Raw genomic sequence first — 143527 nt, 5'->3', positions numbered from 1 at the left:
TTCTTTTTTTCCCTCAGATACTGAAAAATGTACCAAGTGCCCAGATGACCAATTTCCAAACAAGAACCAAATACAATGTGTCCCCAAAAGAAGGAACTTTCTTTCTTACGAGGAACATCTTGGTCTTACCCTGACCTCCTTTGCCTTGTTCTTGTTCCTGACCACAGGCTTTGTTTTAATCATATTTCTTAAATACCGAGAAACTCCCATTGTCAAAACCAACAACCGTGACGTCTCCTACATCTTGCTGGTCTCCCTCCTGCTTTGTTTTTTGTCCTCCTTTTTCTTCATTGGAAAACCAAGGAAAGCCACCTGTCTTCTCCAACAACCTGTGTTCAGCATTGTCTTCTCAGTAGCGGTATCTTCTATGTTGGCCAAAACAATCACAGTGGTGCTGGCCTTCCTGGCCACAAAGCCAGGGAACAGGGTGAGAAGATGGTTGGGGAAGAGCTTGGCCAACTCCATCATCCTTTCTTGTTCTGCTGTCCAAATTATCATCTGCTCCATCTGGCTTGCGGTTTCTTCTCCTTTCCCTGACTCTGACTTCCACTCTCAACCTGGAGTAATCATCCTTCAATGCAATGAAGGTTCTGTCACCATGTTTTATGTTGTCCTTGGCTATATGTGTTTCTTAGCTTCCATTTGCTTCATTGTAGCTTTCCTGGCCAGGAACCTTCCTGGGGCCTTCAATGAAGCCCGGCTAATCACCTTCAGCATGCTGGTCTTCTGCAGTGTCTGGATCTCCTTCATGCCCACCTATCTGAGCACCAAAGGGAAATACATGGTGACTGTGCAGGTCTTCTCCATCTTGGCCTCCAGTGCAGGACTGCTGGGATGCATCTTCTTCCCCAAATGCTACATTATCATCCTGAGGCCAGATCTAAACACCAAGGAACATCTAATAGTAAAAATAAGGAAATAATATTAAAACTGTTTCTTAGGGTTCGTGACATTAATGCTGTTATTATTGGGCTTGTATGCTTCCTATGTATCAGTTTGACAAATAAATTATTTAAAATCAAATGAAATGATAGCAATAGCACTTAGACTTATATACTGCTTCATAGTGCTTTTACAGCCCTCTCTAGTGGTTTACAGAGTCAGCCTCTTGCCCCCAACTATCTGGCTCCTCATTTTACCCACCTTGGAAGGATGGAAGGCTGAGTCAACCTTGAGCCAGTGAGATTTGAACTGCCAAACTGCGGCTAGCAGTCAGCTGAAGTAGCCTGTAGTGCTGCACTCTAACCGCTGCGCCACCTCGGCTCCCAAATAAACTTATGAATAGTGCAGAACTAATGAAATTAAATTCTAACATAATCATCAAGCAGTAAAATAAACAAATTCATAATTAAAGTTGCCATGAACTAGTGAAGGACAGGATAAGAAATGAGATTAGCATAAAACAGCTGCAGAAGAGACGAGTTTCCCCAAAGGGAGGGGGCAGGAGTTTTTCTCCTTAGATGGGATGAATATGGAAATTTAAGTCTGTGTAAACATGCTCTCTTTCTCTTTGTGACATTGTTGAAATTAGTTGAGGGTAGTAGAGCTGGGTGTTAAGAAAATGCATACGACACCCTGGGGTAACACTCTCAATGACTTTCCCCAGTTATTTCTGCAGTTGTTAGGTGACATCAGGGGTGGGCTGCTGGGGGTTTGCAGGGGTTCGTGAGAATCTCTAGCTAAGATTCTGTGCAGTTCAGAGAACCCCCAAATCCCACTCCTGGCTGGCTCCACCCATCCTACCCTGCCACTCCCAGGAGTCCCCACGCAGCCCGTTTTGGATGCTGGTAAGTGCAGGGCATTTGCAGAGGCTCAGGGAGGGCAGAAAATGGGTCTACCGGAAGATTGGGAAGTTTGGAGGCCCATTTCCAGCCTCCAGAGGGCCTCCAGAGCCCGGGGAGGGCGTTTTCACCTGGGGAAGGCAAAAATGCCCACCCACCATGGTGCAGGAGGCCGACGAGGCCAGGGGTCAGCAACCTTAAAAACTCAAAGAGCCATTTGGACCCGTTTCCCACAAAAAAGAAAACACCGGGAGCCACAAAAGCCTTTTGACATCTAAAATGAAGATAACACCGCATATATCATTTTTTACCTTTATGCTATGTATATAAAAACTATCGTGTGGTGCATTTATGTAATCAATGAACTGCTACAGAGAAAACAAAATTTTATTTCTGCTTGCAACAAAAACATTTTGAACTCCCCCCCCCCCAAAAAAAGGGTCGAAAAGCTCAACAAATTGCGTGCCGGTGGGTGTCACACAATGGCGGTTGTGACATCCATCTCTTTTGAGCAACAGGGGGCCGCAGCAGAGGGATGAAAGAGCCACATGCGGCTTCAGAGCCGCGGGTTGCAGACCCCTGGACTAGGCCATGCCCACCCATCAACCGGGCAGAGAACCCCTTGCTAAATTTTTTGAAGCCCACCCCTGGATGACATCATAATCCTTGTGGAGCCTCAGAACTCTACGTCTTCAGTGTTGAGTCATCACTCTCCCAACATCCATTCTGGACATGTCCCAAAAGGACTGACCCCACTACAAAACAGCACCTGGGAGACTCAACACCCTCTATGAAAACTTGATCCAGGAAAGAAGGTAGAAAACAGCCTGAGACCACATTTGGATGAGAGACTAAATCTCTCATCCAAATAAGCCACAGGACCTGCTGGCCTCCAAATGGGAAGGTTTCAGGAGTCTGTCATGTGAATGGGAAAGAATCTATGATAGAAAAGGTCAATTCTAAGGCTTTGCTATCCAAATTTAGCTGGGGAGCTGCAGGAAGAGCCCACTTTTTTTGGAAGCTGCCGAGAGACCAGGATTCTTTGCAACAATAAATCATTCTAAACTTGACTGTAAAAAATATAATTTTTTAGAGTTGTCAAAGTCTGGAATGCCCTACCTGATTCAGTTGTCTCTGCTACAAATTTTCAAAGTTTCAGTCACAAATTGGTTTCCATGGACCTTACTTCATACTTAAGTGGTCAGTAGAGGGGCCGTGCATAAGTGCACTAACGTGCCTATTGTCCCTGTCATTGTATTTTTATTCTCTTATTCTTGTTCTCGTTTTTATTCCAATAAATAAAAATAAATAAACATCCTATCACAGGGGAAAAATGGGAGCTAAAGTCCGAACAGTGGAGGAGAGAAAACTGATGGTACGTTCCCTGTTCTTCCCTCACTTCCTTCAAGAAACAGCAGAAGGGAGAAATGGAAAGATCTCTCCCTCTCCCACTTTACTCATAGCTGGAGCTCTCTTTAGAATAAAGTTTGTCTGAGTATTCAGACGGTTTACACAAGACATTGCTTTGTGTCGATATTCTCTCAAGGGTTTCCATCAGGGCCAAAGTCAGTTCAGATTGCCTTGAGATTTGGGATAAGGTGATGAAGTAAATCAGTCTTCCCTAGTTTCCAAGGCCATGGGTTTAACTGAAAAAGATGTGTTGCCTGAATATAGAATATATTTATTTATTTATTTATTTATTTATTTAATTTGTATACCGCCCTTCTCCCAGAAGGGACTCAGGGCGGTGAACAGCCAAAATTAAAAAACATACAAATGCAAAAGTTAAGATAATTAAAAGAATTAAATCATTGGCTACCCAAATTTAAAACCCCAAATCCATAAAATTTAAAATCCCAATTAAAAACCATTTAGGCTAGGCCGGCTTGATGAAATAAAAACGTCTTCAGGGCTTTACGGAAGGTCCGGAGGTCCGGGATCAATCGTATTCCAGGAGGCAGCTCATTCCACAGGGCGGGTGCCCCCACAGAGAAGGCTCGCCCCCTGGGGGCCGCCAGCCGACATTGCCTGACCGACGGCACCCTGAGGAGGCCCTCTCTGTGAGAGCGTATTGGCCGGTGGGAGGTTATCGGTAGCAGCAGGCGGTCTCGCAAATACCCTGGCCCTAAGCCATGGAGCGCATATATAGAATAACAGAGTTGGAAGGGACCTTGGAGGTCTTCTAGTCCAACCCCCTACTTAGGCAAGAAACCCTACACCACTTCAGACAAATGGTTATCCAACATCTTCTTTAAAACTTCCAGTGTTGGAGCATTCACAACTTCTGGAGGCAAGTTGTTCCAGTGATTAATTGTTCTGTCAGGAAATTTCTCCTTAGTTCTAGGTTGCTTCTCTCCTTGATTAGTTTCCACCCATTGCTTCTTGTTCTACCCTCAGGTGCTTTGGAGAATAGCTTGACTTCCTCTTCTTTGTGGCAGCCCCTGAGATATTGGAACACTGCTATCATGTCTCCCCTTCTTTTCATAAGACTAGACATACCCAGTTCCTGCAACCATTCTTCATATATTTTAGCCTCCAGTCCCTTAATCATCTTCGTTGCTCTTTTCTGCACTCTTTCTAGAGTCTCAACATCTTTTTTACATTGTGGTGACCAAAACTGAATGCAGTATTTCAAATGTGGCCTTGTTTTGTTAGTTGTGAAGTCATGTCCGACCCATCGTGACCCCATGGACAACATTCCTCCAGGCCTTCCTGTCCTCTACCATCCTCTGGAGTCCATTTAAGCTCACGCCTACTGCTTCAGTGACTCCATCCAGCCACCTCATTCTCTGTCGTCCCCTTCTTCTTTTGCCCTCAATAGTTCCCAGCATTAGGCTCTTCTCCAGTGAGTCCTTCCTTCTCATTAGGTGGCCAAAATATTTGAGTTTCATCTTCAGGATGAAGTGTGTGTGTGTGGCCTTACCAAGGCATTATAAAGTGGTATTAACACTTTACGTGATCTTGATTGATTGACCATCTGGCTTGCAGTTTCTCCTCCTTTCCCTGACTCTGACTTGCACTCCCAGCCTGGAGAGATGATCCTTCAATGTAATGAAGGTTCTGTCACCATGTTTTATGTTGTTCTCAGCTATATAGATTTTCTTGCTGCCATTTGCTTCACGGTGGCTTTCTTGGCTAGGAACCTGCCTGGAGCCCTCAACGAGGCCAAGCTAATCACCTTCAGCATGCTGGTCTTCTGCAGCGTCTGGGTCTCCTTCTTGCCCACCTACCTGAGCACCAAAGGGAAATACATGGTGGCTGTGCAGGTTTTCTCCATCTTGGCCTCCAGTGCTGGTCTGCTGGGCTGCATCTTCATTCCCAAGTGCTACATCATCATTCTGAGACATGATTTACATGATCTATTAAATATGCATATATATTTGTCGTCCTTTTCTGAAATGTATAAAGATGAGTGCATCCTTTTGTCTATAGAATTCCCTCCCACTATTTTCTGGAGAGAAATTCCTCCAATGTACACTGAATAAATAATAATTGCAGTGAGCCTGGTTTATTGGTTTTCGGGTCCTGAATTTAAGTCCACAGAAACTTGTTTCAGCAATAGAATTCACAGTCTTCCATATGTGACCAGGGAAAAGAGCTGGGGCGCCTCTGTAGAGTGAGTGTTGTGAGATTAATCTCATGTCCCTTCCCACTTCTAAATAACAGCACCATTTAGGATTGTGTTTTAAAGCAACAAGTCTATTTTGGGTTGGGAGGCTTGTTGAATGTAAGTCTTCCCTTCCAATCCACTTCTCAACCTCCCATGATCCTCTTTGACTTTAACTGGGAAATGATTAGAGTTGTCCAGGAAGCAAGGGAAAATTTGACTTTGACTGACCCATGTCTAGGACAATTGGCCGCTGCCACATTTCCATGGCTACTTCACCTGGCCATGGGCCCCACACACCCGCTGACTCACCATCAGCCTTGCATTTCCACAGGCTCCACACACCCAGGCATCCATACACTGCTGGCCCTACCTCACCCTTTTGTCCCCTGCTGCCTGTGGTTCCCTGCAGGAGAACTCTCCTTGGCTGCTATCCCACATGGGACAATTAGCTGCATGAGATAATTCACCAGGCGCTGGTGCGGAGAGAGCGAAAGGTCACTTCACCTGGTGACCAGATAATGGGCAGCTCTCCCTCCAGTGGGCAGGAGCTCCACCCCATTGCCAGACAGCAGGCCACTTCCCCCCCCCCCACAAATGAGGAGAGGCCATGCTACCATTGGCTGGAATTGAAAAAGTTTTATTTTGATTTTTCTCTCTTCTTTTTTGCCCTCTTCTCTTTCTCCCTTTGGCAGGCTCTCAATTTTTTCCCCTTCTGTCTCTTTTTCTCTTTCTCCCACCTCCCTAAATTGGGTCTGATACTCCTAGGCTGGTTCCCCACCGTTGCCTACAGAGCACCCCACTGCCACCATCCACTTGTGCGTCAGTCGCTCCTTTGGTGACCACATGGCACATCTCGCAATCACCGTCCGTAAGATTCCCACCGTCTGTGGAGGAGCCACCACCTGAAGGAGGAGATTGGGGGGCAGGTGGTGCCGAAGCTGCGAGACAGGCAGTTTCCTGGCTCAAATACCATTGTTAAAATATAACAAATAGGTACCATAATAATATATTATTATATATATAATTTATTAACCCACTAACTCAAAACAACGAAAGCTACATTTCAGTTAGAGGTTAGTGAAAATGAAGCTGCAATTTTTTGAAGTTGGGTATTTTTTTATTTTTTATTTATTTATTTATTTATTATTTGATTTATATGCCGCCCTTCTCTGGAGACTCAGGGTGGCTTACAATGTGCTCAGCATTTTGTATTCTTCAGAGTTTCAGTATTCAGAGAAAAAGAACACATCAGAGAAGACACAGGTAGAATTCCATTATGAATGCTCTCGTGGGTTTTCCATTTCAAGTATGTTCTTGAGGTTTACATTAATTCTGGATGTTGTTCTCAAATAACTTTTTCATTGGTATAAGAAAAACCAGCAAATTTTATAGGGAATACATTTAAGTGTTAAAAGAGGAAAGGGCTATTTTATTTTAAATAGGGTGGCGCAGTGGTTAGAATGCAGTACTGCAGGCAAACTCACTGCTCACTGTCAAGAGTTCGATCCTGACTGGCTCAGCCTTCCATCCTTCTGAGCTCAGTAAAACAAGAACCCAGATTGTTGGGAGAAATATGCTGACTCTGTAAACTGCTTAGAGAGGGCTGTAGAGCACTTTGAAGTGGCGTATAAGTCTAAGTGCTATTGCTATTAAAAATATTTTTAATTAATCCATTTAGTATTTAAAACTGAAAATGAACAGGTGAGTTGCTTAGAATTTCCAACCAAAATACAGTGAGATTTGAGTAGATTAAAGATTGTGAAGAAAAAATGCATTTTGTGAAGGGTATATTTTGCAAAGAAAATTTACTTGTGTCCTTTCAACTCCATCCTTGGCATTCATTGGCAGGACCCTGTATCCAACATGGGAGTTTTGAATCATGTCCAACAGCATTAAATTCCTGATTATCAGAGTCCAGAAGGACCAAGGATGACAGGATAGCAGTGTTCCAATATTTGAGGAGTGCCACAGAGAGGAGGGGATGGGGGTCAACTTATTTTCCAAAGCACCTGAAGGCCAGAAAAGGAACAATGGATGGAAACTGATCAAGGAGATATTCAACTCAGTGGTCTTCCGGGTGCGCTTCAAGGTGTTGGTTATCACCTTTAAAGTGCTCCATGGCATAGGACCTAGATATCTTCGAGACCGCCTGCTGCTACCGACGGCCTCCCATCAACCTGTGCGCTCCCATAGAGAGGGCCTCCTCGGGGTCCCATCAGCCAAACAATGTAGGCTGGTGACCCCCAGGGGGACGGCCTTCTCTGTGGGGGCACCTACCCTCTGGAATCAGCTGCCCCCAGAGATAAGGAGAATCCAAGACCTCGGTGCCTTCCGCCGTGCCCTTAAAACCTTCTTTTTCCAGCAAGCCGGGCTGGCCTAACACTTTTTAAATGTTTTAATTGGTTTGCTACTGTTTTTAATTATGGGGCCAAATTTATATATATCTTTTAATGGTATTTTAATATTTGTAGTCTATGTTTTTATGTGGCTGTACACCGCCCTGAGTCCTTAGGGAGAAGGGCGGTATACAAATTCAAAAATAGATAAATAAATAAATAAAACCTAGAAATAAGGAGAAATTATCTGACAGTAAGAGCAATCAACCAGCTTCCCTTCAGAAGTTGTGGGTGCTTCATCACTGGAGGCTTTCAAGAAGACACTGGACTGCCATTTGTCAGAAATGGTATAGGTCTAGGGCAAAGTCTCGCGTGGCTACAGAGATGGCTCTGTGTGCCACTGTAGCACGCATGCCATAGGTTCGCCATCATGGATCTAGCTTGTTGCGACGTATTGAGAGTTAACATTCCCCTGCCTCACATTTCTACAATTCTTCTGGTCGTAAACTGCTCCTTTGTATTCAGATCTGGCCTCAGAATGATAATGTAGCACTTGGGAATGAAGATGCAGACCAGCAGACCAGTATTGGAGGCCAAGATGGAGAAGACCTGCACAGACACCATGTATTTCCCTTTGGTGCTCAGGTAGGTGGGCACAAAAGTCACCCAGACACTGCAGAAGACCAGCATGCTGAAGGTGATCAGCTTGGCTTCATTGAAGGCCCCAGGCAGATTCCTGGCCAGGAAAGCCACCGTGAAGCAGATGGCAGCCAAAAAGCCCAGGTAGCTGAGGGTGATGTAGAACAGGACCGCAGAGCCTTCATTGCATTGCAAAGTGATTACTCCAGGTTGGGAGTGGAAGTCGGAGTCAGGAAATGGAGGACAAACTACAAGCCAGATGGAGCAGATGATAAATTGGATGGAAGAACAAAAAAGGATGATGGAGTTGGCCAAGCTCTTCCCCAACCATCTCTTCACTTGGTTTCCTGGTTTTGTGGCCAGGAAAGCCAGCACCACCGTGATTGTTTTAGCCAAAAGAGAAGAAACGGCAACTGAGAAAACAATGCTGAACACCGTTTGTCGTAGAAGGCAGGAGGCTTTCCTTGGTTGACCAATGAAGAGAAAAGAAGACAAGAAGCAAAGCAGGAGGGAGAGCAGGAGGATGTAAGAGAGGTCCCGGTTGTTAGCTTTGACAATGGGAGTTTCTCGATATTTAATGAATATGATTAAAACATGGCCTGTGGTTAGAAATAAGAGTAGGGCAAAAGACACAAGGATGGTGCCCAGATGTTCTTCATAAGACAGGAAAGATGTAACTTTGGGGATACATTGGACTCGGTCCACATTTGGATATTTATCATCCGGACACTTGGTACATTTTTCTGTATCTGAGAAAATCAAAAGGCAATATTTATTTAACATTCTGTCCTTTTACATTTCAAGAAATGTTTTGGGACAACAGCTGTATTAACGACACAAGTATTATCGAAGAAATATTTTTTTAACAATTGAAACAAAACAAAGAGTATAATCTCTCTCTCTCTCTCTCTCTCTCTCTCTCTCTCTCTCTCTCTCTCTCTCCCCCTTTCCCTCTCCCTCTCCCTCTCCCTCTCCCTCCCTCCCTCCCCTCCCTCCCTCCCTCCCTCCCTTGCCTCTGCTTCTGTCTCTGTTTCTCTATACATTGCTAAGGTCATTCAAACTGGGGAAAACTCTTGGACACAAAGATTTCTGGTGTTATGAGCAAAGCCTTCATAGAAAGCTACATTACTAGAAATAAAAAATGAAACAGTTAATGTTTCTAGGCCTATTTCCTGTGTCCTTTTAGCTGGCACTTCTTAATACCCTATATTGAACTCAGAGGATGTCTTTTCTCAGGGGTCCTTGGTGCTCTCTGAGCTTCCAATAGTTGTCCTTTATTAATGTCTATCCTGGGAAATCTAGTTGGCTGGCAGAGAAAGGCAGTCTACCAAATAATCTGGAATGACTACTGGAACCGGTATTAATATTGGTGTAATGATGTACATCCATAACTTTCCTCACTACTACCTCATTGTGAACCAGTGACACTTTCCAGTGATTTTGAAGGAGAAGCCTATGTAGAATGCATTGCAACAATCCTTCCAGAAAATGGACCTAAAACAATGTGTTATGTTTCAAAGTAAAGCTTGGCCAGTCTGCCACACCCTTTTATCTCTTACCACAGTCTTCTTCAAGACCCATTCTTCGCTTTAGATAAGCAATTGTGCATTTTGAAAATAAACAAGAAAACAGTTAATCTGTTTTTGAACTTGCACTTTTATGAAAATGCTCTGGATGAATCCACTTCCCCGAGGCCTGCCCCTTTTTTTGGTCTCACCCACTTTCCTGAGTAGAGATGCTTCCCTCTGGGCAAGGAGCGCAATCATAGCAGCAAACTGGCTCTCCTTCTCGCTTCCACTTGACAAATCCAGGATGACAATTTTCCACGCATTTGGACTGAGGAAGAGACTAAGCAGAAAAACAAGGAATTTGAAAGAAAACATGCTAGCGCTAACTATACCAGCATGCTCTTGAAATAAGACTAAAAGTGACTGCTCAGTTTCTGGGACTGCACTGAGGTGAGATGGAGGTGAGACCATCAGACCATGTCCCTCAAAAAGGGTGAGTCAGGCACCTTTTGCTGAAGCACGTGGGACATGAATGTCAACCTTGTATTGGAAAGCAATATTTCTAAGGCCCAGCTAAGTATCTAAGAAAAGATCCTTTCTGTTGAGGAACTACAATTAGATGACATCAGCTGGCATGGAAAGAAAAACCCATATTTATTATTAGCTAAATTTGGAGTCTCCTTTTTTTCCCCCCAGAGAGACTTGTGTTGTAGACAAAATAACGGACTGGGCAAGCTCTTCAATGCAGGAAAGAGTTTATTGCGCAAGGTTCAAACAGTCCAAAGACAAGAAAAGGGTCTGAACGCTGATGGCTTCTTCTGGCCATGTATTTATACAGTTTAAAGGCAAAAGTATTACAGAGAGTGATGCATTTCACACGTAGAAGCTACCCTTTAATCTATCTCTAGGAAAGACATAACAGCCCTGTTCCCACAGGCTCAGGTTTTCAGCTCCGGAGCTCAAGACATAACAAAAGGAGATAAGAGGCTAGAAGACGCCTCAAGGGCAATAAGGAAGCAGCACCCCTTATCCAGGGATATGCATGACATTTGGGATGCAATAAACATTAAACAACAGAATGTATCTGTTTAGGGTCAGTTTGCCCTTTTACAATTCTGTACCTACGTCAAATACCGTTTGTCATCTCAGCACCTTGGCACGGAAGAGGCACTTCTGTCTTGACCAAAGATTTGGATTTCTAATATTTGAGTTTTATCCCAATATCGAATCTTAGCCTGGCTCACTTGAGGCAGCTAACAATCAATTGCATTCAGGGGGTTTTCAGATGAGATGCCCCCTTACGTGTCGAAGCCCAAATCTAAGCAGCATTTCCTTGCAAATTGTCCACCAGAGGTGGGTTTCAGCAGGTTCTGACCAGTTCTGGAGAACCAGTAGCAGAAATTTTGATTAGTTCGGAGAACCGGTAAATACCACCTCTGGCTGGCCCACCCCCATCTATTCTCTGCCTCCTGAGTCCCAGCTGATTGGGAGGAAATGGGGATTTTGCAGTAACCTTACCCTGGAGTGAGGAGGGAATGGAGATTTTACAGTATCCTTCCCCTGCTATGCCCACCAAGCCACGCCCACCAAGCCACACCCACAGAACCAGTAGTAAAAAAAATTGAATCCCACCACTGTTGTCCACCATTACTTCAGGTATTACGAAGGGCTTTTCTCTGAGTCAAAGTCATGTTTCAGTGCTCCTGTTTTCTGGGTTAGGGTTTTACAGTATCTCACATCAGACCAACCATTATGATTCCATATGATCTGAAAGAGCAGAAGACCTATTCCTTTTATCCCAGTAGGGTGAGAGAGAGACAGGGATAACTCTGACCAAGTCCGGATTGGTTAAAAGAATCTTGCCCTGCTCTTTTATGGGACATTGGCCCCAGCCAGGACTAGGTGAATCCTAATTTCCATGCTTACTTCCCATTGTAAGAAGTAATCACCCACCACCACCACCCCATCCTAGAGAATGAACTATTTTGGGAAATATTAAAAGAGGCAGAATGTTATATTAGGAGAAATGGAGAAACATGTTTTTAAAGGCAGAAAGCAGCCCCAATCTTTCTTAACAGCCTCCAGTAGATGCCTGAAGTCTTTAGAGATGGATATTTTGTGCCCATTGAGAAAAGCTGGGCCAGGCTATTCACAAACAAAAAACCTTCACCTCCAGTGATGGGATTAAAATTTACATTCCCCCTCCTCCACCCAAGTTCTAAGAATAGGACATGACCTTTAGGACATAATAGGATTAATCCACTGCCATCAGAATAGCAAAAGACACCAGGCTCACTACATTGCACAACCCCTGCAGTATTTCAGAAACTGTATTAAAATCCTTGCACTCATCAAGCTAATTTGTCAGCTGTCCCAGAACCACATCCTGGTTCTGCTCATCAATAAATGGAACCCTTCTTTCCAATCGGACTCCATTTTATTTCCAGTGCCTTTCTCCCGGATTGGAACTGAACTAGATGGATTTTTCCCCCTACACCATTGACAGAAAAAAGGACTTCCATCCAGTCTTGATTCCAAATTCCATCGGATTCAGTCCAAACCTGAACTCAGGGACTGGTCCACAGAATTGCCTTATTAGCTATATTCAAATGCATCAGAACTTTTCAAAACAGGAAAAAACACCAAAATTTCTTCCACCTTATTGTGAAACTTTAGCCGTGACAGATAATCTTGGATGATGATAAGTTTCTGTTTTTCAAAAGTCACCAGTTTCCCTACGATGGGATCATTCTCAGAGGAAAATGTCCAACCTGAGATCTTCAGATCAGCTGTTAAATCGCCATTTTGGTCCAAGTACAGTTTTATGTCAGAAATATTGCGAAACTCATTCTTCTCCAGGAAGGGGTGGAACTTGAATGGGAATTTAAAAACAGCAGTCAGTAACTTATCCCTTCTTGTCTTTTCTCATCTGAATTTTTCTTCTAGAATGATCTAACTTAGATGGGAGAACAAGTTTTACCCTTATCTTCAAAACTGAGAAAGAAAGGTTCAGCAAAATTTCTCAGTCATATCCCCAAGGAGTTTATGAATATTCTCTTTGCTTCTTTGTCCAATTTATTTAAAATCTGATCTAGAATTGACAAATGTTGTCAGATATATTTTTTTCAAAACATCTATAGATGTTTTGCAACTGACAAAATTTGTCAATTGCAGGGAATAATCTAATAAATTGGTCAAAGAAGCAAAGAGAATATTCATAAACTCCTTAGGGGAAAAAACCAGGGTGATTACCAGAAGCATGGATTTGTCAAGAAGAAAGTTGTTGAGCTAATTTTTCTCCCAGGTAAACCAAGTGGGAATCGTGATGAGATGAGCTAATTCTAATTTATTGTAAGGTTACATTAAGAGAATATTTATTTATTTATTTAATAATAATTATTATATAACACATTGTGATGTGAGGCAATACTGCAAGTCTGAAAGTACAATTGTCCCACCAATTTTTTTTTACAACTTGAGAAGTTAGAGAGGAACTTTTATGAGTTTCGTTCTCTTCCCATTATTCAGTTGTGGCCTCCCCCGCTTCTCTAATTACACATTTTTAAATTGACTTTAAATTTAATTTAAAGGGAATGCTGGTGCTATAACTTGATTTCAGGAAAGCATTAATGAACTAATTCCTGATGTGATGATTAAGAACCTAATTAAATGAGGCTGGGATGGTATGATAATTAGATAAAACTGCCTTTAAAATCATATGTTTTTCAAAAATACAAAGCTTCCAGAAAAACATTTATAATTTCCTGATGGAGAAATGTGTTTAAATAAAATCAGATAGAAACATATTTTCAGCAACTAGGATTTGACAAACTATAATATCTTGTATAAGAACAAAGCTGTAGTAGATAGATGCTATAATATAGACCTTTCCTTAATATTTTGTATGTACGGTTCTCATATTATTAAATCAGTATACTGGTCACTGATTCTAATAAATTAGAAGTAGTAGTACCATTTTAATTTGATCTGACAATTATCATATAATTAATTTCATGATAATGTCATTAATGATTTGCATGAAATAGAATTGAATGGCTACCTATTGGTAACTGGTATAAAAATGTCTGTCTTAATGCATAACTTAGAAGAGCAGTGTGGTGGCTCAGAGGTGGAGCCCTCGCTTCACAATCAGGTGGCCATGAGTTTGATCCTAGGTAGCAGCTGATCTGTCTTTCTCTGGGTGTGAAGAGAACATATAGTATCTCTTTACATCCAGAGACAGAGATAGTGTGAAAAGAACAAACAACACTAGGCTCAACAACTGCCTTGATCTCATCTTCTGCAACAGTTTAAACTCAATTTATGGACTACAAATAAAAGAACCTTTTTCCAATAGTGACCACAGCATGATATACTTTTGTCCCAATTTACATCGTTGCAAAGAAGGTCATAATGACAGGACTCCAAATTATAATTTTAAAAAAGCCAGCTATGACCTCACAGCTGCTGATCTGTCATCTCTTGATTGGCACATTCTGGTCACTGGCTGTAATACTGCAGAAAACCATCATAACACTTTTTTGCTCAAGTCAAAAGAGTAATTAAGCTATTACCATTAGTAATCCCCAAAGCAAAAAAAACAAAAAAGAATTACCCACAACAATAAGGAAGCTCCAATAAAAAAAAAATCTTTGGCAAAAAAACAAAACTAGCTACATAGCTAACTTTAAAAGCTGCTACAAAATCTTATGCCACCAGATAAAGACAGAATGCACCAATTACCACTGCAAACAAGAGGAAAAGCTGTTACACACACTGAAAATCCACCTGCGCCCTCTATAACTTCATAAATGCCAAACTTAAAGACTCGAAAACTATACAACCCCTAAAAGGGCCCAATGGGGAAGATTATAATGATGAAGCTGTTAAGGCCCGTCTCTTCAACACGTTCTTCAGTTCAGTCCTTGTCAACAGCAATGGCTCATGCCCCACATTTCCTAGTCATACCAAAACTAATTGCAACGATCTGCTACATATTGATTTTACAGAAGATAGCATTGAAAAGGCACTACGCAACCTAAAACCATCTCTATCTATTGGCCCACTTCTTGAAAAAGCTTTCCACTGCCATAGCCGAACCTCTAAGCACAATCTATAAGGTATCTTTCAGAACCAGCTCCTTGCCTGACCTATGGTCATTAGCCACTGTCATCCCTATCTTCAAAAAAGGAGATCCCAGCCTAGTTGAAAATTACAGACCAATTTCACTGTGTTGCGTTACCTGCAAAGTCATGGAATCAATTATAAACCAATCCATCACGCTCCACTTGAAGACAAACAATCTACTCTCTAACAAGCAGTTTGGTTTCAGAAAAAAATTGTCCTGTAATCTGCAACTCCTACACTGCAGAAACATTTGGACCATACAACTTGACCATGGTAAAGCAATAGACGCAATTTACACAGACTTCAGCAAAGCCTTTTTTTTTTTTTAATTTTATCTTATACATCCAACAAACATTAAATCTATAGCGGTCTACATCACAACGCGAGAAGGAAATAAACTTGTCCCATTACATATATAGGATAATGTACAAAAGTCTATTACATATACCAATTGACATGCTTATCCAATATCTCTATTTATAGCTCGATTTGACATCCAATTATACCATTGACTCCAAGATATATAGTAATCTGTGTCCCCCCCCCCGTCCTTTCAGTAACATAGTAAGTCGATCTGATTCCGCACAATTCATTATTTTCTGAATTACTACTTGTTCGGATGGGCTAACATCCATCTTCCAGTATTGGGCCCATGCCAATCTTGCAGCTGTTGTTATATACAGCAGCAGGTACCATGCCGTTCTATTAACATTTTCGGGTCTTATCCCTAATAAAAATACCTCAGTACGCAAAGCCTTTGATTCAGTGGTACATGACAAACTACTGTTAAAACTAAGCTCTTATGGCATTTCCGGACCCTTATACAAGTGGAAAGCCACATTCCTGTCAAACAGATAAGAAGTAGTCAAAATAGGGAGCGCCCTATCAGACTCTGCACCAGTTAACAACGGTGTCCCCCAAGGCAGCGTTTTAGGACTCACACTCTTTCTGCTTTACATAAATTACCTTTGCGATCATATTATAAACAGCTGTGTCCTCTTCGCTGATGACGTAAAACTATTCAACACCACTGACGATACTGCTGCCCTACAAAGCAACCTTGACTATGTATCTTAATGGTCAAACAATTGGTAGCTCCAAATCTTAACCAACAAATGCTCTGTCTTACACATCGGCAATGAAAATCAGAACACCAAATACAAGCTGGGCGGATACGACCTCTTAGACCACCCTCCCTCTGTCAAGGACCTAGGAGTACTCATCTCAAATGATCTAAGCCCCAGAGCTCACTGTAACAGTTGTTAACCTAATTTTGTGAAGCTTCTTCTCCGGTAACATTGTATTGCAAACTAGGGCATATAAAACCTTTACCAGACCAATTCTTGAATACAGCTCGTCTACCTGGAATCCACACTATATATACCAGACATTAACACAATTGAGCAAGTCCAGAGGTACTTCACGAAAAGAGTACTCCACTCCTCTGCTCACAACCAAATACCTTATGCTACCAGGCTCGAAATTTTGGGATTGGAAAACCTAGAACTACGCCGCCTATGGTCTGACCCAAGTGTAGTCCTTAGTTCTTGGTTGCTGTTTCTTCTCCTACCCTCAGGTGCTTTGGAGAATAGCTTGACTTCCTCATCTTTGTGGCAACCTCTGAGATATTCGAATACGGCTATCATATCACCCCTAGTCCTTCTCTTCATCAAACTAGACATACCCAATTCCAGCAATCATTCTTCATATGTTTTAGCCTCCAGTCCTCTAATCATCTTTGCTGCTCTTCTCTGCACTCTTTCCAGAGTCTCAACATCTTTTTTACATTGTGGTGACCAAAACTGGATGCAATATTCCAAGTGTGACCTTATCAAGGCATTATAAAGTGGTATTAACACTTCACATGATCTGGATTCTATCCCCCTGTTTATGCACCCTAGAACTGTGTTGGCTTTTTTTGCAGCTGCTGCACACTGCTGGCTCATATTTAAATGATTGTCCACTAGGACTCCAAGATCCCTCTCCATGGCTTAGGGCCCAGGTACTTACAAGACCACCTTCTGCCACCGATAACCTCCCACCGGCCAATTCGCTCCCACAGAGAGGGTCTCCTCAGGGTGCCGTCGGTCAAGCAATGTCTAGTGATGACCCCCAGGGGGAGAGCCTTCTCTGTGGGGGCACCCGCCCTCTGGAACGAGCTACCCCCAAGAATACAACTGATCCTGGACCTCCGTACTTTCCGCCGAGCGTTAAAGACCTTCTTATTCCAGCAAGCCGGGGTTATTTTATGGGGAAAGGGTTTTAAAATTTAGGGAAGCCAAACTGATTTAATTCTGTTTTAATTTTTTTTAAAAATTTTTATACTGTATGTGTTTTAAATTTTGGCTGTTCACCGCCCTGAGTCCTTCGGGAGAAGAGCGGTATACAAATTTAAATAATAAATAAATAATAAATAAATAAACAGTTACTATTGTTGAGCGAGGTACCACATATACTGTATCTATGCAAAGAAAAATGAAATGCATAGCAAGAAAGATGAGGGATATCAAACGTGACAAGAATCCTTGTGAAAATAATTGCAAAATAGTAGTGGATTGGAAAATACATCATTTAGCATTTCAGGAAGTCAATGTTCTGGTATGGGAAAACAAAAGTATCAGGTCCTCCTTGCAGGCTCTATGCTTGGAGAAGACATTGGACAAAAAATGGATCAAGTTTAGGGAAGGGCAAAAAAATCAAGAAAGAAATCAGAGGATCACTTGCTCTTAGCCTTGAGAAAAGACAAGGAAAAGGATCGTGTTGCTCTATGGGAGCAGAAAATAAGGAGTTTGTGAGCACAGTCCAACTAACACAACCTCTTGGTTGAAGAAGGGAGGATACAGCACCCTTCCAATAGCTGAAAGGTATTACAAAGAAGTTTCAGGTCTTTGCACTGTTATTCTAAAATGTCAGATGTGGAAAAATGAGTTCAGTTACAGTAGAGGAGATTCTGAATGAATGAGAGGAAAAAACTTCCTAAATGAGGAGTGCTGAGCCAGTGAACTTCAGTCTCCCCTTCACTGATGGTCTTAATGCAAAGACTGAGCAACTGTTCAGCCAGAAAAGCTTTAACTGGGATTCCTGAAGAAGGAAGGGGTTGAGCTAGATGGTCTAAGAGACTGCTTCAGATTTATGAAGATAAAATTCTAAGATGCTAGTCATGAAACCACACATATAGGAATTTATTTAATAATGCATATACCCTATTTGGATTTAGCCGCATTCAAACTTTATCTGGCATAGTTCCCTCTCTTTGGAATATTATGACCTGAGTGATTGTTTTGGCCAAATCTTTTGGCCTCTTGTAGCACAAGAAGATTGAGATGGTACTGCTCCTTCTCCTTTGGATTCCTTCTCAAACTAAATTACCATATTTTTTGGAGTATAAGACGCACCGGAGTATAAGATGCAGCTTAGTTTTTGGGGAGGATAATGGGGGGGGGGAGGAAATCTGCTTACCAGGTATTCATCTGGTAATTCATCATTAGTCTGGTCAGCTTCAGCACATTATTTCGCTGGCTTTGAGTGCGTGCGCGCCTGGTTGGGGCTAAAAAACAGCTTCTAAAGCACAGCTGATCTTCGGAGAGGGAAGCACTGAGAAAAGCAGGCGAAGTGCAGAAGATCACTTCACTTGCTAGCGCCTTGTTAGGACTGAAAAAAAGCTTTGAAAAAGCTACATTTGGAGTATAAAACGCACCCAAATTTTCAGCCTCTTTTAGGGTGGGGAGTGCATCTTATACTCTCAAAAATATGGTAAGTTGGATAGCTACTTGTCAGAACCTCATACCTGCCACGGCTGCATCCTTGGAGCCCCCAGCGTCTTTTCGCCTTCCTTCCTTCTCCTCCTAGATCTAGAGGAATATGCCGCATTCAAGGCATAGGCCAGAGTCTTAATGACACTGTAAAAATGGTGGAAATTATGGTTCCGAATCGTGTTTATTTTCTGTCTAGTCTCCAGTGGTATTTTCTCAGTGCATCTTCTCCGGCCTTTGACCGAAATGGCCTTTCTTGAAAAAGAACAGTGAAATGACTGTGGGTACATAAAAAAATTGGATTCATAGAAATCCTTTATTGCCAATTGCTTTGTCTCAAAACCAAGGGTAAAGACAGTTTTTACATATTTGAGAAGTCTCTTTTTCAAAGGATATAATCCGATAACCGTTGTGATCCAGACTTTCCCTTCAATGGGTCCTGGCAGACGCATAAATATTAACTGGAAAGTGAGAAGTCTGTCCCAAATGGCCTGATATTCTAAGAAGTGAACAAAGACATTGACTTGTCTCCACTTAGAGAGAGCTGTCTGGAGGGGTGCTGTATTTCCAGCCCTTGATAATCGTTGTGATATAACAGCACAGATGCCATTCCTGACAAGCATAGGAGTCAACATCCTCATGAAATCCTCTCCATTCTCTGTGTCTGAAGCAAAGAGGCCAATCAAAGTCCATCTGAAATGCAGGAGCATTTGGACAATTTCTGGGTAGAAGAAGCCTTTTTTGGGGAAGAGGGAGTGGTAAAATGGCAAATGACTTTTATCATGCAGGGACTCTGAAAATAATTCAAAATTCATCTGAAAAGCAATGAAGAATATTGCAGTCAGATCAGTTCCAAACTACTGTATTTTCCGGTGTATAAGACGACTTTTTAACACATGAAAATCTTCTCAAAAGTTGGGGGTCGTCTTATACACCTGGTGTCGTTCTCCTGTAACCAGGCAGACCAGCCCGAAAGGCTCTGACGAGCCTTAAATGGCTCTGGCGATCCAAGCTCTGACGATCCCAGCTTTGCCTGCTAATCAGGCAACGCAGCTGAGATCGCCAGAGCCATGTAACTTTTTTTCTTTCACATGGTTCTGGCGATCCAAGCTCTGACGATCCCAGCTGAGTTGCCTGCTAATCAGGCAACGCAGCTGGGATCGCCAGAGCCATGTAAAAGGAAAAAAGTTTTCCCTCTCCAGGTTGCTTACCTTAGCTGCTAGTCGCAACGCTTGCCTTGCTTCGCTTGCCTGAATCCATTCCATCAGCAAGCCACTCCCTGCCTGCAATCAGCAAAACAAAGCTGGCTGAGGAATTCTGGGAGTTGAAGTCTACAAGTCTTAAAGTTGCCAAGGTTGGAGACCCCTGTTCTATTGGGTAAGTTTTTTTCCCCTTTGGGAGCTTTAAAAAAAATAGTTAATTGGGGGTTTTTTTAGTTGTTCTTTTTTAGACCTAGCCATTTAAAGTTTAGGAAGTTTTAAATTTAGTTTTCATATAAAAATAAAAATAAAATAAAATAATATTTGTGCAGCTTTCTGAGATTTAGTGTGTTTCTGTAGTGTTTCACTCTAACTACACAAACACAAAAAAACTCACAAAGCTGTATGTGGAATTTTGTGTGTGTAAAGTGTGAAAGTTGGTTTTTTTGGGCTTTTTGTGGCTGTGTGAGGAAAAGTCGGGAGTCGTCTTATACGCCCAGTCATCTTATATGCCAGAAAATACGTTATTAGCTTTAAAGAAATCCAGTTTGGTTCTCATAAACATATTTCAATAGTTTATTGTTAATTAAGCCATATGAAGATACAGAATTAAAAAAAACATTAACAAGTCTGCATACAATATAAAAGAAAATAAGTTAAAAAAAGAATAATAAAGAATGCAAATCATATTTCTATATCACCCCTACTATTGACCACAATCAGACCAACATGTGTATATCTCAACTGAAATATTTTGTTCAAATAAAGAGCCATGTTATATGTTTTGGTTTTAATTTTGACCTCACAGGAAATACATTGCTTTATATAAGGATTCCAATGGGTCATTTGTCTCATCTGTACTGATACTGATCTCTCCCTTTCTTATACAGTTGAGATTTAAATAATAGATATGATATCTATCTCTTGAGCTCTGCAAATACAAATCTGCTTATTATAAAGGACTTGATTTAATTTAACCATGTTTAACCATTGTGTCCAGTGCTCAATTCTTTTTTTATTAAATATTGCCCTAAAATGTTTAGACATTGCTGCATTAAAATACTTGCCAATTTGGAAGATCCATTTCTGGGGACCCCTATAACTTAGCAACCAAAGATAAGGAGTTCTTCAAGAACAGAGGATAGAAACATTGAAGTAATATTCCTCACAGTCAAAAATAAATAAAATTTTCCAGTAAAATTTCTACTGAATAAAAATGTTATTTCCAATGACTGATATATTTTGTAAATAGATAGTTCAAGACAAATCTATTGTCAATAGAAGATCTACTCTGCCAAAGTTTGCCTGTTACTCTGCACGGATAGCATAGCAATAGCACTTAGACTTATATACCGCTTCAGTGCTTTTACAGCCCTCTCTCAGCGGTTTTACAGAGTCAGCATATTGCCAACAATCTGGGTCCTCATTTTACCCACCTCGGAAGGTTGGGAGGCTGAGTCAACCCTGAGCAGGTGAGATTTGAACTGCCAAACTGCAGCTACCAGTCAGCTGAAGTAGCCTGTAGCACTGCACTCTAATTACTGCACCACCTTGTCTGTGGATGCCCTGGTTATCTACCAGGAAATTTTTTAAATATTTCAGCTGGTAAAAAGTCCTCTCCAGGAGCTCTATTGTTCTTCAAGCCTTTTAAGAGGAACATCATGAACATTTTTGGGTTAAGAAGAGTTGACATGTTGCTTGTATGCTTGTAATATATTTTAAATAAAATGATTTATTGATACAATGGTCCCTATGAGGTTATTTGGATTCTTTCCATGAATCTGGGATTTGTTTACCATTGAAAATTTTTGTAAAGATTAGGCACAAAAGATGAGCTTCCCATCTCTGCTGCACCTTTCATTTGTACAGAAGACTCTTAGATTAGACAAGAGCCTCTCCTCACCTTCCTAGCAGCAGAAGACCCAAAGCAATGAGGAGGATCTCATAAGGGGATATTACTGTTTTGATACTCTTGCCCTCAACACTATGGACCTCAATCATTAACCATGATGTCTGCAATGGCCATGGTGAAAAGCAGCTCTTCAGTTTCAAAGAGAAGACATGGTTGGATCTATCGCTCACCCAACCATCACTCTAGTCAATTAACCTATAGGAAAAAACACACATATAAACCTGAGGGACTTTGAAGGTGCCTCCTAATGTTGACATCTGGATGGAGATGTCATCGGCAGCTCCATCAACAAGAGCCAGAATGTTGTCCTTCCTTCCACAGCTATAGTTGGGGATATTGGCTTCTCCAGTAGAGAGAATATCCAGCAAGGCCTCTGAAGTGCCAAGTGTGTTCAAATAGTTGTCATGGATGTTGTAGCCGAGTGTGAGATTTTGTGGAAGCCAGGGAGTTTTGTTGGCCACTTGAATATTAAAAATGTAGCGTATTATTCTTTCCACATCAAAAGGTAAACTAATGGGAAAAAAGTGCTCATGTTATCAACATCGTTAACAACAATAACAAAATACTGTCACAATGCAACCCTCTTTTTCTTCACAACCCTTCTGAGTCTTAAGCTAATAGTGATCCAAAATCAGTTGCAAAGGACAGTTACCCACCACCATTTAATTTTAATGAATGTTGGAAAGATGGGACTTAGTTTATTCTAAGGTTAAGAATCACAAACACACTATCATTTATAGCAGTAGTAATTTTCATCTGTCCAGTAACCAGGATTCAACATCATTCAATCATTAAAATAGGACCATCACAATAGGAAGAGATGGTTCATAAGTGACCCAGAAAAACAATTCTAAAATCAAGTCATCCTCTCTTCCTATAAGGATCAGCTATTAAATATGAATGAACAATTATAAACACATGGAAATTAGCTGGGGCAGGGGAAACTAGAACAATCACTGTTGTTGTTAGTTGCGAAGTCGTGTCCGACCCATCGCGACCCCATGGACAATGTTCCTCCAGGCCTTCCTGTCGTCTACCATCCTCTGGAGTCCATTTAAGCTCACGGCGACTGCTTCAGTGACTCTATCTAGCCACCTTATTCTCTGTCATCCCTTTCTTCTTTTGCCCTCAATCTTTCCCAGCATTGGGCTCTTCTTCAGTGAGTCCTTCCTTCTCATTAGGTGGCCAAAGTATTTGAGTTTCATCTTCAGGATCTGGCCTTCTAAAGAGCAGTCAGGGCTGTTCTCCTCTAGGACTGACTGGTTTGATCGCCTTGCAGCCCAAGGGACTCGCAGGAGTCTTCTCCAGCACCATAGTTCAAAGGCCTCCATTCTTTCATGCTCAACCTTTCTTATGGTCCAACTTTCACAGCCATACATTGCAACTGGGAAAACCATAGCCTTGACTATACGCACTTTTGTTGTCAGGGTGATGTCTCTGCTTTTTAGAATGCAATCTAGATTTGCCATAGCTTTCCTCCCCAGAAGCAAGCATCTTTTAATTTCTTGGCTATAGTCCCCATCTGCAGTGATCTTGGAGCCCAGGAAAATAAAATTTGTCACTACCTCCATTTCTTCCCCATCTATTTGCCAGGAATTAAACATTACTTTTAAAAAATAAGTCAGTATTCCACTGCTGAATTCAGGATTGGACTGGGAAAAAGTATATAATCTGGACTCTTTTTTCAGGGCTTTGTCTCCTCCCACCCCGCACCCCCCAATCTTTGGATTTGAGCTTTCTCCACCAAATAAGAGAAAAGAGAGAAGCAGTGAAAATCAAAATGATTCAAGAAATTAGACTTGACCTGCAATACAGGCATAAGTGACATAAAAAGAAAAGAAGGGGAGCGTTAGAACTGCAAATGGAGGGAATGCAACTCCATCACACTGAACCACAGTGGTCTAAGGCACCCTGTTATTAAGCTGGTTATTAAGACCAGCTGCCTGCAATTACTGCAGGTTCGAATCTCGCCAAGGCTCAAGGTTGACTCAGCCTTCCATCCTTTCTAAGGTAGGTAAAATGAGGACCCAGTTTGTGGGGGCAATAAGATGACTTTGTATAAATATACAAAAGGATGAAGGCTATTGCTTAGCGCATTGTAAGCTGCCCTGAGTCTCCGGAGAAGGGCGGCATATAAATCAAATTAAAAAAAAAAAACACTTACACGCGAGACTGACTAGAAGGAGCCTTATCAAAAGGCAATGCTGCTGTACGAAATATTTTGGTTGCAGTGGTGATCATAGTAATGAGATGGTCTCCTGGCCTGTAAAAGCTCCATGGTCTTTTTCCATCCTCCAAACTCAGTGGGCACTTCGTTCTAAGCTTCCCAGAGACTGGCTGGGACTCCAGCAGTATGAGAAGCAGAATCAGGAGGCCCATTATCCGCAGGGCTGGAGGAATCCCCTTCCTGTTTCTCAGCAAGAACAAGGAGAAGAGCTAGAAGAATGCAAAGTACTCTCACAAGGTGGAAATGCCAGTGGCTTTCCTGACTGAGACAGAGGCAAACTGAGCTTCAGATGGAAAGGAGAGAAAGAGACATTCAAAAGCTTCTCCCTTGACTTGTGCCACACAGCCGAGGCATTTATCCATTCTTGACGCAAGATCTCTTTCATGTTTCTTCAGCCAGATGTTTACATCAAAAGCAAGTAATAGCAGGAGAGATCTCAAAGACCAGAACTGTGAAAATTACAGAGCGAAGCAACTTCTCCTCTGGGGATCTTTAACTTCTTTGGGGCTCCATGTGCAAAGGGGTAGCTGGATAAAGGCACGTTAATGAAAAGGCACAGATGCTGTGCATCGCTGGGGGCTCTATTCTGTAGCCCTTCTGGTTCTTCCTGTCAGGTCTTGCCCAGAAAATTATGCTGGAGCAAAATAAGTTCAACACCCAGATGATTGCTTCTGCTGTCCTTCAATGTGGTAACTTATCTACAAAGGTCATTTGGAAAGGTCATACAGAGCTGTGGAGTTGGTGTCCCAAAGATGCTTCTTTTTCAAGAGGCAACTGGACTCTCTTGGTTTTCTTTGAAGATGTTTCGCTTCTCATCCAAGAAGTTTCTTCAGCTCTGAATGGATGGTGGGGAATGGAATGATTCATACTTTGTATACTTTGCATTTGCATTCTTTTAGAGAGTCGTTAAGGCCACCTGGAGAAGTGGTGGGTTGCTCCCGGTTCGCACCGGTTCGCAAGAACTGGTAGTAAAAATTTGTAATTGTTTGGAGAACCAGTAATAACATTGGCTGGCCACGCCCCCAAACCAGTCCCCGGCCCGGTCGCCCGTCGCTTACCCTGCCCACCTCATCAGAGGCTTTTTTTTTTTTACTTTTAAAAGCATTTTTTCTACAACCTCTTCAGCTGAAAAAAATGCTTTTAAAAATAAAAAAAAAAGCCTCCCATGATCGCACGGCTCAGCTGGGATCATCAGAGGCTTAAGGTTGTAGAAAAAATGCTTTTAAAAGTAAAAAAAAAAGTTGGCCACTCCCACCCAGTCACATTACCCCACCACCACCAAGCCATGTCCACAAAATAAGCCACGCCCACAGAACTGGTAGTAAAAAATTTTGGAACCCACCCCTGACCTGGAGGTTTATTTTGATGACACAGATAAACCTCCAGGTAGCCTTAACAACTTGCTAAAAGGATGCAAATGACCAACTGTCTGCAAGGAGTATAAATCCTTCCATTCCCCACCATCCAGTCAGCGCTGAAGAAGCTTCTTGGATGAGGAGCGAAACGTCTTCAAAGAAAAACAAGGAAGTCCAGTTGCCTTTTGAAAAAAGCACCTTCAGGACAAGCATGACCTGGATGACTGAGAATCTCCATAGACATTGGAGTTGGTTGACATTCCACGTTGGTGGCACTTAATTCTAGTTCTGCCTGTCTTCTAATGCCTCTTAAGTAATCAGCATCCTTGAACCCTGCCTAATATTTATAGTAGGGCCTGTTTGTTATTTTGTTTTTGATTAGATCATATAGATTTCATATATAAATCCTAATTGCAGCTCATTTTAAAATTGCTCGTGACTGAAATGAAATGTTATTTCCCATCTTTTCTAGAAATATCGATTTTTGGATGAAAGCCAGGGGTGAAATGCTCGTGGTTCAGACCAGATCGCCCGATTGGTAGCGATGGTGGTGGTTGGTTCGGAAAACTGGTAGCAAAAATCCCGGCAACCCCCCCCCCCCATGCTCAGCTGAGCCACACGATCATCAAGGCTTTTTTTTTTTAACTTTTAAAAGCATTTTTTCTACAACCTCTTCCAACGAAAAAATGTTTTGTTTTTTTTAAAAAAAAAAAGCCTCTGATGATCGTGCAGCTCAGTTGGGATGTCAGAGGCTTTTCAATGCATTTTTTTTGCAACCTCTTGGCTGAAGAGGTGGTTTTAAAAAATGCTTTGAAAAGTCTCTGATGATCCCCGCTGAGTTGCCTGATCGTCAGAGAAGCTTTTCAAAGTATTTTGTAAAAAGCTTCTCTGACGATCCCAGCTGAGTTGCCTGATCGGCAGAGGCTTTTCAAAGCATTAGAAAAAAATGCTTTGAAAAGTTAAAAAAAAAAAGTTGGCCACACCCACCCAGTCACATTACTCTCCCCCACCAAGCCACGCCCACAGAACCGGTAGTAACAAATTTTACATTTCACCCCTGATGAGAGCTAACTAAAAGCAAGAAAATGACAGCCTGTGGACTGTACCATTTGGTTAATAGGGAGAAAGTTATAGAGTGGATGGATTTTTTTTTTCCTTGATGCTCTCTCTGTTGTCCTTCCATAGTTGTGTTTGCACTGAGAACTTTTTTTTCTACTTTATTAAATAATCAGAGGGCTATGACGATGGTATGCTATGGGATGGTGGCAGTTCCCACAGCATGGTCCATGGTGACACCTGGTTTCTTGGCACACCCTCCCAGAAATCTCTTTGGGGGAATCTTTTTCTGTGGATGTGGATAGTGGAGTGGGGCCTCTTTGGCCCACGCATTTGGTTAAGAAATGTTCAGTTTTACATATTGGAAAACAAAACCAGAATGTGAAGTATAAGTTAGGTGATATTGACTTAGTAGATCAGGGCTGTTAAACTTCTGGCCCACGGACCGGATGCGTCACATACTGGCCACGCCCTCACCTGGTTTAGCAAAGAGGGGGAAAGTCCCGATACGTCACGTGACTCCGCCATGACAATGTGAGTTTGACACCCTTGTAGTAGATGATCCTCATTTTTTTCCCAAACGCCATCACTCTGCGAAACAAATAATTCCCTCAACACTGTCAAACTATTTACTAAGTCTGCACTACTATTAATCTTCTCATCGTTCCCACCACCCATCTCCTTCCACTTATGACTGTATGACTGTCATTTTGTTGCTTGTATCCTTACGATTTATATTGATATTGTTTCCTGATTGCTTATTTGCACCCTATGACTATCATTAAGTGTTGTACCTTATGATTCTTGACGAATGTATCTTTTCTTTTTATGTACATTGAGAGCGTAGGCACCAAGACAAATTCCTTGTGTGTCCAATCACACTTGGCCAATAAAGAATTCTATTCTATTCTATTCTATTTTATTAAGGACCAGAATATAGTCATCTCTTATGATGCGTCACATGCTGGCCACGCCCTCACCTGGTTTAGCAAAGGGGGGAAAGTCCCGATACGTCACGTGACTCCGCCATGATAATGTGAGTTTGACTCTCATGTAGTAGATGATCCTCATTTTGTTAAGGGCCAGAATGTAGTCATCTCTTATTATTTATGTTCATAAATAATTCAGAGCCACACCTTCTTCATCTCCCCATAAGAAAGGAGCAAAACCATTTTGGTGAAGAGATACTCATGAGATCATCCTGTTTTGCTGAAGTTGTCCAGCTTTAAGGCAGCAGAGAAAGAGGGACAGAAAGGACACCACAGCATATCCAGTGCATGAATTAAGGATTAAGCCAAGAAAAGATGCCACTTGTCTCATTTGGCAGCGTGTGGAAACCTGCAAACCTCTTAATCTCATGTTTTAAATCAAAAGGTGGCTTTTATATTTCACTCTCTCTGCCCCTTTCTCCTTTGCTCTTTCAGACTTACTTATTAATGAAAGCTCAAGTATGACTCCTGAATAAAATGGGATATGAGTTCAAAAAGTAAAACAGACTTCTAAAATATTTTCTATACAGACAAATTTATACATATCCTCCCCCCCCCCAAAAAATGTGGACAATAAAGGAAATTTTCTTCTTCAATTGCATTCCTGAAAAATGAATCCAGAAGAGTTAGGTTTTCTATTTTACTTTTATTATTGGATTTTCAAATCTGGTCTTTGTAATATAGTGTAACATTTGGGGAGGAAGATGCAGTGCAGCAGTCCAACATGGGAGATCAAGATCGAGAAGATCTGTATGTCCACCATGTATTTCTCCTTGGTGCTCAGATAGGAGGGCACAATGGGGATCCAGACTCTGCAGAAGACCAGCATGCTGAAGGTGATCAACTTGGCTTCATTGAAGGCCTTCCAAGGAAGGTTTCTGGCAGGAAAGCCACTGTAAAGCTGATGGTGGACAGAAAATATAGCCCAGGGTGCCATAAAACATGGCAACAGACCCTTTGTTGTGTTGCAAGACAATCTGTTCGGGCTGGGAATGCATGTCAGTGTTGTGGCCCCGCCCTCTGAGCCTGTCCCATCGGAGGAAGAAAGCTCCGAGCATGAGGAAGAGGAGTCAGCCAGGCCTCCCTCTCCAGGCCCCTCCCCTCTGGCACTGTCTCAGGAGCCGGCCGAGGGAGAGGAGATTAGCCGGGAGACAGGTGTCTCGGATGAGAGTGAGGGAGAGACGTCATTCCTGGATGCACGCCTCCGAAGGCGTGATAAACGATTGCAGCAGCTCAGGAGGCGTGCTAGGGATTAGAACTGAGTCACTGGACCACACCCCAGAGACTATATAATAGAGGGTGGTGGCCAGTGATCCCTGTGACGAACAAAAGTAAACCTTGGATAGTCACTAAAGCCTCGTCCGAAACTGCTGAGAGGAATATTATTCTGTTGGACTCTTGTACGCTGAGTATATTATCTTTCTGTCTCTGTGGAAATAAAAGCACTTGGCAGACGGTGTGTATATCGCTGCCAAGTTGGAGATAAAGACCTGGGTGTGTGCCAAGTGCTTCCTTAACCCTCGGCTGGCTGTGTTTGTGTGTGTGTGTGGACGGGGACAGATCAGTCAGAATATCCCAACCAGATGGTAGAAATGGCAATCTGGACATTATTAAACTAGATATAATAATGCAGTTGATCAAATCTTTTCCCAGCCATCTTCTCATGGTGTGTCCTGACTTTGTGGTCAGGAAGGCCAGCAACACTATGATAGTTTTGGCCAAGACAGAAGAGACAGCGAGTGAGAAAATGATACTGAAAATTGTTTGACGGACAGGGCAGGTGGCCCTGCTGATCAATGAACAGAAAGGATGTCAAAAAGGGAAACAGGAGGGAAACCAGGAGGTTGTTCTTGACAAAACATCTCCCCATCACAGGGGTGAAATCCAGCAGGTTCTGACAGGTTCTGGAGAACCGGTAGTGGAAATTTTGAGTAGTTCAGAGAACCAGCAAATACCACCTCTGGCTGGTCCCAGAGTGGGGTGGGATTGGAGATTTTGCAGTATCCTTCCCCTGGAGTGGGGTGGAAATGGAGATTTTGCTGTATCTTTTCCCTGCTATGCCTACCAAGCCACACCATGCCTACTAAGCCACGCCTACATAACCGGTAGTAAAAAAAATTGAATTTCACCACTGCCCCATCAGCTGTCAAAAGCCAGATGAAAATAGATTAACACCAAGATTAACATCAATCAAGACAAGAAGTAAACAATCTTCTCTTCCTCAACCAAAGAGCCACCAAGATCACTTCCATCAACACTAACAGGGCAAGCCACTAGAATATAAATTGAGAGCAAACCCCATTCCTTACTAGCAATGATGATGTTACCTAATTTGGGTAATGAAACATCTGCAAGAATACAACTAAGCTCACAGAGCATCAAAACACTCCTTCTCCCTCTCTTTTGAGACTCTCATATCTTCTCTTCAGCTGTCTTATGTTAATATAAATATCTCATTTCTTCTCCTGTCATTCCCTGGCTGCATGACATTTTTTAATTTCAATGGATGGAGGATTATCTTGGGTTTTAATTTCATTAGTCTTAAACTCTTCATATTCTTATTTCCTTCAATTTTAAATAACCTTAATTGTGAAACAGAAGCAAAGCAAATATACAGACCAGTGGTCGGTTGCTCCTGGTTCTGTCCGGTTCTATAGAACCGGTAGTAAAACCAGCGGGAGGCTCTGACCACCTGCCATGACATCATCATCGGTCATCTGCACATGCGCAGAAGCGCATGCATGCGAGAGGGAAGCAAGTGCGAGCGCTCTCCCACTGCAAAATGGTAGCAAAGGAAAGTAGAACCCACCCCTGATACAGACCCATAAAAACTGCAATGGATAATTAAATATTATGAGCCTAAGTAACAATTTCCAAGTCATTTCCCTACTTTTATAATTAGATGTTCCTTAGTATTTAGATCTGACCTAAGGATGATAATATAGCACTTGGGGAAGAAGATACAGACAAGTAGCCCAGCACCAGAGGTCAAAATGGAGAAGACCTGCACGGCCATCATGGACTTTTCTTTGGTACTCAGGTAGGTGGGAAGGAAAGAGACCCAGACACTGCAAAAGATTAGCGTGCTGAAGGTGATCAGCTTGGCTTCATTGAAGGTCCCAGGTAGGTTTCTGGCCAAGAAAGCCACAATGAAGCAAATGGCAGCTAGCCTTTTCTTCTTCTGTGGGCTCTGTATGCTGTTCGGAGATTTACCTCATGATGTCGTGATGTGCCTATCTTATTTGATATAAATCTAGAGTAGATGCTAAAAACATTTATTTATATAAAGCTACACGTTCAAATAGAATAGAATAGAATAGAATAGAATAGAATAGAATAGAATAGAATAGAATAGAATAGAACAGAACAGAACAGAACAGAACAGAACAGAACAGAATATGGTTATCCAATCTCTTCTTAAAAATTTCCAATGTTGGGGCATTCACAACTTCTGCAGGCAAGTTGTTCCAGTGATTAATTGTTAATTTTTTTAATTTTATAAAAATACATTTATTTTATACATTTATTATAATATTTAATTTATAAATTAATTTCAGAGGCTCTGACTGAATTTGGATGCCGGCTGCACAATTCCCTGACAAAACAGCCAGAAAAGAAGGTAGGCCCAGAATACCTCATGATGTACTGATGTGCCTATCTTATCAGAACAGAACAGAAATATTGAAGCAATAGCACGAGGTATCAGATAACCTCTAATAAAATTGTGTTTTTGCCTAAACGATCGTTGAATAATAATGTGATAATTATGTTTGATATTTGAAACAATATAATGAGATTGCTTAAAAGCATTGTAAGCCGCCCTGAGTCTCCGGAGAAGAGCGGCATATAAATCAAATAAATAAATCAAATAAATCAATCAAATCAATCAAATCAATCAAATAAATAAATAAATAAATAAATAAATAGATAAATAAATAAATAAATAAATAAATAAATAAATAAATAAATAAATAAATAAATAAACAAACAAACAAACCAGGCAGGAATGCTATTTCCAGACATAGAGAAGGCCTTTGACAATTTGGGATAGACATTTTCCTTTCATGGCTATTTTATTATCCATGTAACGCTGTTCCATACGTATCATATGTGTCACGTGATTCTATAAAATCTGTTTATGATATATTTAGGTTCTTCTTGAATGTTTGGCTAGATAAATCATTTATTCTCTTGATAGTTTATGACTTCTGGACACAACAAGGAATAGGTTTAAATATGAAGCGATTTCCATACTACAAGAACTTGATTTGTGGGGATCTCTTGAGGGGCAAGAGAAATACATGCTGCCTAAAAAAAACTTATGTGACAAAAGGAGGAGCCTGCAGCTTTATAATAAGTCTAAAAAAAACCTTTAAAACAATGTGTCCCAATGTATCAGACTGTTATTTATTACTTATTAAATTTATACTGTATACTGCCCATGTCACAGTTGGAGGCAAATTCATTAACTATATAACTGGAAAAAAATCATATCAACTGTACTTCTTTCATTTAAATTAAGGCTACAGGTAAATGTACCAAAAAAAACAATAACCCCATTTTAGTTTTTGTCTGGGACCTTATCATTCCATAGGGAAACAGAATTTGGCATCTTCACTAGAGAAGTTTTTTTGCATGTGGGTTTATAGGACTTCCCACAGTTGTAGCCTCTTTTCAAAACTCTTTATCTGAAGTGTTGTGGCTCCGTCCTCCAAGCCTATCTTATCGGAGGAAGAAGGCTCCAAACATGAAGGAGAGGAGATGGCCAGGCCTCCCTCTCCAGGACCCTCCTCTCTGGCAATGCCTCAGGTGTCTCCCAAAGGAGAAGAGATTGGCCAGGAGCCAGGTGTTTCCGAGCCGTCGGATAGTGACGAAGAAACATTGTGGTTGGACCCACGCCAGCGTCAGAGAGACAAGCGGGCGCAGCAGAAAAGGAGGCGTGCCAGAGATTAAGCTGAGTCACTGGACCACACCCCACAGGCTATAAAGGGAGTGTGGTGGCCATTCGGACTCTGTGATGGACAAAGCTAATCTCTGGCGAGGCACTTTGCACCTTCGGACACAACACCTATTTGCTGTGGATTTAATTATAAACTGGACTATTCAAACTGTGTGTATTTTTGTCTGTGTTATCGGAGTAAAAGTTCTTGGCAGGCAGCCACGGAGTTGCTGCCAAGTTCCTTATCACTGACGTTGAGTGTTTGAAGAGTTTATTTAACCCTCGACTGGCTGGTTAGGTGTGTGCGTGGTACGGGGACAGAACATGAAGCTTCTTCCATAGAATATGTATCCATACAGGTTTATGGTGATGAACCAGTGACATCAACAATATTTTAGACTGAAAAATACTTTCTCATTCCTATTAGTTATCTCTATTCACGCAGTAGATCTGAATTCAGTTATTTTCATCACCATGAAGTAGTAACTCCTTTGTGAATTGAATTTTCTAACATGGCAGATATCTCCCAACCATTCCTGCAGTGATTGTACTAACTTTATTTCAGGCCCTGCAGTTTTCCAAAATCCCTTTCCTCAGTTGATGGTTGACTCTTTTTGATGCCAAAATTATCTTTGTACTGTTTTATTTGGAGCAAGAACAAGGAAAGGGAAGGGAGAAAAAACCCACATATTTAATACACACAGCCTGTTTTTATTTTTTTTTCCAATTCAACATCAGTGAAATCTCATTCTTTACAGATTTCTTCCACAGCTATTGCTGTCATTTGCATTCTGTTTAGAACAGTAGTTCCCAACCTTTTTTTGGCCATGCCCCACCTAAACATCTCTAAAATCCTGATGCCCCTCCCTGTGACATATAATTCTTACTATTCAAAAAGTGAACTCCTACTCATGGGGAGGAAGCCTAAAAGGCTATTAACTTGGTTTAAACAAGGTTCCAGTTGCCACCATTAAAAATCAAATTGCCCCCCTGTGGGGCGTGGGAACCACTGGTTTAGAAGCAAGGGTGGAATGTCAAATTAAATCTAATTGTCAGGTTTCGATGCTATCTCAAAATAAATGAATTTCCAAACTGTCAATCTTTAAGGAAATTTTCTCTTTATTTGAGCACAGCAATCTGATCCTGACTCTTTCGCGGTCAGTACTGACCTTTGCCCCCCAATCCCTCCCTTTCCGATCCCCAATTCTCTGCTTCTCATTGGCTATTTTCCAAGTCACTTTCCTGATTCCTTCGTCAGATCACAGGAACGTCTCCCCCCTCCCCATCTCCAAGGAGACAGATCTTCAAAGGGATTTAGCAGGCAAAAGTTCAGGCTTCTCCTCCCTTTATTTATATGTCAGTGCTGGGACGCTGACACTAATAAGAGATTGAGATTGAATTTCTGCCTGTACATCTGCTGTACTGAAGGAATGCTGACCACATTTTCTCTTGCTGAGACAAAGCAGTTATATATTGATCAAATGGAGTTGCTTCAAATGATTGGGAAATCTGCATGTGTTAAATAATAGGCTGGACAAATTAATCTCCACTGAAACTCACTTTTTTGTTTTAACATCCTACTTAGCCAAAACAGCAACAGGATTTGGGATCCACCTTTTTTCTGGTTTGCACTAGAAAGGCAATTTATGCATGCATATCTAATAAGGTCTAGTATTTATTGGATTATTGCTCAAATGATCCTTGCATGAGATGTTAGACTACTAGTAGTCCTTGACTTACCACAGTTCATTTAGTGACTGTTCAAAGTTACAACACAACTGCAAAAAGTGACCATTTTTTCACTTAGGTCCATTGCAGTATCCCCATGGTCACATGATCAAAATTCAGGTGCTTGGCAACTGACTCGTATTTATGAAGGTTGCAGTGTCTCGGGTCATGTCAGCACCTTTTGTAACCTTACAATAACCAAAGCCAAGGAGGAAACCAGATTCAATTCAACTGTGTTATTAAGTTAACCACTGCAATGATTCATTTAACAAATGTGGCAAGAAAAGTCATAAAATGGGAAAAACTCATTTAATAAATGTTTCACTTACAATCATAATTGAGCTAAATTATGATCGTAAATCGAGGACTGGGATATGAGCCATCTTCTTTTGCTCACCCTCAGTTTGGACCTGCTTATCCTTTCAACCGCAGTCATAAGCCGAGGACTACCTGTATTTCTACTGAAGCTCTTCCCACATTCCCTGTGTTGATATGGCTTCTCCTGTATGTGGATCTTTCTATGGCAAGTAAGAGTGTAACTCCTTGCAAAGCTCTTTCCACTCTGCATGCATTGATATGGTTTTTCTCCCCATAGGGATCCCTTTATGGGAAGTAAGATCACAATTCTTCTTAAAGCCCTTTCCACATTCCACACATTAATACGGCTTCTCTCCCGTGTGGATGCTCTTGTGGGAATTAAGATTACGGCTACAATGAAAGATCCTTCTAGTCTACATACATTTATAGGGCTTCTTTCCTGTATGGATCCCTTTATGTGAAGTGAGATCAGAATTCCACCTAAAGCCCTTTCCACATTCCACACATTGATATGGCTTCTCTCCCGTGTGGATGCTCTTGTGGGAATTAAGATTACTGCTACGAGTAAAGCTCTTTCCACACTCCATGCATTTATAAGGCTTCTCTCCTGTGTGGATCTTTTTATGGGAATTGAGACTACTGCTACAAGTAAAGGTCTTTCCACACTCCATACATTGATATGGCTTCTCTCCTGTGTGGATCCTCTTGTGGTAAGTAAGGCTACTACTACAACTAAAGCTCTTTCCACACTCCAAGCATTGATATGGCTTCTCTCCTGTGTGGATTCTCTTGTGGATATTAAGATAACTGTTACGAGTAAAGGTCTTTCCACACTCCCTGCATTTATATGGTTTCTCTCCTGTGTGAATCCTCCTGTGGATATTAAGACTACCACTACAAGTAAAGGACTTGTCACAATCTATGCATTGATATGGCTTCTCTCCTGTGTGGATCCTCTTGTGGATATTAAGAGTACTGCTATAAGTAAAGGTCTTGCCACATTCCATGCATTGATATGGCTTCTCTCCTCTGTGGATCCTGTTGTGGGAATTAAGAGTACTGCTACAAGTAAAGGTCTTTCCACACTCCATGCATTGATATGGCTTCCCTCCTGTATGAATCTTTTTATGGGAGGTAAGATTAGAATTCCACCTAAAGCTCTCTCCACATTCCACACATTTATACGGCTTCTCTCCTGTGTGGATGATCTTGTGGGAATTAAGACAACTACTATGAGAAAAGGACTTTCCACACTCCATGCATTGATAAGGCTTCTCTCCTGTGTGGATCCTCTTGTGGATAGTAAGATTACTGCCATAACTAAAGGTCTTTCCACACTCCATGCATCTATAAGGCCGTTCTCCTGTGTATTTCCTTTCATGAGTTCTAAGAGAGTGATTATCACGGAAAGTCTTTCCACACTCCCTGCAGGTATATCGTTTCTCTTTTGAATGTGTCTTTTTATGGGAAATGAGATGATCAGATTTATTACAGCTCTTTCCAAGCTCCATACATTTACATGGTTCTTCTCCTGTATTGTTGCTTGTATAGTTAGGAAGCAAACTGAGCCGAGGAAAGGCTTTTTTAATTCCACTATGTGATCTCTTTTTTGCATCACTCTTTAGTTGCATCTGATCGGCAAACTTCCTTTTTTCCTCTTTCGGCTGGGTCGCTTGGCATTGTTCTTTGTAATTCTTATTCTCTTCTCTTTCTCCATTAAAGCCTTGAAAAAGAAAAAATGAAAAATGTTGCAAAACTAGGGGAATGATCAAACCATTTCTTTTGAAATTTAGCAAAATATATTTTGGCAGTTTTGCAAACAAACATGAAGATTCCAAACTACGATGTTACCCATGTGAGTACCCACCAATTGGATGACATCACAATGAACTATGACAAATGCCTGATCTAATCTTTGAGCACCAATGTGTGAGAGCCACTTGGGGACCTGGGACAATTCCATGGTTCCATGAACTCCCTAAAGTCCATTAGACACTCTACAATGCCGGGGCAGAAACGTTAAGGCACCAGGCTAGAAACTGGGAGACTGCAAGCACAGGTAGTCTTCAAACATTCATTTAGTGACCATTCAAAGCTACAATGGCACTGAAAAAAGTGACTTAAGACCATTGGAGCATCCCTGTAGTCATGTGATTTACATTCAGATGCTTGATAACTGGTTCATATTTATGATGGTTGCAGTGTCCAGAAGCCAGATCCATTTAACAACCGTGTTACTAACTTAACTGCAGTGATTCACTTAACAACTGTGGCAAGAAAGATCATAAAATGGGGCAAAACCTGCTTAACAAATTTCTCGCTTAGCAACATTAATTTTGGGCACAATTGTGGTCGTAAGGACTACCTGTACTAGTTCTGCCTTAAACATGAATACTGGCTGGGTGACTTTGGGCCAGTCTCTCACAGCTCAACTCATATCACAGTGTTGTTGTTGTGGGGAAATAGGAAGGAGTACCGGTTGTGTCCATTGCCTTGAGTTATTTTCACAAAATAATGAAAGCAGGATATAAATAAAAAGTTTTTTTATCACAAATATCTAAGGCCTCCACCCACCCATGCCTTCTCTACATTTCTGAGCACAGACAGAGGTTCTTACCCAGGTAAGCAAGATTCTTGGAATTCTCCAGCATGACTTCCCCATGGAGAGCTTTTTGGGCAGGATTCAGCTGAGACCACTCCTCCTCAGAGAAATGCACGGCCACTTCCTCCAAAGACACAACACCCTGAACAAGGAAACAAGTTTCCCTATTAACAGATAATCCCAAGAATAATCTGAGAGTTTCCTTTCACCAATTCAAGCAGAGAGAACTATGAACAAAATGGGTATCTTCTACAGAATTCAGAATGGGATCACACCGCTTTTGGCTGATGGCATAACTGAAGCACATTTCATCACACTGAGAGGATTGTGATGCCTTTAAGTGAAACCAATTAAAATAGTTTTCTTGGATGATTGATAATTCAGCATTAAACCAACTACTTAGCACTGGCTCCAATTCTTCCTAGAGTGAACAGAAGGAAACACAGAGACAATCCATCTGATATTTTTGCCAGTGGATTGCTTTATCCACTGAGGGATCAACTCTTTCCCCTACTCCACACATTCATGGAAGTATTGGAAGAGCATGTAATGGTAGTGAGAATGACCCTGGGAGACAGAAGTCAAGACAACATCTTGTCAATGAAATCTGAGCCTGAACCAGGAGGGTGGAGAAAGCTTATCCAAAGGGACAGGTAGGTTAAGCCAGCTGTGAATTTTCAATGATCTGACCTAAAATTTGTCTTGCTTGGAAAAAGCAATATTACTCATTGAATATTATACAGAATAAAATGAAACCATTCCAAGTTTCGTGGACCTTTCCAATATTTCTCCTCTTACCTGAGGCAGAAGTTCAGCCACACTTTCAGCTCTTTCACAAAGAGAAGGTTGTTCTAAAAATAGTAAGGACAGTTTTCTATTATCTGTGATACAGAAAATGCTATAAACAGACTGTTAAAAGAAAGAGATGAACAAAACAGTCAGATGGATGGATGTCAAAACTTCATATCCTATGGAAACAATTTCTGTTACCTGTTGCGATATCCTGACTTTCATCTTCCTGGAAGCTCTCCCTGAAGAACAGCTCTTGAGAGGATTTCGATGACTTTTTCCATCCCTGAGGATACTCAGTGATAGCTTGAAGGGACTTGCGGATAAGATGTAGAACGAGAAAGAAAGGAAGAGTAGAGAGATAGAAGTGAATTATCAATATTGAACACTCAGCCCACTAGACACCAATGTCCATCGGTTAAGCTGGAAAGCAAGAATAGAAAAATTGGCCCAAATTCACCCTCTGGAACAAGAATAGAACAAGAGATCTTAGCAGCTCATAAACCCAGAAAATTCTGCCAGAGAAACATTGATAAATTCAGAAAGATTCTCTTTAGACCTGCTATGATTACATTCTCCCACCTGCAACTCTGCTTGCATCTTCTCAGACTCCTGGGTCAGCAAGAAGCCTTCGGCCAGGGCCACCGCCTGGGAACTGGTCTCCGCTCCACACTCCCGCACCCATTTCTCCATCTCTGGGGGAAGGACAGCCAGGAACTGCTCCAGGAGCACCAGGTCCAGCATCTCAGCCTTGGTGTGTCTTTCTGGCTGCAGCCACTGACGGCAAAGCTGGTGAAGTTGACTGCAAACATCTCGGGGACTCCTCCCCTCCTGGAATTGTCCTTTTCTGAAGTCACAGGACTGGACCTCTGAACTGCTGACTTCCTCTTCTTGGCTCTTCTGCCCAGAATTTGCCCCATTCTTCCCACAGCTCCAGGGCTGAGTAGCTGGACGGCCTTTTTGATCTCCTGCATCTGCTGGGCGTTGTCCCTCCATCTTCGCTCTGGTCTCTAATCCAGCTCCAAAATGGACCCATGCATCTCCCCAGGTCTTCCTAATCACAAGAGGTCTGGCCAAGCCTCCTAACGCCATTCAGCCCTCTTCCCTCACAAGATACTTCGGTCTCCAGAAGAACCAGGAAAGATTTACGGCTTACAGAACTGAAATGCAAAACACAAGAATGTTCAACAGGGTGGCAAATTTGAATACTTAGCATCCTCCTCCATGAATAAACAAACAAACAAACAAAATTCTTATGAAACCAGCAATTTCTGCAAAGGTTTTATTTGGGGGGGAAGGGGGGATCTTATTAGATATACTTGTTTATGTTTGGGGAAAGTTTGCTAGCACTCCTCTGCCTCAACTTCTAGTTTATTATTATTATTATCAAGAAATCAAAATATTGGATACATTTAAATATGTTTTGGGTTTCTATTTCCTAATTATTTACATCATATCATTTCTGTTGCTGCCTACAACCCTTTGCACAATCCAAATTATCTCTCCAGTCACAAAAACAATCATGTGGGTGCCTATCTAAATCGATTTGGAAGGAGCTCAATCAACATTTGAATATCTAGTAAAACTCAGGGCAGCAGAAGCCCATGAACCTCCTGGCCCAAACCCCTGGGTGAACTCCAGAAGCCACAATTAACAAGCTACCATCCAATGCACGGGCCTTCCTTTAACACGTTTATTTGCCTGCCGGCAGAGACACCAAAGAGATGGTGGGGAAAGGCTGCAAATGGGAAAATCGAGTTCCAGTCCTTACACTCGACTCTTTACACACGGAACTGCAGCCCTGCATGCAAAGCCAACCGGAGGAACTTTGGCCGGTCGCTTCTCTCGGCCCAGGAAAGGGGAGGCGAGGAAAACCCCTTCTGAAAAAGGGCCAAGGAATTTGCAGGAAATTATCGAGGAACCAAGACATTCTGGGTGTTTTGCAAAGGCAACTCTCCCTCTCCCCGCATGCAGAGCTTTGCCAAGGGAAACGGAGGGGAAACGGATCCACTCTTTCTGGCGACCCTGATTTCCTTCCCGGAGAAAACCCGGCAGGTGCGGAGCTGCCCTGCGTGTCCCTTTCTTCCACGGGGTGGCTGGGGATTATGGGACCTCGACTTTCTCCCTCCCCGCCCTTTCCGCCCCTTGGAACTGGGTGAAGCTTTGCAGGCTCCAGGATCGCCTCCAGCCTCAGGGAAAAGACCCCCCCTCACTCCGAGCCCCGCCTGCATCTCCCCCCGTTGGAGAAATCCTTACAGCCCCTCCGCCTCCTTTGCTCAGCCGAAGCTCCACAGCGATGGGGGGGAAGAATCGGACGCCGTAGAAAAAGCAGACATCTTCCCGCCCTTTTGCAGAAAGTTTGGAGTTCGCGAAAGAGCCAGGCGCATGCTCAGTTCCCTCTGGAAAGGGGCCGCTCATCCCTTCCAAGCGCTGTCAAAGGAGACCCCTAGTGGACTCTGTGCGCTATGGCAGGGGATCCTGCAAGGGCGCAGAAGACCAGAGCAGGTTCCAGGGATGATGGGCATGGGATTGGAAGGAAAGCGTCTCTCTACAAGTCTTGCCTTTCCGAATAGGTGGCTGTCACCTATCAAGTTTTAGAACGACGTCTTCTTAACAATTTATGAATAAATCAATCGTTTGGAGCATTTGTTTCGTATTGGTCTTTCAAGTAATACTTATAAGTAACTTATAACTTATTAGTATAACTTATTACTTTCAAGTAATACTTATATTCCCCTAAATCTTAAGTTGATAATTTCATTTTACCATTTCTCCCTCCCCTCTCTTCTTTTCTCTAAGACTTCTACTTTAGTAATCTGTATATCATACATTTAAATTGTATCTTTACTTTTAGAGTTTCTCTCTGTAAGTTTGTCTGCCCGTAGAAAATTATTTATATGCACAATGGTAGTTCTATTCTGTCTTACTTCTAGTTGTGATTATTCAGTGGTAACATTATGCCATTGATACCATTTATTCCAAACGTTATAAAATTCTGTCTCTTCCTTTTCCTTTAGCTCTTGTTAACCTATCCATTTCAGCACACTGTGTAATTTTATCTATTATTTCTTCTTCCGTTGGGATTTTTTCCAGTTTCCAATTTTTAGCATATATTATCCTTGCAGTCGTTAGAATATGTATTAACAGATATTTTATTTCTTTAGGATATGGTTTCGTGAAGATTCCTAACAGAAAGGTTTCGGGTCTCTTATCTATCTGTAATTTGGTGATTTGATCTAGCCATTTCTTGATGTTGGACCAAAATTTCTTCGCCGCCGGGCATGTCCACCATAGATGGTAAAAGGTGCCTTGTGGGTTTTTACACTTCCAGCACACTGAGGTATTTTTCGGATTAATTTTGGCCAATCTTGTAGGTGACATATGCCACCTATAAAACATTTTTAGCTGGTTCTCCTTGTATGCCACTGCCAATGTTGTTTTTGTATTCAGTTGCCAGAGTTCTTCCCATTTCTCCAATTCTATTGAATATTTAAAGTTTTGCATCCATTTAATCATCGTGTTTTTGACTATTTCCTCCTCCATCTTGTATCGCAATAAGAATTTGTAGATTTTACTGATTAGTTTCTCTTCTCTTCCTTCTCTTCTCTTTATTTTTCTCTTCCAAATAGGTGGTTGTCACCTATCAAGATTTAGAACGACGTCTCCTTAATGCCTGGGAACTATGTGTGATTTGTGAACATTGAGGAAATATTTGTTGAAACTAGTTTTCCTCAAGATGAGCCTCAGAAATTAGCATAATCCTTACTTGATGCACTTCAGGAGGTATCCTCCTCCCACCTCCTCCTGCTCTTAAGGTGATTCAGGCAGGCTCTCTCTTCCCTCGTGCTCACAATTCTGGGAGTTGAAACTCAGACAGGCTTTAATTTTTCACTGTCTGCTCACTTGGAATGACCAGCCTTCCTGGACTAGTGGCTTGAAATCAGCCTCTCCTCATTCATTCCCTCACCAATAAAATAGAAAATAGAATGGGGTTCTTGCTTGTTTTAGGGATGCTGCCCTTTCCTGCCTTTTCTTTGCTCAAGTAGTGGCTCCGATGCTGAGAAAAAGATGTCTTTTCTGCCTGGTTTTGAACCTTTTCTATGTGAGGCAAATGTGATAACCACTACACCATAGAAACTACAGGTATGAGCATCTCTCAATCAGCAGGGCTTATCGCTTGCCAGCCGTCTCATTCTGGCAATTGCAGCATCACAAGAGTCAATGAGATGTTATTCCTCTGGCTTTGTGTCCTTCCATTGCTCAGCTGGTAGTGAAGGATGGGACAGCACAACTTCACTTACCCTCAGACTGTTGGTTCAATCCTGGCTTCTGAGAGATTTTCTTTGACTAAATGTTCCCACTGCAACATTTTGGGGGAGGGAGCAAAATACAGTGTGCTGTGTAACCCAATAGGATTAAGCTCTGCTAGGATATATAAATGATCCAAAATAGTGGCCACCAACAGTAGAATGGGGCCAACCTGAGATACCACAAAGGAGAGCTGGATAAGCACAATAGCCCAGAATAGGATCAGTCCCTGGTGTTTTTCTTTCAAAAAGTCACATCCTCACATTTACATGAAATCTCTACATCCTCCTAAACAGCTGAACAATTGGGAAGGTTCTGGGTTCAGAGGGATGGGATGGCCATCTTTCAACATGTTGCTTCTCAGATATTTTCTCCCAATACTGCAGAGTTGTGAGAAAGTCCATATTTAGAACGTGCGTACAAGTTATGGCATGCCATGTCCTTCTCTCTCCTTTGTCTGTAAATGGGGAACAAACACTCTACAGGGACACATTTCTTACAGATTTTTTTGAAACCTTCCAACAGTTAAAATCTTACTGACAGCTGCATTAAAATCCCTACAACTTCCATCTGTTAGAAATATGTCACAGTATAATGGATTCCAGATCTTTTTTGATTAAATTTGTGGTCTTGAGGGGAAATCAAAATCTGTCCCACACAAGCTTGCCAGAGAGCCTGTTGTAACATGCTCAGGAGCTATGCGCAGGCATGAGAGAATCATGCTGTACCGCGTATGCGAAAAACTAGATAAAGGTTGCAACAACTCATAGATAACTGTAACAATTCACTAGCAGCTAGAATTGTAGATCTTCCCAAATTTGGGCATTGCTTCCATGTATTACTTGTACTTACGTATGCATTACATGAGACATGCTGTAATATATTATTGGCTTAAGCTAACAAACCCCTCCTGCCTTTGTTTGTGTACAATAAAAGAGGCTCCCGGAGTCAGATCTGGGTCGTCTCATCCCGAGAAAACTCGTGTCCGAGTCTTTCCTCAATATTGACCTCATGGGCGGCCCGCGGAAAACTCACATCTGGTGACCCCGACGTGATATCCGTGTCGCCCACCCATCTCACCCCCGGCTGGGAATAGCCTCGCATCCAGGGACGGCCGTCGGTGAACGGAGCACCCTCCCACATCGTGAGTATGGGATCGGGCTTCTCGAAGGAACAGGTAGTTCATCTCAATGAACTTCGAGATATCTGCAAATTATCTAGTGTAATTCCAGGCGGCGGGTAAGCTGCTTCCCATTCCCCCGAAAAAACATCTAATCAGTGTACTAAAATACATTTGGCAACATTATCTGGCTTATCCGGAAAAGGGCTCTTTAAAAGTGAAAGTGTGGAAGCAGATATGAACATGCTTCCACGAACCTCCCCGAGCCCTGGAAAAATTCTGGCACTCTGGAGATTGGCTATAGAGTGTTTAATGATGCATGAAAAAAAAAAAAAAAGGCCTTCAGGACACTGATAATGGTTCCTTTTTAGATTAATGTCATCAAGGAATAGAAAATATAGCTCTGATGCCTTGGAAGAGCAACAATTAATTACAAGTCCTCCACCTGATTATAAAGTTAAAATTGTCACCTCAAAACCATCTTTAATTGAATCATCAGTTCCTTCTGAAGGAGCTGGTTACACCCCCACTAAGCAGAATTCAAAGAAACAGTTAGACAAAAAAAAGGGGGGGTGGAATATAGAAGAAATTCCTACCGGCTGCAACTTTGCAAGTTTCTTCTGAATGTGCTTATCAAACCTTCAGAAAAATGCCTGTTTTTGGCAAGCGTCAACAAGCCTTCTCTAACATAAGGAAAAAAGCTACAAAGAACGCCACTTCTGAATGCCGAGGAGCAATTGTTGGGCTGGGAAAAGATCTTGATTTGGCAGATATGGTTCAAGTGTGTCAGGATATAGAAACATTGTATAAAACCAATTTGTTAGCACTGCTTTATCACCAGGCAGCAAACCTCAAGAAAACAACCTAATTGGCTTTTTGAAATACAAAATGATTTATGTGTAAATGAATTGCACATTGCCCCAGAAAAAATACCGCTGTACGCTTCTTATCTGTATTTAGGGCATAAACTGTTGCAATTTCTTTCTGCTCCGGCTATTCCTTGTTTAAAGTTACCCAAAGTTAAATTTGCAACAATTACTGGGTACTATTAATTGGGTCTGCTCATATTTCTCTTTACCTACGCATTTACTAAGCCCATTATTTGAGTTATTGACTAAAGGAAAAAAGCCAGGAGATTTAATTATAGTTCCATCTCTAGTTGTTTGCTACAGTTGAGAAAATAAATAACATCTTGAGTATTCAGTTTGTAGATTGGATCCCTCATAGAAATTGTCAGTTTGTTAATATTTCCTACTAGTAAGCTACCCACAGGAGTATTGGCTGCTTTAGAACAGCAAAAAGTATATTGTATTGAATGGCTTTACCATCTAAAAATGTTTTACCCTTTATTCAAGCCATAGCTGAAATTATAACCTTGGGGCGTACTCCAGACTGTCGAAGAAATGGAACTGATTTAATAAATATTGTTCTTTCTATCTCAAAATCTGACTTTCACTTATGCAGCTATCTCAGCTTTCCACACTTTTTCTTAACAACCTTTTAATCTGATCTATGACTCTCAGTATTTGAACTAATCAACTTGAAGTGATTTCTGTTAAAAATATTTTGTTGATGTGCATCTATAATGATAGTGTGTGGAATAGTATGTGGTTGAAATAATTTTAATTATGATATGCTTGGCTGGCCAGCAAAAATTGACTGGGCTTGAACTTGAAACTGTGGAAAACCGGACAGTGGTTATGGGCCCATGTCACCTTTTGTGATTATGACTCCTGCCTATGTTTTTCACTGTTTTGGGAATAAGCTAGTTCACTGAAATAATTTGAATGACTGATTCACATGAAGGATGTATTATACAAAAGGTCTGATTGCAGTACAGATGTGAATGGGTGTGTATGTAGACATTTATTGGATTGCATGAAATGTAATTTTGTGTATAAGCATTTTTTTTCCTTTCTCTTCCTGTCCTCCCAGGAGGAGGGAGGCTTGTCCGTTTTAAAAAGTTTTTTCCTTTCTCTCACCCCCTCCTTTTTTCCCTGGGAGGTGAGAGGCACAAAAAGGGGGGCTACAGGTTTTTTTTTTCTCTTCACCATTTTTTTTTCTCTCAGAGAACCAGCCTGAGAAAGGCGGGGTAAAGGGTGATATCTGATACCTGCCTTTGCAGCTTCAGAGTATTGACTCAAAATACCTCATTCAGATTGTTTGTTTTATTTTTGAAGCTGTCTTTCTTACTCCTTAATGTTTTTATGTCTGCGTGCATTCTGCATACTTAACAGATGGCATGTTTGTTTGTTTGTTTGTTTGTTGTTTTTTGTCATAAATTGCTGCTTTTTTAGGAATTATCACAGAGATGAGTTAGAGATTACAATATGTAGACAGAGAGATAAAATACTTAGGACATTTAATTAATGAAAGAAGATAACACCTGAAGAGTTGAGGAAATGTTTAGGATTGACTGGATATTGTGGGCTGTGAATAGATAATTGTGCTATTTTGTATGAAGACGGGCATGCAAAGAACCCAGTGTTACAGGGAATGGCTTTGAGGGTTTTAACCCAGAAGTGGGGAGGGAAGAGAGAGTTAGTGAAGGAAAACAGAAAGTTGACTTTTGGAAGTATCAGATATTGGTGCTGAGAAGGGGTTGAATTGTTTATAGATGGGAAGAGAAAGTTGGTTTGCACAGACTTGGGCTGGCTTGGAAGTCAGAATGGCAGTGGGAGACAGGATTTGAATGTATAGTGTTATAAGGAGATTTGTTTATTGGAAGGTTATAGATATTGTGGGTGGCGGAGACAGAGATTTCCATCAAAATAAAAAAGCATTAGCGAAGTAATTTGGTCTCACGGCAGCCGAAGCGACTGCCATCATACAACAATGTCGTACCTGTAGTCAACAAGCTCATTCTATCCCTATGGGTGTAAACCCTAGAGGACTCAAGGCCTATGAGATTTGGCAAATGGACGTCACAAGGTACGACTCCTTTAAACCATGGAACTACCTGCATGTGACCATTGATACCTATTCTGGATTTACTATGGCATTCCCAAAAAGGGGAGAAGCAACCAAACATGTAATAAATCATTGTATTCGGACTTCTGCATCGATGGGACGCCCAATTGAACTTAAAACTGACAATGGACCTGCGTACACCAGTACTGCCTTTGCAGACTTTTGTAACAAGTGGTCCATCACACACAAATTTGGCTTATAAATTGAAAGAGGAAAAATGCCTCGGCCTCCCAGCCATGCAAAACAAACTCAATCCTTGCTTATATACTTTGAACTTTCTTAACCTGACTGGACAGCCTCCCACATCGGCTGCGACCCGTCATTTTTCTGCTTCTCCATCAGCTACCCTAAAACCGATGGTCTATTTCCACCAACTACCTGATCCTGCCTGGAAAGGGCCCGCTGACCTTATTACCTGGGGCCGTGGATACGCTGCTGTCCAGGACAATGATCGCATCATTTGGATCCCCAGAAGACACGTAAGACCATTTCATTTACAACAAAAAGAAGGAGAAACCCCTCATGCTGAGATTTAAGAAGAAAACACCTTGCTGAGTCCTACCGGCAACAGACTCTCAACGTACGGTGGTGATCAGTTGGTCCCCTGAGCACAGCGGAAGATTCATCAGGAGGAAACTACCTTCACATTGTACATATACATTTTATTAGCCTTACTATAGCACTTTCTTACACATACTAATGTTAGTAGAAGTTTAGGAGTGAGTTTTGTGGGTAATTGTTTTTCTAATTTTGCTAGTAATTTTGTTTCACACGTATAAGTGACTATGATTTGTTTATGGACTTGGACATTGTTAGCTTTGGGACTCTTAAGTGACCATGTAAGGAACATCAAATCCCCACATACATACACTTCAAGTCAAGTACGCTTCCGCCACAAACGCATTGTCTATGCACAAGGTCCTTACTTTCTACCTAAGTCTACTCCACCCCCTAAGGTTCCCATATTGACATTTCCAGCTGAGGGGGGAGTGAATAAGGACAATGGGCCTCTGCAACAATTGCATAGAGGAGACTAAATATCACGGATTCTGGAATTAAGTCACGATCTTGCATTTATTCCCCCTACATCTCATGATCCTTCATGTCAGCAGCCTCTACATTCAATCATGATGGGACAGTAATAAAAGACATTCAAATAGCTGCTAATCGGACAAACTCCACTACTCGTATTTCTCAAACCACACCCACCACTGACACTGGGTGGCTCATTAAAAACTCAGATATCCAGAGGCATCTTGCCCAATCTCGGGTGGCAATGAACTATCGGGATCTTCATTTACTAACTAACTGGACAGTACATATGTTCAACGAGACTATCAAGGTGCTGAAGCTGATGAACAAAGAACTGGCTGAAATCAGGGAGGTGGTCTTACAAAACCGATATGCCTTAGCTAAAGGAGGCATTTGTGCCCTCATATACTCACATTGTTGTACCTATGTATCTGATTATCAGTATAACATCACTCACACCATAGAACATATGGAAAACTTGATCAAAAAACAATCCCTTATCATCCAATGGATCTGGCGCCATTGACATCTGGGCTGCTCTTTGGTCATGGCTCCCGGATGGTTCTTGGTTGAAATGAATTATGCCAATTATTGTATCTATAATTGTACTGCTTGTTTTGTTTTGTTGCTGTATCCTATGTCTCCCCTCCCTTCTGCAAATGTGCAAAGGTTTTATTCCCTCCAATACGAAGGACGTCCTGATAACTGAAACCAAAGCCCTTGAGGAACAAATCAGGTGTGGTCAGAGAAGGTGCTCGGGACTTACAGGATAGGGCTTCCAGAATAACTCAGAGGTTACAAACTCCTGACATGTGGTTTTCTTGGGTGCCTGGATCCGGATGGATTTACAATTTGTGCGAGCGATTTGTGGAAATGTATAACTGGAATACAACTCAGAAACTTGATGGCCTACCTCGCTTGACATCTCCTGGCCACTTTTCCACTAACTTTGTTCACCGTAATAAAAGGATGGGTGAGCTACAAACATTTGCAGAAACCGGACGGCTGAAGAACATATTGTCTACTGTACTCATTGCTTTGCTTATTTCTGTATGTTGTAGTATCCAATGTATTCCTGCTTTGTTTGCTATGATGACAAACATGTTTCCCAGGCATAAAGAGAACATCATAATAACAACACAGCTGAACCCTGTTGCAAAAAATTAAAACAAAAAGTAGGAGATGTTGTAACATGCTCAGGAGCTATGCGCAGGCATGAGAGAATCATGCTGTACCGCGTATGCGAAAAACTAGATAAAGGTTGCAACAACTCATAGATAACTGTAACAATTCACTAGCAGCTAGAATTGTAGATCTTCCCAAATTTGGGCATTGCTTCCATGTATTACTTGTACTTACGTATGCATTACATGAGACATGCTGTAATATATTATTGGCTTAAGCTAACAAACCCCTCCTGCCTTTGTTTGTGTACAATAAAAGAGGCTCCCGGAGTCAGATCTGGGTCGTCTCATCCCGAGAAAACTCGTGTCCGAGTCTTTCCTCAATATTGACCTCATGGGCGGCCCGCGGAAAACTCACAAGAGCCATGATGCAGAACCCATCGACCCCATTATTCTGGCTGATAGGGTCCAGGAGAAGACCCTCCTCTGATGTTGTTCCTGCCCTCTGGAACATCTCCCTCCCCCGATGTAACATCAGCCCCAACCCTCCTGACCTTTCACAAGGTCCTAAAGATTTATCTCTGCCAAATGAATTGGAGCCCCAATGGGGGAGAATCACACTGCAGGTAATTGATCCCACCTCTGCCCCATCCTGACCCCACCCTCTCCATCTGTATATATATTTACTTTTATGATTCTAAGCCTCCCAAAGTTAAGTGTGTTAAGTGTGTTAAGTTAGCCGGACAATAATTTTTACAGTAAAAATAAATAAATCACGCAGTGGGACTTCCAGAAGATGACTGACACTGTGGCATCAGCCATCAAAAACACATCCACTTCCTGGGAGACCCATTTATGGGAAGCTGATAGAAAATTAATTTACCCAGAGAACTCCCAGTAGGAGGTACAGCTCCATGTGCCAGATCCCATCTTGGGACCCACAAAAGGCAGCAAAGTGCTTGCTTCAAAGAAAACTAGCAGGTGATAATCAGAGAAAGAGCCGCAAGAAGGAAAAGACTCTGTGGCGCAATCGGTTAACACATCTGGCCATCATGCAAAGTGGAAGCTTTGCCCCCTGGCACCATCCTGATTATTTTTTCCCAAACCCAAGTTAATCTTTAAAAACAATTAAAACATTCTTTACAGGGCAGTTAAAAGACACTATGGGAGAGTAGTAGTGTCATTAGTAGTACTGAGGTCTAGCATGGAGCCTCAAGAAAAATAGCAATGGATTGCATAGTAATAGCACTGCAATCAAAAATTGCATGTGTCAGAAGCCAGGATTCAGCACCCTGGAGAGCTCCCTGTGTGGGCTGCTCCTGAATAGATTAAGCTTCCCTAAAAAAGACACTATTCCAGTGCTGGTCTGTGGCCAACAAAATCCTCAAAAGAGGTGATGGGTGTTCACTCCTGTTTTACATTGCAGAGGGTAAAACTAATATTTAAATTCTAGGAGAAAAATAATTGACAGTGTGGGAATTGAAGGCCTCAGTTGAAAACCTCAACACAATAATAATCCATTACCTTCACTTCTGCATTATGTCACGAAACAGGCCATCCCTGGGTGGGTTCAAACCCCCAACCTTCTAGTTAACAGCCAGGTGCACTAACTTCTTGCGCCACAGAGATTGGGCACACGGCTTGGCGTCAGCCTCCCTCAGTCGGGAGATTCATAACTCTGCTACAGCTGTTCTTTGGTTTTTGTAATGTAGCTCCTTTTCTCCCACTAAAAACAATCTGGGATGAAAACTTGGTCTGGTCATCCTAGAAGGGCAAAAGTTAAAAGGCGTGTGCCCACCAAGATTCAAACCTGAGTCCCAGCTTCATGATGCATCATTGGAATGGCTACATCACTGGCATGGCTGTTGAGATTCTGCCTGAAGCTAAGAAATATTTATGTCCAAGAAGTATTTTCACATCTGATAGTTGGAGAGAGGAATAACCTGAGTCTTCTGACTAGTGTACCTTATTGCTGTCTAGCCAGCGCCAGCTACAGATGTTTAAACTGAGGGAGCTTAGCGGGAGGGCTGTGTTGGATCTCTGTGGCGCAAGGGGTTAGTATGCCTGGCTCTTAACCAGAAGGATGGTGGTGTGAGCTCACCCAGGGATGCCCTGCTTGGTGATTCCAGGATGAAAGGGGTGGGATGCATCAGGCTCTTCCTCTGAGGGCTCTGATTTTTTCTAACTAAATATTGGGTTATCTGCAGCATGAGTTTTCTCTTTCAGAATGCAAAGAGGATGAAGACACCCAATCCATCTGGGGTGGTGTCCCTTTCAGGCGAGGTTAAGGCAACTCATATGAACTTTTTCTGGGAGCTCTCCAAAGTCCTGAAACAGCCACCCCTTTCCCCAAACCAGCTATTCCTTGCTTTCCTCTCATTATATAATCCATGGTTGGCTTCCTTGATGCTCCTTGCTAGGACATGTGGCTGCCCTCTTTCTAGACAACAGAATACTCCTAGGGTCTAAGGAGGTCGGCAGTCATCGTATAGGTTTGCCTGACAAAACAAATACCAAGCCATCCATGCACAGATAGTCCTCAATTGACAAAAATTCAGTGACCATTCAAAATCACAATGCAACTGAAAAAAACCGATTCATGCCCATTTTTCACAGTTATGAACACTGCACCATCCCAATGGTCCTGTGATCAAAATTCAGACGCTTGGGAACTGAATCATATTTAGGACAGTTACAATGTCCTGGTGTCATGTCATATCCATTTGCGATCTTCTAATAAATAAAATCAATGGAGGAGCCAGATTCACTGAACAGCGTCTTACTAATTTAACAACTGCAGTGATTCACTTAACAACTATGGCAAGAAAAGTCATGAAATGGGCAAAATTCACTTAACAACTTTCTCATCAAGCACAGAAAATGTTGTGCTCAATTCTGGTCATAAGTAGAGGACTACATGTATTTTTTCTTCTTTTTTCTGGTCTCTACAAAAAGAGGAAGACGACCACAGAAGGCAGACAGGAAGTTGGCCTTGGTGGGAAGGTCACTGACATAGGAAAAGGGAGAGAAAAAGGGTCACATGTTAAGTCATCTGTGTTTGGGAATCGTCCTTTTAAGAATTTGTGGCATCTCCTGGAACCAATTAAGGGACCACTGCTGTCTGTTATAGTTTCTGAAAGGCCCCCAAAGAAGAAACAGGAATCATCTATAACAGAAGTCACCAACCGGTAGTCCACGGACCGCTGGTGGTCCACGAGAAAATTTTGGTGTTCTGCAGCGCAGCTGGGTGGAGGAGCTGCTCCGGGATGAAGAATGGGCCAGTCCTGTGACTAGAGTTCTGGAATATGGGACTGGCCAGGTAGCTCATGGCGGGGCTGGAAATCTTCGCTGTAGAGGTGGTACGTGCAACTTTGCAGGTGGTGCAACGTGCAAAGAGTAGTGCAGTACTCTCCGGCCAGAACAAAGTAATGATGCTATTGCAGCACGAGGGAGGGATGGTAGCACAAACAGGCCGAAGCAACAGGTGTTGGCAACCCGCAGCTCTTTCATCCCCCTGCTGTGGCTCCCTGTCAGATGATCCCACCACTGGCTGGCCCTGCCCCTCACTCTCCCCTCCCAGTCACTCCTCGCCTGGCCTGAGAAGGTAAGGGCAGGGGATAGAGATTCGCTCCATATTCCAGAGCGGGAGTAAAGCTTCATCTCTTGCTGGGTCTTGCGGGTGTTTCTTCCAGCCCTTTTGGTGCTGCACAACTGGTAGATGCACGACTTCCTCTGGCTGGCCCGGCTGCAGCTGATGCCGCTGCTCTCACTGCCTCCATGACCTGCTGGCTGGTCTTGCAGCACCTTGCGCAGCACACTTAAATTTAGCGCGCTTCACAATGGGAGAGACGGTGTCCCCTCCTCTTCCTGGAGCCCAATATGATGCGGAGCATCAGCTGCAGCCAGGTCAGGGTGAGCAAGGCTAAGATCCGATATTGGGACAAAATTCAAATATTATAATTCCAAATCTTTGGTCAAGACAGAAGTGCCTCTTCCGTGCCAAGGTGCTAAACTGGCAAAGGGTATTTGACGTAGGTACAGAATTGTAAAAGGGCAAACTGACCCTAAACAGATACATCCTGTTGTTTACTGTTTATTGCATCCCAAATGTCATGCATATCCCTGGATAAGGGGTGCTGCTTCCTTTATTGCCCTTGAGGCGTCTCCAAGCCTCTTGTCTCCCTTTGTTATGTCTTGAGCTCCTGAGCAGAGAACCTGAGTATGTGAGAAGAAGATTGTTATTTCCTTTCCTAGAGATAGATGAAAGGGCAGCTTCTACGTGTGAAATGTATCACTCTCTGTAATGCCTCTGTCTTTAAATTGTATAAATACATGGCCAGAAGAAGCCATCGGGCTTCAGACTTTTTGTTTGCCTTTGGGCTGTTTGAACCGTGCACAATAAACTCTTTCCTGCATTGAAGAGCTTGGCCTGGTCCCATTTCTTTTCCTGCAACAAGGGGAGTGTCTCAGGGCAGAGAGCAGATCATGCGTCTCCCCAAGCGATCAAAGCTTGTCCAGTACCAACAAAGGCCAAAGAAGCACCGGCAAGTCCCAGAGAGCACTGGAGAATCAGAATGAGAGAGGTAGATGACAGAGACAGACAGACAGACAAACAGAGAGAGAGAGAGAGAGAGAGAGAGAGAGAGAGAGAGAGAGAGGGAGAGAGAGAGAGATAAAGAGATACAGCGAGAGATGAGAGATAAAGAAAGATGAGAGAGAGAGATACAGAGAGAAAGAGATATGAGAGGGAGAGTGTGAGAAAGAGATACATAAAGATATGAGAGAGAGAAAGAGAGAAAGGGAGAGATGAGAGATCCCAGTTTTTTGTTTTCTATGGGAAACGGGTCCAAATGGCTCTTTGAGTGTTTAAGGTTGCAGAAACAGGAGACCAAGCTAAGTGCTTGAAGGACCCCATCCCATTACTGGGAATCTAGACGCTTCAGTGAGCGGTGCGCTGGATTCATATTAGCGGTCTGTGGGATTTAAAATTATGAATTTAGTGATCCCTGAGGTCCGAAAGGTTGGTGACCCCTGATCTATAACATACAGTGTAATGACTACAACAGCCACTATGTAGGACAAACAGACAGAAAACTGGCAGAACGCATCCATAAACACCAACTACCAGTCAAAAAACATGATGAAAACTCTTTAATCCTACAACATGTGGATAGTTTGAACTGGGAAACTGTGACCATCCTGGTCGAAGCCAAGTCCAAAAACGCTAGGGAATCTCTAGAAGATTGTCACTCTAACAAATTAGCCATTAGTAGACACATACAGTAGATATCAACAATATCTATATTCTATGCAAAAGAGTCAATAAACAAGCCAAAAGGGAAACAAAAGGACCAAAACAACTGCTCACCAGCAATCAGCACCTAAATGGCCACAGATTAACTCCACATTTAGCCCAGATCAACAATCAAGAAGTAAATTCCCGAAACAAGGAACTGCCAAGCAAGCTAACATTAAGCAGCCCAACCAAAGAACCTCTTATGATCAACCCCACCAAAAGTAACAGGGCAAAGCCACTAAAATATAAAACAGAGAACAAAAACAATTATTACTAGCACTGATGATGTCACCTAGTTTGGCTAACAAAACGTCTGCAAAATAACTAAACTCAGAGACCACCAGGGACCCCTCATCTCACTGAGCTAGAAATATTCTGTATGTACATACATACAGAATATGTATTCTGTATGTCATGTAGTCCTATAAAATCTGTTTATGACTCATCTAGGTTCTTCTTGAATGCTTCACCAGTCAGTCATTTTCCTCTAAAAGAACCTTCCTTGATAGTTTCTGCCTTTGGACACAGCTAATAGATTTAAAGGTATAGATATTTCCACAGCACTAGGTACTTGTAAAGGTTTGTAGGAATCACTTTGAGGGACAAGGGGAAAAAATGCTACTCAAGGAAATATCAAATAAAAGGTGGAGGAGTATACAGTATACAGGAAGGAATCTTAAAAAAAATGTGCATTGATGTATCAGACTGTTATTTATTATTTATTTATTCAATACATATGCCCTCCATCTCACAGTTAGAAGCAACTTTAAGCAATGACAGATTTGTACTTTCAGGCTTGCACAATTTTATTAATACAGCCTTACAACAGACTATGAATAGTAGTAGTACAATAGCCTTACAAAGTAGTAGTAATTCCTTAGTGAATTGCAGCAAATCCCAATGTGGCAGATCTCTACTGTCAATTCCTGCAGTGATTGTCCTAACTTTATTCATGGATCTTTCTATGGAAAATAAGATTGTACCTTCTTGGAAAGCTCTTTCCACACTCCATGCATTCATAGGTTTTTTCCCCTTGTATGGATCCTTTTATGCGAAGTAAGATCACAATTCTTCCTAAAGTCCTTTCCACATTCCATACATATGTATGGCTTCTCCCTGTGTGGATCCTTTTATGGGAGGCGAGACCACAATTCCACATAAAACTCTTTCCACTCTTTCAAGACATTGACATGGCTTCTCTTCTGTGTGGATCCTTTTATGGGAATTAAGATGACTGTTACGAATAAAGCTCTTTCCACACTCCATGCATTGATATCGCATCTACCCTGTATGGATCCTCTTGTGGGAATTAAGACGACTGCTACGAGTAAAGGTCTTTCCACACTCCATACATTGATATGGCTTCTCTCCTGTGTGGATCCTCTTGTGGGTATTAAGATAACTGTTATGAGTAAAGGTCTTTCCACACTCCATGCATTGATATGGCTTCTCTCCTGTGTGGACGCTCTTGTGGGAACTAAGAGAACTGCTTTGAAAAAAGGCCTTTCCACACTCCATGCATTTATAAGGCTTCTCTCCTGTGTGGATCCTCTTGTGGGTAATAAGACGACTGTTACGAGTAAAGGCCTTCCCACAGTCCATGCATTGATAAAGTTTCTCTCCTGTGTGGATACTTTTGTGGGAATTAAGACTACTTCTTTGACTAAAGCTCTTTCCACACTCCATACATTGATAAGGCTTCTCTCCTGTGTGGACCACCCTGTGGGAATTAAGATTACTGCTACTATTAAAGGCCTTTCCACACTCCATGCATTTATATGGCTTCTCTCCTGTGTGGACCCTCTTGTGGATATTAAGATAACTGCTCTGAGTAAACGCCATTCCACACTCCATGCATTTATAAGGTTTTTCTCCTGTGTGGATCCTCTTGTGCACATTAAGACGACTGTTACAAGTAAAGGCCTTTCCACACTCCATGCACTTATAAGGTCTTTCTCCTGTGTGATTCCTTTGATGGATTGTAAGAGAGTCATAATAACAAAAGGCCTTTCCGCATTCCATGTAGGTATATTGTTTGTCTTCTGAATGTGTCTCTTTATGGGAAATGAGATGCTCAGATTTATTTAAGGTCTTTTCATAATCCATGCATTTATATGGTATCTCTCCCATATCTATGATCGTATGGCTAAGAAGACGATTGACCAAAGGAAAGCTTTTTTTAATTTCACTTTGTGATCGGTTTGTTTCATCAATCTTTGTTTCCATCTGACCTGCAAAATTCCTGTTTTTCTCTTTTGGATGGACCGGTTGACATTCTTCCTCACAATTCTTGTTCGCTTGCTCACTATAGCCTGGAAAGAGAAAAATGTAAAATGTAGCAAACTATGAGAATGTTTAAATCTGAAATTTAGCAAAAGAATCATCAATATATTTTGGCTCTTTTGTTGCAAACATGAAGATTCCAAACTACAATGTTTCCAAAGACAGATTTCCAAGTGGGCTCCCACCAATTCTCATATTTCGGAATTGGATGACATCCCAACAAAACTAAGACAAATGCCTGATCTACCGGTAATCTTTTTTTTTTTTGTAAATATTTTTTTATTTTTTTCCAAACATAAACATAAAATATAACTTTCAAGAACAGAGTTTCGATCCGGTCATAGATGGTTAACATGCTTACATTCTTTTAACACGCTCTATTCCACTTTTCCATTACATTTTTTTAAAATTTAAAACAGTAAAAAAAAAAATTTAAACATAAAATTCTAACACTTTCATCTAAACAAATCTAATATATCAATACAGTTTAAGCTTCAAATTAAATTTTAACTCATTATCTCTGTATCTATATCTCATCAATATCCAAATAGTTATCAACAATATTCTAGTCTCTTATTCTAATTATATACCTTACAATTTTATCACCAGAATTATCAGGTTCAATTTCAATACAACTCCATTTTGTTAAAATTTATAAAACACAATTTTATCAACATCTTAATTATTTGACCCTTTTTATCAAATCAAAATATCTTGAACTTTCCAATTTGATATCCCATATATTTCACAGTTTTATCACAAGAACATATTACTTATTCATCTCCAAGTTATCAACTCTTTTGAGATTATTCCCAATATTATCTCCTCCCGATCTCCCAACGTTATTGGCTGATTTCCAGCATATTGTATTTGGCTAGTTTCTAGCATAATCTTCTCCCAGACTCCCTCCATTGTTTGGCTGACTTCCAGCATATTGTATTTGGCTAATTTCTAGCATAATCTCCTCCAGAACTCCTTCCATTGTTTGACTGATTTCCAGCATATTTTCCTCCAACTCTCCTCCTATTGCTTGGCTGATTTCCAGCATTTTATTGGCTGATTTCCAGCATTTTATGTTTGGCTGATTTACAGCATAGTCTCCTCCAACTCTCCTGCCATTGTTTGGCTGATTTCCAGCATTTTAATTATTTTCCCACTTACTTTCTCCGAGTCTCTAACTCTTATCTCGTTAGTATCCTTCACCTCATTATTTTAGTTTTCCCTTACAGCATAGTTATCTATTTGATCTCTATGTCTCAGCATATTCATCAAAATTAATTCTCATTGTATTTCATAATAATCATCATTTCCAGTATTTGTTGAATTAAATCACAATTTATCTCTATCATCTGTGTATTTCATAGTTTCATTCAATAATATGTTAATCAATCATAGTCACTAGTCTAACTTTGTTTGCAGAATATAGTTGAAGCATATTACAACAAATAATAAGCTTTCTTAAAGTTATCTCACATTAGTATACACTTCTCATTGTAATTTTTAACTACTTGTATATAAATCCCTATTTTGATTGCCATTTGTTATTTTCTTTCTTTATTATTCCAAAAACCTTCCTGCTTTAATCCCCCAAAAAAACCTTTTATTCCTTTAGGCTTTTAAACATTACATTTCAATTTAATTACATTTAGTTTAAATCTATTTTGTTTCTTCTTTTTCCTGTCTGTCCACATGTTCCACTTCAAAGTTCATCTATTCAAATTAAAAGTTCATCTATTCAAATTAAAAGTTCTATGTATCACTTTAATGCTCTTATAATGTCTGCTCCAAGCGTGATGTATCCACTTCCTGTCTTGTGTTCGTGCGCCACACCTTCTTTTTGCTAAGTCTGTAAATTTCCATTATAGAAAAGGTCCAAGATCTTTCTTCTTAAAATCACCCAGAACAGGATAAGAATTTCCAAAATCCATTAGTCTAATGTTAATGCCAAAGTAATCATAAATAATCCAAAGTAGAAAGCCATTTAGGATGTTTCTTTTCCAAGCAGAAAGTAAAATCCCTCCAATCCGCTCTCCTGTTTGGTCACCGCAGACTTCATGGCAATTTTGTAGCCATCCGTCTTCATTAACTTCGTTAACTTTCACAGGTTTAAATTCCCAAAGAAACATTTCTTCAATCCACTCCAAAAGAAACAAATCAAAAAAAAAAAAAAGAGTCCAATTTTCCAAATTATTAAAAACAAATTCTTCTAAGCCAAATTAATTAACGCAAAGTTTGTCTTGGGTCTCCATTTTTTTCCCCCCTTTCTTTTAAATCTTCAAGTCCCACGGATCTGTAGCCACTGTTTTAAGGTTGGGGTCTTATTTTAAAAACTACTCCAGATAATCCCGTTGTTTGCCTGGGTTGGTGTCACTCACCCAGCTTCGAAACGCTCGTTCTTTCTTCTTCCGCCTGCACGATCTTGTGTCCCAGCCTGCCGCGGCTTTGTGGCAGCCACCATGGCTGCCTACCCCCACCGCCAACTTTGAGGATTCCCTCTGGCCTCCGAGGAACTTGCCTGTTCCTCTTGGCCCTCCGAGGTGCTCCTCTTCACCCCCCATCCCTGCAAGATGGGGGTTGGTCCGAAGACCGGTCGGACAGCAGTTTGTCAGTTGGAGTTTCTGCGGGCTCATTAGAGCCCGCTAATTCCCCGACTGTGGCGCCGTGGATCCAGACCGGAAGTCATCTACCGGTAATCTTTGAGCACCAGTGTGTGTGAGCCCCTTGGCGACCCGGGACAATTCCATGGAGCCACAAACTCCCAAAGGACTTTGGACACTGTATAATGCTGGGGCAGCAACATACCCACCAGCTCCCCAACTTCAATGAAAAATCTCCATCTGTCTACAGAACAGAATCTTTGAAAGTCAATAAAATTTCTTGATGGCAATAGCTTCCCACCCTCAACTTAGAATGATGCCAAACTCAGAACACAAGTGGGCACATTTCAGTCAGTTTGGTCCAGTGGTTAAAGCACCAGACTAAAAACTGGGAGACTGTGACTTCTAGTTCTGTCTTAACCACGAATGCTGATTGGGTGACTTTGGGCCAGGCTCTCTTCAGCCCAACTCATGCCACATGTTGTTGTTAGGGGGAAAATAGGAAGTAGAAGGAGTACTAGGTGTGTCCACTGCATATAAAAAAAGGCGATTTTTTTTTTATCACAAATAACATCTAACTTTCTGGATAGCAATACCTCCCCACCCCAGAACACAAGTGGGCACAACTACCTCATTTTGGGCCAATAGTTAAGGCACCAGGCTAGAAACTGGGAGACTGCGAGCACAGGTAGTCTTCAAACATACAATTCATTTAGTGACCGTTCAAAGCTACAACAGCACTGAAAAAAGTGACTTAAGACCATTGGAGCATCCCCGTAGTCATGTGATTTATATTCAGATGCTTGATAACTGGTTCATATTTATGATGGTTGCAGTGTCCAGAAGCCAGATCCATTTAACAACTGTGTTACTAACTTAACTGCAGTGATTCACTTAACAAATGTGGCAAGAAAGATCATAAAATGGGGCAAAACCTGCTTAATAAATTTCTCGCTTAGCAACATTAATTTTGGTCACAATTGTGGTCGTAAGGACTACCTGTACTAGTTCTGCCTTAAACATGAATACTGGCTGGGTGACTTTGAGCCACTCAACCCATATCACAGCATTGGTGTTGGGGGAAAAAGAGGAAGGAGTACTGGTTGTGACCATTGCCTTGATTTATTTGCACAAAATAAAGACGGCAGGATATAAATAAAAAATTATTTTTTTATCAGAAATATCTAAGCCCTCCACCCACCTATGCCTTCTCTACGTTTCTGAGCATAGACCGAGCTTCTTACCCAGGTAAGCCAGATTCCTGGAATTTTCCAGCATGACATCCCCATGGAGAGCTTTTTGGGCAGGATTCAGCTGAGACCACTCCTCCTCAGAGAAATACACGGCCACTTCCTCAAAAGACACAACACCCTGAACAAGGAAACAAGTTTCCCTATTAACAGATAATCCCAAGAATAACGTGAGAGTTTTCTTTCACCAATTCAAGCAGAGAGATCCTATGAACAAAATGGGCATCTTCTGCAGAATTCAGAATGGGATCATACCGCTATTCGCTCATAGCACAACTGAAGCACATTTCATCACACTGAGAGGATTGTGATGCCTTTCAATGAAACCAATTAAAATACTTTTCTTGGTCTATTGATAGTTGGGTATTAAACCCACTACTTATCACTGGCTCCAATTCTTCCTAGAGTGGGCAGAAGGAAATACAGGGGAAATCCATCTGATATTTTTGCCAGTGGATTGCTTTATCCACTGAGGGATCAACTCTTTCACCTACTCCACACATTCGTGGAAGTGTTGGAAGAGTTTGTAATGAGAATGAGATTTACCCAGGGAGGCAGAAGGAAGATCTCCGGTCAAGACAACATCTGGTAAATGAAATCTGAGCCTGAAGCAGGAGGATGGAGAAAGCTTATCTGAAGGGACAGTTACATTACACCGAGTTTGAATTTTCAATGATCTGGTCTAAAATTTGCTTTGCTAGGAAACAGCAATATTACTCATTGAAAATTATATAGAATAAAATGAAACCATTACAAGTTTCGTGGACCTTTTCAATATTCCTCCTCTTACCTGAGGCAGAAGTTCAGCCACACTTTCAGTTGTATCACAAAGAGAAGGTTGTTCTAAAAATACTAAGGACAGCTTTCTGTTATCTGTGAGACAGAAAATGGTAGAAACAGACTGTTAAAAGAGACAGAGAGAGTTTCCACTCAAGATGAACAAAACAATCAGAAGGATGGATGTCCAAACTTCATTTTCACATGAAAAGAGCTTCTGTTACCTGTTGCAATATCCTGACTTTCACCTTTCTGGAAGCTCCCCCTGAATAGCAGCTCTTGAGCTTTTGATGAATCTTTCCACCCCTCGGTGATAGCTTGGAAGGACTTGTGGACAAGATGTGGCACGAAAAAGAAAGGAAGAGTAGGGAAATAGAAATGAATTATCAATATTGAACACTCAGCCCAGAAGACACCAATGTCTGTCAGTTAAGCTGGAAAGCAAGAATAGAAAAATTGGCCCAAATTCATCCTCTGGAAGAAGAATAGAACAAGAGATTTTAGCATCTCATAATCCCAGATAATTCTGCCAGAGAAACATTGACAAATTCAGAAAGATTCTCTTTAGAACTGCCATGATTACATTCTCCCACCTGCAATTCTGCTTGTATCTTCTCAGACTCCTGGGTCAGCAAGAAGCCTTCAGCCAGGGCCACCGCCTGGGAGCTGGTGTCCGCTCCACACTCCCGCACCCATTTCTCCATCTCTGGGGGAAGGACAGCCAGGAACTGCTCCAGGAGCACCAGGTCCAGCATCTCAGCCTTGGTGTGTCTTTCTGGCTGCAGCCATTGACGGCAAAGGCGGTGAAGCTGATTGCAAACATCTCGGGGACCTCTCCCCTCTTGGAATTGCACTTTTCTGAAGTTACAGCATTGGACCTTTGAACTGCTGACTTCCTCTTCTTGGCTTTTCTGCCCAGGACTTGCCCCATTCTTCCCACAGCTCCAAGGCTGAGTAGCTGGATGGCCTTTTCCATCTCCTGCATCTGCTGGGCATTGTCCCTCCATCTTCTCTCTGGTCTCTAATCCAGCTCCAAAATGGACCCATGCATCTTCCCCGGTCTTCCTAATCACAAGAGGTCTGGCCAAACCTCCTAACGCCATTCAGCCCTCTTCCCTCACAAGATACTTCGGTCTCCAGATTTACGGCTTACAGAACTGAAATGCAAAACAGAAGATTGTTCAACAGGGTGGCAAATTTGAATACTGAGCATCCTCCTCCATGAATAAACAAACAAACAAACAAACAAACAAAATTCTTATGAAACCAGCAATTTCTGCAAAGGTTTTATTTGGGGGGGAAGGGGGGATCTTATTAGATATACTTGTTTATGTTTGGGGAAAGTTTGCTAGCACTCCTCTGCCTCACTTTCTATCAAGGAATCAACATATTGAATAAATACATTTAAAATATGTCTTGGGTTTCTATTTCCTAATTATTTACATCATATCATTTCTGTTGCTGCCTACAACCTTTTACACAATCCAAATTAACTTCCAGTCACAAAAATAATCATGTGGGTGCCTATCTAAATCGATTTGGAAGGAGCTCAATCAACATTTGAATATCTAGTAAAACTCAGGGCAGCAGAACCGCATGAACCTCCTGGCCCAAACCCCTGGGTGAACCCCAGAAGCCACAATTAACAAGCCACCATCCAATGCCTTCCTTTAACACCTTCTTTATTTGCCTGCCGGCAGAGACACCAAAGAGATGGTGGGGAAAGGCTGGAAATGAGGAAACCGAATTCCAGTCCTTACACTCAACTCTTTTTTTTTTTCCTTTTCATCTTGCTTTCAGAATTTAATTGGCTCCTTAGCAATTATTACACTCAACTCTTTACACACGGAATTGCAGCATTGCATACAAAGGAGGAACTTTGGCCGGTCGCTTCTCTCGGCCCAGGAAAGGGGAGGCGAGGAAATCCCTTTTGAAAAAGGGCCAATTAATTTGCAGGAAATTATCCAGGAATCAAGACATTCTGGGTGTTTTGCAAAGGCAACTCTCCCTCTCCCCGCATGCAGAGCTTTGCCAAGGGAAACGGAGGGGAAATGGATCCACACTTTCTGGCGACCCTGATTTCCTCCCTGGAGAAAACCCGGCAGGTGCGGAGCTGCCCTGCGTGTCCCTTTCTTTCCACGGGGTGGCTGGGGATTATGGGACCTCGACTTTCTCCCTCCCCGCCCTTTCCGCCCCTTGGAACTGGGTGAAGCTTTGCAGGCTCCAGGCTCGCCTCCAGCCTCAGGGAAAAGACCCCCCCTCACTCCGAGCCCCGCCTGCATCTCCCCCCGTTGGAGAAATCCTTACAGCCCCTCCGCCTCCTTTGCTCAGCCGAAGCTCCACAGCGATGGGGGGGAAGAATCGGACGCCGTAGAAAAAGCAGAACCAGCCCCACCCTTATCCGGAAAGTTTTGAGTTCGCGAAAGAGCCAGGCGCATGCGCAGTTCCGTCTGGAAGGGGGCTGCTCATCCCTTCCAAGCGCTGTCAAAGGAGACCCCTGGTGGATTCTGTGCGCTATGCCAGGGGATCCTGTAAGGGCGCAGAAGACCAGAGCAGGTTCCAATGGGGGCCAGGGATGATGGGCATGGGATTGGAAGGAAAGCGTCTCTCTACAAGTCTTGCCGTTCCAATCTACGCAGTTTTAGAACTTCCTCTTCTTAATGTCTGGGAAATATGTGTGATTTGTGAACATTGAAGAAATATTTGCTGAAGGTTGTTTTCGTGAAGGTCAGTCTCAGATCCTTAGTTGTTCTGGATGCACTTCAGGAGATCTTCCTTCTCCCACCTCCACTTGTGCTTAAGGTGATTCAGGCAGACTATGGGTGGCCCTCCCGCTTCCCTCAAGCTCATAATTCTGGGAGTTGAAATTCATAAAGGCTTTAATTTTTCACTGCCTGCTCACTTGGGAAGACCAGCCTTCCTTTACCGGTGGCTTGAAATTAGCCTCTCCTCATTCATTCCCTCACCAATAAAATAGAAAATAGAATGGGGTTCTTGTTTGTCTTAGTGATGCAGCTGTTTCCTGCCTTTTCTTTGCGCAAGGAGTGGCTCCGATACTGAGAAAAAGATGCATCACAAGAGTTAATGAGATGCTGTTCCTCATGCTTTCTGCCCTTCCAGAGCTCAGCTAGTAGAGTGAAGGAAATGGGTCAGTTTCACTTACACTCAGACTGTTCCTTCAGTCCTGACTTTTGAGACATTTTCTTTGACTAAATGTCCCCACTGCAACATTTGTGCTGTGTAGCCCAATAAGATTAAGCTCTGCTAGGATATATAAATTATCCAAAATAGTGGCCACCAACAGTGGAATGGGGCCAACCTGAGATATCACAAAGGAGAGTTGGATAAGCATGATAGCCCAGAATAGGATCAGTCCCTGGTATTTTCCTTTGAAAAAGTCACATCCTCACATTTACATGAAATCTCTACATCCTCCTGAACAGCTGAACAATTGGGAAGGTGCTAGGTTCAGAGGGATGGGTTGGCCATGTTTCAAAATGTTGCTTCTCAGACATTTTCTCCCAATACTGCACAGTTGTGAGAAAGTCCAAATTTAGAACGTGCGTACAAGTTATGGCATGCCATGTCCTTCTCTCTCCGTTGTCTGTAAATGGGGAACAAACACCCTACAGGGACACATTTCTTACAGATTTTTTTGAAACCTTCCAACAGTTAAAATCTTACTGACAGCTGCATTTTAATCCCTACAACTTCCATGTGTTGGAAATGTGTCACAATATAGTGAATCCCAGATCTTTTTTGATGACTGATTACATTTGTGGTCTTGAGAGGAAGTCAAAATCTGTCCCACGAAGCTGGCAAGAGAGGCATGATGCAGAACCCATCGGCCCCATTATTCTGGCCGGTGGGGTCCAGGAGAAGACCCTTCTCTGATGTTGTTCCTGCCCTCTGGAACATCTCCCCCCCATGTAACATCAGCCCCAACCCTCCTGACCTTTCACAAGGTCTTAAAGATTTATCTCTGCCAATTGAATTGGAACCCCAATGGGGGAGAATCACAATGCAGATGGCACCCTCTCCATCTGTGTATTTATTTACTTTTACGATTGTAAGCCTCGCAGAGTTACCCTGTGATAAGTTGGTCAGCCAATAATTTTTATAAATAAGTAAGTTAGACAGTGGGACTTCCAGAAGATGACTGACATCCTGTGGCATGATCCATCAGAAACACATTCACTGATTGTACTGTAATAGAGACTAAGTTGGTTTTGAATTTAATAACAGTTGCCAGGTTACTGGTGGCACAGTACTGGAAGAAGGAAGATCCACCTACCATTGAGGAATGGACATTAAAAGTTGTGCATCTGGCTGAGATGGCAAAAATTTCATCATATCTTAAAGATCATTCAAATGAAAGATACATATCAGAATGGAGAAGATGGATTGACTATATGCAAAAAAAGTACCCGAACAAGAAGATTCATATAGCTTATGAATGAAATATTTTTAAGTAGTTTATGTTTATAGTTTTTGAGCTATAAGGAGTTAAAGACCTAGGGAGAATATGAATGCAATAATTTGTTAGCATATTTTAGCTTTATGTTTGTGAATGCTATACCCTGTGCCTGTTCTGGGAAGTCTAGGGTGGGGGGTGGGGGGAAGGGGGGAGGGGGAAAGGGTGTGGGGGGGAAATGTTTGTATTTCTTATAAAACTTTTCAATTAAAAAAAAAAAAGAAACACATTCACTTCCTGGGAGACCCATTGAAGGGAAGCTGATGGAAAATTAATTTACCCTGAGAATTCCCAGTAGGAGGTACAGCTCCATGTGACAGATCCCATCTTGGGACCCACAAAAGGCAGTGCTTGCTTCAAAGAAGACCAGAAGAGGATGCTCAGAGAAAGAGCTGCAGAAGGAAAAGACTCTGTGGCGCAATGTGTTGACACATCTGGCAAGCATGGAAAATGGAAGTTTTGCCTCCTGACAGCACCCTGATTATTTTTCCCCAAATCCCAATTAATCTTTAAAAGGAAATAAACCTTTCTTTGCAGGACAATTAAAAGACACTATTGGATAGTAGTAGTATCATTCGTAGTACTGAGCAATGGATTGCATAGTAATATCACTGCAAACAAAAATCCCATGTGCCAGAAGCCAGGATTCAGCACCCTGGAGAGCTCCCTTTGTGGGCTGCTCCTGAATAGATTAAGCTTCCCTAAAAAAGACACCATTCCAGTGCTGGTCTGTGGCCAACAAAATCCTCAAGAGAAGTGATGGGTGTTCACTCCTGTTTTACATTGCAGAGGGTAAAACTAATATTTAAATTCTAGGAGAAAAATAATTGACAAGTGTGGGAATTGAAAGCCTCCATACAATAATAATAATCCATTACCTTCATTTTTTTTTTTATTTGATTTATATGCCGCCCTTCTCCGGAGACTCAGGGCGGCTTACAATGCGTTAAGCAATAGCCTTCATACTTTTGTATATTTATACAAAGTCAGCTTATTGCCCCCACAAACTGGGTCCTCAATTTACCTACCTTAGAAAGGATGGAAGGCTGAGTCAACCTTGAGCCTGGTGAGGTTCAAACCTACAGTAATTTGAGACAGCTGGTGTTAATCACAATGCTATCAGTCTGCTGAGCCACCAGGCCCTTTTCAATCCATTTATGGATTATGTCATGAAACAGGCCATCCCCGGGGGGGCGGGGGGGTTAAAACGCCCAACCTTCCATTTAACAGCACTAACCTCTTGCACCATAGAGATTGGGCACATGGCTTGGCATCCACTCCCTCAGTCAGAAGATTCATAACTCTGCCACAGCTGTTCTTTGGTTTTCGTAGTGTAGCTCCTTTTCTCCCATCAAAAACAAGATCTGGGATGAAATCTTGGTCTGGTCATTCAATTCAATTCAAAATTCAATTCAAACCTTTATTGTCAGTGCACAACATATGTGTAATGGTCATGTTGCCTGGGCAAAAAGGGCAAAAGTTAAAAGGTGTGTGACAGCCAGGATTCGAACCTGAGTCCCAGGTTCATGATGCATGATGCCCCTACATCACTGGCACGGCTGTTGAGATTCTGCCTCAGGCTAAGAAATATTTATGCCCAAGGTTTATTTTCACATCTGATACTAGGAGAGATTAGGTATCTTATTGCTGTCTAGCCAGCCCCAGCTATGGATGTTCAAGCTGAGGGAGCTTAGGGGGAGGCCTGTGTTGGCAAAGGGTTAGAACGTCTGGCTGTTAATGTCTGACCTTGCTTGATGGGAAGGTCACCGACATAGGAAAAGGAACAGAAAAGGTTGTTCTGGCTGAAACAAAGGGTCGCATGGTTACCGTACATTTTGGAGTATAAAATGCACTTTTTGTTCTGTCCCCGTCTCACACACGCACACAAACAGACAGCCGGGGGTTAAATAAACTGGCAGACAACCAATTCTTCTGATAAGACGCTTGGCAGCAACCCAGTAGCTGCTTGCCAAGAACTTTACTCATAAACAAAATACACCCAGTCAAAAATTGTCCAGTTCGTAAAATAAATCCAAGGCCGATAATGTTGTTTCCAAAGATGCAATGTGACTCAATAGTAGTTAGTTTTGTCCGTCACAGAGTCTGAATGGCCACCTCACCCCCTTTTATACCCTGTGGGGTGTGGTCCAGTGACTCAGCTTAATCTCTGGCACGCCTTTTCTTCTGTTGCGCGCGCTTATCTCTGCGACGCTGCCGAGGATCCAGCCAAGACTCATCTCCCTCATCACTGTCCACCTGTGGCTGCATGGACTTGCTTGGCCCTGGCCCTCTCTCTTGCCCTTCGGTGGACACCGAAGGCATTGCCAGAGAGGAGGGTTCTGGTGCATCTTATCACCAAATAAAGCCATTTTTTGCCTCCTGAAGCCCCAACCCATGCGTCCCATTTTTGTGAAAAACAGTCCCATTTTCCCCAAAACAGCGCACGCAGAGGCTTTGGGAGGTCTGCAGAGTGCTCCTGTGGGTTTTTTTTTCCTTGCTTATCTCTTCAAAATCTTGGTTCATCTTATACACCGGTGCGTCTTATGGTCCGAAAAATACAGTATGTCATGTGGTTTGTTTGGGAATCATTTTTTTAAGTATTCATGGAATCTACTGAATCCAATTAAGCTACCATTGCTATCTGTTGTGGTTTCTGAGATGCCGCCAAAGAAACAGGAATCATCTACAAGTGGGGTGTCAAGCTCAATGCCTGCAGGCCATATCCGGCCCTCAGGGTGCTTAATCCGGCCCTCGGGTCGGCCTGGAAATATGAAAGGATTGGCCCACAGTGCCTCTAGCGGCTAACACAAGCTGTGCCCACCACCCGTGCCTCATTTTCACCCTCCATGGCCTGCAGCAGCACTCTACTGGCCGAAAACAGCACAAAAAACGAGCCCAAAACAGGCCAAAATAGAAAAACTGGGCTGTATTGATCCCAAAACAGGCCAAAAATGCCCTGAAATATGAGCTGAAAAATGGACCCAAAACAGGCTGAAAAACAGATCAAAAATGGGTGGAACAATGGGCCAAAACAGTAAAAAAAAAAAAAAAAGGCTCAAAACTGGCCAAACAATGGGGTGAAAAGTGGAGCTCAAAATAGCTAAAAACGGACTGAAAACAGGCCCAAAACTGGCTGAAAAATGAGTCCAAAACAGGCCAGAAAAAAAGCCCAAAACAGGCCAAAAATGGGCCCAAAATGGGCCGAGTAATGGACATAACACTGGCCAAAAAAATGGACTGAAAATGGGTGAAAAGGTGGGCCCAAACCGAACTGAAAATTGAGTCCAAAATGGCTGAAAAACAGGCAGAAAACAGGCCAAAAACAGGCCAAAAAATGGGCCAACAACAGCCGGAAAAACAGCCCAAAAACTGCCCAAGGATTAGAGCATACACAAAGTATAACCTAATTCAGCTTTTGTTAATTGCTGTTAATGGAATGTTAATTCCATTATAACCTAATGTGCCAACTGCAAAGACAAAGCCTCTAGGCAAATTGCCAAGCTTAGCCTAGCTAAAGAAACTTCTTGTGAAATGCAAAATGTGAATTTACACTTAAATTCATGTAAATCTACATTTACACTTAAAATGTGTATTCTCAGCAACCTAATGTGAGATAGCTCTGGGTTCTATGCCAGAAAATGTATCCTTTTCCTCCTTTCTAAGGTCCATTGTTTTCAAAGCGCTGAGAAAATCATGAGGTTTGCATGATATGAAATAATGTTTCTAACACTATGACGATCTGTGCAAGCTGTGTGAACGATACGAAGTTTGAGAAAAAGTTTTTTCATGCACACCTTTTTTTCCTCTCTGCCTGCACTGCTTAAAGTGGGAGATTAAAGATCACCCAGTTCTGCTTTCTGCAGAAATAAAAGCTGATTATCAGTAGCCTCATGTTCAGAGTTTCATTGGATTTATTGGATTCTGAGCTGAACTCAAAAACTTTACAAGAGCACACCTTACAACCAAGCTCAGAGACAACAAAGGACCCCTCATCTCAACCCTAAGCTACAAATATTCTACCATATGTATTCTCTATGTCAGTGATGGCTAACCTTTTTGCCATCGCGTGCCAAAAGCAGGGGGAGCTTGGGGGGGGTCATGCGTGTGTTTGTCCACACCCATAATTCAAAGCGCCCCCCCCCCATGCATGCACGCACGAACCTCCCCCCCTGCACTCCCTCCCGGTTTTGGCACACGATGGCACAGTGGGCCCAGTAGGCCCATTTTTCACCCTCCCGAGGCTCCTGAGGCTTTCTTGGAGCCTGGGGAGGATGAAAACAGCCTTCCCCACCCACCCGAGACCCTCTGGAGGCCGGAAACAGTCAGTTTCCCAACTTCCGGTGGACCCGGAAGGCCTGAAAATCATCTGGCTGGCACGCACATACGCGCTGGAGCTAAGCTAGGGCAATGCTCGCGTGCCCACAGATATGGCTCCATGTGCCACCTGTGGCACACGTGCCATAGATTTGCCATCACGGCTCTATGTCATGTAGTCCTATAAAATCTGTTTATGACTCATCTAGGTTCTTCTTGAATGCTTGGCCAATCAGTCATTTTCCTCTAAAAGAACCTTCCTTGATAGTTCCTGCTTTTGGACACAGCTAATAGATTTAAAGGTATAGATATTTCCACAGCACTAGGAGCTTGTAAAGGTTTGTGGGAATCACTTTGAGGGACAAGGAAAAAAGATGCTACTCAGGGAAATATCAAATAAAAGGTGGAGGAGTATGCAGCTGCATAACTGCCAAGGAAGGCATCTTAAAAACAATGTGCATTGATGTATCAGACTGTTATTTATGATTTATTTATTCAATGCATATGCCCTCCATCTCACAGTTAGAAGCAACTTTAAACAATGGCAGATTTGTACTTTCAGACTTGCACAACTTTATTAATAAAGCCTTACAACAGACTATGAATAGTAGTAGTAAAATAGCCTTATTTAGTTATCCTATCTGGCCATGATTCCTGTCTGGCTTACCTCAGAGATCTGACAGCATATTGCTAAGCTCTCTTTTGAGTAAATGATTTCAAGCTGGAGTGAGATTCCAATAACCAAAGTAGTAGTAATTCCTTAGTAAATTGCAGCACATCCCAATGTGGCAGATCTCTACCGCCAATTCCTGCAGCGATTGTCCTAACTTTATTTCAGGCTCTGCAGTTTTCAAAAGTCCATTTCCTCAGTTGATGCTCAACAGCTTCTGATGCCAGGATACTTTGAATTCCCCTTTTGCTTTGGGATATCTTGACCAAATGTTAAATAATCACATCAACGGTACTTCTTTAATCTAATGCTACAGTACATGTACCAAAAAAAAAAAAAAAACCTCACAATTTTAGCTTTTGTCTTAGACTTTGTCATTCCACAGGAAAAAAGAATTTGGCGTCTTCACTGAAGAAAAACTTTTCCATGAGTGTTTATAACACTACCCACAGTTGTGGCTCTTTTCAGAGCTCTTCCTCGGAACCTTCTTCCATAGAACTTGTATGTGTTCAGGTTTGTGGGGAGGAACCAGTGACACCAATACTTTAGACTGAAAAATACTTTCTCAGTCCCATTTGTTATTTCTAGTCACCATCTCAGATAGTAAATCAGAATTCAGTTATTTTCATCACCTGTATGGCGTCTCCCATTTGTGGATCTTTCTATGGCAAGTAAGAGTGTATCTTCTTCAAAAGCTTTTTCCACACTCCATGCATTCATATGTTTTTTCCTTTTGTATGGATCATTTGATGGTCCGAGAGATTACTATGCCTCCTAAAGCCCTTTCCACACTCCATACATGTATATGGCTTCTCTCCTGTGTGGATCCTTTTATGGGAGGTGAGAACACAATTCCACCTAAAACTCTTTCCACATTCCATACATTTAAATGGCTTCTCTCCTGTGTGGATCCTTTTATGGGAGGTGAGAACAACTTTCCACCTAAAACTTTTTCCACATTCAAGACATTGATATGGTTTCTCTTCAATGTGGATCCTCTTGTGGGAATTAAGATTACTGCTACTATTAAAGGCCTTTCCACACTCCATGCATTGATATGGCTTCTCTCCCGTGTGGATCCTCTTGTGGGAATTAAGATTACTGCTACAATAAAAGGACTTTCCACACTCCATACATTTATATGTCTTCTCTCCTGTGTGGATCCTTTTATGGGAATGGGTGTCCACTGGATATAAAAAAAAAGGTGATTATTTTTTTTTATCAGAAATAACATCTAACTTTCTGGATAGCAATACCTCCCCACCCAGAACAGAACTGACCACATCTCACTCAGTTTGCTCCAATGGTTAAGGCACCAGGCTAGAAAGGGGGAGACTGTGAGAACAAATAGTCTTCCACAGACAACAGTTCATTTAGTGACCATTCAAACTTGCAAAAGCACCAAAAGAAAGTGACTTAAGATCATTTTTCACACATATGACCATTGGAGCATCCCCGTGGTCATGTGATTTACATTCAGATGCTTGACAACTGGTTCATATTTATGACGGCTGCAGTGTCCCGGGGTTGTGTGATCCCCTTTTGCGATCTTCTGACAAGCAAAATCAAAGTTTGATTTGATTTAAGAGCCTGTAGTACAGTGGACTAAGCACTGTTATTAATATCTGCTGCTTGCAATTACTGTAAGTTCGAATCTCACTAGGCTCAAGGTTGACTCAGCCTTCCATCCTTTCAAAGGTAGGTGAAATGAGGACCCAGATTGTGGGGGCCATAAGGTGACTTTGTATAAATATACAAAAGTATGAAGGCTATTGCTTAACGCATTGTAAGCCACCCTGAGTCTCCGGAGAAGGGCAGCATATAAATTAAAGCAAAAAAAAAAAAAATAGAAGCCAGATTCACTTAACAATCGTGTTACTAACTTAACCAGATTCACTTAACAACTGTGGCAATAAAGGTCATAAAATGGGGGCAGAACTCGCTTAACAAATTTCTTGCTTAGCAACATTAATTCTGGGCACAATTGTGGTCGTAACTCGATGACTACCTGTACTAGTTCTGTCTTAAACATGAATAGTGGCTGGGAGACTTTGGGCCAGTCTCTCTCAGCTCAACCCATATCACAGTGTTGTTGTTGGGGGAAAATAGGAAGAGGAAGGAGTACAGCTTGTGTCCACTGCCTTGAATTATTTGCAAAAAATAATAAAGGCACGATATATATAAAGTGACTTTTTTTTTCAAAAATATCTAAGCCCTTCACCCACCCATGCCTTCTCAGTGTTTCTGAGCACAGACAGAGCTTCTTACCCAGGTAAGCCAGATTCTTGGAATTCTCCAGCATGACTTCCCCATGGAGAGCTTTTTGGGCAGGATTCAGCTGAGACCACTCCTCCTCAGAGAAATGCACGGCCACTTCCTCCAAAGACACAACACCCTGAACAAGGAAACAAGTTTGTCTATTAACAGATAATCCCAAGAATAATGTGACAGTTTTCTTTCACCAATTCAAGCAGAGAGATCCTATGAACAAAATAATCATCTTCTACAGAATTCAGAATGGGATCACACCGCTTTTGGCTGATGGCACAACTGAAGCACATTCCATCACACTGGGAGGATTGTGAAACCAATTAAAATACTTTTCTTGGTCGACTGATAGCTGGGTATTAAACCCACTACTCATCACTGGCTCCAATTCTTCCTAGAGTGGGCAGAAGGAAATACAGGGGAAATCCATCTCTGTTGAGAGTGTTGATAGAGCTTGTTAATAGTAGTGAGAATGATGCTGGGACACAGGAGGAAGATCTCCGGTCAAGACAACATCTGATAAATGAAATCTGAGCCTGAAGCAGGAGGATGGAGAAAGCTTATCCGAAGGGACAGGTAGGTTAAGCTGGCTGTGAATTTTCAATGATCTGACCTAAAATTTGTCTTGCTTGGAAAAAGCAATATTACTCATTGAATATTATACAGAATAAAATGAAACCATTCCAAGTTTCGTGGACCTTTCTAATATTTCTCCTCTTACCTGAGGCAGAAGTTCAGCCACACTTTCAGCTCTATCACAAAGAGAAGGTTGTTGTAAAAATAGTAAGGACAGCTTTCTATTATCTGTGAGACAGAAGATGGTAGAAGTAGACTGTTAAAAAAGAGAGAGAGAGATTGCGCTCAAGATGAACAAAACAATTGGATGGATGGATGTCCAAATTTCATAACCCATGGAAAGAGCTTCTGTTACCTGTTGTGATGTCCTGACTTTGACCTTTCTGGAAGCTCTCCCGGAATAGCTGCTCTTGAGAGGATTTCGATGAATCTTTCCACCCCTGGGGATATTCGGTGTTAACTTGCAAGGACTTGTCGATAAGATGTGGCACAAGAAAGAAAGGAAGAGTAGAGAGATAGAAATGAATTATTAATATTGAACACTCAGCCCAGCAGATACCAATGTCCGTCAGTTAAGCTGGAAAGCAAGAATAGAAAAATTGGCCCAAATTCATCCTCTGGAACAAGAATAGAACAAGAGATCTTAGCATCTCATAATCCCAGATAATTCTGCCAGAGAAACATTGACAAATTCAGAAAAATTCTCTTTAGACCTGCTATGATTACATTCTCCCACCTGCAATTCTGCTTGTATCTTCTCAGACTCCTGGGTCAGCAAGAAGCCTTCAGCCAGGGCCACCGCCTGGGAGCTGGTGTCCGCTCCACACTCCCGCACCCATTTCTCCATCTCTGGGGGAAGGACAGCCAGGAACTGCTCCAGGAGCACCAGGTCCAGCATCTCAGCCTTGGTGTGTCTTTCTGGCTGCAGCCATTGACGGCAAAGGCGGTGAAGCTGATTGCAAACATCTCGGGGACCCCTCCCCTCCTGGAATTGCACTTTTCTGAAGTCACAGCATTGGACCTCTGAACTGCTGACTTCTTCTTCTTGGCTCTTCTGCCCAGAATTTGCCCCATTCTTCCCACAGCTCCAAGGCTGAGTAACTGGACGGCCTTTTCCATCTCCTGCATCTGCTGGGCCTTGTCCCTCCATCTTCTCTCTGGTCTCTAATCCAGCACCAAAATGGACCTGTGCATCTCCCCAGGTCTTCCTAATCACAAGAGGTCTGGCCAAACCTCCTAACGCCATTCAGCCCTCTTCCCTCTCAAGATACTTCGGTCTCCAGAGGAATCAGGAGTGATTTACGTCTTACAGAACTGAAATGCAAAACACAAGAATGTTCAATAGGATGGCAAATTTGAATACTGAGCATTATCCTCAATAAATAAATAAAGCAACAAAAGAAATTCTTATGAATCCACCAATATCTGCAAAAGTTTTTTGGGGGGGAGGGGAGAGGGATATTATTCGATAATACTCCAGAAGCCAGAATTAACAAACCAGCATCCAATGCACTTCTTTATTTGCCTGCTGGCAGAGACATCAAACAGATGGTGGGGAAAGGGAGGAAATGAGTTCAAGTCCTTACACTCGACTTTATACACACGGAACTGCAGCCTTGCATACAAAGCCAACCGGAGGAACTTTGGCAGGTCGCTTCTCTCGGCCCAGGAAAGGGGAGGCGAGGAAAACCTTTTCTGAAAAAAGGGCCAATTAATTTGCAGGAAATTATCCAGGAATCAAGACATTCTGGGTGTTTTGCAAAGGCAACTCTCCCTCTCCCCGCATGCAGAGCTTTGCCAAGGGAAACGGAGGGGAAACGGATCCACTCTTTCTGGCGACCCTGATTTCCTTCCCGGAGAAAACCCGGCAGGTGCGGAGCTGCCCTGCGCGTCCCTTTCTTTCCACGGGGTGGCTGGGGATTATGGGACCTCGAGCTCCCCCTCCCCGCCCTTTCCGCCCCTTGGAACTGGGTGAAGCTTTGCATTGCTCCAGGCTCGCCTCCAGCCTCAGGGAAAAGACCCCCCCCCTCACTCCGAGCCCCGCCTGCATCTCCCCCCGTTGGAGAATTCCTTACAGCCCCTCCGCCTCCTTTGCTCAGCCGAAGCTCCACCGCGATGGGGGGAAGAATCGCCCCCACCCTTTTCCGGAAAGTTTTCAGGGCTCGGAAGATTCAGGCGCATGCTCAGTTCCCTCCGGAAGGGGACTGCCCATCCATTCCAAGCGCTGACGAGGGAGACCCCTAGTGGACTCTGTGCGCTATGCCAGGGGATCCTGCAAAGGCGCAGAAGACCAGAGCAGGTTCCAATGGGGGCCAGGGATGATGGGCATGGGATTGGAAGGAAAGCGTCTCTCTACAAGTCTTGCCTTTCCAAATAGGTAGCCGTCATCTATCCAGTTCTAGAACTTTCTCTTCTTAATGTCTGGGAACTGTGTGTGATTTGTGAACATTGAGGAAATCTTTTGTCAAAGATCATTTTCTTGAAGGTCAGACTCAGAAATTGGCAAAATCCTTAGTTGATGCACTTCAGGAGATCTCCTCCTCCCGCCTCCTCCTGCGCTTAAGGTGTTTCAGGCAGGCTATGAATGAGAAACCCTCCCTCTTCCCTCAATTCTGGGAGTTGAAACTCAGACAGGCTTTAATTTTTCACTGTCTGCTCACATGGGAAGACCAGCCTTCCTTGACTGGTGGCTTGAAATCAGCCCCTCCTCATTCATTCCCTTACCAATAAAATAGAAAATAGAACCGAGTTATTCCTTGTCTTAGCGATGCAACTTTTTCTGCCTTTTCTTTGCTCAAGGAGTGGCTCCGATGTTGAGAAAAAGATGTGTTTCTACCTGGTTTTGAACCTTTGGCATGAGAGACAAATGTGATAACTGTCAGCGTTCCAAATTATGATCTCTTTCAGCGCTGACATGAAAGACACAGAAAGACTTGCTTTAATGCTGGGATGAACTTTCACCTAGTTCCTGGTTCTTCAGCAGATAGCGATACTTAGGCAACAGAGGGAGGGGGGAAATTCCTGTGAAAAGAAAGTGCATGGGACGAAGAGATGGATCTGCATGGTGGCCAATGAGACATTGGGGTTGATGAACGGAAAGGGAGGGGTTTGGAAGGAGGTGCCAATCTTGGCTGCATCAGAGTTCAGGCATGTCGTTTTTTCTATTCTTAAATAAAAAAGGATTCATTAGAGACTTTGCGTTTGAGAATGAAGTTTATTTAAGATAGCAGCGAAACCTGACAATAACCACTACACCATGGAAACAACAGGTATGGGCAACTCTCAATCAGCATGGCCTTATCGCTTGCCAGCCGTTTCAGTCTGGCGATTGCAGCATCACAAGAGTTAATGAGATGTTATTCCTCATGCTTTGTGACCTTCCAGAGCTCAGCTGTTGGAGTGAAGGACGGAGGGAGGGGCACAGTTTCACTTAGTCTCAGACTGTTCCTTCAGTCCTGACTTTTGAGACATTTTCTTTGACTAAATGTCCCCACTGCAACATCTGTGCTGTGTAACCCAATAAGATTAAGCTCTGCTAGGAGATATAAATGATCCAAAATAGTGGCCACCAACAGTGGAATGGGGCAAACCTGAGATACCACAAAGGAGAATTGGATAAGCACAATAGCCCAGAACAGGATCAGTCCCTGGTATTTTCCTTTGAAAAAGACACATCCTCACATTTACATGAACTTTCTACATCCTCCTGAAGAGCTGAACAATTGGGAAGGTTCTGGGTTCAGAGGGATGGGTTGGACATCTTTCAAAAATGTTGCTTCTGAGACATTTTCTCTCAATACTGCAGTTTTGTGAGAAGGTCCCTATTTAGAATGTGTGTACAAGTCACAGCTTGCCACGTCCTTCTCTCTCCTTTGTCTGTAAATGAGGGAACAAACACCCTACAGGGACACATTTCTTACAGATTTTTTTGAAACCTTACAACCGTTAAAATCTTACTGACAGCTGCATTTTAATCCCTACAACTTCCATGTGTTGGAAATGTGTCACAGTATAATGGATTCCAGATCTTTTTTGATTACATTTGTGGTCTTGAGGGGAAATCAAAATCTGTCCCACACAAGCTTTCCAGAGAGCCATGATGCATAACCCATTGGCCCCATTATTCTGGCTGGTGGGGTCCAGGAGGAGACCGTCCTCTGATGTTGTTCCTACCCTCTGGAACATCTCCCTCCCCCGATGTGATATCAGCCCCAACCCTCCTGACCTTTCACAAGGTCCTAAAGATTTATCTCTGCCAATTGAATTGGAGTCCCAATGGGGGAGAATCACACTGCAGGTAATTGATCCCACCTCTGCCCCATCCTGACCCCACCCTCCATCTGTATATATATTTACTTTTATGATTGTAAGCCTCCCAGAGTTACCCTGTGATAAGTTGGGCGGCCAATAATTTTTATAAATAAGCAAGACAGTGGGACTTCCAGGAGATGACTGACACTGGGGCATCAGCCATCACAAACACATTCACTTCCTGGCAGTGGGAAATTAATTCACCCACAGAATTCCCAGTGGGAAGTACAGCTCCATGTGACAGATCCCATCTTGGGACCCACAAAGGGCAGCAAAGTGCTTGCTTCAAAGAAGACCAGCAGGTGATGCTCAGAGAAAGAGCTGCAGAAGGAAAAGTTTCTATGGCACAAGGGGTTAAAGCATCTGGCCATCATGCAAAGTGGAAGCTTTGCCCCCTGGCAGCATCCTGATTATTTTTTCCCAAACCCAAATTAATCTTTTAAAACAATTAAAACATTCTTTATAGGACAGTGAAAAGACACTATGGGAGAGTAGTAGTGAATTTCATAGTACTGCGGCCTAGCATGGAGCCTCAAGAAAAATAGCAATGGATTACATACTGTAGTAATAGCACTGCAAACAAAAATTGCATGTGTCAGAAGCCAGGATTCAGCACCATGGAGAGCTCCCTGTGTGGGCTGCTCCTGAATAGATTAAGCATCCCTTAAAAAGACACTATTCCAGTGCCGGTCTGTGGCCAATAAAATCCTCAAAAAGGGTGATGGGTATTCATCTACCCGTCTTACATTCCAGAAGGTAAAATTAATATTTAAATTCTAGCGAGAAAAATAATTGACAGTGTGAGAATTGATGGCCTCAGTTGAAAACCTCCATACAATAACAATCCATCAATTTCACTTCTGGATTATGTCATGAAACAGGCCATCCCTGGGTGAGTTCAAACCCCCATCCTTTTAGTTAACAGCCAGGTGCACTAACCTCTTGTGCCACAGAGATTTGGCACACGGCTTGGGGTCAGCCTCCCTCAGTCAGGAGATTCATAACTCTGCTACAGCTGTTCTTTGGTTTTCGTAGTGTAGCTCCTTTTCTCCCACCAAAAACAAAATCTGGGATGAAAACTTGGTCTGGTTATGTTGCCTGCCCATCCTAGAAGGGCAAAAATTAAAAGGTGTGTGCCAGCCAAGATTCCCAGGTTCATGATTCATGATGCCCCTACATCGCTGGCACGGCTGTTGAGATTCTGCCTCAAAGTTAGAAATATTTATGTCCAAGATTTAATTTCACATCTGATAGTGGGAGAGATTAGTGTATCTTATTGCTGTCTAGCCAGCCCCAGCTATGGATGTTCAAGCTGAGGGAGTTTATGGGGAGGCCTGTGTTGGGTATCTGAGGCGCAAGGGGTTAGAACATCTGGCTGTTAACCAGAAGGATGGTGGTGTGAGCTCACCCAGGGATGGCCTGCTTGATGATTCCAGGATGAAAGGGGTGGGATGCATCAGGCTCTTCCTCTGAGGTCTCTGATGTTTTCTAACCAACTATTGGGTTACCTGTAGCATGAGTTTTCTCTTTCAGAATGCAAAGTGGATGAAGACACCCAATTGATCTGGGGTGGTGTCCCTTTCACGCGAGGTTAAGGCAACTCATATGAACTTGTGCTGGGAGCTCTCCAGGGTCCTGAAACAGCCACCCTTTTCCCTAAACCAGCTATTCCTTGCTTTCCTCCCATTATATAATCCATGGTTGGCTTCCTTGATGCTCTCTGCTAGGACATGTGGCGGCCCCCTTTCTTGACAACAAAATACTCCTAGGGTCCAACAAGGTCAGCAGTCATTGTAAAGGTTTGCCTGACAAAGCAAATATCAAGACAGCCATGCACAGATAGTCCTCGATTGACAATAATTCAATCAATTTGATTGTGACCAATCAAAATCACAATGCCACTGAAAAAAAATGATTCATGACCATTTTTCATACTTACGAACATTGCACCGTCCCAATGGTCCTGTGATCAAAATTCAGATGCTTGGCAACTGACTGATATTTATGACAGTTACAATGTCCCGGGGTCATGTCATAACCTTTTGCGATCTTCTAATAAATAAAATCAATGGATAAGCCAGATTCTCTGAACAACCTTATTACTAATTTAACAACTATGATTCCCTTAACCACTGTGGCAATAAAAATCATGAAATGGGGCAAAATTCACTTAACAACTTTCTCGTCTAGAAATAGAAATTTTGTGTTCAATTCTGCTCATAAAGAGAGGATGACGTCTATTATTTTTCTTTTCTCTGGACCCTGCAAAAGAAGGGCTCGGCCACAGAAGGCGGGCAGAAAGTTGGCCTTGCTGGGAATGTCACTGGCATAGGAAAAGGGACAGAAAAGGTTGTTCTGGCTTAAACAAAGGGTCGCATGGTTACTATACTTTTCGGTACAGTAAGAGGGTGGAAATGTGGGTGCGACTTATACACCGAATACAGCCATTTTTACCCTGCTGAAGCCCTGCCCCGCGCATCCCATTTTTTGCAAAAACAGGGCATACGCATGCCTTAGGAGGCCTGCAGAGTGCTCCTGTGGGCTAGGGAGGACAAAAACGCCCCCGGTTTTGTGAAAAATGGGCAAAAACGCAAAAACGGGGCTCACAGAGGCTTTGGGAGACCTGCAGAGTGCTCCTGTGGGCTGGGGAGAGCAAAACCTTTTTTTTTTTCTTGCTTACCTCTTCAAAATCTTGGTGCGTTTTATAGTCCGAAAAATACGGTAAGTCATGTGGTTTGTTTGGGAATCGTTCTTTTAAGTATTCATGGAATCTACTGGAACTAATTAAGCCTCCATTGCTATCTGTTGTGGTTTCTCAGATGCCCTCAAATAAACAGGAATCATCTACAACTGGGGTGTCAAACTCAATGCCTGCAGGCCGTATCTGGCCCTCAGGGTGCTGAAATCCGGCCCGCGGGGCTGGCCTGGAAATATGAAAGGATTGGCCCACGGTACTTCTGGCAGCTAACACAAGCTGTGCCCACCAGCTACGCCTCATTTTCACCCTCCCTGGCCTGTAGCAGCACTCTACTGGCTGAAAACAGCCCAAAAAACAAACCCAAAATGGGCCAAAATAGAAAAAAATGGGCTGTTTTGGTCCCAAAACAGGGCAAAAATACCCTGAAAAATGGGCTGAAAAACAGGTCGAACAACAGGCCAAAAGCATTAAAAAAGCAGGCCCAAAAGAGGCCAAACAATGGGCCCAAAATGGCTGAAAAATGGGGCAAATACAACCTGAAAAACGGGCCCAAAACGGTTGAAAAAATGGGACCAAAATGGGCTAAAAATGGACTGGGAAATGGGCCAAAAATGAGCCAAAAAACAGGCCAAAAATGGACCAAAAATGGGTGAAAACATGGGCCCAAACAGAACTGAAAACTGGGTCCAAAATTGCTGGAAAATGGGCTGAAAAATGGGTCAAAAACAGGCCAAAAAATGGGCCAATAACAGCCAAAAAAAAAAAAAACAGCCCGAAAACTGCCCAAGGATTAGATCATACAGAGTATAACCTAATTCAGCTTTTGTTAAGTGCTGCTGAGAGGAGCTCCGTTGTAACCTAATGTGCCAACTGCAAAGACAAAGCCTCTAGGCAAATTGGCAAGCTTAGCCTAGCCAAATTAACTTCTTGTGAAATGCAAAATGTGAATTCTGCCTGTTTGCTGTAACTTAAAATGTGTATTCTCAGCAACCTAATGTGAGATAGGTCTGGGTTCTATGCCAGAAAATGTATCCTTTTCCCCCTTTCTAAAGTCCATTGTTTTCAAAGCGCTGAGAAAATCATGAGGTTTGCATGATATGAAATGTTTCTAAGACTACGATGATCTGTGCAAGGTGTGTGAACTATAAAAAGTTTGAGAAAAAGTTTTTTCACGTGTGCCTGCTTTTTCTCTCTCTGCCTCCTCTGCTTAAAGTGGGAAATTAAAGATCACCATTTTGCTTTCTGCAGAAATAAAAGCTGATTATCAGTAGCCTCGCGTTCAGAGTTTCATTGGATTTATTCGATTCTGAGCTGAACTCAAAAACCTTACAACGGCAAAACAACCAAGCTCAGAGACAACAAAGGACCGCTCATCTCAACCCTGAGCTACAAATATTCTACCATATGTATTCTCTATGTCATGTAGTCCTATAAAATCTGTTTATGACTCATCTAGGTTCTTCTTGAATGCTTGGCCAGTCAGTCATTTTCCTCTAAAAGAACCTTCCTTGATAGTTCCTGCCTTTGGACAAAGCTAATAGATTTAAAGGTATAGATATTTCCACAGCACTAGGAGCTTGTAAAGGTTTGTGGGAATCACCTTGAGGGACAAGGAAAAAAGATGCTACTCAGGGAAATATCAAATAAAAGGTGGAGGAGTATGCAGCTGCATAACTGCCAAGGAAGGCATCTTAAAAACAATGTGCATTGATGTATCAGACTGTTATTTATGATTTATTTATTCAATGCATATGCCCTCCATCTCACAGTTAGAAGCAACTTTAAACAATGGCAGATTTGTACTTTCAGGCTTGCACAATTTTATTACTACAGCCTTACAACAGAGTATGGATTGTAATAGTACAATAGCCTTACAATAGAGTTAGCCTATCTGGCCGCGATTCCTGTCTGGCTACCTCAGAGATCTGACAGCATATTGGTAAACTCTCTTTTGAGTAGATGTTTTAAAGCTGGAGGGAGATTCCAAAAACCAAAGTAGTAGTAATTCCTTAGTGAATTGCAGCACATCCCAATGTGGCAGATCTCTACTGCCAATTCCTGCAGTGGTTGTATTAACTTTATTTCAGGCTCTGCAGTTTTCAAAAGTCCATTTCCTCAGTTGATGCTCAACAGCTTCTGATGCCAGGATACTTTGAATTCCCCTTTTGCTTTGGGATATCTTGACCACCTGTTACAACAACTGTATTGTTTTAATTTAATGCTACAGGTACATTTATTTTAAAAAATCAATTTTAGCTTTTGTCTGAGGCTTTGTCATTCCACAAGAAAACAAAATTTGGCACCTTTGCTGGAGAAAAACTTTTGCATATCTCTTTATAGGACTACCCACAGTTGTGGCTCCTTTCAGGCCTCTTCCTCTGAACCTTCTTCCATACAACATGTGTGTTCAGACTTGTGGGGAGGAACCAGTGACATGAATGTTGTTTTAGACTGAAAAATACTTTCTCAGTTCCATTGATTATCTCTAGTCACCATCTCACACAGTAAATCTAAATTCAGTTATTTTCAGCACCTGTATTGATATGGCTTCTCCCATTTGTGCATCTTTCTATGGCAAGTATGAGCATATCTTCTTCGAAAGCTCTTTCCACACTCCATGCATTCATATGTTTTTTCTCCTTGTATGGATCATTTTATGGTCTGTAAGATTACTATTCTTCCTAAAGCCCTTTCCACACTCCATACATTGATATGGCTTCTCTCCTGTATGGATCCTTTTATGGGAGGTGAGATCACAGTTCCACCTAAAACGCTTTCCACACTCCATACATTTATATGGCTTCTCTCCTGTGTGGATCCTTTTATGGGAGGTGAGAACAACCTTCCACCTAAAACTTTTTCCACATTCAAGACATTGATATGGTTTCTCTTCAGTGTGGATCCTCTTGTGGGAATTAAGATTACTGCTACAATTAAAGGCCTTTCCACACTCCATGCATTTATAAGGTCGTTCTCCTGTGTGGATCCTCTTGTGGGAATTAAGATGACTGGTGCAATAGAAGGTCCTTCCACACTCCATACATTTATGTGGCTTCTCTCTTGTGTGGATCCTTTTATGGGAATGTGTATCCGCTGGATATAAATAAAAGGTGATTATTTTTTTATCAGAAATAACGTCTAACTTTCTGGATGGCAACACCTCGTCACCCCAGAACACAAGTGGGCACAAATCAGTCAGTTTGATCCAATGGTTAAGGCACAAGGCTAGAAAACGGCACTGAAAAAAAGTAACTTAAGATCATTTTTCACACTTATGACCATTGGAGCATCCCCATGGTCATGTGCTTTACATTCAGATGCTTGACAACTGGTTCATATTTATGACTGTTGCAGTGTCCCGGGGTCGTGTGATCCCCTTTTACCACCTTCTGACAAGCAAAGTCAATGGAGAAGCCAGATCCATTTAACAACCGTGTTACTAACTTAACTGCAGTGATTCACTTAATAACTGTGGCAAGAAAGTGTGGCAAAACCTGCTTAACAAATTTCTCGCTTAGCAACATTAATTTTGGGCACAATTGTGGTCGTAAGGACTACCTGTACTAGTTCTGCCTTAAACATGAATACTAGCTGGGTGACTTTGGGCCACTCAACCCATATCACAGCATTGGTGTTGGGGGAAAAAGAGGAAGAGTACTGGTTGGGTCCATTGCCTTGAATTATTTGCAAAAAATAATGAAGGCAGGATATAAATAAAAAATGATCTTTTTATCAGAAATATCTAAGCCCTCCACCCACCCATGCGTTCTCTACATTTCTGAGCACAGACCGAGCTTCTTACCCAGGTAAGCCAGATTCCTGGAATTCTCCAGCATGACTTCCCCATGGAGAGCTTTTTGGGCAGGATCCAGCTGAGACCACTCCTCCTCAGAGAAATGCACGGTCACTTCCTCAAAAGACACAACACCCTGAACAAGGAAACAAGTTTGCCTATTAATAAATAATCCCAAGAATAATGTGAGTTTTCTTTCACCAATTCAAGCAGAGATCTCCTATGAACAAAATGGGCATCTTCGGCAGAATTCAGAATGGGATCACACCGTTTTGGACTGATGGCATAACTGAAGCACATTTGATCACACCGGGAGGATTGTGATGCCCTTCCGTGAAACCAATTAAAATAGTTTTCTTGGTGATAGTTGGATATTAAACCCACTACTTATCACTGGCTCCAATTCTTCCTAGAGTGGGCAGAAGGAAATACAGGGGAAATCCATTTCTGTTGAAAGTGTTGATAGAGCTTGTAATAGTAGTGAGAAGGACCCTGGGAGACAAGAGAAAGATCTCAGATCAAGACAACATCTGGTCAATGAAATCTGAGCCTGAACCAGGAGAGTAGAGAAAGTTTATCCAAAGGGACAGGTAAGTTATGCAATGATCTGATCTAAAATTTGTCTTGCTTGGAAACAGCAATATTATACATTGAATATTATACAGAATAAAATGAAACCATTACAAATTTCGTGGACCTTTCCAATATTTCTCCACTTACCTGAGGCAGAAGTTCAGCCACACTTTCAGCTCTATCACAAAGAGAAGGTTGTTGTAAAAATAGTAAGGACAGTTTTCTATTATCTGTGAGACAGAAGATGGTAGAAGCAGACTGTTAAAAAAGAGAGATTCCACTCAAGATGAACAAAACAATCAGATGGATGGATGTCCAAATTTCATAACCCATGGAAAGAGCTTGTTACCTGTTGTGATGTCCTGACTTTGACCTTTCTGGAAGCTCCCCCTGAATAGCAGTTCTTGAGAGGATTTCGATGACTTTTTCCATCCCTGGGGATACTCGGTGATAGCTTGCAGGGACTTGTGGATAAGATGTGGCACGAGAAAGAAAGGAAGAGTAGGGAGATAGAAATGAAATATCAATATTGACCACTCAGCCCAGCAGACACCAATGTCCATCGGTTAAACTGGAAAGCAAGAATAGAAAAATTGGCCCAAATTCACCCTCTGGAAGAAGAATAGAACAAGAGATCTTAGCAGCTCATAATCCCAGAAAATTCTGCCAGAGAGACATTGAGAAATTCAGAAAGATTCTCTTTAGACCTGCTCTGATTACATTCTCCCACCTGCAATTCTGCTTGCATCTTCTCAGACTCCTGGGTCAGCAAGAAGCCTTCGGCCAGGGCCACCGCCTGGGAACTGGTCTCCGCTCCACACTCCCGCACCCATTTCTCCATCTCTGGGGGAAGGACAGCCAGGAACTGCTCCAGGAGCACCAGATCCAGCATCTCAGCCTTGGTGTGTCTTTCTGGCTGCAGCCATTGACGGCAAAGGCGATGAAGCTGACTGCAAACATCTCGGGGACCCCTCCCCTCCTGAAACTGCACTTTTCTGAAGTCACAGCATTGGACCTCTGAACTACTGACTTTCCCTTCTTGGCTCTTCGGTCCAGGACTTGCCCCATTCTTCCCACAGCTCCAAGGCTGAGTAGCTGGACGGCCTTTTCCAGCTCCTGCATCTGCTGGGCGTTGTCCCTCCATCTTCTCTCTGGTCTCTAATCCAGCACAAAAATGGACCCATGCATCTCCCCAGGTCTTCCTAATCACAAGAGGTCTGGCCAAACCTCCTAACGCCATTCAGCCCTCTTCCCTCACAAGATACTTCGGTCTCCAGAGGAACCAGGAATGATTTACGTCTTACAGAACTGAAATGCAAAACACAAGGGTGTTCAATAGGATGGCAAATTTGAATACTGAGCATCCTCCTCCTACATGCATACATACATACATACATAAATAAAGCAATAAAAGAAATTCTTGTGAACCCACCAAGTTCCGCAAACAGGTTTTTTGGGGAATCGAAGGGGGGGGTCTTATTACATATACTTATTTATGTTTGGGGAAAGTTTGCTAGCAAATCCTCTTGATTTCTATCAAGAAATCAAAATATTGCATAAGTTCATTTAAAATATGTTTTGGATTCTATTTCCTAATTATATAATTATATTTATATCATATCATTTCTATTGCTGCTTACAACCCTTTGAACAATCCAAATTATGTCTCCAGTCACCAAAAAAAAAGAAAATCATGCCAGAAGCCAGAATTAAGAAGCCACCATCCAATGCACGGGCCTTCTTTATTTGCCTGCAGAGACACCAAAGAGATGGTGGGGAAAGGCAGGAAATGAGGGAACCGAGTTCCAATCCTTGCACTCGACTCTTTACAAACGGAACTGCAGCCTTGCATGCAAAGCCAACCGGAGGAACTTTGGCCGGTCGCTTCTCTCGGCCCAGGAAAGGGGAGGCGAGGAAACCCCTTTTGAAAAGGGGGCCAATTAATTTGCAGGAAATTATCCAGGAATCAAGACATTCTGGGTGTCTTGCAAAGGCAACTCTCCCTCTCCCCGCATGCAGAGCTTTGCCAAGGGAAGCGGAGGGGAAACGGATCCACTCTTTCTGGCGACCCTTCCCGGAGAAAACCCGGCAGGTGCGGAGCTGCCCTGCGTGTCCCTTTCTTTCCACGGGGTGGCTGGGGATTATGGGACCTCGAGCTCCCCCTCCCCGCCCTTTCCGCCCCTTGGAACTGGGTGAAGCTTTGCATTGCTCCAGGCTCGCCTCCAGCCTCAGGGAAAAGACCCCCCCCCTCACTCCGAGCCCCGCCTGCATCTCCCCCCGTTGGAGAAATCCTTACAGCCCCTCCGCCTCCTTTGCTCAGCCGAAGCTCCACAGCGATGGGGGGGAAGAATCGGACGCCGTAGAAAAAACAGACACGCCCCCGGAAAGTTTTGACTTCGCGAAATAGCCATGCGCGTGCGCAGTTGCCTCCGGAAGGGGCCTGCCCATCCATTCCAAGCGCTGACGAGGGAGACCCCTAGTGGACTCTATGCGCTATGGCAGGGGATCCTGCAAAGGAGCAGAAGACCAGAGCAGGTGGAGTCGAGGGATGATGGGCATGGGATTGGAAGGAAAGCGTCTCTCTACAAGTCTTGCCTTTCCAAATAGGTGACCATCCTGTATGCAGTTCCAGAATTTCCTCTTCTTAATGCCTGGGAAATATGTGTGATTTGTGGACATTGAGGAAATCTTTTGTCAGAGGTCTTTTTCTTGAAGGTCAGACTCAGAAATTAGCAAAATCCTTAGTTGATGCACTTCAGGAGATCTCCTCCTCCCTCCTCCTCCTGCGCTTAAGGTGATTCAGGCAGGCTATGCATGAGAAATCCTCCCTCTTCCCTCATACTCACAATTCTGGGAGTTGAAACTCAAGACAGGCTTTAATTTTTCACTGTCTGCTCACTTGGAATGACCAGCCTTCCTGGATTGGTGGCTTGAAATCAGCCTCTCCTCATTCATTCCCTCACCACTAAAATAGAAAATAGAATGGGGTTCTTGTTTGTCTTAGTGATGCAGCTGTTTCCTGCCTTTTCTTTCTGCAAGGAGTGGCTCCGATGCTGAGAAGATGATGTCTTTTCTGCCTGGTTTTGAACCTTTGGCATGTGAGGCAAATGTGATAACCACTACACCATGGAAACAACAGGTATGGGCAACTCAATCAGCAGGGCCTTATCACTTGCCAGCCATCTCTGTCTGGCGATTGCAGCATCACAAGAGTTAATGAGATGTTATTCCTCTGGCTTTGTGACCTTCCAGAGCTCAGCTGGTAGAGTTAAGGACGATGGACAGTTTCGCTTACTCTCAGGCTGTTGGTTCAATCCTGGCTTTTGAGAGATTTTCTTTGACTAAATGAGCCTTGGTGGCGTAGCTGATTAAGCACCGTTACAGTGCACCAGCTGCCTGCAATTACTGCAAGTTCAAATCTCACCAGGCTCAAGGTTGACTCAGCCTTCCATCTTTTCTAAGGTAGGTAAATTGAGGACCCAGTTTGTGGGGGCATTAAGCTAACTTTGTATAAATATACAAAAGTATGAAGGCTATTGCTTAACGCACTGTAAGCCGCCCTGAGTCTCCGGAGAAGGGCGGCATATAAATCAAAATAAAAATAAAAAATAAATAAAATAAAAAACATTCCCAGTGCAACATTTGTGCTGTGTAACCCAATAAGATTAAACTCTGCTAGGATATATAAATGATCCAAAATAGTGGCCACCAACAGTAGAATGGGGCCAACCTGAGATATCACAAAGGAGAGTTGGATAAGCAGAATAGCCCAGAACAGGATCAGTCCCTGGTGTTTCCTTTGAAAAGGTCACATTCTGGTTTCTGTCCAATAAAATTCTCAAGTGGTGATGGGTGTTCATCCCCGTTTTACATTCCAGAGAGTAAAAGTAATATTTAAATTCTAGGACAGTGATGGCTAACCTTTTCTGGACTGAGTGCCCAAAGTGCGCAAGCACGCACATGAATGCACATGTACGCGCTCAAACCCCCAAATGCAATGTGCATGCGCCTCCCGCATACACTCCATCCCATGCATGCGCACACGACCCCGTGCACGTGACCCCCCACATGATCATGTGCCCCCCCTTGCACACACCCCGCCTCCCGCACATGTGTGGCAGAGACCCTAAAACCAGCTGGCTACTGGGAGCTGTGCACGTGCGTTGCGGACCTGAACTGGGGCGACGACTCGCGTGCCATCAGAGCGGGTGCTGCGTGCCACCACAGGTAGATTCACCATCACGGTTCTAGGAAAAAAATAATTGAATGTGGAAATTGTAGGACTCAGTTGAAAACCTCCATACAATAATAATCCATTACCTTCACTAGTAGATTATGTCATGGAACAGGCCATCCCTGGGTTGGTTCAAACCCTTCCAGTTAACAGCCAGGTGCACTAACCTCTTGTGCCACAGAGATTTGGCACACGGCTTGGCGACAGCCTCCCTCAGTCGGGAGATTCATAACTCTGCTACAGCTGTTCTTTGGTTTTCGTAGTGTAGCTCCTTTTCTCCCACCAAAAACAAAATCTGGGATGAAAACTTGGTCTGGTTATGCTGCCTGCCCATCCTAGAGGGGCAAAAGTTAAAAGGTGTGTGCCAGCCAAGATTCCCAGGTTCATGATTCATGATGCCCCTACATCGCTGGCACGGCTGTTGAGATTCTGCCTCAAAGTTAGAAATATTTATGTCCAAGATTTAATTTCACATCTGATAATGGGAGAGATTAGTGTATCTTATTGCTGCCTAGCCAGCCCCAGCTATGGATGTTCAAGCTGAGGGAGTTTATGGGGAAGCCTGTGTTGGGTATCTGAGGCGCAAGGGGTTAGAACATCTGGCTGTTAACCAGACGAATTGTGGTGTGAGCTCACCCAAGGATGGCCTGCTTGATGATTGCATCAGGCTCTTCCTCTGAGGGCTCTGATTTTTTCTAACTAAATATTGGGTTACCTGCAGCATGAGTTTTCTCTTTCAGAATGCAAAGCGGATGAAGACACCCAATCGATCTGGGGTGGTGGTCCCTTTCACGCAAGGTTAATGCAACTGGTAGAAACCGGTGCCGGGGGTTCACCAGGGTCCTGAAACAGCCACCCTCTCACTCAAACCATCTACTCATTGCTTTCCTCTCATTATATAATCTATGGTTGGCTTCCTTGATGCTCCCTGCTAGGACAGGAGGCTGCCCCCTTTCGAGGCAACAGAATACTCCTAGGGCCCAACAAGGTCAGCAGTCATCGTAAAGGTTTGCCTGACAAAGCAAATATCAAGACAGCCATGCAGAGTCTTCGATTGACAGTAATTCAGTGACCATTCAAAATCACAATGCCACTGAAAAAAAATGATTCATGACCATTTTTCACACTGCACCATCACCATCGTCCTGTGATCAAAATTCAGATGCTTGGCAACTGACTCATATTTATGACAGTTACAGTGTCCCGGGGTCATGTCATAACCTTTTGCAATCTTCTAACAAATAAAATCAATGGCGAAGCCAGATTCTCTGAACAACCATCTTACTAATATAACAAGACAATGTGCCTCACGGGGATTTCCATGGGACCTTTGAAATCCCAGCTGCTGGGCAGTCCTAATCGGATCTAGATTGCCTTGTAGGGGTGATAAACGAGGACCATCGATCTCAGGAAGCCCGCAAACTCTGTGATTGATCCGGAGAAGGCTCCCTAAACTGACAGCTGGGAAGGCGGCCATTGCGAGCCGCTACAAAGCTGGGGCAGCCACTGGAAGAGCAAGAAGACTGAAGGAAGGTGCGATCCATCTGGGTGAGATACTTTTAATAGAGGACTCTTCGATTTTTAAATTTTATTAAAGAAGAGCCCCCCGGGAAATAACAGAGAAAAGTGTGACTCCAAAGAAGAGATGGGATTGCGTTTTTTTTCCACCTCTGGAAGAAAAGCTGCGAGGAAGGCTTTTGGAGCCATTATAAAAACAGAAACTGGCTTGAAGAGTAAAGTTAGAAATACGGACCAGATTATCTTAAATTTGGAATTATTGGTTAATATAAAAGTGACTATATAGACTTTGTTTTTCTTATAAACATAGCATTTTATAACTTGCTTGAAGATATACAGTTAAAAGAGGAAGAAAGAGGAGAGCAGAGCAACAGTGCCATCTACAGGTAAATGTAAAATCTGGAAGACATAAGAGAGAGAAAAGGGACATAACCTTGAGAGCTTGTGAACTAAATTGATAAGTTAAATTCAAATTATGAACTTGCCCCCGCCACTGGAGAAAAACTTCTGCATATCTGTTTATAGGACTTCCCACAGTTGTGGCTCCTTTTCAGAGCTCTTCCTCTGAACCTTTTTCCATAGAATATATAGGTGTTCAGATTTATGGGGCGAAACCAGTAACATGACTGGTTTTAGACTGAAAAATACTCAGTCCCATTGGTTATCTCTAGTCCCAATCTCACACAGTTTATCTGAATTCACTTATTTTCATCATCTATATTGATACGGCTTCTCCCATTTGTGGATCTTTCTATGGCAAGTAAGAGTGTATCTTCTTGAAAAGCTCTTTCCACACTCAATGTATTCATAGAGTTTTTTCCTTTGTGTGGATCCTTTTATGGGAAGTAAGATCACAATTCTTCCTAAAGCCCTTTCCACACTCCATACATTGATATGGCTTCTCTCCTGTGTGAATCAACTTGTGGTTTTTAAGACTACTGTTACAAACAAAAGTCTTTCCACACTCCATACATTGATATGGCTTCTCTCCTGTGTGGATCCTCTTGTGGGAATTAAGACTACTGTTACAAGTAAAAGTCTTTCCACACTCCATACATTGATATGGCTTCTCTCCTGTGTGCATCCTTTTATGGGAAGAAAGGTAACAATTCTTCCTAAAGCCCTTTCCACATTCCATACATATGTATGGCTTCTCTCCTGTGTGGATCCTTTTATGGGAGGTGAGAGCACAATTCCACTTAAAACTCTTTCCACATTCAAGACATTGATATGGTTTCTCTTCTGTGTGGATCCTTTTATGGGAATTAAGATGACTATTACAAGTAAAGCTTTTTCCACATTCCATGCATTGATATCCCACCTCTCCTGTATGGATCCTCTTGTGGGAATTAAGACGATTGCTACAAGTAAAGGCCTTTCCACACTCCATGCACGTATAAGGCTTCTCTCCTGTGTGGATCCTCTTGTGGGAATTAAGATTACTTCTACAATTAAAGGCCTTTCCACATTCCATGCATTTATAAGGTCGTTCTCCTGTGTGATTCATTTGATGGATTGTAAGAGAGTCATAATAACAGAAGGTCTTTCCACATTCTATGTAGGTATATTGCTTGTCTTCTGAATGTGTCTCTTTATGGGAAATGAGATGCTCTGATTCATTAATGCTCTTTTCATAATCCATGCCTTTATATGGTATTTCTCCCATATCGATGATCGTATGGCTAAGACGGCTGGCTGAGGGAAAGCTTTTTTTAATTTCATTCTGTGATTGGTTTGTTTCATCAATCGTTCTTTGCATCTGATCTGCAAAATTCCTGTTTTCCTCTTTCAGATGGACCGGTTGACATTGTTCCTCCCAATTCTTGTTCACTTGCTCATTATAACCTTGAAAGAGAAAAATGTAAAATGTAGCAAACTAGGAGAATGATCAAACATTTTCTTCTGAAAATTAGCAAAAGAATCGTCAATCTATTTAGTTTTGTTGCAAATATGAGTTACGTTTTGTCAAGCAGTTTTGTTGCAAACATGAAGATTCCAAACTGCGGTGCTTCCAAAGACAGGTTTTGAAGTGGGCTCCCACCAATTCTCATGTTATCAGAATTGGGTAACATCACAACAAAAGTAAGACAAATGCCTCATCTAAGCTTTGGGTGCCTGTGTATGAGCCCCTTGGTAACCTGGGACAATTCCATAGAGCCACAAACTCCCAAAATTTTTGGATGGCAATAGCTTCCCACCCTCAACTTAGAATGATACCAAATTCAGAACACAAGTGAGCACATCTCAGTCTGGTCCAATGGTTTAAAGCACCAGGCTAGAAACTGGGAGACTGTGACTTCTAGTTCTGTCTTAAGTATGAATGCTGGTTGGGTGACTTTGGGCCAGTCTCTCTTCAGCCCAACCCATGCCACAGTGTTGTTGTTAGGGGGGAAATAGGAAGAGGAAGGAGTACTAGATGTGTCCACTGGATATAAATAAAAGGTGGTTTTTTAATCAGAAATAACATCTAACTTTCTGGATGGCAATACCTCCCCATCCCCAGAACACAGGTGGGCATATCTCAGTCAGTTTGGTCCAACGGTTACGGCACCAGGCTAGAAACTGGGAGATTGTGAGCACAGGTAGTCTTCAACTTACAACAGTTCATTTAGTGACCATTCAAAGTTACACCACCACTGAAAAAAGCGACTTAAGACCATTTTTCACACTTATGACCATTGGAGCATCCCGGTGGTCATGTGATTTACATTCAGATGCTTGACAACTGGTTCATGTTTATGACGGTTGCAGTGTCCCAGAGTTGTGTGATCCCCTTTTACGACCTCCTGACAAGCAAAGGCAATGGAGAAGCCAGATTCACTTAACAACCGTGTTACTAACTTAAACTGCAGTGATTCATTTAACAACTGTGGGAAAGTCATAAAGGACTACCTGTACTAGTTCTGCCTGAAGCATGAATGCTGGCTGAGTGACTTTGGGCGAGTCTCTTTTCAGCCCAATCTGTATCACAGCATTGTTGTTGAGGGAAAATAGGAAGAGGAAGGAGTACTGGTTGTGTCCGCTATCTTAACTTACTTGCAAAAAATAATAAAGGCAGGATATAAATAAAAAGTGATTTTCATCAAAAATTTGTAAGCCCTCAACCAACCCATGCCTTTTCTACGTTTCTGAGCATAGACAGAGCTTCTTACCCAGGTAAGCCAGATTCCTGGAATTCTCCAGCATGACTTCCCCATGGAGAGCTTTTTGGGCAGGATTCAGCTGAGACCACTCCTCCTCAGAGAAATGCACGGCCACTTCCTCAAAAGACACAATACCCTGAACAAGGAAACAAGTTTCCCTATTAACAGATAATCCCAAGAATAATGTGACAATTTCCTTTGACCAATTCAACAGAGAGATCCTATGAACAAAATGGTCATCTTCTGCAGAATTCAGAATGGGATCACACCGCTTTTGGATGATGGCATAACTGAAGCACATTTCATCCCACTGGGAGGATTGTGATGCCTTTCAGTGAAACGAATTAAAATAGTTTTCTTGGTTGATTGATAGCTGGATATTAAACCTACTACTTATCACTTATTATTCCTAGAGTGGGCAGAAGGAAATACAGGGGAAATCCATCTCTGTTGAAAGTGTTGATAGAGCTTGTAATAGTAGTGAGAATGACCCTGGGAGACAAGAGGAAGATCTCAGGTCAAGACAACATCTGGTCAATGAAATCTGAGCCTGAACCAGGAGGGTGGAGAAAGCTTATCCAAAGGGACAGTTAGGTTATGCCGAGTATGAATTTTCAATGATCTTCTCTAAAATTTGTCTTGCTTGGAAACAGCAATATTATACATTGAATATCATACAGAATAAAATGAAACATTACAAGTTTCATGGACCTTTCCAATATTTCTCCTCTTACCTGAGGCAGAAGTTCAGCCACTCTTTCAGTTCTATCACAAAGAGAAGGTTGTTCTAAAAATACTAAGAAGAGATTATCTGTGAGACAGAAAATGGTAGAAGCAGACTGTTAAAAAAGAGAGATTCCACTCAAGATGAATAAAACAATCAGATGGATAGATGTCCAAACTTCATATTCACATGGAAAGAGCTTCTGTTACCTGTTCCGATGTCCTGACTTTGATCTTCCTGGAAGCTCCCCCTGAATAGCAGCTCTTGAGATGATTTCAATGACTCTTTCCACCCCTGAGGATACTCGGTGATAGCTTGAAGGGACTTGTGGATAAGATGTGGCACGAGAAAGAAAGGAAGAGTAGAGAGATAGAAATGAATTATCAATATTGAACACTCAGCCCAGCAGAAACCAATGTCCATCGGTTAAGCTGGAAAGCAAGAATAGAAAAATTGGCCCAAATTCACCCCCTGAAAGAAGAATAGAACAAGAGATTTTAGCAGCTCATAATCCCAGAAAATTCTGCCAGAGAGACATTGACAAATTCAGAAAGATTCTCTTTAGACCTATGATTACATTCTCCCACCTGTAACTCTGCTTGCATCTCCTCAGACTCCTGGGTCAGCAAGAAGCCTTCGGCCAGGGCCACCGCCTGGGAACTGGTCTCCGCTCCACACTCCCGCACCCATTTCTCCATCTCTGGGGGAAGGACAGCCAGGAACTGCTCCAGGAGCACCAGGTCCAGCATCTCAGCCTTGGTGTGTCTTTCTGGCTGCAGCCACTGACGGCAAAGACGGTGAAGCTGACTGCAAACATCTCGGGGACTCTTCCTCTCCTGGAAGTGCACTTTCCTGAACTGACAATATTGGATCTCTGAACTGCTGACTTCTTCTTCTTGGCTCTTCTGCCCAGAATTTGCCCCATTCTTCCCCCAGCTCCAAGGCTGAGTAGCTGGATGGCCTTTTCCATCTCCTGCATCTGCTGGGCGTTGTCCCTCCATCTTCTCTCTGGTCTCTAATCCAGCACCAAAATGGACCCATGCATCTCCCCAGGTCTTCCTAATCACAAGAGGTCTGGCCAAACCTCCTAACGCCATTCAGCCCTCTTCCCTCACAAGATACTTCGGTCTCCAGAGGAACCAGGAAAGATTTACGGCTTACAGGACTGAAATGCAAAACAGAAGATTGTTCAACAGGGTGGCAAATTTGAATACTTAGCATCCTCCTCCAGAAATAAATAGATAAAGCAAGGAAAGAAATTCTTATGAACCCACCAAGTTCTGCAAAGGAGGGGAAGGGGGGGGATCTTATTATATATATTTATTTATGTTTGGGGAAAGTTTGCTAGCATTCTTCTGCCTCACCTTCTATCAAGGCATCAAAATATTGCATAAATACATTAAAAATATCTTTTGGGTTTCTATTTCCTAATTATTTATATCATATCATTTCTATTGCTTCTATTTCATTCCCTTTGCACAATCCAAATTATGTCTCCAGTCACCCCAAAAAAATAATAATAATAATCATGCCAGAAATCAGAATTAACAAGCCATCATCCAATTCTTCGTTTGCCTGCCGGCAGAGACACCAAAGACATGGTTGGGGAAAGGCGGGAAAGGAGGAAACCCAGTTCCAGTCCTTACATGCCTTGCACTCAACTCTTTGCACGCGGAATTGCAGCCTTGCATGCAAAGCCAACGGGAGGAACTTTGCCCGGTCGCTTCTCTCGGCCCAGGAAAGGGGAGGCGAGGAAAACCCCTTTTGAAAAAGGGGCCAAGAAATTTGCAGGAAATTATCCAGGAATCAAGACATTCTGGGTCTTTTGCAAAGGCAACTCTCCCTCTCCCCGCATGCAGAGCTTTGCTGGAGGAAGCGGAGGGGAAACGGATCCACTCTTTCTGGCGACCCTGATTTCCTCCCTGGAGAAAACCCGGCAGGTGCGGAGCTGCCCTGCGCGTCCCTTTCTTCCCACGGGGTGGCTGGGGATTATGGGACCTCGAGCTCCCCCTCCCCGCCCTTTCCGCCCCTTGGAACTGGGTGAAGCTTTGCAGGCTCCAGGCTCCCCTCCAGCCTCAGGGAAAAGACCCCCCCTCACTCCGAGCCCCGCCTGCATCTCCCCCCCGTTGGAGAAATCCTTACAGCCCCTCCGCCTCCTTTGCTCAGCCGAAGCTCCACAGCGATGGGGGGGAAGAATCGGACGCCGTAGAAAAAGCAGAACCACCCAACGCTTCCCCCGGAAAGTTTTGAGTTCGCGAAAGAGCCATGCGCATGCGCAGTTGCCTCCGGAAGGGGATTGTCCATCCCTTCCAAGCGCTGACAAGGGAGACCCCTAGTGGACTCCGTGCGCTATGGCAGGGGATCCTGCAAAGGAGCAGAAGACCAGAGCAGGTGGAGTCGAGGGATGATGGGCATGGGATTGGAAGGAAAGCGTCTCTCTACAAGTCTTGCCTTGCCAAATAGGTGGCCGTCATCTATCCAGTTTTAGAGCTTCCTCTTCTTAATGCCTGGGAACTATGTGTGATTTGTGAACACTGAAGAAATCTTTGTTGAAGCTCGTTTTCTTGAAGATCAGTCTCAGATCCTTAGTTGTTCTGGATGCACCTCAAGAGATCTCCTCCTCCCACCTCCTCCTGTGCTTAAGGTGATTCAGGCAGGCTATGGGTGGGAAACCCTCCCTCTTCCCTCAATTCTAGGAGTTGAAATTCATACAGGCTTTAATTTTTCAGTCTGCTCACATTGAGAAGACCAGCCTTCCTGGATTGGTGGCTCGAAATCCGCCTGTCCTCATTCATTCCCTCATCCAAGGTGGATAAAAATCAATGATTTTTTTTAAAAAATTTTTTTAAAAAATCAGATTTTTTATTTAAATCAGATTTTTTTAAAATAGTTTTTATTGAATATAAATATTAAAAAAGACATACGTAACATATACACAACAAACATTTATACAACATATACACAAAAAGAGTGTAATTTCTTCTTAAGCATTTTTTCAGAGTGACGTTCTACAATTCTACTTATAATATATTCCTTCACCTCTCTTTAATCTAATATTTTTATTACATATATATGTATCAATCGGTAATATATCCCCTATATTTTTTGTATATTTCTAATTTTTAACCAATTATACCAATTATTCCATATTTTATAATAGTCTGAATCTTCTTTTTCTTGTAATTCTTTGGTTAACCTATCCATTTCAGCGCATTCTACTCTGGTTTCTCTTCAGATCGTATAAATCTTTCGCCTGATTTTTTTAATTTAAATCGGGTTTTTTTTATTTTTATCAATTTTATTTTAATAAAAAACTTTTGGGGTAAAAAATCTATCGTAAGATAGTTTTCCATTTAAGATACATAAATAATTTAGTTTATTCAGCATGAAATGGAGCTTAGTTATGTAGCATGAGGCTGTATATTCTGCAACACTGGGACTATCGGTGAGTCCACAGTGGGTCAAAGGAGGAGCAGAGACAGTTGCTCTTTAAAAATTATGATTTAAATCGAGTTGATTTAAATCAAGGCTTTACACTAGTGATTTAAATCATGATTTAAATTGTAATTTAAATCAAATCCACCCTGCCCTCACCAATAAAATAGAAAATAGAATCGGGTTCTTGCTTGTCTTAGGGATGCAGCCTTTTCCTGCCTTTTCTTTGCTCAAGGAGTGGCTTCGATACTGAGAAAAAGTTGTTTCTACCTGGTTTTGAACCTTTTGTGTGTGAGGCAAATGTGATAACCACTACACCATAGAAACTACAGGTATGGGCAGCTCTCAATCAGCATGGCCTTATCGCTTGCCGGTCATCTCAATCTGGCGATTGCAGCATCACAAGAGTTAATGAGATGTTATTCCTCTGGCTTTGTGTCCTTCCAGAGCTCACCCGGTAGGGTGAAAGACAGGGGACAGAGTTTCACTTACTCTCAGACTGTTGGTTCAATCCTGGCTTTTGAGAGATTTTCTTTGACTAAATGTTCCCACTGCAACATTTTGGAGGGCAAAATACAGTGTGCTGTGTAACCCAATAGGATTAAGCTCTGCTAGGATATATAAATGATCTAAAATAGTGGCCACCAACAGTAGAATGGGGCCAACCTGAGATACCACAAAGGAGAGTAGGATAAGCACAATAGCCCAGAATAGGATCAGTTCCTGGTGTTTCCTTTGAAAAAGCCACATCCTCACATTTACATGAACTCTCTACATCCTCCTGAAGAGTTGAACAATTGAGAAAGTTCTTGGTTCAGAGGGATGGGTTGGCCATCTTTCAATATGTTGCTTCTGAGACATTTCCTCCCACTATTGCAGTGTTGTGAGAAGGTCCCTATTTAGAATGTGTGTACAAGTCACAGCTTGCCATGTCCTTCTCTCTCCTTTGTCTGTAAATGAGGGAACAAACACCCTACAGGGATGCATTTCTTAGAGATTTTTTTGAAACCTTCCAAGAGTTAAAATCTTACTGACAGGTGCATTAGAATCTCTACAACTTCCATGTGTTGGAAATGTGTCACAGTATAATGGATCCCAGATTTTTTTTTGATGAGTGATTATCAAATTTGTGGTCTTGAAGGGAAGTCAAAACCTGTCCCACAGAAGCTTTCCAGAGAGCCACGATGCAGAACCCATTGGCCCCATTATTCTGGCTGGTGGGGTCCAGAAGACGACCCTTCTCTGCTGTCCTCTGGAACATCTCCCTCTCTCCCCCCATATAACATCAGCCCCAACCGTCCTGACCTTTCACAAGGGTTTAAAGATTTGGCTCTGCCAGTTGAATTGCAGCTCCAATGGAGGAGCATCACAGTGGAGATGGTTGATTGATCCCACCTCGGCCCCATCCTGACCCCACCCACTCCATATGTATATTTATTTCCTTTTATGATTGTAAGCCTCGCAGAGTTACCCTGTGATAAGTTGGTCGGCCAATAATTTTTATAAATAAGTAAGTTAGACAGTGGGACTTCCAGAAGATGACTGACACTGTGGCATCAGCCATCACAAACACAATCACTTCCTGGCAGTGGGAAATTAATTCACCCACAGAATTCCCAGTGGGAGGTACAGCTCCATGTGTCAGATCCCATCTTGGGACCCACAAAAGGCAGCAAAATGCTTGCTTCAAAGAAGACCAGCAGGTGATGCTCAGAGAAAAAGCTGCAGAAGGAAAAAAAACTCTGTGGCACAACAGGTTAACCGTTAACACATCTGGCCATCATGCAAAGTGGAAGCTTTTCCCGCTGGCAGCATCCTGATTTTTTCCCCAAATCCCAATTAATCTTTAAAAACAATTAAACCACACTTTACAGGACAATTAAAAGATAGTAGTAGTGTCATTAGTAGTACTGAGGTCTAGCATGGAGCCTCAAGAAAAATAGCAATGGATTGCATACTCTAGTAATAGCACTGCAATCAAAAATTGCATGTGCCAGAAAACAGGATTCAGCACCCTGGAGAGCTCCCCGTGTGGGCTGCTCCTGAATAGATTAAGCATCCCTAAAAAAGACACTATTCCAGTGCCGGTCTGTGGCCAATAAAATCCTGAAGAAGGGTGATGGGTATTCATCTACCCGTCTTACATTCCAGAAGGTAAAACAAATATTTAAATTCTAACAAGAAAAAGAATTGACAATGTGGGAATTGAAGCCCCCAATTGAAAAGCTCCATACAATAACAATCCATCAGTTTCACTTCCAGATTATGTCATGAGACAGGCCGTCCATGGGAGGGTTCAAACCGCCATCCTTCTAGTTAACAGCCAGGTGCACCAATCTCTTGCACAACAGAGATTTTGCACAGTGCTTGATGTCAACCTCCCTCAGTCGGAAGATTCATAACTCTACTACCAGCTGTTCTTTGGTTTTCGTAGTGTAGCTCCTTTTCTCCCACCAAAAACAAAACCTGGGATGAAAACTTGGTCTGGTCATGTTGCCTGCCCATCCTAGAAGGGCAAAAGTTAAAAGGTGTGTGACAGCCAGGATTCGAACCCGTGTCCCAGGTTCATGGTGCATGATGCCCCTACATCGCTGGCACGGCTGTTGAGATTCTGCCTCAAGCAAAGAAATATTTATGTCCAAGATTTATTTTCACATCTGATACTAGGAGAGATTAGGTATCTTATTGCTGTCTAGCCAGCCCCAGCTATGGATGTTCAAGCTGAGGGAGCTTAGGGGGAGTCATATGTTGGATCTCTGTGGCGCATGGGGTTAGCATGTCTGGCTGTTAACCAGAAGGATGGTGGTGTGAATCATCACCCAGGAATGGCCTGCTTGATGATTCCAGGATGAAAGGGGTGGGATGCATCAGGCTCTTCCTCCGAGGGCTCCGGTTTTTTCTAACCAACTATTGGGTTACCTGCAGCATGAGTTTTCTCTTTCAGAATGCAAAGAGGATGAAGACACCCAATCGATCTGGGGTGGTGGTCCTTTTCACGCAAGGTTAATGCAACTGGTAGAAACCTGTGCCGGGGGTTCACCAGGGTCCTGAAACAGCCACCCTCTCACTCAAACCATCTACTCCTTGCTTTCCTCTCATTATATAATCTATGGTTGGCTTCCTTGATGCTCTCTGCTAGGACAGGAGGCTGCCCCCTTTCGAGGCAACAGAATACTCCTAGGGCCCTAGGAGTCAGCAGTCATCGTATAGGTTTGCCTGACAAAGCAAATATCAAGATAGCCATGCACAGTCCTTGATTGCTAGTAATTCAGTGACCATTCAAAATCACAATGCCGCTGAAAAAAAATGATTGATGACCATTTTTCACACTTACGAACACTGTACCGTCACCATGGTGTTGTGATCAAAATTCAGATGCTTGGCAACTGACTCATATTTATGACAGTTACAGTGTCCCGGGGTCATGTCATAACCTTTTGCAATCTTCTAACAAACAAAACCAATGGACAAGCCAGATTCTCTGAACCACCATCTTACTAATTTTAAGAACTAGTGATTCTCTTGGGGGCCTGGCTGACATCGCAGCAAGATGATGTGCCTCAAGGGGATTTCCGTGCGACCATTGTAATCCCAGCTGCTGGTCAGTCGTCATCGAACCTAAATCGCCTTGTTGGGGTGATAAACGAGGGGAGTACACTCCATCAATCTCAGAGAGCCAGCAAACTCCCGGATAGATTCCGAGAAGGCTCCCTAAACTGACAGCTTCCCATTGTGGCTTGCAATGGGAAGGTGGCCATTGCAAGCCGCTAGAAAGCTGGGGCAGCCACCAAAAGAACAAGAAGATGGAAGGAAGGTGTGATCGATCTGGGTGAGATACTTTTAATACAAGACTCTTAGATTTTTAAAATTTTATTAAAGAAAAGCCCTCCAAGGAATAACAGAGAAAAGTGTGACTCAAAAGAAGAGATGGGATTGCGTTTTTTTTCCACCTCCGGAAGAAACGCTGCAAGGCTGGCTTTTGGAGCCATTATAAAAACAGAAACTGGCTTATAAGGATCTGCTTGAAGAGTAAAGTTAGAAATCCGGACTGGATATCTTAATTTTAAATTGGGAACTATTGGTTAATATAAAAGTGACTATATAAACTTTGCTTTTCTTATAAACATAGTATTTTATAACTTGCTTGGAGATATAGTTAAGAGATAGAAAGAGGGGAGCAGAGCAACAGTGCCATCTACAGGTAAATGTGAAGACATAAGAGAGAAAAGGGACGTAATCTTGAGAGCCTGTGAACTAAATTGATAAGTTAATTTATCAAATTCAAATTATGAACTTGGCATCTCCACTGGAGAAAAACTTCTGCATATCTGTTTATAGGACTTCCCACAGTTGTGGCTCCTTTTCACAGCTCTTCCTCTGAACCTTCTTCCATAGAATATATATGTTCAGGTTTATGGGGCGGAACCAGTGACACGACTCGTTTTAGACTGAAAAATACTTTCTCAGTCCTATTGGTTATCTCTAGTCCCAATCTCACACCGTTTATCTGAATTCACTTATTTTCATCACCTGTATTGATACAGCTTCTCCCATCTATGGCAAGTAAGAGTGTTATCTTCTTCAAAAGCTTTTTCCACACTCCATGCATTCATAGGGTTTTTTCCCTTGTATGGATCATTTTATGGGATGTAAGACGACAATTCTTCCTAAAGCCCTTTCCACACTCCATACATTCATATGGCTTCTCTCCTGTGTGGACCAATTTGTGGCTTTTAAGACTACTGTTACAAACAAAAGTCTTTCCACACTCCATGCATACATAAGGTCGTTCTCCTGTATGGCTCCGTTTATGGTAAACCAGATCACCATTCTTCTTAAAACATTTTCCACACTCCATACATATATATGGCTTCTCTCCTGTGTGGATCCTTTTATGGGAAGTAAGATCACAGTTCTTCCTAAAGCCCTTTCCACATTCCATACATATGTATGGCTTCTCTCCTGTGTGGATCCTTTTATGGGAGGTGAGAGCACAATTCCACTTAAAACTCTTTCCACATTCAAGACATTGATATGGTTTCTCTTCTGTGTGGATCCTTTTGTGGGAATTAAGATGACTGTTACAAGTAAAAATCTTTCCACACTCCATGCATTGATATCCCATCTCTCCTGTATGGATCCTCTTGTGGGAATTAAAACGACTGCTACAATTAAAGGCCTTTCCACACTCCATGCATGTATAAGGCTTCTCTCCTGTGTGGATCCTCCTGTGGGAATTAAGATTACTTATACAATTAAAGGCCTTTCCACACTCCATGCACTTATAAGGTCGTTCTCCTGTGTGATTCATTTGATGGCTTGTAAGAGAGTCATAATAACAAAAGGCCTTTCCGCATTCCATGTAGGTATATTGTTTGTCTTCTGAATGTGTCTCTTTATGGGAAATGAGATGCTCTGATTCATTAACACTCTTTTCATCATCCATACATTTATATGGTATTTCTTCCGTATCAATGATTGTATGGCTAAGAAGATGATTGGCCAAAGGAAAGCTTTTTTTAATTTCATTTGGTGATCGGTTTGTTTCATCAACCTTTGTTTGCATCTGACCTGCAAAATTCCTGTTTTTCTCTTTCAGATAGACCGGTTGACATTGTTCCTCACAATTCCTGTTCGCTTGCTCAGTATATTCTGGAAAGAGAAAAATCTAAAATGTAGTGAACTATGAGAATGTTTAAATCTGAAATTTAGCAAAAGAATCATCAATCTATTTAGGCTGTTTTGTTGCAAACATGAAGATTCCAAACTACAATGTTTCCAAAGACAGATTTCCAAGTGGGCTCCTACCAGTTCTCATATTTCAGAATTGGATGACATCCCAACGAAAGTAAGACAAATGCCTGATCTAATCTTTGAGCGCCAGTGTGTGTGTGAGCCCCTTGGCGACCCAGGACAATTCCAACGGAATTAGAAACTGGGAGACTGTGACTTCTAGTTCTGTCTTAAGTATGAATGCTGGTTGGGTGACTTTGGGCCAGTCTCTCTTCAGCCCAACTCATTCCACAGTGTTGTTGTCAGGGGGCAAATAGGAAGAGGAAGGAGTACTAGGTGTGTCCACTATATAAACAAAAGGTGATTTTTTTAAAATCAGAGATAACATCTAACTTTCTGGATGGCAATACCTCCCCATCCCCAGAAGAGGGCACATCTCAGTCAGTTTGGTCCAATGGTTAAGGCACCAGGCTAGAAACTGGGAGACTTTGAGCACAGGTAGTCTTCAACTTGCAACAGTTCATTTAATGACCATTCAAAGTTACACCACCACTTAAAAAATGTGACTTAAGATCATTTTTCACACTTATGACCATTGGAGCATCCCCGTAGTCATGTGATTTACATTCAGATGCTTGACAACTGGTTCATATTTATGACAGTTGCAGTGTCCCGGAGTTGTGTGATCCCCTTTTACGACCTTCTGACAAGCAAAGAAAATGGAGAAGCCAGATTCACTTAACAACCGTGTTACTAACTTAAACTGCACTGATTCATTTAATAACGGTGGAAAGAAAGGTCATAAAATGGGGCAAAACTCGCATAACAAATTTCTCGCTTAGCAACATTAATCTTAGGTTCAATTGTGGTCGTAACTAGAGGACTAGTTGTACTAGTTCTGTCTTAAACATGAATGCTGGTTGGTGACTTTGGGCGAGTCTCTCTTCAGCCCAATCTGTATCACAGCGTTGTTGTTGGGGGAAAATAGGAAGAGGAAGGAGTACTGGTTGTGTCCACTGCCTTAAGTTACTTGCAAAAAATAATAAAGGCAGGATATAAATAAAAAGTGATACTTTTTTATAACAAATTTGTAAGCCCTCCTCCCACCCATGCCTTCTCTACATTTCTGAGCACAGACAGAGCTTCTTACCCAGGTAAGCCAGATTCCTGGAATTCTCCAGCATGACTTCCCCATGGAGAGCTTTTTGGGCAGGATCCAGCTGAGACCACTCCTCCTCAGAGAAATGCACGGCCACTTCCTCAAAAGACACAACACCCTGAACAAGGAAACAAGTTTCCCTATTAACAGATAATCCCAAGAATAATGTGAGTTTTCTTTCACCAATTCAGAGAGATCCTATGAACAAAATGGGCATCTTCTGTAGAATTCAGAATGGGATCACACCGCTTTTGGCTGATGGCATAACTGAAGCACATTTCATCATACTGGGAGGATTGTGATGCCTTTAAGTGAAACCAATTAAAATAGTTTTCTTGGTCGATTGATCGTTGGGTATTAAACCCACTACTTATCACTGGCTCCAATTCTTCCTAGAGTCGGCAGAAGGAAATACAGGGGAAATCCATCTGATAATTTTGCCAGTGGACTGCTTTATCTACTGAGGGATCAAATCCTTCCCCTACTCCACACCTTCATGGAAGTGTTCGAAGAGCTTGTAATGGTAGTGAGAATGACTCTGGGAGACAGGAGGAAGATCTCGGGTCAAGACAACATCTGGTCAATGAAATCTGAGCCTGAACCAGGAGGGTGGAAAAAGCTTATCCAAAGGGACAAGTAGGTTATGCCGAGTATGAATTTTCAATGATCTGATCTAAAATTTGTCTTGCTTGGAAACAGCAATATTATACATTGAATATTGTACAGAATAAAATGAAACCATTCCAAGTTTCATGCACCTTTCCAATTTATCTTCTCTTACCTGAGGCAGAAGTTCAGCCACTCTTTCAGTTCTATCACAAAGAGAAGGTTGTTCTAAAAATACTAAGGAGAGATTATCTATGAGACAGAAAATGGTAGAAGCAGACTGTTAAAAGAGAGAGAGATTCCACTCAAGATGAACAAAACAATCAGATGGATGGATGTCCAAACTTCATATTCACATGGAAAGAGCTTCTGTTACCTGTTGCAATGTCCTGACTTTGATCTTCCTGGAAACTCTCCCTGAATAGCAGCTCTTGAGAGGATTTCGATGACTCTTTCCATCCCTGAGGATACTCGGTGTTACCTTGCAAGGACTTGTGGATAAGATGTGGCACGAGAAAGAAAGGAAGAATAGAGAGATAGAAATGAATTAATCGATATTGAACACTCAGCCCAGCAGACACCAATGTCCATCGGTTAAGCTGGAAAGCAAGAATAGAAAAACTCGAAGAAGAATCCAACAAGAGATCTTAGCAGCTCATAATCCCAGAAAATTCTGCCAGAGAGACATTGACAAATTCAGAAAGAGTCTCTTTAGAACTGTCATGATTACATTCTCCCACCTGCAATTCTGCTTGCATCTTCTCAGACTCCTGGGTCAGCAAAAAGCCTTCAGCCAGGGCCACCGCCTGGGAACTGGTCTCCGCTCCACACTCCCGTACCCATTTCTCCATCTCTGGGGGAAGGACAGCCAGGAACTGCTCCAGGAGCACCAGGTCCAGCATCTCAGCCTTGGTGTGTCTTTCTGGCTGCAGCCACTGACGGCAAAGGCGGTGAAGCTGATTGCAAACATCTCGGGGATCCCTCCTTTTCTGGAATTGTCCTTTTCTGAAGTCACAGCATTGAACCTTTGAACTGCTGACTTCTTCTTCTTGGTTTTTCTGCCCAGGACTTGCCACATTCTTCCCACAGCTCCAAGGCTGAGTAGCTGGATGGCCTTTTCTAGATCCTGCATCTGCTGGGCGTTGTCCCTCCATCTTCTCTCTGGTCTCTAATCCAGCTCCAAAATGGACCCATGCATCTCCCCAGGTCTTCCTAATCACAAGAGGTCTGGCCAAACCTCCTAACGCCATTCAGCCCTCTTCCCTCACAAGATACTTCGGTCTCCAGAAGAACCAGGAATGATTTACGGCTTACAGAACTGAAATGCAAAACATAAGAATGTGCAACAGGGCAGCAAATTTGAATACTGAGCATCCTCCTCCAGAAACAGATAGATAGGTAAGTAGACAGATAGATAGATAGATAGATAGATAGATAGATAGACAAATAAATAATCAAACGAAATTCATACTGAGCATTCTCTATAAATAAATAAACAAACAAATAAACGAAAGAATTTCCTATGAACCTATCAAGTTCCACAAAGGAGGGGAAGCGGGGTCCTATTAGATATACTTATTTATGTTTGGGGAAAGTTTGCTAGCACTCTTCTGCCTCTACTTCTATCAAGGCATCAAAATATTGCATAAATACATTTAAAATATCTTTTGGGTTTCTATTTCCTAATTATTTACATCGTATTGTTTCTGTTGCTGCCTACAACTCTTCGATTCAAATTATGTCTCCAGTCACCAAAAAAAAAATCATTCGAGAAGCCACAATTAACAAGCCACCATCCAATACACGAGCCTTCTTCGTTTGCCTGCCGGCAGAGACACCAAAGAGATGGTGGGGAAAGGCGGGAAAGGAGGAAACCCAGTTCCAGTCCTTACATGCCTTGCACTCAACTCTTTGCACGCGGAACTGCAGCCCTGCATGCAAAGCCAACCGGAGGAACTTTGGCCGGTCGCTTCTCTCGGCCCAGGAAAGGGGAGGCGAGGAAACCCCTTTTGAAAAAAGGGCCAATTAATTTGCAGGAAATTATCCAGGAACCAAGACATTCTGGGTGTTTTGCAAAGGCAACTCTCCCTCTCCCCGCATGCAGAGCTTTGCCAAGGGAAACGGAGGGGAAACGGATCCACTCTTTCTGGCGACCCTGATTTCCTCCCTGGAGAAAACCCGGCAGGTGCGGAGCTGCCCTGCGTGTCCCTTTCTTCCACGGGGTGGCTGGGGATTATGGGACCTCGAGCTCCCCCTCCCCGCCCTTTCCGCCCCTTGGAACTGGGTGAAGCTTTGCAGGCTCCAGGCTCCCCTCCAGCCTCAGGGAAAAGACCCCCCCTCACTCCGAGCCCCGCCTGCATCTCCCCCCGTTGGAGAAATCCTTACAGCCCCTCCGCCTCCTTTGCTCAGCCGAAGCTCCACAGCGATGGGGGGGAAGAATCGGACGCCGTAGAAAAAGCAGACACGCTCCCAGCCTTTCCCGCAAAATTTTGAGTGCGGGAAAGATCCAGGCGCATGCCCAGTTCCCATCCCTTCCAAGCGCAGACGAGGGAGACCCCTAGTGGACTCTGGGCGCTATGCCAGGGGATTCTGTAAGGGCGCAGAAGACCAGAGCAGTTTCCAATGGGGGCCAGGGATGATGGGCATGGGATTGGAAGGAAAGCGTCTCTCTCCAAATAGGTAGCCGTCATCTATGCAGTTCTAGAACTTCCTCTTCTTAATGTCTGGGAATTGTGTGTGATTTGTGAACACTGAAGAAATCTTTGTCAGAAGTTTATTTTTTAACACACGGACAAACACACAGTGTATTTTTTTCGGAGCAGAGTCTTGGCCGGTTCATAAATTTAAACAATTTTTCAATACAATTTATATATTCCCTTTTGCCATAATATTTTCCCTTCTTTTCCCTTTTTTTGAATCCATATTGCCCATTCATCCTAGCTCTAATCTTCGCCAAATTCCCTTTTCCCCTTCATCTCTATATGAAATCCCTTAAATTTAAAATCTCATTTAACGTAATTCCTAATATTACAATCATTCATTTAATGTCAAAATAATAAACCAGAACATTTTATGCCATACATTTTCTTGAATCTTATTCCAAGTAATACACTCCAATATCTTAATAATAATCAATTACCTATATAGTAATTTTCCCTAATTAATCATATTTATATTTTTAGAACTTTTATAAACTCCAATCATGCAGTTGAAAATATTCCAATTGTTACAATTTCTCTAATTTTAAGTAAAGCATGTTTCTAAGACTTATTCCATTTCATTCATACATCCATTTAGTTTTCCATTATTTAAGCTATTTAGAATATCATAATTACATTTTATCTCTATACATTTTCTTAAATCTTATTCCAAATAATAGACTTCAACATCTTAATAAAAGTTAATCAGTTGTATGACAGGTTTTTTTCCCCTCTTTATATACTAACAATAAACTAAATTACTTCCTTAGATTTTATCTCTCTTTTTCAAATGTTTTATCAAAAATACATATTTCAAACCTCTTAATCATTTCTACTAAAATAATAAGCCAAAAACATTTTATACCATACATTTTCTTAAATCTTATTCCAAATAATACACTCCAACATCTTAATAAAAATTTAAAAAAACAATATGGTATTAACAATAACTTTAAAAGTACAAAAACCTTAGCTCAATCAGCAACCAAGCTAAAACACAAGAGTCAAAATCCTTCAAAACTGGATTCCTCATCATCATCTGTACATCCAAACAGAGCTTCAGCTTTAGCTGGTGTGAGGTTATCAGCATAGACATTGTCATCTTCACTGAGTTCGCAGTCATCACCATCACTGCTGTCGTTCTCATACCCGTAGCATTACTAATGCCACATTTCTTGAAGGCGCATTGCACCATGTCCTCTGGAATCTCTTCCCATGCATCACGAACCCATTTTGCTATCAATTCTATATCGGGCTTCATCAGATTTCCAACTTTTGTCAGTCGAGCTTGACCGGATGACATCCATTCATGCCACATCATTCGCACACGGTCTTTGAAAGGTTTATTTAAACATACATCTAGGGGCTGCAATATAGATGTAAACCCACCTGGAATAACGGCCAAAGTAACTTGAGAAGACTTTGCCAATTTTTTTATGTCATCAGATGTGTGGGCTCTGAATGTATCCCAAACTAGCAATGATGTTTTTTTCTTTAAGGCTGCTCCTGCTCGTCCGTTCCAAATTTCTTCCAGCCATTTTTTAGTTCCGTCTTTATCCATCCGGTTTTTAATATGTGCGTGCACTGTAATTCGTGGTGGGAATTTGGCTTTCTTAGGCAAGGTCTTTCTTTTAAAAATAATGACAGGCCGCAGCTTCATTCCATTAGCCAAACATGACAGAACGACTGAGAGCCTTGATAGTACAGTGGTTTAGTGCACCCTGTTATTAACACAGCTGCCTACAATTTCTGCTGGTTCGAATCTCTCCAAGGCTCAAGGTTGACTCAGCCTTCCATCCTTTCTAAGGTAGGTGAAATGAGGACCCAGTTTGTGGGGGCAATAAGCTGACTTTGTATAAAATATACAAAAGAATGAAGGCTATTGCTTAACGCATTGTAAGCCGCCCTGAGTCTCCGGAGAAGGGCGGCATATAAATCAAATTTTTAAAAAAATGGTTTTTTTCATTTCCTGTGGTTCTGAGTAAAATAGTTTTGTCTCCCAAACTTGCCACAGTTCCGTTGGTTGGAAGATCAAAGGTCATAGGTGTTTCATCCATATTCCCAATATCTCCCAGGTCATAGTTATGGATCCTTCTTTGTTTTATGATGAATGGAATGGAATGACATTGCTTTTTCATCAAGGTCTTTTGGCAACTTCTATGAAATCTTTGTTCTTTGCCGCAAACATAAGGCAAACCTATTCATGAAGCGGGTACACCATCCTGCTGACGCAACAAACTTTTCAATGCCTGGTGCTTTTAATTTGTCGTCTTTAGCCATTTGAAGGGCACGTGAGCGAATTCCCATGCGCGTTACGCAGTAACCATTTTGACGACACACCATAACCCATTTATGCAATTCAGTCTCTAGAGCCCCATAGGAGGTCGTTAAACCACGTCGAGCTTTTTTTACCTTTGGAATTTTTTCCAAGTCAGCTTTCATTTTCCGCCACTCCCTTACTTGTTTTTCGTCAACACAAAATTCCTTACTTGCAATACTGTTATTGCTTTCTTCTGCTCTTGACACAACCTTAAGTTTGAAACCAGCTTCGTATGACCTGCGTTTTTGTTTTGGTCCAGGATTAGAAGTATTGGGATCCATTTCTAACATCATGAAAAAAAAAGTTATAGTTCTTAAAAGAGGTCAATTTACAGTAAAAACAGTGGTGTCCAGGCAACTATACATATAAACAAGTAAAATCAATTGGCAATAGAATGCAGCAAGACAGATAGACTTTACCACAGAAGAGCCTTGGTAGTACAGTGGTCTAAGGCACCCTATTATTAAGCTAGTTATTAAGACCAGCGGCCTGCAATTACTGCAGGTTCGAATCTCACCAAGGCTCAAGGTTGACTCAGCCTTCCACCCTTTCTAAGGTAGATAAATTGAGGACCCAGTTGTGGGGGCAATAAGCTGACTTTGTATAAATATACAAAAGGATGAAGGCTATTGCTTAACGCATTGTAAGCCACCCTGAGTCTCCGGAGAAGGACGGCATATAAATCAAATTTAAAAAAAAAGATACCCCCCAAAAGAATCAAACTCCAAAGACATCATCCTGGATCAACAAGGGAGCTGACAGTAATTCAGGGTTTGGAGAGTTTGGTATGATCATATTCCAGAATGTGATGACATGACTATGTTTGCATAGAGCAGCCTGTGTTAGGGCTCATACTATAGACGCTGTGTTACTGCATGCACTGCATTACTACATACGCTGCCTTACCGCATGTACACAACGCAGCTTGTATAGTTTGAGACTTAACGCAGGCTGATGATATTCCAGAATGTGATGACATGGCTGTTTGCATCAGGGTGGATTTGATTTAAATCGAGTTGATTTAAATCACAATTTAAATCATGATTTAAATCATCAGTAAAAAGGCTTGATTTAAATCAACTCGATTTAAATCATAATTTTTAAAGAGCAACTGTCATCTCTGCTACTCCTTTGACCCACTGTTGACTCACCGATAGTCCCAGTGTTGCAGAATATACAGCCTCATGCTACATAACTAAGCTCCATTTCATGCTGAATAAACTAAATGATTTATGTATCTTAAATAGAAAACTATCTTACAATAAATTTTTTACCCCAAAAGTTTTTTATTAAAATAAATTCAATAAAAATAAAAAAAAATCTGATTTAAATCAAAATCTGATTTTTTTGATTGTTTTAAAAAAATCATTGATTTTTATCCACCCTGGTTTGCATAGAGTAGCCTGTGTTAGGGCTCATATTATACACGCTGCGTTGTGTACGCACTGTGTTACTGCATGCGTTGCGTTACCGCACGTGTATGGGAAGTGCTGACGCAACATATGCAGTAACACAGTGCGTACACAACGCAGCGTGTATATTATGAGCCCTAACACAGGCTGCTCAATGCAAGCATAGTCAACACTGGGTCCAGATAGGGGTTAATAAGAAAATAAAAAATAAAATATAGCAGAGTAAGTACTGTAAATAAACGTACTGTATATCCAAGACCAGAGATATACTGGTACTTGTATTCAGCAATGCTTGGGCAGAGCAAGGGGGTGTGACCAAGCACAAGTAAGACTGTAATGGCTACGTCATTGGTTACAGCCCTGGAGAAGAGCGGGAGAAGAGCGGCTGCATCCGACATTCATCTGACAAGGATGCGGTGCACCCCAGGTACCAGCACACAGAAGCAAGGAGGTTCTTGCCCAGTACGGCATGGACAACACAGAGGCTGCCGGCGTGCAGGAGAAAAGAAGAGCAGCAATATCAGCAGTTATCGGACCACCCACAGAGGCTGCAGGCGCCCACAGATGAGCGGGAGAGACCGGAGAACACACGCACTGCACCGGAGAACAGGTAAATGGGACCCTCACTAGAGTATAAGCCGAGGGGGGCTTTTTCAGCATAAAAAATGTGCTGAAAAATTCGGCTTATACACGAGTATATACGGTACTTTCTTAAATTTTATCTGTCATTTTCAAATACTTTGTCAAAACTATGTATTTCAAATGACACCTTAATCATTTCTACTTTTACCACAATCTAATTAATTCATAATACAATATCATTTCCCCTTATTTTCTTTTTTAATAATTAAAAGTATTCCAATTATTGTAATTTCCCTAATTGGTCTTATTTATATTTTTTTAGAACTTGTCCTTTTATAAAGTCCAACCATGCAATTAAAAGTATTTCAATTGTTACAATTTCTCCAATTTTAGGTAAAACATATTTCTAAAACTTATTTCATACATCCATTAGTTTTCCATTATTTTAAACTATTTAAAGTATCATAATTACATCTTATCTCTAATATTCCTTTCATCATATCCCTCTTTCTTCTTTCTCCCTTTCTAATTTTTTTCTTTTTCTTTCCCCTTCTTTTCTTTTCTATATTTCCCATTATTTCCTATCTCTTTTCTCTTTTTTTTCATTTTACCATTGTTAAACCCATTGTAATCATTTTGTATTTTAAAGACATAAGCTATTTTGCCTTGCATTTCCCATTATTTTCCATCCCTTTTCCCTCTTTCCTGTATTTTCACTGTTAATCCCAGTGGAATCATTTAATTTTTTTAAATTCTTTCTGTTCCACCCTCTTTTCTTTGTCTCTTTCCCTTTTTTCTCTTTTTTCCATTGTTATTCCCAATGTAATCTTTAAACTTCTCCTTTTTATTATTGCTACCCACATAATCATTTGATTTTTCATAATCTTTTTCTTTGTCTTTGTCTTCTTCATTAGCGATCTCTTTTTCTTGCTTCCCATTTGTTCTTTCCTTGTCAATTTGGATGTACTCTAACTCAGTTTTTGAGTCATCAGATTTCAATTTTCCCCGCAGTATTGTAGTCATTTCCCTTATGTCCATTTTCAGTGAAAGATATATCATTTTCATCATTTCCTTAAGTTCCTGCATCTTTTGTTCTAAGTTAGTATTTATTCCAATTTAAAATTGCATTATAATTCTCCTTTTTTAATCATCAAAGTCAAATTGCTTACAAACAGGCAAATCTTCCTTAATCCTCACAGTTGTTATTCCTTTCAAAGTTCAAGGTTTTTTCTCACAGTTATTATCTCTTGCAACAAAAACAAAAATTCAATGTTGTAGTGATCTTTTTTCTCCTGAAGATGTCTCTCTACAATCCACAATTTCAATCAGCAGCTAGAAAGAGTATCCATTTTGTTTGGAATCCGCTTTCACAGACTTTACTAATCTCACTTTTTTCCCTTTTCTTCTTCTTCTTTTTTTGTTTTGTTTTATGTACACCAAATCAGTTTTTAGTCCAGTCCAAATCAAAGTCCAAATTCCACTTCTATTCAATCCAATTTAAAATATTTAGGCAAGTTTTTCTGTTATGGGCTTTTCTTCCTCCTTTAATCTTCTTTTAAAATACAAGAATTTCTAAACCGATTATATCCAATTCTGTTCCCAATAAAAAAAAATTGGGGGGGGGGTTCTTTTTCTTGTAATCAAATTAGTCTCTCCAAATTCAATATCCTCAAATAAAATTTCCTTTTTCCTTTTTGGGCTTGAATGTTTCCACTTTCTCTCTTCTTCATCAATTATGTCCCCTCGACGCTATTTAGCCACTTATTCCACACCGGGGTAATTTTAAAACTTCCAATTTTTTTCCTTTTATACCTGTGAGTTAGCCAATCACTCACCCGGTATCGTCCAAATCTTCGCTCCTGCACGATTCTTATTCCGGATGCCCCAGCTTCATGGCGATTCGCAATGACCGCCACCCCCCCCCCCCCGCTGTCGGATTAAAGAGTTTTCTCTGGCTTTCCAAGGAACTTGCCTGTTCCTCTTTAGCCTACGAGATGCCTCTTCTTCTTCACTGTCCGTACAGGACAGTTCCGGTCCAAAGACCCCCCCGACAGCGGTTCATCTGGCTGGGTTTTCGCAAGGCTCATTAGAGCCTGGAATTTTCCCAACCAGTCTCGCTGCAATGCTTCCGGGTTCTCGAAGAAATCTTTGTTGAAGGTCGTTTTCTTGAAGATCAGACTCAGTAATTAGCAAAATCCTTAGTTGATGCACCTCAGGATATCTCCTCCTCCCACCTCCTCCTGTTCTTAAGGTGATTCAGGCATGCTCGCTCTTCCCTCATGCTCACAAAAATATGGGTGTTGAAATTCAGAATACTCCTAGAGTCCAACAAAGTCAGCAGTCATCGTAAAGGTTTGTCTGACAAAGCAAATATCAAGCCAGCCTTGCACAGATAGTCCTCGATTGACAATAATTCAGTGACCAATCAAAATCACAATGCCACTGAAAAAAATAATTCATGACCATTTTTCTCACTTACGAACACTGCACCATCCCTATCGTCCTGTGATCAAAATTCAGACGCTTGGCAACTGACTGATATTTATGACAGTTACAGTGTCCTAGGGTCATGTCATAACCTTTTGCAATCTTCTAATAAATAAAATCAATGGAGATTCTCTAAATAACCATCTTACTAATTTAACAACTACAATGATTCACTTAACAACTGTGGCACTAAAAATGGTGAAACGGGGCAAAATTCACTTAACAACTTTCTCATCTAGCAATAGAAACGTTGTGCTCAATTCTGGTCTTAAGTAGAGGACTACATCTATTCTTTTTCTTTTCTCTGGACCCTGCAAAAGAAGGACATGGCCACAGAAGGCGGACAGAATGCTGGCCTTCCGGGGAAGGTCACTGACATAGGAAAAGAGACAGAAAAATTTGTTCTGGCTGAAACAAAAAGTCGCATGGTTAAGTCATGTGATTTATTTGGGAATCGTCCTTTTAAGTATTTGTGGCATTTACTGGAACCAATTAAGGTACCATTGCTGTCTGTTGTGGTTTCTGAGATGCCCCCCAAAAACAGGAATCATCTACAACAGGGCTGTCAAACTCAATGCCCGCGGGCCACATCCAGCCCCCAGGGTGCTTAAATCCGGTCCACGGGGCCGGCCTGGAAATATGAAAGGACTGGCCTATGGTGCCTCTGGCAGATAAGACAGGCCGTGTCCACCACCCACGCCTCGATATCACTCTCCATGGCCTCCTGAAGCACTCTACTGGCTGAAAACAGGCCAAAAAAACTAGGCCCAAACAGAAAAAAATAGGCCGTTTTGGCCCCAAAACAGGCCAAAAACACCCTGAAAAACGAGCCAAAAAAGGGCCCAAAATGGGCTGAAAAACAGGTTGAAAACGGCATGAAAAAGGCATCAAAATGGCACCAAAAAAGGCTGAAAACAGGCCCAAAATAAGCCGGAAAATGGGGCAGAAAACAGAGCTCAAAATGGCTGAAAACAGGCTGAAAACAGGCCAAAAAAACGGCCCAAAATGGCTGGAAAATGGTCCAAAAATGGACCGAAAAAGGCTGGAAAATGGACCAAAACGGGCTGAAAAACAGGCCCAAAATGAGCTGATATTTGGATCCAAATGGCTGAAAAATGGGCCCAAAACAGGTCAAAAAATGGGCCAATAACAGCCGAAGAAACAGCCCAAAAGCAGCGAAACGACCAAGCTCAGAGACCACAAAGGACCCCTCATCACAACCGAGCTATATTATACCATATGTATTCTCTATGTCACGTAGTCCTATAAAAGCTGTTGATGATTCATCTAGCTTCTTGAATGCTTGGCTAGTCAGTCATTTTCCTCTAAAAAAACCTTCCTTGATAGTTTCTGCCTTTAGACACAGCTAAATCTAATGCTACAGGTACGTGTATAAAAAAAATCCATTTTAGCTTTTGTCTGAGATTTGGTCATTCCACAGGAAAACAGAATTTGGCACCTTCACTGGAGGAAAACTTCCCAGTTCTAGCTCCTTTTCAGGGATCTACATCTGAACCTTCTTCCGTAGAACATGTATGTGTTCAGGTTTCTGAGGAGGAACCAGTGACACCCATACTTTAGATTGAAAAATACTTTCTCAGTCCTATTTATGTATTAGTCATATTTATTATTTTATTAGTCATATTTCTATGCCGCCCACTTTCAGAGGACTCTGGACGGCTTACACCAAAGACAGTATACTAAATAGCATATTGCCCCCTAACAATCTGGGTCCTCATTTTACCCACCTCGGAAGGATGGAAGGCTGAGTCAACTTTGAGCCAGTGAGATTTGATCCGTTGATCTGCTGAACTAGCTAGCAGTCAGCTGAAATAGCTGCAGTACTGCACTCTAACCACTGCGCCATATCGGCTATTGGTTATCTCTAGTCACCTTCTCACAGATAAAATCTGAATTCAGTTATTTTCATCACCTGTATTGATATAGCTTCTCCGATTTGTGGATCTTTCTATGGCAAGTAAGACTATATCCTCTTCGAAAGCTTTTTCCAAACTCCATGCATTCATAGGGTTTTTTCCCTTGTATGGATCATTTTATGGGCTATAAGACAATTCTTCCTAAAGCCCTTTCCACACTCCATACATTTATATGGCTTCTCTCCAGGGGTGAAATGCTCCCGGTTCGGATCGGCTTGGGCGAGTAGGTAGCGATGGCGGCGGGCAGTTTGGAGAACCAGGCGCAAAAATCCCTGCCCCCACCCCCCATGCCCAGCTGAGCCGCGCGATCATCAGAGCCTTTTTTTTCTTTTAAATGGCTCTGACCAGCCAAGCTCTGACGATCCCAGCTGAGTTGCTTGCTAATCAGGCAACTCAGCTTGGATCGCCAGAGCTACGTAAAAGAAAAAAACCTTTTTTTTCCCCAAGCTCTGACGATCTCAGCCTGCTAATTTGTAGTAAAAATCCCTCCCCCTCCCCACCTCAGCTTCCTTACTTTAGCTGCTGGTCGCAATGCCTTGCTGTAATCCCTGCAATCGATTGCATCAGCAAGCAACTGAATCTCCCCTACCTGCAATCAAGGAGGCAGGGAGTTGTGGACTTCAACTCCCAGAATTCCTCGGCCAGCAAAGCCAAGCTGGCCGAGGAATTCTGGGAGTTGAAGTCTACAAGTCTTAAAGTTGCCAAGGTTGGAGACCCCTGTTCTATTGGGTGAGTTTTTTTCCCATTTGGGAGCTTTAAAAAATAGTTAATTGGGGTTTTTTTTAGTTGTTCTTTTTTTAGACCTAGCCATTTAAAGTTTAGGAAGTTTTAAATTTAGCTGCTTTTATATAAAAATAAAAATAAATTAAAATAAAATATTTGTGCAGCTTTCTGAGATTTAGTGTGTTTCTGTAGTGTTTCACTCTAACTACACAAACACACAAAATCTCACAAAGCTGTATGTGGAATTTTGTGTGTGTGTAAAGTGTGAAAGTTGGTTTTTTGGGCTTTTTGTGGCTGTGTGAGGTTCCTGCTTGTTACAGGGGCCATTTTGGGTCTAGCACAGCTGCTTTTATAATGTGGGTGAGCCAGTTGTGTTGTGTTGTGTTTTGTAGGTTAAAAAAGGGCAAAGAAGTGACATTGACTTGGCCACGCCCACCTGACCAACAAGCCACGCCCTCCCAGTCACCTTACCACCAAGCCACGCCCACTAATTAAGCCACGCCCACAGAACCGGTAGCAAAAAAAATTAGATTTCACCCCTGCTTCTCCCCCGTGTGGATTCTTTTATGGGAAGTGAGATCACAATTCCACCTAAAGTCCTTTCCACATTCCATACATTTATATGGCTTCTCCCCCGTGTGGATCCTTTTATGGGAAGTAAGATGACAATTCCACTTAAAACTCTTTCCACATTCAAGACATAGATATGGTTTCTCTTCTGTGTGAATCCTCTTGTGGGAATTGAGATTACTTCTATAATGAAAGGCCTTTCCACACTCCATGCATTGATATGGTTTCTCTTCTGTGTGCACCTCCCTGTGGCGATTAAGATGATTGCTACAATTAAATGCCTTTCCACACTCCATGCATTTATAAGGTCTTTCTCCTGTGTGGATCCTCTTGTGCACAGTAAGACTACTGCTACGATTAAAGGCCTTTCCACACTCCATGCATTTATAAGGTCTTTCTCCTGTGTGGATCCTCTTGTGCATAGTAAGACTACTGCTACGATTAAAGGCCTTTCCACACTCCATGCACTTATAAGGTTTTTCCTCTGTGTGATTCCTTTGATGGATTGTAAGAGTGTCATAATAACAGAAAGTCTTTCCACATTCCATGCAGGTATATTGTTTGTCTTCTGAATGTCTCTCTTTATAGGAAATGAGATGCTCGGATTTATTAAAGCTCTTTTCATAATCCATACATTTATATGGTATTTCTCCCGTATCAATGATCGTATGGCTAAGACGACGATTGGCCAAAGGAAAGCTTTTTTTAATTTCACTTTGTGATCGGTTTGTTTCATCAACCTTTGGTTGCATCTGATCTGCAAACTTCCTGTTTTTCTCTTTTGGATGGACCGGTTGACGTTGTTCCTCCCAATTCTTATTCACTTGCTCATTATAGCCTTGAAAGAGATAAATGTAAAATGTAAAACTACGAGAATGAAGGATCAAACCTTTTCTTTTGAAAATTACCATAAGAATATTCAATGTATTTTGGCTGTTTTGTTGCAAACATGAAGATTTTTTTTTTTTTTAATTTGATTTATATGTCGCCCTTCTCCGGAGACTCAGGGCGGCTTACAATGCGTTAAGCAATAGCCTTCATACTTTTGTATATTTATACAAAGTCAGCTTATTGCCCCCACAACTGGGTCCTCAATTTACCTACCTTAGAAAGGATGGAAGGCTGAGTCAACCTTGAGCCTTGGAGAGATTCGAACCAGCAGTAATTGCAGGCAGCTGTGTTAATAACAGGGTGCTTAGACCACTGTACTATCAAGGCTCTTTCAAACTATGCTGTTTCCAAAGACAGATTTCCAAGTGGGCTCCCACCAATTCTCATGTATCCGAATTGGCTGACATCCCAACAAAACTAAGACAAATGCCTGATCTACCGGTAATCTTTGAGCACCAGTCTATATTAGCCCCTTGGTGACCCGGGACAATTCCATGGGGCCACAAACTCCCAAACGGCTTTGGACACTGTATAATGCTGGGGCAGCAACATACCCACCAGCTCCCCAACTTCAATGAAAAATCTCCATCTGTCTACAGAACGGAATCTTTGAAAGTCAATAAAATTTCTTGATGGCAATAGCTTCCCACCCTCAACTTAGAATGATGCCAAACTCAGAACACAAGTGGGCACATTTCAGTCAGTTTGACTCAATGCTTAAAGCACCAAGCTAGAAACTGGGAGACCGTGAGCACAGGTAGTCTTCAACATACATCAGTTCATTTAGTGACCGTTCAAAGTTGCAACGGCACTGGAAAAAAGTGACTGAAAACCATTTTTCACACATATGACCATTGGAGCATCCCCGTGGTCATGCGATATACAATCAGATGCTTGACAAGTAGTTCATATTTATGACAGTTGTAGGGTCCCGGGGTCATGTGATCCCCTTTTGCGACCTTTTTACCAGCTAAGTCAATGGAGAAGCCAGATTCACTTAACAACCGTGTTACTAACTTAACTGCAGTGGTTCATTTAACAACGGTGGAAATAAAGGTCACAAAAGGGGGCAAAATTCGCTTAACAAATTTCTCGCTTAGCAACATTAATGTTGGGTTCAATTGTGGTCGTAACTCAAGGACTACCTGTACTAGTTCTGCCTTAAGCATGAATACTGGCTGGGTGACTTTGGGCCAGTTGCTCTCAGCTCAACCCATATCACAGCGTTGTTGTTGGGGGGAAAAGAGGAAGAGGAAGGAGTACTGGTTGTGTCCATTGCCTTGAGTTATTTGCAAAAAATAATGAAGGCAGGATATAAATAAAAAGTGATCTTTTTTATCAGAAATATCTAAGCCCTCCACCCACCCATGCCTTCTCAGCGTTTCTGATCACAGACAGAGCTTCTTACCCAGAGAGGCCAGATTCCTGGAATTCTCCAGCATGACTTCCCCATGGAGAGCTTTTTGGGCAGGATCCAGCTGAGACCACTCCTCCTCAGAGAAATGCACGGCCACTTCCTCAAAAGACACAACACCCTGAACAAGGAAACAAGTTTCCCTATTAACAGATAATCCCAAGAATAATGTCACAGTTTCCTTTCAACTCAAGGAAATTGGCTTGAGTGTTGGCTATTCCTGCCAGCCTGATGTCATTTGCAAATTTGATGAGTTCCCCATCTATCCCCTCGTCCAATTCAAGCAGAGAAATCCTATGAACAAAATGGGCATCTTCTGCAGAATTCAGAATGGGATCACACCGCTTTTGGTTGATGGCACAACTGAAGCACATTTCATCACACTGGGAGGATTGTGATGCCTTTCAATGAAACCAATTAAAATACTTTTCTTGGTCTATTGATAGTTGGGTATTAAACCCACTACTTATCACTGGCTCCAATTCTTCCTAGAGTGGGCAGAAGGAAATACAGGGGAAATCCATCTGTTATTTTTTCCAGTGGACTGCTTTATCCACTGAGGGATCAACTCTTTCCCCTACTCCACACCTTCATGGAAGTGTTGGAAGAGCTTGTAATGATAGTGAGAATGACTCTGGGAGACAGGAGGAAGAGCTCCGGTCAAGACAACATCTAATGTAGTAATATAATAACAGAGTTGGAAGAGACCTTGGTGGTCTTCTAGTCCAACCCCCTGCTTAGGCAGGAAACCCTACACCACTTCAGACAAATGGTTTTCCAATCTCTTCTTAAAAACTTCCAGTGTTGGAGCATTCACAGCTTCTGGAGGCAAGTTGTTCCACTGATTAATTGTTCTCACTGTCAGGAAATTTCTCCTTAGTTCTAAGTAGCTACTCTCCTTGATTATTTTTCACCCGTTGCTTCTTGTCCTATCCTCAAGTGCTTTGGAGAATAACTTTGCTCCCTCTTCTTTGTGGCAGCCCCTGAGATATTGGAACACTGCTATCATGTTTCCCTTAGTCCTTCTTTTCATTAAACTAGACATACCCAGTTCCTGCAACCGTTCTTCATATGTTTTAGCCTCCAGTCCCCTAATCATCTTTGTTGCTCTTCTCTGCACTCTTTCTAGAGTCTTCACATCTTTTTTACATTGTGGTGACCAAAACTGAATGTAGTAGTCCAAGTGTGGCCTTACCAAGACATTATAAAGTGGTATTAACACTTCATGTGATCTTGATTCTATCCCTGTTAATGCGACCTAGAACTGTGTTGGCCTTTTTGGCAGCTGCTGCACACTGCTGGCTCAAATTTAAATGGTTGTCTACTAGGACTCCAAGATCCCTCTCACAATTACTACTATTGAGCGAGGTACCACCTATACTGTACCTCTGCATTTTGTTTTTCTTACCTAAATATAGAACCTTACTTTTTTCACCATTGAATTTCATTTTGTTAGATAGCGCCCAATGTTCAAACCTGTCAAAATCCTTCTGTATTTTGAGCCTATCTTCTGGAGTGTTGGCTATTCCTGCCAGCCTGGTGTCATTTGCAAATTTGATGAGTTCCCCATCTATCCCCTCCTCCAAGTTACTGAATCTGGTCAATGAAATCTGAGCCTGAACCAGGAGGGTGGAGAAAGCTTATCAGAAAAGACAGGTAGGTTAAGCCGGGTGTGAATTTTCAATTATCTGATCTAAAATTTGTGTTTCTTGGAAACAGCAATATTATACAATGAATATTATATGGAATAAAATGAAACCATTCCAAGTTTTGTGGACCTTCCCAATATTTCTCCACTTACCTGAGGCAGACGTTCAGCTACTCTTTCAGTTCTATTATCTGTGAGACAGAAAATGGTAGAAGTAGACTGTTAAAAGAGAGAGAGAGAGATTCCACTCAAGATGAACAAAACAATCAGATGGATGGATGTCCAAACTTCATATTCACATGAAAAGAGCTTCTGTTACCTGTTGCGATGTCCTGACTTTGACCTTTCTGGAAGGTCCCCCTGAATAGCAGTTCCTGAGAGGATTTCGATGACTTTTTCCATCCCTGAGGATACTCGGTGATAGCTTGCAGGGACTTGTGGATAAGATGTGACACGAGAAAGAAAGGAAGAGTAGAGAGATAGAAATGAATTATCAATATTGAACACTCAGCCCAGCAGACACCAATGTCCATCGGTTAAACTGGAAAGCAAGAATAGAAAAATTGGCCCAAATTCATCCTCTGGAAGAAAATTAGAACAAGAGATTTTAGCAGCTCATAATCCCAGAAAATTCTGCCAGAGAGACATTGACAAATTCAGAAAGATTCTCTTTAGAACTGCCATGATTACATTCTCCCACCTGCAACTCTGCTTGCATCTTCTCAGACTCCTGGGTCAGCAAGAAGCCTTCGGCCAGGGCCACCGCCTGGGAACTGGTCTCCGCTCCACACTCCCGCACCCATTTCTCCATCTCTGGGGGAAGGACAGCCAGGAACTGCTCCAGGAGCACCAGGTCCAGCATCTCAGCCTTGGTGTGTCTTTCTGGCTGCAGCCACTGACGGCAAAGGTGGTGAAGTTGACTGCAAACATCTCGGGGATCCCTCCCCTCCTGGAATTGCACTTTTCTGAAGTCACAGCATTGGACCTTTGAACTGCTGACTTCTTCTTCTTGGCTTTTCTGCCCAGGACTTCCCACATTCTTCCCACAGCTCCAAGGCTGAGTAGGTGGATGGCCATTTCCAGTTCCTGCATCTGCTGGGCGTTGTCCCTCCATCTTCTCTCTGGTCTCTAATCCAGCTCCAAAATGGACCCATGCATCTCCCCAGGTCTTCCTAATCACAAGAGGTCTGGCCAAACCTCCTAACGCCATTCAGCCCTCTTCCCTCACAAGATACCTCGGTCTCCAGATTTATGGCTTACAGAACTGAAATGCAAAACAGAAGAGTGTTCAAATTTGAATACTTAGCATCCTCCTCCTCCTCCCCCATAAATAAATAAACAAACAAACAAAAGAAATTCATACTCAGCATCCTCCATAAATGGATGGATGGATGGATGGATAAATAAATAAAAATAAAAAAAATAATGCAACAAAAGAAATTATGAACCCACCAAGTTCTGCAAAAGTTTTTTTAGGGAGGAAGGGGGGATCTTATTAGATATACTTATTTATGTTTGGGAAAAGTTTGCTAGCAATCCTCTGCCTCAACTTCTATCAAGGAATCAAAATATTGGATAAATACATTTAAAACATCTTTTGGGTTTCTATTTCCTAATTATATACATCATACCATTTCTGTTGCTGCCTACAACTCTTTGATTCAAATTATGTCTCCCCTCACCAAAAAAAAAAAAAAAAATCATGCCAGAAGCAGCAATTTAACAAGCCATCATCCAATTCTTTGTTTGCCTGCCAGCAGAGACACCAAAGAGATGGTTGGGGAAAGGCGGGAAAGGAGGAAACCCAGTTCCAGTCCTTACATGCCTTGCACTCGACTCTTTGCACGCGGAACTGCAGCCTTGCATACAAAGCCAACCGGAGGAACTTTGGCCGGTCGCCTCTCTCGGCCCAGGAAAGGGGAGGCGAGGAAAACCCCTTTTGAAAAAAGGGCCAATTAATTTGCAGGAAATTATCCAGGAATCAAGACATTCTGGGTGTTTTGCAAAGGCAACTCTCCCTCTCCCCGCATGCAGAGCTTTGCCAAGGGAAACGGAGGGGAAACGGATCCACTCTTTCTGGCGACCCTGATTTCCTCCCTGGAGAAAACCCGGCAGGTGCGGAGCTGCCCTGCGCGTCCCTTTCTTTCCACGGGGTGGCTGGGGATTATGGGACCTCGAGCTCCCCCTCCCCGCCCTTTCCGCCCCTTGGAACTGGGTGAAGCTTTGCAGGCTCCAGGCTCCCCTCCAGCCTCAGGGAAAAGACCCCCCCTCACTCCGAGCCCCGCCTGCATCTCCCCCCGTTGGAGAAATCCTTACAGCCCCTCCGCCTCCTTTGCTCAGCCGAAGCTCCACAGCGATGGGGGGGAAGAATCGGACGCCGTAGAAAAAGCAGACACGCTCCCAGCCTTTCCCGGAAAATTTTGAGTGCGGGAAAGATCCAGGCGCATGCCCAGTTCCCATCCCTTCCAAGCGCAGACGAGGGAGACCCCTAGTGGACTCTGGGCGCTATGCCAGGGGATTCTGTAAGGGCGCAGAAGACCAGAGCAGTTTCCAATGGGGGCCAGGGATGATGGGCATGGGATTGGAAGGAAAGCGTCTCTCTCCAAATAGGTAGCCGTCATCTATGCAGTTCTAGAACTTCCTCTTCTTAATGTCTGGGAATTGTGTGTGATTTGTGAACACTGAAGAAATCTTTGTCAGAAGTTTATTTTTTAACACACGGACAAACACACAGTGTATTTTTTTCGGAGCAGAGTCTTGGCCGGTTCATAAATTTAAACAATTTTTCAATACAATTTATATATTCCCTTTTGCCATAATATTTTCCCTTCTTTTCCCTTTTTTTGAATCCATATTGCCCATTCATCCTAGCTCTAATCTTCGCCAAATTCCCTTTTCCCCTTCATCTCTATATGAAATCCCTTAAATTTAAAATCTCATTTAACGTAATTCCTAATATTACAATCATTCATTTAATGTCAAAATAATAAACCAGAACATTTTATGCCATACATTTTCTTGAATCTTATTCCAAGTAATACACTCCAATATCTTAATAATAATCAATTACCTATATAGTAATTTTCCCTAATTAATCATATTTATATTTTTAGAACTTTTATAAACTCCAATCATGCAGTTGAAAATATTCCAATTGTTACAATTTCTCTAATTTTAAGTAAAGCATGTTTCTAAGACTTATTCCATTTCATTCATACATCCATTTAGTTTTCCATTATTTAAGCTATTTAGAATATCATAATTACATTTTATCTCTATACATTTTCTTAAATCTTATTCCAAATAATAGACTTCAACATCTTAATAAAAGTTAATCAGTTGTATGACAGGTTTTTTTCCCCTCTTTATATACTAACAATAAACTAAATTACTTCCTTAGATTTTATCTCTCTTTTTCAAATGTTTTATCAAAAATACATATTTCAAACCTCTTAATCATTTCTACTAAAATAATAAGCCAAAAACATTTTATACCATACATTTTCTTAAATCTTATTCCAAATAATACACTCCAACATCTTAATAAAAATTTAAAAAAACAATATGGTATTAACAATAACTTTAAAAGTACAAAAACCTTAGCTCAATCAGCAACCAAGCTAAAACACAAGAGTTAAAATCCTTCAAAACTGGATTCCTCATCATCATCTGTACATCCAAACAGAGCTTCAGCTTTAGCTGGTGTGAGGTTATCAGCATAGACATTGTCATCTTCACTGAGTTCGCAGTCATCACCATCACTGCTGTCGTTCTCATACCCGTAGCATTACTAATGCCACATTTCTTGAAGGCGCATTGCACCATGTCCTCTGGAATCTCTTCCCATGCATCACGAACCCATTTTGCTATCAATTCTATATCGGGCTTCATCAGATTTCCAACTTTTGTCAGTCGAGCTTGACCGGATGACATCCATTCATGCCACATCATTCGCACACGGTCTTTGAAAGGTTTATTTAAACATACATCTAGGGGCTGCAATATAGATGTAAACCCACCTGGAATAACGGCCAAAGTAACTTGAGAAGACTTTGCCAATTTTTTTATGTCATCAGATGTGTGGGCTCTGAATGTATCCCAAACTAGCAATGATGGTTTTTTCTTTAAGGCTGCTCCTGCTCGTCCGTTCCAAATTTCTTCCAGCCATTTTTTAGTTCCGTCTTCATCCATCCGGTTTTTAATATGTGCGTGCACTGTAATTCGTGGTGGGAATTTGGCTTTTTTAGGCAAGGTCTTTCTTTTAAAAATAATGACAGGCCGCAGCTTCGTTCCATTAGCCAAACATGACAGAACGACTGAGAGCCTTGATAGTACAGTGGTTTAGTGCACCCTGTTATTAACACAGCTGCCTGCAATTTCTGCTGGTTCGAATCTCTCCAAGGCTCAAGGTTGACTCAGCCTTCCATCCTTTCTAAGGTAGGTGAAATGAGGACCCAGTTTGTGGGGGCAATAAGCTGACTTTGTATAAAATATACAAAAGAATGAAGGTTATTGCTTAACGCATTGTAAGCCGCCCTGAGTCTCCGGAGAAGGGCGGCATATAAATCAAATTTTTTAAAAAATGGTTTTTTTCATTTCCTGTGGTTCTGAGTAAAATAGTTTTGTCTCCCAAACTTGCCACAGTTCCGTTGGTTGGAAGATCAAAGGTCATAGGTGTTTCATCCATATTCCCAATATCTCCCAGGTCACAGTTATGGATCCTTCTTTGTTTTATGATGAATGGAATGGAATGACATCGCTTTTTCATCAAGGTCTTTTGGCAACTTCTATGAAATCTTTGTTCTTTGCCGCAAACATAAGGCAAACCTATTCATGAAGCGGGTACACCATCCTGCTGACGCAACAAACTTTTCAATGCCTGGTGCTTTTAATTTGTCGTCTTTAGCCATTTGAAGGGCACGTGAGCGAATTCCCATGCGCGTTACGCAGTAACCATTTTGACGACACACCATAACCCATTTATGCAATTCAGTCTCTAGAGCCCCATAGGAGGTCGTTAAACCACGTCGAGCTTTTTTTACCTTTGGAATTTTTTCCAAGTCAGCTTTCATTTTCCGCCACTCCCTTACTTGTTTTTCGTCAACACAAAATTCCTTACTTGCAATACTGTTATTGCTTTCTTCTGCTCTTGACACAACCTTAAGTTTGAAACCAGCTTCGTATGACCTGCGTTTTTGTTTTGGTCCAGGATTAGAAGTATTGGGATCCATTTCTAACATCATGAAAAAAAAAGTTATAGTTCTTAAAAGAGGTCAATTTACAGTAAAAACAGTGGTGTCCAGGCAACTATACATATAAACAAGTAAAATCAATTGGCAATAGAATGCAGCAAGACAGATAGACTTTACCACAGAAGAGCCTTGGTAGTACAGTGGTCTAAGGCACCCTATTATTAAGCTAGTTATTAAGACCAGCGGCCTGCAATTACTGCAGGTTCGAATCTCACCAAGGCTCAAGGTTGACTCAGCCTTCCATCCTTTCTAAGGTAGGTAAATTGAGGACCCAGTTTGTGGGGGCAATAAGCTGACTTTGTATAAATATACAAAAGAATGAAGGCTGTTGCTTAGCGCATTGTAAGCCGCCCTGAGTCTCCGGAGAAGGACGGCATATAAATCAAATAAAAAAAAAAAAGATACCCCCCAAAAGAATCAAACTCCAAAGACATCATCCTGGATCAACAAGGGAGCTGACAGTAATTCAGGGTTTGGAGAGTTTGGTATAATCATATTCCAGAATGTGATGACATGACTATGTTTGCATAGAGCAGCCTGTGTTAGGGCTCATACTATAGACGCTGTGTTACTGCATGCACTGCATTACTACATACGCTGCCTTACCGCATGTACACAACGCAGCTTGTATAGTTTGAGACTTAACGCAGGCTGATGATATTCCAGAATGTGATGACATGGCTGTTTGCATCAGGGTGGATTTGATTTAAATCGAGTTGATTTAAATCACAATTTAAATCATGATTTAAATCATCAGTAAAAAGGCTTGATTTAAATTTAAAGAGCCTTGGTACTACAGTGGTTTAAAGCACCCTGTTATTAACACAGCTGCCTGCAATTTACTGCTGGTTCGAATCTCTCCAAGGCTCAAGGTTGACTCAGCCTTCCATCCTTTCTAAGGTAGGTTAAATGAGGACCCAGTTTGTGGGGGCAATAAGCTGACTTTGTATAAATATACAAAAGGATGAAGGCTATTGCTTAACGCACTGTAAGCCGCCCTGAGTCTCCGGAGAAGGGCGGCATATAAATCAAATTAAAAAAAAAAAAAATCAACTCGATTTAAATCATAATTTTTAAAGAGCAACTGTCATCTCTGCTACTCCTTTGACCCACTGTTGACTCACCGATAGTCCCAGTGTTGCAGAATATACAGCCTCATGCTACATAACTAAGCTCCATTTCATGCTGAATAAACTAAATTATTTATGTATCTTAAATAGAAAACTATCTTACAATAAATTTTTTACCCCAAAAGTTTTTTATTAAAATAAATTCAATAAAAATAAAAAAAAATCTGATTTAAATCAAAATCTGATTTTTTTGATTGTTTTAAAAAAATCACTGATTTTTATCCACCCTGGTTTGCATAGAGTAGCCTGTGTTAGGGCTCATAATATACACGCTGCGTTGTGTACGCACTGTGTTACTGCATGCGTTGCGTTACCGCACGTGTATGGGAAGTGCTGACGCAACATATGCAGTAACACAGTGCGTACACAACGCAGCGTGTATATTATGAGCCCTAACACAGGCTGCTCAATGCAAGCATAGTCAACACTGGGTCCAGATAGGGGTTAATAAGAAAATAAAAAATAAAATATAGCAGAGTAAGTACTGTAAATAAACGTACTGTATATCCAAGACCAGAGATATACTGGTACTTGTATTCAGCAATGCTTGGGCAGAGCAAGGGGGTGTGACCAAGCACAAGTAAGACTGTAATGGCTACGTCATTGGTTACAGCCCTGGAGAAGAGCGGGAGAAGAGCGGCTGCATCCGACATTCATCTGACAAGGATGCGGTGCACCCCAGGTACCAGCACACAGAAGCAAGGAGGTTCTTGCCCAGTACGGCATGGACAACACAGAGGCTGCCGGCGTGCAGGAGAAAAGAAGAGCAGCAATATCAGCAGTTATCGGACCACCCACAGAGGCTGCAGGCGCCCACAGATGAGCGGGAGAGACCGGAGAACACACGCACTGCACCGGAGAACAGGTAAATGGGACCCTCACTAGAGTATAAGCCGAGGGGAGCTTTTTCAGCATAAAAAATGTGCTGAAAAATTCGGCTTATACACGAGTATATACGGTACTTTCTTAAATTTTATCTGTCATTTTCAAATACTTTGTCAAAACTATGTATTTCAAATGACACCTTAATCATTTCTACTTTTACCACAATCTAATTAATTCATAATACAATATCATTTCCCCTTATTTTCTTTTTTAATAATTAAAAGTATTCCAATTATTGTAATTTCCCTAATTGGTCTTATTTATATTTTTTTAGAACTTGTCCTTTTATAAAGTCCAACCATGCAATTAAAAGTATTTCAATTGTTACAATTTCTCCAATTTTAGGTAAAACATATTTCTAAAACTTATTTCATACATCCATTAGTTTTCCATTATTTTAAACTATTTAAAGTATCATAATTACATCTTATCTCTAATATTCCTTTCATCATATCCCTCTTTCTTCTTTCTCCCTTTCTAATTTTTTTCTTTTTCTTTCCCCTTCTTTTCTTTTCTATATTTCCCATTATTTCCTATCTCTTTTCTCTTTTTTTCATTTTACCATTGTTAAACCCATTGTAATCATTTTGTATTTTAAAGACATAAGCTATTTTGCCTTGCATTTCCCATTATTTTCCATCCCTTTTCCCTCTTTCCTGTATTTTCACTGTTAATCCCAGTGGAATCATTTAATTTTTTTAAATTCTTTCTGTTCCACCCTCTTTTCTTTGTCTCTTTCCCTTTTTTCTCTTTTTTCCATTGTTATTCCCAATGTAATCTTTAAACTTCTCCTTTTTATTATTGCTACCCACATAATCATTTGATTTTTCATAATCTTTTTCTTTGTCTTTGTCTTCTTCATTAGCGATCTCTTTTTCTTGCTTCCCATTTGTTCTTTCCTTGTCAATTTGGATGTACTCTAACTCAGTTTTTGAGTCATCAGATTTCAATTTTCCCCGCAGTATTGTAGTCATTTCCCTTATGTCCATTTTCAGTGAAAGATATATCATTTTCATCATTTCCTTAAGTTCCTGCATCTTTTGTTCTAAGTTAGTATTTATTTCAATTTAAAATTGCATTATAATTCTCCTTTTTTAATCATCAAAGTCAAATTGCTTACAAACAGGCAAGTCTTCCTTAATCCTCAGTTGTTATTCCTTTCAAAGTTCAAGGTTTTTTCTCACAGTTATTATCTCTTGCAACAAAAACAAAAATTCAATGTTGTAGTGATCTTTTTTCTCCTGAAGATGTCTCTCTACAATCCACAATTTCAATCAGCAGCTAGAAAGAGTATCCATTTTGTTTGGAATCCGCTTTCACAGACTTTACTAATCTCACTTTTTTCCCTTTTCTTCTTCTTCTTTTTTTGTTTTGTTTTATGTACACCAAATCAGTTTTTAGTCCAGTCCAAATCAAAGTCCAAATTCCACTTCTATTCAATCCAATTTAAAATATTTAGGCAAGTTTTTCTGTTATGGGCTTTTCTTCCTCCTTTAATCTTCTTTTAAAATACAAGAATTTCTAAACCGATTATATCCAATTCTGTTCCCAATAAAAAAAAATTGGGGGGGGGGTTCTTTTTCTTGTAATCAAATTAGTCTCTCCAAATTCAATATCCTCAAATAAAATTTCTTTTCCTTTTTGGGCTTGAATGTTTCCACTTTCTCTCTTCTTCATCAATTATGTCCCCTCGACGCTATTTAGCCACTTATTCCACACCGGGGTAATTTTAAAACTTCCAATTTTTTTCCTTTTATACCTGTGAGTTAGCCAATCACTCACCCGGTATCGTCCAAATCTTCGCTCCTGCACGATTCTTATTCCGGATGCCCCAGCTTCATGGCGATTCGCAATGACCGCCACCCCCCCGCTGTCGGATTAAAGAGTTTTCTCTGGCTTTCCAAGGAACTTGCCTGTTCCTCTTTAGCCTACGAGATGCCTCTTCTTCTTCACTGTCCGTACAGGACAGTTCCGGTCCAAAGACCCCCCCGACAGCGGTTCATCTGGCTGGGTTTTCGCAAGGCTCATTAGAGCCTGGAATTTTCCCAACCAGTCTCGCTGCAATGCTTCCGGGTTCTCGAAGAAATCTTTGTTGAAGGTCGTTTTCTTGAAGATCAGACTCAGTAATTAGCAAAATCCTTAGTTGATGCACCTCAGGATATCTCCTCCTCCCACCTCCTCCTGTTCTTAAGGTGATTCAGGCATGCTCGCTCTTCCCTCATGCTCACAAAAATATGGGTGTTGAAATTCAGAATACTCCTAGAGTCCAACAAAGTCAGCAGTCATCGTAAAGGTTTGTCTGACAAAGCAAATATCAAGCCAGCCTTGCACAGATAGTCCTCGATTGACAATAATTCAGTGACCAATCAAAATCACAATGCCACTGAAAAAAATAATTCATGACCATTTTTCTCACTTACGAACACTGCACCATCCCTATCGTCCTGTGATCAAAATTCAGACGCTTGGCAACTGACTGATATTTATGACAGTTACAGTGTCCTAGGGTCATGTCATAACCTTTTGCAATCTTCTAATAAATAAAATCAATGGAGATTCTCTAAATAACCATCTTACTAATTTAACAACTACAATGATTCACTTAACAACTGTGGCACTAAAAATGGTGAAACGGGGCAAAATTCACTTAACAACTTTCTCATCTAGCAATAGAAACGTTGTGCTCAATTCTGGTCTTAAGTAGAGGACTACATCTATTCTTTTTCTTTTCTCTGGACCCTGCAAAAGAAGGACATGGCCACAGAAGGCGGACAGAATGCTGGCCTTCCGGGGAAGGTCACTGACATAGGAAAAGAGACAGAAAAAGTTGTTCTGGCTGAAACAAAAAGTCGCATGGTTAAGTCATGTGATTTATTTGGGAATCGTCCTTTTAAGTATTTGTGGCATTTACTGGAACCAATTAAGGTACCATTGCTGTCTGTTGTGGTTTCTGAGATGCCCCCCAAAAACAGGAATCATCTACAACAGGGCTGTCAAACTCAATGCCCGCGGGCTACATCCAGCCCCCAGGGTGCTTAAATCCGGTCCACGGGGCCGGCCTGGAAATATGAAAGGACTGGCCTATGGTGCCTCTGGCAGCTAAGACAGGCCGTGTCCACCACCCACGCCTCGATATCACTCTCCATGGCCTCCTGAAGCACTCTACTGGCTGAAAACAGGCCAAAAAAACTAGGCCCAAACAGAAAAAAATAGGCCGTTTTGGCCCCAAAACAGGCCAAAAACACCCTGAAAAACGAGCCAAAAAAGGGCCCAAAATGGGCTGAAAAACAGGTTGAAAACGGCATGAAAAAGGCATCAAAATGGCACCAAAAAAGGCTGAAAACAGGCCCAAAATAAGCCGGAAAATGGGGCGGAAAACAGAGCTCAAACAGGCTGAAAACAGGCCAAAAAAACGGCCCAAAATGGCTGGAAAATGGTCCAAAAATGGACCGAAAAAGGCTGGAAAATGGACCAAAACGGGCTGAAAAACAGGCCCAAAATGAGCTGATATTTGGATCCAAATGGCTGAAAAATGGGCCCAAAACAGGTCAAAAAATGGGCCAATAACAGCCGAAGAAACAGCCCAAAAGCAGCAAAATGACCAAGCTCAGAGACCACAAAGGACCCCTCATCACAACCGAGCTATATTATACCATATGTATTCTCTATGTCACGTAGTCCTATAAAAGCTGTTGATGATTCATCTAGCTTCTTGAATGCTTGGCTAGTCAGTCATTTTCCTCTAAAAAAACCTTCCTTGATAGTTTCTGCCTTTAGACACAGCTAAATCTAATGCTACAGGTACATGTATAAAAAAAATCCATTTTAGCTTTTGTCTGAGATTTGGTCATTCCACAGGAAAACAGAATTTGGCACCTTCACTGGAGGAAAACTTCCCAGTTCTAGCTCCTTTTCAGGGATCTACATCTGAACCTTCTTCCGTAGAACATGTATGTGTTCAGGTTTCTGAGGAGGAACCAGTGACACCCATACTTTAGATTGAAAAATACTTTCTCAGTCCTATTTATGTATTAGTCATATTTATTATTTTATTAGTCATATTTCTATGCCGCCCACTTTCAGAGGACTCTGGACGGCTTACACCAAAGACAGTATACTAAATAGCATATTGCCCCCTAACAATCTGGGTCCTCATTTTACCCACCTCGGAAGGATGGAAGGATGAGTCAACTTTGAGCCAGTGAGATTTGATCCGTTGATCTGCTGAACTAGCTAGCAGTCAGCTGAAATAGCTGCAGTACTGCACTCTAACCACTGCGCCATATCGGCTATTGGTTATCTCTAGTCACCTTCTCACACATAAAATCTGAATTCAGTTATTTTCATCACCTGTATTGATATAGCTTCTCCCATTTGTGGATCTTTCTATGGCAAGTAAGACTATATCCTCTTCGAAAGCTTTTTCCAAACTCCATGCATTCATAGGGTTTTTTCCCTTGTATGGATCATTTTATCGGCTGTAAGACGACAATTCTTCCTAAAGCCCTTTCCACACTCCATACATTTATATGGCTTCTCTCCAGGGGTGAAATGCTCCCGGTTCGGATCGGCTTGGGCGAGTAGGTAGCGATGGCGGCGGGCAGTTTGGAGAACCAGGCGCAAAAATCCCTGCCCCCACCCCCCATGCCCAGCTGAGCCGCGCGATCATCAGAGCCTTTTTTTTCTTTTAAATGGCTCTGACCAGCCAAGCTCTGACGATCCCAGCTGAGTTGCTTGCTAATCAGGCAACTCAGCTTGGATCGCCAGAGCTACGTAAAAGAAAAAAACCTTTTTTTTCCCCAAGCTCTGACGATCTCAGCCTGCTAATCGGTAGTAAAAATCCCTCCCCCTCCCCACCTCAGCTTCCTTACTTTAGCTGCTGGTCGCAATGCCTTGCTGTAATCCCTGCAATCGATTGCATCAGCAAGCAACTGAATCTCCCCTACCTGCAATCAAGGAGGCAGGGAGTTGTGGACTTCAACTCCCAGAATTCCTCGGCCAGCAAAGCCAAGCTGGCCGAGGAATTCTGGGAGTTGAAGTCTACAAGTCTTAAAGTTGCCAAGGTTGGAGACCCCTGTTCTATTGGGTGAGTTTTTTTCCCCTTTGGGAGCTTTAAAAAATAGTTAATTGGGGTTTTTTTTAGTTGTTCTTTTTTTAGACCTAGCCATTTAAAGTTTAGGAAGTTTTAAATTTAGCTGCTTTTATATAAAAATAAAAATAAATTAAAATAAAATATTTGTGCAGCTTTCTGAGATTTAGTGTGTTTCTGTAGTGTTTCACTCTAACTACACAAACACACAAAATCTCACAAAGCTGTATGTGGAATTTTGTGTGTGTGTAAAGTGTGAAAGTTGGTTTTTTGGGCTTTTTGTGGCTGTGTGAGGTTCCTGCTTGTTACAGGGGCCATTTTGGGTCTAGCACAGCTGCTTTTATAATGTGGGTGAGCCAGTTGTGTTGTGTTGTGTTTTGTAGGTTAAAAAAGGGCAAAGAAGTGACATTGACTTGGCCACGCCCACCTGACCAACAAGCCACGCCCTCCCAGTCACCTTACCACCAAGCCACGCCCACTAATTAAGCCACGCCCACAGAACCGGTAGCAAAAAAAATTAGATTTCACCCCTGCTTCTCCCCCGTGTGGATTCTTTTATGGGAAGTGAGATCACAATTCCACCTAAAGTCCTTTCCACATTCCATACATTTATATGGCTTCTCCCCCGTGTGGATCCTTTTATGGGAAGTAAGATGACAATTCCACTTAAAACTCTTTCCACATTCAAGACATAGATATGGTTTCTCTTCTGTGTGAATCCTCTTGTGGGAATTGAGATTACTTCTATAATGAAAGGCCTTTCCACACTCCATGCATTGATATGGTTTCTCTTCTGTGTGCACCTCCCTGTGGCGATTAAGATGATTGCTACAATTAAATGCCTTTCCACACTCCATGCATTTATAAGGTCTTTCTCCTGTGTGGATCCTCTTGTGCACAGTAAGACTACTGCTACGATTAAAGGCCTTTCCACACTCCATGCATTTATAAGGTCTTTCTCCTGTGTGGATCCTCTTGTGCATAGTAAGACTACTGCTACGATTAAAGGCCTTTCCACACTCCATGCACTTATAAGGTTTTTCCTCTGTGTGATTCCTTTGATGGATTGTAAGAGTGTCATAATAACAGAAAGTCTTTCCACATTCCATGCAGGTATATTGTTTGTCTTCTGAATGTCTCTCTTTATAGGAAATGAGATGCTCGGATTTATTAAAGCTCTTTTCATAATCCATACATTTATATGGTATTTCTCCCGTATCAATGATCGTATGGCTAAGACGACGATTGGCCAAAGGAAAGCTTTTTTTAATTTCCCTTTGTGATCGGTTTGTTTCATCAGCCTTTGTTTGCATCTGATCTGCAAACTTCCTGTTTTTCTCTTTCGGATGGGTTGGTTGACATTGTTCCTTACCATTCTTATTCACTTGCTCATTATAGCCTTTAAAGAGATAAATGTAAAATGTAAAACTACGAGAATGAAGGATCAAACCTTTTCTTTTGAAAATTACCATAAGAATATTCAATGTATTTTGGCTCTTTTGTTGCAAACATGAAGATTCCAAACTACGCTGTTTCCAAAGACAGATTTCCAAGTGGGCTCCCACCAATTCTCATGTATCCGAATTGGGTGACATCGCAACAAAACTGCTAAAACTAAGACAAATGCCTGATCTACCGGTAATCTTTGAGCACCAGTCTATATTAGCCCCTTGGTGACCCAGGACAATTCCATGGGGCCACAAACTCCCAAAGGGCTTTGGACACTGTATAATGCTGGGGCAGCAACATACCCACCAGCTCCCCAACTTCAATGAAAAATCTCCGTCTGTCTACAGAATCTTTGAAAGTCAATAAAATTTCTTGATGGCAATAGCTTCCCACCCTCAACTTAGAATGATGCCAAACTCAGAACACAAGTGGGCACATTTCAGTCAGTTTGACTCAATGCTTAAAGCACCAAGCTAGAAACTGGGAGACCGTGAGCACAGGTAGTCTTCAACATACATCAGTTCATTTAGTGACCGTTCAAAGTTGCAACGGCACTGGAAAAAAGTGACTGAAAACCATTTTTCACACATATGACCATTGGAGCATCCCCGTGGTCATGCGATATACAATCAGATGCTTGACAAGTAGTTCATATTTATGACAGTTGTAGGGTCCCGGGGTCGTGTGATCCCCTTTTGCGACCTTTTTACCAGCTAAGTCAATGGAGAAGCCAGATTCACTTAACAACCGTGTTACTAACTTAACTGCAGTGATTCATTTAACAACGGTGGAAATAAAGGTCACAAAAGGGGGCAAAATTCGCTTAACAAATTTCTCGCTTAGCAACATTAATGTTGGGTTCAATTGTGGTCGTAACTCAAGGACTACCTGTACTAGTTCTGCCTTAAGCATGAATACTGGCTGGGTGACTTTGGGCCAGTTGCTCTCAGCTCAACCCATATCACAGCGTTGTTGTTGGGGGGAAAAGAGGAAGAGGAAGGAGTACTGGTTGTGTCCATTGCCTTGAGTTATTTGCAAAAAATAATGAAGGCAGGATATAAATAAAAAGTGATCTTTTTTATCAGAAATATCTAAGCCCTCCACCCACCCATGCCTTCTCAGCGTTTCTGATCACAGACAGAGCTTCTTACCCAGAGAGGCCAGATTCCTGGAATTCTCCAGCATGACTTCCCCATGGAGAGCTTTTTGGGCAGGATCCAGCTGAGACCACTCCTCCTCAGAGAAATGCACGGCCACTTCCTCAAAAGACACAACACCCTGAACAAGGAAACAAGTTTCCCTATTAACAGATAATCCCAAGAATAATGTCACAGTTTCCTTTCAACTCAAGGAAATTGGCTTGAGTGTTGGCTATTCCTGCCAGCCTGATGTCATTTGCAAATTTGATGAGTTCCCCATCTATCCCCTCGTCCAATTCAAGCAGAGAAATCCTATGAACAAAATGGGCATCTTCTGCAGAATTCAGAATGGGATCACACCGCTTTTGGTTGATGGCACAACTGAAGCACATTTCATCACACTGGGAGGATTGTGATGCCTTTCAATGAAACCAATTAAAATACTTTTCTTGGTCTATTGATAGTTGGGTATTAAACCCACTACTTATCACTGGCTCCAATTCTTCCTAGAGTGGGCAGAAGGAAATACAGGGGAAATCCATCTGTTATTTTTTCCAGTGGACTGCTTTATCCACTGAGGGATCAACTCTTTCCCCTACTCCACACCTTCATGGAAGTGTTGGAAGAGCTTGTAATGATAGTGAGAATGACTCTGGGAGACAGGAGGAAGAGCTCCGGTCAAGACAACATCTAATGTAGTAATATAATAACAGAGTTGGAAGAGACCTTGGTGGTCTTCTAGTCCAACCCCCTGCTTAGGCAGGAAACCCTACACCACTTCAGACAAATGGTTATCCAATCTCTTCTTAAAAACTTCCAGTGTTGGAGCATTCACAGCTTCTGGAGGCAAGTTGTTCCACTGATTAATTGTTCTCACTGTCAGGAAATTTCTCCTTAGTTCTAAGTAGCTACTCTCCTTGATTAGTTTTCACCCGTTGCTTCTTGTCCTATCCTCAAGTGCTTTGGAGAATAACTTTGCTCCCTCTTCTTTGTGGCAGCCCCTGAGATATTGGAACACTGCTATCATGTTTCCCTTAGTCCTTCTTTTCATTAAACTAGACATACCCAGTTCCTGCAACCGTTCTTCATATGTTTTAGCCTCCAGTCCCCTAATCATCTTTGTTGCTCTTCTCTGCACTCTTTCTAGAGTCTTCACATCTTTTTTACATTGTGGTGACCAAAACTGAATGTAGTAGTCCAAGTGTGGCCTTACCAAGACATTATAAAGTGGTATTAACACTTCATGTGATCTTGATTCTATCCCTGTTAATGCGACCTAGAACTGTGTTGGCCTTTTTGGCAGCTGCTGCACACTGCTGGCTCAAATTTAAATGGTTGTCTACTAGGACTCCAAGATCCCTCTCACAATTACTACTATTGAGCGAGGTACCACCTATACTGTACCTCTGCATTTTGTTTTTCTTACCTAAATATAGAACCTTACTTTTTTCACCATTGAATTTCATTTTGTTAGATAGCGCCCAATGTTCAAACCTGTCAAAATCCTTCTGTATTTTGAGCCTATCTTCTGGAGTGTTGGCTATTCCTGCCAGCCTGGTGTCATTTGCAAATTTGATGAGTTCCCCATCTATCCCCTCCTCCAAGTTACTGAATCTGGTCAATGAAATCTGAGCCTGAACCAGGAGGGTGGAGAAAGCTTATCAGAAAAGACAGGTAGGTTAAGCCGGGTGTGAATTTTCAATTATCTGATCTAAAATTTGTGTTTCTTGGAAACAGCAATATTATACAATGAATATTATATGGAATAAAATGAAACCATTCCAAGTTTTGTGGACCTTCCCAATATTTCTCCACTTACCTGAGGCAGACGTTCAGCTACTCTTTCAGTTCTATTATCTGTGAGACAGAAAATGGTAGAAGTAGACTGTTAAAAGAGAGAGAGAGAGATTCCACTCAAGATGAACAAAACAATCAGATGGATGGATGTCCAAACTTCATATTCACATGAAAAGAGCTTCTGTTACCTGTTGCGATGTCCTGACTTTGACCTTTCTGGAAGGTCCCCCTGAATAGCAGTTCCTGAGAGGATTTCGATGACTTTTTCCATCCCTGAGGATACTCGGTGATAGCTTGCAGGGACTTGTGGATAAGATGTGACACGAGAAAGAAAGGAAGAGTAGAGAGATAGAAATGAATTATCAATATTGAACACTCAGCCCAGCAGACACCAATGTCCATCGGTTAAGCTGGAAAGCAAGAATAGAAAAATTGGCCCAAATTCATCCTCTGGAAGAAAATTAGAACAAGAGATTTTAGCAGCTCATAATCCCAGAAAATTCTGCCAGAGAGACATTGACAAATTCAGAAAGATTCTCTTTAGAACTGCCATGATTACATTCTCCCACCTGCAACTCTGCTTGCATCTTCTCAGACTCCTGGGTCAGCAAGAAGCCTTCGGCCAGGTCCACTGCCTGGGAACTGGTCTCCGCTCCACACTCCCGCACCCATTTCTCCATCTCTGGGGGAAGGACAGCCAGGAACTGCTCCAGGAGCACCAGGTCCAGCATCTCAGCCTTGGTGTGTCTTTCTGGCTGCAGCCACTGACGGCAAAGGTGGTGAAGTTGACTGCAAACATCTCGGGGATCCCTCCCCTCCTGGAATTGCACTTTTCTGAAGTCACAGCATTGGACCTTTGAACTGCTGACTTCTTCTTCTTGGCTTTTCTGCCCAGGACTTCCCACATTCTTCCCACAGCTCCAAGGCTGAGTAGGTGGATGGCCATTTCCATCTCCTGCATCTGCTGGGCGTTGTCCCTCCATCTTCTCTCTGGTCTCTAATCCAGCTCCAAAATGGACCCATGCATCTCCCCAGGTCTTCCTAATCACAAGAGGTCTGGCCAAACCTCCTAACGCCATTCAGCCCTCTTCCCTCACAAGATACCTCGGTCTCCAGATTTATGGCTTACAGAACTGAAATGCAAAACAGAAGAGTGTTCAAATTTGAATACTTAGCATCCTCCTCCTCCTCCCCCATAAATAAATAAACAAACAAACAAAAGAAATTCATACTCAGCATCCTCCATAAATGGATGGATGGATGGATGGATGAATAAATAAATAAATAAATAAATAAAAATAACAAAAAATAAAGCAACAAAAGAAATTATTAACCCACCAAGTTCTGCAAAAGTTTTTTTAGGGAGGAAGGGGGGATCTTATTAGATATACTTATTTATGTTTGGGAAAAGTTTGCTAGCAATCCTCTGCCTCAACTTCTATCAAGGAATCAAAATATTGGATAAATACATTTAAAACATCTTTTGGGTTTCTATTTCCTAATTATATACATCATACCATTTCTGTTGCTGCCTACAACTCTTTGATTCAAATTATGTCTCCCCTCACCAAAAAAAAAAAAAAAAAATCATGCCAGAAGCAGCAATTTAACAAGCCATCATCCAATTCTTTGTTTGCCTGCCAGCAGAGACACCAAAGAGATGGTGAGGAAAAGAAAGAAAGGAGTTCCAGTCCTTGCACGCCTTACACTCGACTCTTTACACACGGAATTGCAGCCTTGCATACAAAGCCAACCGGAGGAACTTTGGCCGGTCGCTTCTCTCGGCCCAGGAAAGGGGAGGCGAGGGAAACCCCTTCTGAAAAAGGGGGCCAATTAATTTGCAGGAAATTATCCAGGAATGAAGACATTCTGGGTGTCTTGCAAAGGCAACTCTCCCTCTCCCCGCATGCAGAGCTTTGCCAAGGGAAACGGAGGGGAAACGGATCCACTCTTTCTGGCGACCCTGATTTCCTTCCCGGAGAAAACCCGGCAGGTGCGGAGCTGCCCTGCGTGTCCCTTTCTTTCCACGGGGTGGCTGGGGATTATGGGACCTCGAGCTCCCCCTCCCCGCCCTTTCCGACCCTTGGAACTGGGTGAAGCTTTGCATTGCTCCAGGCTCGCCTCCAGCCTCAGGGAAAAGACCCCCCCTCACTCCGAGCCCCGCCTGCATCTCCCCCCCCCCCGTTGGAGAAATCCTTACAGCCCCTCCGCCTCCTTTGCTCAGCCGAAGCTCCACAGCGATGGGGGGGAAGAATCGGACGCCGTAGAAAAAACAGAACCGCCCCCCCACACTTCCCCCGGAAAGTTTTGAGTGCGGGAAAGATCCAGGCGCATGCTCAGTTCCCATCCCTTCCAAGCGCTGACGCGGGAGACCCCTAGTGGACTCTGTGCGCTATGCCAGGGGATCCTGTAAGGGCGCAGAAGACCAGAGCAGTTTCCAATGGGGGCCAGGGATGATGGGCAAGGAAAGCGTCTCTCTCCAAATAGGTGGTCATCATCTATCCAGTTCTAGAACTTCCTCTTCTTAATGCCTGGGAACTATGTGAACATTGAGGAAATCTTTTGTCGAAGGTTGTTTTCTTTTTTATTATTATTATTTTTTTTCTATTGAAAAGTTTTACAAAGAAATTTTTTTCCCCTCCATATTCCCCCCACTCTTTTCCCACCCTCCTCCCCAGACTTCCCAGAGCAAAATACAGGGTATTTCAATTAACAATCATAAGCTAAATTAGCCTACCTATTCTTAAACTACCTAATCCCCCCCCCCCAAACCTTAACTCCACTATGGATAACATGATACTTCTAAAATAAAGTTTAACATTCATTCATAAGCTATTTGATATTTTCTTGTCTGATACTTATTTTGAATATAATCAATCCATCTTCTCCATTCCGATATAATAATAATAATAATAATAATTTTATTTCTATACCGCCCTTCTCCCGAAGGACTCAGGGCGGTGTACAGCCTATTTAAAAACACAGAAACAAAACAACAATTAAAATTTAAAATCATTAAATAATTAGGCTCCAATTTAAAATCCCAGAAATTTAAAATACCCCAATTTAAAACGTTATGTTAATAGCCCGGCCTGGCGGAACAACAGGGTCTTCAGAGCGCAGCGAAACACCCGGAGGTCAGAGATCTTACGTATTTCCGGGGGCAGTTCATTCCACAGGGCTGGGGCTCCCACAGAGAAGGCTCTCCCCCTGGGTGTCGCCAGCCGACATAACTTGGCCGATGGCACCCTGAGGAGACCCTCTCTGTGGGAGCGGACTGGTCGGTGGGAGGCTATTGGTGGCAGAAGTCGGTCTTGAAGGTACCCGGGTCCTATGCCATGGAGCGCTTTAAAGGTGGTAACCAACACCTTGAATCGCACCCAGAAGACCACTGGGAGCAAGTGCAGCTCGCGCAGGAGGGGTGTCACATGGGCGCAATGAGTTGCACCCATAACCACCCGCGCGGCCGCATTCTGGACCAGTTGGAGCCTCCGAGTGCTCTTCAAGGGGAGCCCCATGTAGAGAGCATTACAATAGTCCAACCGGGAGGTGACAAGGGCGTGAGTGACCGTGTGCAAGGCGTCCCGATCCAGAAAGGGCTGCAACTGGCGAATCAGGCGAACCTGATAAAAGGCCCCCCTGGCCACGGCCGTCATGTGCTCTTCTAAAGACAGCCGTGCGTCCAGGAGGACACCCAGATTGCGAGCCCTCTCTGTGGGGGGCAAAGATTCACCCCCAATAGTCAGCGATGGCACCTGCTGACTATATCGGGGCGCCGGAAGCCACAGCCACTCGGTCTTGGAGGGGTTGAGTCTGAGCCTGTTCCTCCCCATCCAGGCCCGCACGGCCTCCAGGCAGCAGGACATCACATCAAGGGCATCGTTGGGGTGGTCTGGGGTGGAGATGTACAGCTGAGTATCGTCAGCGTACAGATGACACTTCACCCCAAAACCACGGATGATCTCACCCAGCGGCTTCACATAAATGTTGAACAGGAGAGGTGAGAGGACCGACCCTTGCAGCACTCCCCATGCGAGATGCCTCGAGGTCGACCTCTGTCCCCCTGCCAACACAAACTGCGAGCGGTCGGAGAGGAAGGAGGAGATCCACCGCAGAACGGTGCCCCCTATTCCTAACCCCCTCAACCGCTGCAGCATGATACCATGGTCGATGGTATCAAAAGCCGCTGAGAGGTCTAATAGAACTAGGACAGAGGAGCAACCCCTGTCCCGAGCCCTCCAGAGATCATCCACCAACGCGACCAATGCCGTTTCTGTGCTGTACCCCTGCCTGAAGCCCGACTGGTACGGGTCCAGATAGATAGCTTCATCCAGGTGCCGGGGAAGTTGTTGTGCCACCACGCTCTCAACAACCTTCGCCACAAAACGAAGGTTGGAGACCGGACGATAGTTAGCTAATTCAGCCGGGTCCAGGGAAGGCTTCTTGAGGAGGGGCCCTCACTACCGCCTCTTTCAAGGTGGCAGGAAAGGCACCCTCACTCAGAGAAGCACTTATAATCCCCTGGAGCCAGCCTCGTGTAACCTCCCGGGAGGCCAGCACCAACCAGGAGGGACACGGGTCCAATAAACACGTGGCGGCACTAATCTTACCCAGAACCCTGTCCACATCCTCGGGAGTCACAGGATCAAACTCCTCCCAGATAACATTCTCAAGACCTGCCCTCTTCTCCTCCCGTGGACTCATCCAGTCGGAGTCCAAGCCATCCCGAATCCGAGCGACTTTATCATGCAGGAATTGCACAAAATCCTCAGCACGACCCTGCAAGGGATCTTCCCGCACTCCCCCCCGGAGAAGGGAGTGGGTCACCCTAAACAAGGCGGCTGGGCGGTTCTCTGCAGATGCGATAAGAGCGGAAAAGTGGTTAGACTTTGCCGCTTTTATCGCCACTAGGTAGGTCTTGATATAAGACCTCACCTGTGTCCGGTCGGAATCGGATTGACTAGTCCTCCAAATGCTCTCTAGGCATCTTTTCCGACGCTTCGTCTCTCTCAGCTCCTCAGAGAACCAAGGAGCCGGTTGAGATCGGCATCGGGTCAGAGGCCGCAAAGGCACGACGCGGTCCAAAGCTCCGGCGGCCGCCCTTTCCTAGGCGGCCACCAGCTCTTCAGTCGAGTCGTGTGTTAGGGTCTCAGGGAACGGCCCAAGCTCCATCAGGAACCTTTCAGGGTCCATCAGGCGCCTGGGACGGAACCATCTGGTTGGCTCCGTCTCCCTGCGGCGGGGGAAGGC

At 42.4% G+C, this 143527-nt stretch overlaps 5 protein-coding genes and 2 pseudogenes across 9 annotated transcripts; all 7 read right to left on the bottom strand.

Moving 5' to 3' along the window:
- Window positions 1-33531: 33531 nt before the first annotated feature.
- Window positions 33532-40265, bottom strand: LOC148115839 (uncharacterized). Its single transcript, XM_087884255.1, has 6 exons — window positions 40124-40265; window positions 38450-39027; window positions 38069-38183; window positions 37877-37929; window positions 37094-37220; window positions 33532-36199 (listed from the first exon to the last, which is right to left on the bottom strand). Exons 2-6 carry the CDS (start codon window positions 38957-38959, stop codon window positions 34890-34892), a joined length of 2115 nt encoding a protein of 704 aa, XP_087740381.1. The 5' UTR covers window positions 38960-39027; window positions 40124-40265; the 3' UTR covers window positions 33532-34889.
- Window positions 40266-54409: 14144 nt separating this feature from the next.
- On the bottom strand, window positions 54410-63110 carry LOC148115838 (uncharacterized). Its single transcript, XM_087884301.1, has 6 exons — window positions 62932-63110; window positions 61218-61781; window positions 60849-60951; window positions 60638-60720; window positions 59842-59968; window positions 54410-56029 (listed from the first exon to the last, which is right to left on the bottom strand). The coding sequence occupies exons 2-6, from the start codon at window positions 61725-61727 to the stop codon at window positions 54999-55001; spliced, it is 1854 nt and encodes a 617-aa protein (XP_087740427.1). The 5' UTR covers window positions 61728-61781; window positions 62932-63110; the 3' UTR covers window positions 54410-54998.
- A 6762-nt stretch (window positions 63111-69872) lies between these two features.
- LOC148115836 (uncharacterized) lies at window positions 69873-96196 on the bottom strand (annotated as a pseudogene). Its single transcript, XR_015732004.1, has 12 exons — window positions 96063-96196; window positions 94508-95085; window positions 94130-94244; window positions 93931-94007; window positions 93206-93332; window positions 90771-91898; window positions 85332-85459; window positions 84449-84479; window positions 83738-83864; window positions 82465-83028; window positions 72351-72477; window positions 69873-71268 (listed from the first exon to the last, which is right to left on the bottom strand). The product of XR_015732004.1 is annotated as an uncharacterized LOC148115836 (transcript).
- LOC148115837 (uncharacterized) lies at window positions 73088-75132 on the bottom strand. The gene is made up of 4 exons (XM_087884469.1): window positions 75002-75132; window positions 73663-74240; window positions 73282-73396; window positions 73088-73182 (listed from the first exon to the last, which is right to left on the bottom strand). The coding sequence occupies exons 2-4, from the start codon at window positions 74170-74172 to the stop codon at window positions 73151-73153; spliced, it is 657 nt and encodes a 218-aa protein (XP_087740595.1). The 5' UTR covers window positions 74173-74240; window positions 75002-75132; the 3' UTR covers window positions 73088-73150.
- Window positions 96197-101212: 5016 nt separating the features above from the next.
- LOC148115835 (uncharacterized) lies at window positions 101213-106103 on the bottom strand (annotated as a pseudogene). Its single transcript, XR_015731752.1, has 5 exons — window positions 105594-106103; window positions 105230-105344; window positions 105029-105105; window positions 104239-104365; window positions 101213-103007 (listed from the first exon to the last, which is right to left on the bottom strand). The product of XR_015731752.1 is annotated as an uncharacterized LOC148115835 (transcript).
- Window positions 106063-124000, bottom strand: LOC148115834 (zinc finger protein 202-like). 3 transcript variants are annotated; one of them, XM_087884417.1, is made up of 6 exons: window positions 123853-124000; window positions 122237-122800; window positions 121856-121970; window positions 121690-121727; window positions 119883-120009; window positions 106063-106171 (listed from the first exon to the last, which is right to left on the bottom strand). In XM_087884417.1, the coding sequence occupies exons 2-6, from the start codon at window positions 122744-122746 to the stop codon at window positions 106164-106166; spliced, it is 798 nt and encodes a 265-aa protein (XP_087740543.1). In that variant the 5' UTR covers window positions 122747-122800; window positions 123853-124000; the 3' UTR covers window positions 106063-106163. The 3 variants fall into 3 exon arrangements, with proteins under 3 accessions (XP_087740543.1, XP_087740541.1, XP_087740542.1); XM_087884415.1 differs by lacking the exon at window positions 106063-106171 and adding an exon at window positions 107613-110155; XM_087884416.1 differs by lacking the exons at window positions 106063-106171; window positions 121690-121727; window positions 121856-121970; window positions 122237-122800; window positions 123853-124000 and adding an exon at window positions 116997-118421 and having other exon boundaries at window positions 119883-119982.
- Window positions 124001-124226: 226 nt separating this feature from the next.
- Window positions 124227-140631, bottom strand: LOC148115833 (zinc finger protein 496-like). Its single transcript, XM_087884418.1, has 6 exons — window positions 140478-140631; window positions 138847-139410; window positions 138466-138580; window positions 138300-138337; window positions 136493-136619; window positions 124227-126769 (listed from the first exon to the last, which is right to left on the bottom strand). Exons 2-6 carry the CDS (start codon window positions 139354-139356, stop codon window positions 126324-126326), a joined length of 1236 nt encoding a protein of 411 aa, XP_087740544.1. The 5' UTR covers window positions 139357-139410; window positions 140478-140631; the 3' UTR covers window positions 124227-126323.
- Window positions 140632-143527: the final 2896 nt, after the last annotated feature.

This window comes from Pantherophis guttatus, chromosome 2, assembly GCF_059756535.1.
Source record: "Pantherophis guttatus breed Tessera chromosome 2, ASM5975653v1, whole genome shotgun sequence".
NCBI lineage: Eukaryota > Metazoa > Chordata > Lepidosauria > Squamata > Colubridae > Pantherophis > Pantherophis guttatus.
Note: the sequence above shows the minus strand (reverse complement) of the source record. Positions and strands in the feature narration are given on the sequence as shown.

Bases quoted from the DNA above. Each gene is read 5' to 3' on its own strand.
- LOC148115839 (XM_087884255.1), bottom strand. From the start codon at position 38,959: ATGGCGTTAGGAGGCTTGGCCAGACCTCTTGTGATTAGGAAGACCTGG. The intron at 37,930-38,068 runs GTAACAGAAATT...TACTATTTTTAG, and splicing joins AAGTCAGGATATCGCAACAG to AACAACCTTCTCTTTGTGAA. The intron at 36,200-37,093 runs GTAAGAACCTCT...TTCTTTTTCAAG, and splicing joins CAAGAATCTTGCTTACCTGG to GCTTTAATGGAGAAAGAGAA.
- LOC148115834 (XM_087884415.1), bottom strand. From the start codon at position 122,746: ATGGCGTTAGGAGGTTTGGCCAGACCTCTTGTGATTAGGAAGACCTGG. The intron at 121,971-122,236 runs GTGGGAGAATGT...CTTATCCACAAG, and splicing joins AGATGCAAGCAGAGTTGCAG to TCCCTGCAAGCTATCACCGA. The intron at 110,156-119,882 runs GTAAGAAGCTCT...TCATGATGTTAG, and splicing joins CAGGAATCTGGCCTCTCTGG to AAATGGATCCCAATACTTCT.
- LOC148115833 (XM_087884418.1), bottom strand. From the start codon at position 139,356: ATGGCGTTAGGAGGTTTGGCCAGACCTCTTGTGATTAGGAAGACCTGG. The intron at 138,338-138,465 runs GTAACAGAAGCT...TCTGTCTCACAG, and splicing joins AAGTCAGGACATCGCAACAG to ATAATAGAACTGAAAGAGTA. The intron at 126,770-136,492 runs GTAAGAAGCTCT...TCATGATGTTAG, and splicing joins CAGGAATCTGGCCTCTCTGG to AAATGGATCCCAATACTTCT.
- LOC148115838 (XM_087884301.1), bottom strand. From the start codon at position 61,727: ATGGCGTTAGGAGGTTTGGCCAGACCTCTTGTGATTAGGAAGACCGGG. The intron at 59,969-60,637 runs GTAAGAGGAGGA...TTCCTTGTTCAG, and splicing joins TGGCTGAACTTCTGCCTCAG to GGTGTTGTGTCTTTTGAGGA. The intron at 56,030-59,841 runs GTAAGAAGCTCG...TTCTCTTTCCAG, and splicing joins CAGGAATCTGGCTTACCTGG to GCTATAGTGAGCAAGCGAAC.
- LOC148115837 (XM_087884469.1), bottom strand. From the start codon at position 74,172: ATGGCGTTAGGAGGTTTGGCCAGACCTCTTGTGATTAGGAAGACCTGG. The intron at 73,397-73,662 runs GTGGGAGAATGT...CTTATCGACAAG, and splicing joins AGATACAAGCAGAATTGCAG to TCCTTGCAAGTTAACACCGA. The intron at 73,183-73,281 runs GTAACAGAAGCT...CTTTTTTAACAG, and splicing joins AAGTCAGGACATCACAACAG to TCTACTTCTACCATCTTCTG.